The 121,317-nt window shown below is 31.3% G+C and overlaps 4 protein-coding genes across 4 annotated transcripts; 2 read left to right on the top strand and 2 right to left on the bottom strand.

Moving 5' to 3' along the window:
• Positions 1-642: 642 nt before the first annotated feature.
• LOC143076958 (dihydrolipoyl dehydrogenase, mitochondrial-like) lies at positions 643-23,705 on the bottom strand. The gene is made up of 14 exons (XM_076252857.1): positions 23,571-23,705; positions 19,380-19,443; positions 18,053-18,132; positions 17,227-17,365; positions 16,154-16,254; positions 14,826-14,969; positions 14,190-14,291; positions 9,842-10,063; positions 8,136-8,272; positions 7,119-7,180; positions 6,444-6,571; positions 3,231-3,368; positions 2,076-2,165; positions 643-1,268 (listed from the first exon to the last, which is right to left on the bottom strand). The coding sequence occupies exons 1-14, from the start codon at positions 23,610-23,612 to the stop codon at positions 1,203-1,205; spliced, it is 1,515 nt and encodes a 504-aa protein (XP_076108972.1). The 5' UTR covers positions 23,613-23,705; the 3' UTR covers positions 643-1,202.
• On the top strand, positions 23,669-87,053 carry LOC143076947 (uncharacterized). Its single transcript, XM_076252846.1, has 42 exons — positions 23,669-23,775; positions 25,955-25,987; positions 28,308-28,370; positions 28,949-29,044; positions 30,012-30,118; positions 30,725-30,872; positions 31,702-31,765; positions 35,409-35,515; positions 36,011-36,097; positions 36,576-36,634; positions 37,776-37,916; positions 39,396-39,464; positions 40,236-40,509; positions 41,257-41,718; positions 42,206-42,343; positions 42,654-42,740; positions 43,175-43,257; positions 43,758-43,851; positions 44,217-44,270; positions 44,538-44,768; positions 47,697-47,831; positions 48,898-49,026; positions 49,444-49,566; positions 50,218-50,316; positions 51,055-51,177; positions 53,033-53,131; positions 53,913-54,053; positions 56,651-56,758; positions 57,756-57,803; positions 59,896-59,991; positions 60,506-60,595; positions 64,352-64,510; positions 64,982-65,071; positions 66,219-66,350; positions 67,261-67,356; positions 68,061-68,150; positions 68,288-68,471; positions 70,415-70,469; positions 71,104-71,224; positions 81,038-81,136; positions 83,369-83,500; positions 86,821-87,053. The coding sequence occupies exons 1-41, from the start codon at positions 23,740-23,742 to the stop codon at positions 83,495-83,497; spliced, it is 4,779 nt and encodes a 1,592-aa protein (XP_076108961.1). The 5' UTR covers positions 23,669-23,739; the 3' UTR covers positions 83,498-83,500; positions 86,821-87,053.
• Positions 87,054-89,625: 2,572 nt separating this feature from the next.
• Positions 89,626-95,607, bottom strand: LOC143076980 (polyglutamine-binding protein 1-like). The gene is made up of 6 exons (XM_076252876.1): positions 95,480-95,607; positions 93,438-93,747; positions 92,862-92,962; positions 92,271-92,368; positions 91,302-91,528; positions 89,626-89,856 (listed from the first exon to the last, which is right to left on the bottom strand). The coding sequence occupies exons 1-6, from the start codon at positions 95,547-95,549 to the stop codon at positions 89,715-89,717; spliced, it is 948 nt and encodes a 315-aa protein (XP_076108991.1). The 5' UTR covers positions 95,550-95,607; the 3' UTR covers positions 89,626-89,714.
• A 13-nt stretch (positions 95,608-95,620) lies between these two features.
• Positions 95,621-108,948, top strand: LOC143076969 (N-acyl-phosphatidylethanolamine-hydrolyzing phospholipase D 2-like). Its single transcript, XM_076252867.1, has 6 exons — positions 95,621-95,737; positions 101,538-101,727; positions 103,643-104,140; positions 105,813-105,964; positions 106,504-106,624; positions 108,285-108,948. Exons 1-6 carry the CDS (start codon positions 95,712-95,714, stop codon positions 108,450-108,452), a joined length of 1,155 nt encoding a protein of 384 aa, XP_076108982.1. The 5' UTR covers positions 95,621-95,711; the 3' UTR covers positions 108,453-108,948.
• The last annotated feature ends 12,369 nt before the right edge of the window (positions 108,949-121,317 follow it).

Here is a 121,317-nt window from a genome sequence, read left to right as displayed (position 1 = left end):
GTATCATCTGACCATGACCTCATTATCATAGTTCAATGGTCAATAATAAGTTTTCCTAGTTAAGCAGTTAAGTTTGTTTTTGGACATTGTATGCAATAGGTCAACTTTATTTAAAACATTGATGATTGTAAGGTGTACATGTCTGTCTGGCAGGGTTCAATTTATCTTGACCTCATTTTCATGGTTCATTGATCAATGTTAAGTTTTACCTGTTAAATTTGTTTCTAAAATGTGCAATATTAAGAGTATCTTTGGTGTATGGAATGATTGCATATTGTAAGTTTCATAGCGTTTGGTTGATGCAAACTTAATTTTGAGAAAGGAAACAAAAAAAATCATCTATGTTTCCATTTGTGAAGGGGCGTAACTCTAGAATGGTTAAAATGATGCCCCCAAAATTCAAACTTGACTTGTTTGTGGTAATAATCATTGCGTATAAGTTTCATTGCATTTGGAGGAGGCAAACTGAAGTTAGAGAAGAGAAACCATCTTTTGGACGTACAGGCATATGTACAGACCGACAAGGGTAAAACTTGATGCCATACAGCAGCAAATTATGCAAAGAGTCTTCTTGGGATTTCTTTCAAACTAAATGGGGTTAGCTGAAATATCTCAATTAACAATAAACAAACAAATTGTACATAGCTTTTTATAGTTTTATTCTCTATACAAAATTATACAATAACTTAACAGCACTTCAATGGGACAGATCTTTTTTAAATATAGCATATGATTATTTAAAACATTTTAAAACTTAAGTTCATCCTAGTAATGACCCAAAACAATCTTTTATGCTTTACTATAAACCTTCAGTTGTCATTTATATAACTTTATAATTTAACCCTCTATTTTTGAACAGAGATAGCAATAGGAACATATAGCATATAAGTATATTCATAATGTGCCAAGCTTTATGCAAGAGAAGACAGAATCAGCTATCAAAAAATTAATTAAAATCATCAACATTTCAAAAAGATATTTTGTTTGGCACATAATTAGTATTATGAAGGTACAATATTACATTGTATCAACCCAGTGATGAATGAAACAAATAGCCCACACAATTGGAAAACATGGTTGAACTTGGATAAAATCCAGTAGATGTAATAATATAAGTTCTTATGACGATAAGTTGAACCTGATTTAAGCTGTGTGTTCATACTATTTCATGAAACAATTTGAAAATATTGTCTATTGAGATTTTAGAAGTTGATTGGTTTTCCACAGTATGCCATCAAATTTGCTTCTCTAAGGGCTTCTGATACAGTCTGAAAATGAAGAAACAATGCATGTAATTGTTATACAAATTTATTATGGTTGGTCTACAATTGAAATAAAATATGTATGTACATATTATTCTTTGATAAGAATAATAGTTAAGTCATTTCTGTATGGTTTCAAAGTCTGTGATTCCACAGAGTTCATATTTTTTTATACTTACTAAATTAGACAGTGTTAAAGTTTTTAAAGTTGTTTTTTACAACAACAAAAGTAATGCACCAATTTGTATTTTTTTTTTAAATTATCAAATTGAGTCAAAATCTTAATCCAATAATTATCAATTCATAAAAAGTTTGAAAATATTTTTTTTACTTCAAATAATGTTCATTTTCTTAGTCAAACCTTTTCTCTAATGTGGCTAATCTCAGACTTTTAAAAAATTTCCATTGATGCCACTAAAAGGTAAAAAATCTCTATTGATGCCACTAAAAGGTAAAAAATCTCCATTGATGCCACTAAAAGGTAAAAATCTCCATTGATGCCACTAAAAGGTAAAAAAATCTCCATTGATGCCACTAAAAGGTAAAAAATCTCCATTGATACCACTAAAAGGTAAAAAATCTCCATTGATGCCACTAAAAGGTAAAAAATCTCCATTGATGCCACTAAAAGGTAAAAAATCTCCATTGATGCCACTAAAAGGTAAAAAATCTCCATTGATGCCACTAAAAGGTAAAAAATATCTCCATTGATGCCACTAAAAGGTAAATACCTCTGCTAACTGTGGATGCATTTCAAAATCATGCTTAGAATAAACTATTTACAGGTATACCTTTTATTTATATATGACTTACCGGATGTGCATGACAGACTCTGGCAATATCTTCACATGATGCTCCATATTCCATGGCTAATACAGCTTCATTAATTAGTTCTCCAGCAACCTTAAAACGCAAAATATTTAACAAAATTAAGATTAATTGTTGAAGGTACTTTAAGGCTTCCCAATAGTTTACTTTTACAAAATGTGACTTGGATGGAGAGTTGTCTCTTTGACACTCATACCACATATTCTTATATCCATATACTCTAAGCTAGGAGCCTGTAGTCCAGTGGTTGTCATTATGGTTGATGGTTGTCCATGTCATAATTGTTTTTTTATTTTATGCTATTAGAATAAATGAGGCCATAAGTTTCTCTCTTTATGGCTTAACATTTTGTTATCCAAGGCTTTAAAGGGCTGTTTCATATTTTTCCATTTCGGGGCATTTTATAGCAGACTATATGGCATGGGTTTTTCCCATTCTTGAAGAATGAACAGTTGTCTATAATGCTGACATCATCTTCATAGATGGTTGTCTTAGTGACAATCATACCACATCTCCTTATTTGAATATATTTATCATTGGTTTGACCTGTAGTTGTTTAAATCCTCACTCCATGGTTTTTATGTGCAAAGAGGTCTCATAAGCAATCATATTGCAGTCCCTTATTTCTATATTGAAAACAAGAGGTCAACTGATTTTACTTTGTGTATGTGGTCAAATCTTGTGTGAGATTATCAAGTATGATTCTTTATCATGTTTATTATTTATGTACGGTGTATACTATTGTCTAATTGGTTATAGGTATTTAGGGGGAGGGTTGGGATCCCGCTAACATGTTTAACCCCGCCACATTATTTATGTATGTGCCTGTCCCAAGTCAGGAGCCTGTAATATCGGGGCCTTTTATAGCTGACTATGCGGTATGGGCTTGGCTCATTGTTATAGGCTGTACGGTGACCTATAGTTGTTAATTTCTGTGTCATTTTGGTTTCTTGTGGATAATTGTCTCATTGGCAATCATACCACATCTTCTTTTTTATATTTAGGTATTTAATGCAATTCTCATCATCAATGTATTTTTCATAGCGGAAGGAAAACAGATAATTTAATCTTATTAAAGATTTGATTCGAAAACACCTGCCACTTGCATGATATGATGGTGTGTAAGAAGATAAAACTTACTGATCCTATAAAATGACATCCAAGTAACCGGTCTGTTGTTTTATCTGCTAAAACTTTTACAAAACCATCTGTATCATCATTTGTTTTAGCTCTGCTGTTTGCTGCCAATGGGAATTTACCAACTTTATATTCAACTCCCTGTAAAACAAGACATATTTTAAATTAAAGTTTGTCAGGATTTTCACACTATTTTTCTATTTCTGTAGTTATTTTTTGTAAGCAAATGAAAATTACAACGAACATAACTTTCCATCAAAATAAACTTGCCAATTCTATTATATTTAAATATACACAGATTGTATTGCATTTGTTGTTTTAAAATACCACACTTTAAACTGTGTTACTGATAGCTTTGATAGTTTAATAAACACTGAAAAGAGTCTCTTAAATCAAGAAATTAGTACAAAAATTGAAATAATAGAATTCATAATATATATTGTCATGTTTATTATGTGTTGAGGTAAACTTTAATAATTACTTTAACATTATTAATAAAAATTTGTATTTTTACTGGGCTTGTTTAAAGAATTTGTGAGAACCCCAAAAATCAACACAGGACAATTTTTTTTTTTCCAAAGTCACAAAATTGGTTCCATTAAAATAATAAAATTCAAAGAAAATCAAGACTTATAATTTAGTACACCAGACATTTCTTTTCTAAGAATGATCGAAGGTGCTTGATACTAAACATCTAGTAGTCCAAATCATTCAAAGTTGACAACACTGAGAACCAAAAATTAAAAAAAATTATGTTTAAAGATACAAAATACAGCATTTTTACCGATTTTTGACAGAGGTAAAAATTACCTTAGTGTTTTGATGTATTTTTACACTTTTCAAAATTAAATACAAACTAGAGGCTCTCAAGAGCCTGTGTCGCTCAACTGTATTTACTGATGCTTTGGAAATCATGAAAAATAAGGGTTAAAATCATAATTAACAGTAGATATTATAATGTTATCTACGATAATAACAAAAAAACTGCAAAATTTCTGTAAAATTACTAACACAGGGGTAGCAACCCAACAACAGGTTGTCGGATTCGTCTGAAAATTTCAGGGCAGATAAATCTAAATCTGATGAACATTTTTGCCACATATCAGATTTGCTTTAAATGCTTTACTTCCAGAGATATAAACCAAAAACTGCATTTACCCCTATGTTCTATTTTTAACCATTTTGGCCATGATGATTGGAAGGTGGGGTCATCAGAATTTTTTTTAAAACTAAATACCCTAATTTTGATTATGGCCAAGTATGATTAAATTTGTCTCAGTAGTTTCAGAGAAGAAAATTTTTGTAAAAGATTACAAACAAGAATGTGTCCATAGTACACGGATACCCCACTCGCATTATCATTTTCTATGTTCAGTAGACCATAAAATTGGGGTCAAAACTCTAATTTGGCAATTAAATTAGAAAGATCATATCATAGGGAACATGTGTACTAAGTTTGAAGTTGATTGGACTTCAACTTTATCAAAAACTACCTTGACCAAAAACTTTAACCTGAAACTTGCACTATTATTTTCTATGTTCAGTGGACCGTGAAATTGGGGTCAAAAGTCTAATTTGGCAATTAAATTAGAAAGATCGTATCATAGGGAACATGTGTACTAAGTTTGAAGTTGATTGGACTTCAACTTCATCAAAAACTACCTTGACCAAAAACTTTAACCTGAACAAACGGACGGAAGGACGGTCGGACGGAAGGACGGACGGAAAGACGCACAGACCAGAAAACATAATGCCCCTCTACTATCATAGGTGGGGCATAAAAATTTTATAAAAGTTGTTAATAATTGACTATAAAGGGCAATAACTCCTAAAGGAGTCGACAGACAATTTTGCGACTTGCTTGTAGATCTGACTCTGCTGAACATTATTGCTGTTTACAGTTTATCTCTATCTATAATAATATTCAGGATAATAACAAAGCAGGTGCTCCGCAGGGCGCAGCTTTCAACATTCAAGCTTGATACAGCTCTGAATTTGGATTGCGATCAAATTTTTGACATACTATGGGTTTCTGACACAAAACAAATGTCAAGATCTTACAAATCTATTGCGCAATATTGTGCAATTAAAGATTTCTTCTTTTAACTTTTCAAAAATTTGGAAAAAAAATTGAAAACAACAACCACCCCCTTTTTTTTTGGTAATTAGTGCAAAGCCTGACATTTCTTTATACATAATATACAAGTAGTGTAAGGGAGGTAAATCTGAACATTAAATGTTTTAGAATTACCTCCCTTACATTGCTTTTAAATTGTCTTAATTGTCCATTGACCAGAAATACCTAGTTTTTCCCCTTTTTTGCCCCTAACTCCGAAACACTTTGAGCCATAATCCCCCAAAGTCGATACTAACCATCCCTTCATGGTTTTGAAACTTGTGATTTAATTTCAGAGAGATTCATACACTTAAACATAAATTAATGTTTAAAATTTACAAAAATGATTATTTTGGGCCCCCTTTTTGGCCCCTAATTCATAAACTATTGGGACCATAACCCCCCAAATCAATCCCAACCTCCCTTTAGTGGTATTGAACCTTCTTGTAAAAATTTATAGAGATCCATACACTTAAACACAAGTTATTGTCTGTAAACTAGGAAATTGCTTCTTTTATGCCCTTTTTTCCTACATATTCCGGAAAATTAACCCCAAACTGAATCCCAGCATTCCCTGTGTTATATGGTCACTTGTGGTACAATGTCAGAGAGATCCATACAGTTACAAACAAGTTATTGTCTTGCAACTAGAAAAATGCTTGTTTTTGGCCCTTCATTCCTAGACTGTTTGCCCAATAACCCCTTAAAATTAATTCCAACCTTCTACTTATGGTATTAAACATTATGGTACAATTTCAGAACAATTAAAATACTAATACACAACTTTTTGTCCTGAAACTAGATAAATGTTGTTTTTGGCCCCTTGGGCCCCTCATTCCTTAACCTTTGGGACCATAACCCCCAGCTTCCTTTTGTGGTTATAAACATTGTGTTAAAATTTTATTGATTTCTTTTCACTTTTTCAAAAGTTATTATCCGAAAACAATCTGTCTTTGGACGACGCTGACGACGAAGTGATACCAGTATACAACCTAATTTTTAAAAATTTTTGCGGTCGTATAAAAACTGCAAAATTTCCATTAAATTACCAATTAAGGGGCAGCAATATGAACAATACAGCATATTCAAACTAACATTACCTCCTCTTTCAGTTGCTCCTCATTTTTACCAACCCATGCAACCTCTGGATGAGTATATATTACTGATGGGACATTATTATAGTCTAAGTGTACAGCTCCACCACAAATGCCCTCAACACATAAAATACCTGAAAAATAATTTGAGGATTGATAGTAGATGAACACCAACACTGACGGCAAACCATAAACCAAAGCAGTCAGACAAAAAATCTGTGTAAAAACCCTAATTTGTATTTTTTTTTAAGTTAAAATCATAAGGAACATATAAACTAAGTTTCAAGTTGATTTGACCACAACTTCATGGAACAGAACTGTAAACCAAAACTTATATGTAACGGATAACGGAAGCAATCCACTGACGACAACATCATGTCTATTTCTTTTAAAAACAGAAAATAAAAAACTAAATGACCAAAAAATTAGAAAAAAAAATGTTTTTGATTTTTTTTTTTTACATTATTATCTCCCTTGTCAAACACATTAAATGACTGTAAAAAATATTCATTTTAGTTTAGAATCTTCTTTTTTTTTGCTCTCATATAAATTATATCAATTGCAATTAGATTTAATTTGCAATGAAACTTGACATTTTTATTTGTCAATATATTAAAAATACGCAAATTTATAACAATGTTTTGCAAGACTTACTTTTATTTGTCATGTTTTAATACTGACCTTCATCTTCAGCTTTATGAGCTAACATAGGACCATGGATACAGTCTCCAATAGCAAAAATACTGAAATGGACAATTATAATATTAATAGTAATTCACATGTAAGATCTCTAACTTTGCTTTTGTTTGAAAAGACCCGTCTTTAGTTTACTATGTTGTGTTTTGTATATTATTGGATGTCTATATAAGTCTTTTTTATTTTAAAAGAGGGTTTCCATGGAAAAATCAGGCAGTGGATGGCACATGACATATTTTGTTTCCAAATTTTTTTTATCTATTTCCTATCACAAATTCATTCTTTCTTAAAGTTAAATTTACTTTTTTTTTATTAACTGCAACAAATAAAGAGAAAACAAAATACATAGACAGCACTGAAAATTCATTGAAAAGGGGAGATAACTCTTCATTTTGTACAAAATTTTGTTGCATTGTTAGTGAACTTTAAAATCATTTTCTGAGCCATCCACTGTTGATTCACAAATATCTTTGACATATATATCCTTTGTATGATATAAACATTGCATTGGAAACAAAAATTCAGTGGGAAAAAAATTATGTTGTGCCACCCACATCATAGGATTTGCCTGATATTTACTTGGACAGCCTCTTAAGCCTTTTTTTATTTTGCCGTGGTATTGTAAGTTTATTTTCCACTTGTTAGTTTAAATCTCCATTTGGTATCTTTGGCCTCTTTTATATTAGGTGGAAGAAAACTAGATGTGAAAAGGAAATGCTGACAAGTATTCCCGTATTCAAAAATAAACTATTACACAAAATGTATAGGCATTGAAAGTTTTTCAGAAAATATTTTGGACATTCATTTTAGACATCATTATATTTTAAAAGATGATTCTTTTTTGTTGTTTGGATAGCACTGTTCTAAGTGTACCAATTAATATAGCTTAATTTTAACTGTTTCTATATATACATTATTCTTAAAATAATCACTAAACTGTTCATTGGTTTGGAATCTGTCATTTTCTACGATTAGTATGTAACAAAAAAAGTATGGACATACCTAGGAACAGAAGTCTGAAACCTCTCATTTACTTCTACCCTTCCTCTATTGTCAGCCTTCAATCCAACACTTTCTAAACCAATGTTATTTGTGTAGGGTCGTCTTCCTATACACACCAGTAACGTATCACAGTCGATCTGAAATTAACATGTTTCAGAAAGTGGAATTCATTCTCAAACGGAAGGTACATTTTAAATATCTCAATAAAAATTTGAAGCTTTTGCAATTATTTTGAGATAAGCTTGAAAATCTATACATAAATGTATGTATGCTTCATTAATTTATTGTGTTTTTTTTATGTTAGCTAAAGAATGTCTTGATATTGTCAGGGATCTCCATGGATGAAAATTGAACCATGGAGGAACTTTCACCATTACAAACCGTGTCTACGCTGTACAGTGTAGCCCGATCGGAAGTATTTTATCCCTCCATACAAGGAATGGTGAACATGCTAATTCATTGCTTATTTAAATTATATTTATTTGAATTTTCATTATAGAATTAGAAGTATCAATATTTTCATTTATTGCCATTTTTAACCATTCAAATGCCAAGTCTTCATGGTCCCCCCTTAGTCGAGAATGACCAAAAGCTGTCATGAAGGTCCCCATGTAGATTTCTTGTATTTTTGGTAATTGTTATGGGGGTTAAAAATCATCTGATGTGGAGCTTATTTTCATGGACACTGTCAAATTCAGAGCCCATTACCGGTATGGCTGATTTGCAGCAACAACAAAACGATTCGTACGGGTTATGTAAAAGGTTAAAGACATTTGTAAAGCAAACGTTGACAAATGAAAAGGTTTTTAATGACTTTATCTGGCAAATTGATGCTGTGCAACATGCATCTCTCGAGTCTGAATAGAAACCGGAAACGCGGATGTATCAATTTTATTGTAATATACGAAAGGAATTCGGAATTTAGATACGATATTTCTTTACAGGAAATATTTAAGTTTTTACTTTTAAACTTTTAAAGTAATTCTAAATTATCGTTACAGCAGTACTCGAGTTATTTGCGATGAAATAATATTTACTGTTTTGCGTCTTATTTTGTACTTCTTAAAAAAGGGGGATGCTGATTGCGTAAGTCAAAATAAAGCACGTGTTCGACTTGTTAAACTGTTTTCTTTGTAACTGGATTATTAATTTATTTATTTAATCTAAATTATCATAATCATTTGCTGAAACTTAGTTGATTACTTCGACAAATAGATCGTCTATCCTCAGATAGTATTCTCCTGTCTGGTTTGTTGATCTACCTGTACAAGCTCAGGTACAAGTAATTAGCGATCTTAATCCGGATATCCCTCAGGCGTTAGAACTGTATTGGATTATAACATAAAAAGCCTAAGGGTTATGCAATTACATGCATTTGATTATAAATTGATAAAAAAAATGGTGTCGGGCTACAAAAAAACGATGAAGTTTTGAACGATGGCGGAAGACAATTTAACGATGGCACGAGTAATTTGACGATGGCGCAAGACATTTGAACGATGGCGGGGTGCCATCGTAAAACAGGCCATCGAGATCCCTGATTGTATTATGCTGTTTACGAAACCATTAAATAGAAATAAAACATATTCTCCTTCTTCTCTTATATCCTCTTAATCTATACTAACTTCCATCATTGCAATATTTTTTACAAATTGAACTTTATGAAATATTTCCATTGAGATTATTTCAATATAACTACACCTTACCTCTTCCTTCTTCTGGTTTTTAACACCTTCTACAGAAACTTTGATATTGTTTCCATCTATTGAGGCACCTATAACTTTGGTATCAAGTTTAAATTTTAGTCCTTGTTTTTGTAAAATTCTCTGGAAATTTTTCGATACGTCCATATCAATGCCCATACCACCTACATGACCTAAGAATTCCACACATGTGACCTGTGCTCCTAATCTTTGCCAGACAGAGCCCTGTAGAAGTTATAAATTCTATCAATTATTATTCATCATGTAAATCAGCACCACCAGACAGTTCAAATAATTTTCTTTGAACTAACATGCCAGTAAAGAAAACTTATGCAATATGTACTGTTTACCAATCTAATTTTCTTAAACATTACCATCATTTTCTTTTAAAATACATTGTATCTGAAAACATGGAACAGTTAAAAGAAAGAAAATAAATACCTGTACAGGGTTTCCCCTGGGTCAATTATTTTTTTCGCCACCTCTTTCGCCAAAACAATATATTTTTCGCCAAGTAACATAAATATATTTGTCTTTTAAAATTTACCTTTTTTTCTACACCCCCCTGATTTTGCCCCATTGTGTCTATGTTTCTTCTCTCAAACTTAGTTTAGAGTCTACATTTTAATGAATAAACACTAAACATTTACTTTATAACAACAGATTTTTTTTAACTTAAAAGGGAAAAATATTCATTGTATTTTAAACAACTTTTCTAAATGAGGGGGCCACTATACTTTTATTAATAAAGAAGATATAAGTTCTGAAATATAACAAAATTGATGGACATGCTTTGATCATATAATACCAGTATAGTTCGTAGGGAATTCAAAGTTTCTTTTAAAGAAAAATACTAATGTGCCCTTTTGTACTAAGAAGTGGTTTTTACAACAAAACAAAACTTTTATCACATGAAATTAATCCCTCATGTCATTTGTAGTCATTACATTGAAGGGTTACTCTCATTTTCGAGGGGTTGTTCTCCACCTTTTTGATAGATTTCTTCATAACAACAGTTTTCTTTTCTTGACCATCGTAAATGAAAAAGTTGAGACGTAAAACTATTTTTGAAACACGTGTGTCACTCAAACGACTTTAAAGTAGTCTCCCTAATCAATTACCTATATTGAAGTCAAAGGGTAATTAAAGTTTTAAATCTTAAATTTTTCTTGCTTTTGAACATTTTTCGTCACAACAATAGCTTTCTTTTCTAAACAATCTTTAAAAGGAGAGGAGACGTCAAAAGTTTGCTTCAAACACGTCGTCGCAAAGTGGTAAATAAATTCTGTATGTGACATTTAGCTGAAGTCATTTAACCATATCATTTTGTCAAAGAATTCAATCAACACCTTTATTAATTAGTTCTTTGTTGTTGATAGCGACAAAATGCAATCAGCTGTTTATTGATTTTCTGTCCAAATCTTAATGAGGTCAAGGTGAATTCCGAGTATTGTCTGATCCGGTTAAGTCCGAGAATCTCGAAAAAAGTAAGTAAACAAGATGGAGGAAAATAAATCGTTATATATATTTCTTTCGCCAAATTCTTTCGCAAATGACGAATTTTTATCGCCACAATTATTATTTTTTCGCAAATTGCGAAAATAGCGACCGCCAGCGGAAACCCTGCCTGTATATCTGAACCCAACATGATCCCAAGTTTGAACTTAACAAGGCCAAAATAAAAAGATTGTATGTTTGCCCAAACGCGACCGACCCAAAATAAACCCGCCGACTCAAATTCTTTTTTTGACGTTTTTTAGAAGAATTTTTTTTTTTTGCGGATTTTTTTCGTGTCCGCTCCGTCATCGTATAAAACTTAAAGTTTGTCGTCTTTGCGTTTGAAAGTAACTATGAATAAGATTAAAAGAAAGCGCATAAGAGATGCAGTTAATCGATATTCGATGTTCTCTGTTTTTATCTTCTGACTTAACGAACGTAAAGAAGTGAAACATGTGAAGTGGCACAGTTTTTTTTACTCTGTAGTTGTCTGTACTACCAAACCCTTACCTATATGCTCAATGTTAATTTCATCGTGTAAACGAATATCTGATAAGAATATTCAGGTAGATTTGTTCAAAACCATGTGCAATCGAAAAAAAATTTCAATGTTATTCTGACAGGAAATGGATATGGAAGTTGCGAATTTACAATCTTGCAAAAAGATTTTGTTTTTACTGAATAAAAAGGAATTATTTCTTGATAAATTGTTGTCTTTAATTATAATCTTCCTTTATCATGTGAATTAGATGCCTTTTTATTCAAATAGTTCAAATTTACAAGTCTCAGTTGACAAGATCAGTACGTTGCTGTTTGGGAGAATTTAACTATAATTGCTCACAGAATCAGAATATAATCTTAACTGAATGTAACTCCTTCTGAATAATTTATTGCAATATAAATATAAATCCCCTTTGACAAGAGAAATCTGGCTTTTGTCAGAAATATTTTTTTCACATGTGCAAAAGTAAACACATGTTATGGTGGGATTTTTATACAAATTTGTGAGGAAGCCTCTGGAACCTGATGACCTAAAAATAAAATAGTCTTCAGAAAACGTTAACTTTATGCAATTACCGGTATACTTTATCAATAATGATTATTTTCAAAAATTTAAACTTGATTAGTTAAAGAAATAAAATTATAACAAATATGTTTTTAGTTTGGAGATTCTACAGAACATGCTTTGATCTATTTATAGCCAAATTAGTTTACCTGTGTGATAATGTAAAATATAAATTTTCAAAACCAAAAAAAAGACAGAAACTATGGATGGTAGATAATAATTCATTTAAAATATTTTAGGACATTTAATCTATTTTAATAGATATAGGGTTTAAAAACTGCAAACAAATTAAATCAATACATAGTCAGCTGATATTTTTTTACACAAACATCGTGTTGATGTAACTGTTGAAAATCACTTCATAAATCCACCAGCCCTTTCACACATGTAGCAATTGTCAGGGTTATAAACATCTCAGGATACAAATCATGAAGTAGACTAATTTATGTATAGAGGTTTTAAATTCATGGCTTTTGGTTGACTCTACAAAGGTTTGACGAAAAAAACAGATGTACTGTTTTAAGATCTTTTATAGCGAACCCTATGATAGTTTTCCATAGATTCACCTGCAAGTTACCTGTCGATTTAAACTTTTGTAAGTTCTATTGTCCCATCTAACAAATACAACAGGTATTGTTCTCTGTATAGTTTATTCACCAGGACCTTTAAATTTCTTCTAAGAGAAATATATCACTCATTGATTAATTTACCTGACCAAAAAATTATCTGGTTTTTTTATTGAAATACTTCTATAAACTCACATAAACTGTATGCAATATTGTATTTATTCAATATATCATTAATATATTTTCAATCTGTTCAATATAAAATCTGATTTAATAATAAAAAGTTTATTTTAGACACATTTTTTAGTATTTTCCAATGAATTTGCATGTTTTTGTTGTTGTTAATTAATAGACTATGTTTATGAAGACCTTAATTTAAAAATAATAATATTCAAATTTTTATTTATCAAACACACAAAAATATTGAATATTTCATCAGAAATCAACTTTTAATTTTTAAATCAGTGTTAATATTGAACACATTAAAAACAAGTTTTTGGTATTGAATAAATACAACACCACATGAACACCACATGCAGTTTTGTGAGTCCTTTCTTAATATTGGTATAAGTATTTTTCCATCATTGACAGTTCAATTTTTTGTTCAGGTAAATTAATCAATGAGTGATATATTTCTCCTAGAAGAAATTTAAAGGTCTGAGTGAATAAACTATACAGAGAACAATACCTGTTGTATGGGACAATAGAACTGCCAAAAGTTTAAATCGACAGGTAACTTGCAGGTGAATCTATGGAAAACTATCATAGGGTTCGCTATAATATTTTCATGCAAATTCTGAAGGAAAAAAAAAAAAGAATTTGCCTACCTACCTACCCACACCAAGTCATCATGGGTCGGGTTTGGGCAAACTGAAATATTTTTAATTGTGGCCCAAATAGTAATCATATTTTCTACATGTATATCCTTTAATTTCAAAATACATCATTTACAATTTTTTGGGGAAAGAGTAAATATAACAAAAAAAAAAAATGCAAGATGTTCCTATAAACATACAGTAAATGGTTTAATAAGATTACTGACAGAAATAAACAAATACATTAAAACACAGAATCTGTATAGTTATACTATTGATATTGAAGGGCCAATCCTAGAAAAAAACTGATAAAACAGCAATAATTTAGCATTGTTTTGACTTGGTTACATGTGAAATAAGCATCTTATTGATTTGGTAAGGTTGTTTGGTTTTTAATTGTATCTTACCAGTTCCACTCCAATGACACCAGCTCCTATAACTATCATTTTTTCTGGTACCTTTTTCAAGGACAGAGCACCTGTTGATGACACAACTTTTTCTTCATCTATCTATGAAATATTCAAAATATTAAAGACAAATGCTATAACAAGATACAACTGTCTTTCATTTACATATTTTCATATCAAAAATGAAACAATTAAAGCACTTTTGGTACAATGTCTGTCTACAGTTAAAAGTAATTTTCTTTTAATTAAAATGTATGATGTATATAAAAAAACTTTGGCCATACCTGAGTAAATATCAGCAATTAACAATACTTTTCTGATAGATGTATTATGTAACAAGAATGTGTCCACAGTACACACAGTATCATGTTCAGTGGACCGTGAAAATGGGGCAAATTAACAGTGTGAGATCCAGTCTAAGCATAGTTGAACAAATGGTCCAGTAGAAATCGCAACACTGAGATTCTGTATAGGAGCCAAAATTTTAATCCAGATAAAACAAAGTATCATAAAATTAATTATGTTGTGTTTCAATGAAGGAGACTTAGCTAACATTTCTAGTTTTTGACCTTTATAATATTTTACAATAATAATCTATTTACTTATAATGAGTTCAACTTATAATAAATGACATACCTCTATTCCAGGGAATGGTGTAACTTCAGACCCAGTTGCAATCATTATATTTTTGGTGCTTATCTTTTCTTCTGTACCATCACTTTTGACAACTGTTACTTCATTTGGACCACTTATTTTACCATAACCTGGCACATGTGTTACCTGAATAAAAGAATGATGATAAATATCATGAACATATAACATGCTATTATTTGAACTTGGAATTATTTTCAATTATGGAATTTGCATTATTTCTTGTGTTAGAAATTTTTAATGAATTCTATGTTTATTCTGTATTATAATGTTCTGTGCCGCGCACAACACTTTCTATTACAAAGAAGATAGTACAATTTCAATAGAATGTATTGTGCCGCACACAACACTATCTATACAAAATACACTGTGTGGAAAGTGTTATGCTCCCCTCAAAAAATAATAATACAAAATAAACATGGAATTTATAAAAAAAAATCCAACACAAGAAATTATGTAAATTCCATAATCAAAAATAATTCCAAGTTCAAATAATAGCCTTTTGTATGCATTTAAACCAAAAAATTGACTTTGAAAATGTGTAAATATTTTTAAATGGTAGTATACATCTATCTATAATGTTTGAATGTTCTGAAGAAACCATGTTAATGTTGAAGATTTAAGTTTTTTATCCTACATTGATCTTTTGATGTGGTCCCTTAAAGAAAAGAAATATCACTCTGCCAATAAATTTGAATTTAATAATAATCTTGAGGTTGTTGTGATCATAGAAAAGTCTTAGCTCTTTGAATTTTGACATGAATTATCAAAGGGACACAACTCAAGAATAATATAACATAAGAGAGAAAGATCTTCATTGCCATCAATCATCACTGTCGATTGCATAAATCTAGAACAAAATGTAGACAGCTCATCACAATACTAACTGTAAATTAATGAATAAAATGCTGTCTTAGCTATATAGGTATAGAGTGTCATTAAAAAAAACACTGTGATTAATAACCAAAGTTCACTGAGGTAGTACTTTGACATTTTTTTAATGGAGATATAAACATCAAATTTATGTTTTTGGTAAATACATTTCACCCTAGCACCACTAAAATCCTACTGAAAAAAGGGACACAGCATATCAATTCATGACACAAATACTGATGAATATGCAAAAAACATTGGTACCACAGTCAAAATTTAACTCATCTAAGAGTTGTAGACAACTTAGTTAGGATTAATGAGAGTCTACTATAACTATTTATGAATTTTCTAAGATTTAAAAAAAACATATATGTAAATCTACATTTTCATTATTTTGAAATGTTATAATATACCTGTACTTATTTTACAATAGACATTACCTTATTTTGTTTAAAGAGATGTGCTATTCCTCCTGTCAGGGCTTTTACTGCTTTTGTTTTTTGTCCCATCATTTGATCAAGATTCAACTTGACACTTTCAACTATAATTAAAAATAATTCTGCACATTTGAAAAATAACAATCGTACAAGTTTGAAAAGAAATCCGAAACTAATCAGACTCAATGCATATAAATAATCTATTTAATTTTTTGATTGACTTATTTTCATATGTGAAAATTCTTATTATTAGAATATCAGAATGAATTATCATTTGATCCTTTAATTTAGTGTTTATATAATGAAAGAGGATAAAAATTGTAAAAAGTGTCATGGAAAAGTAGGAGACAAACATTCGTGTTGAATTTAGAAAAAAAATATTCTTCTGGATATATATCAGTGTTCTCCCCAGGGCCTTTCAGCATCATGATAATGTGATGCTATAATCTTAAATGTGATGATATCTGAATTGATTTTCTTATAGATTGTGATGCTATAACTTTTAGAAACAAGATGGTATTTTAAATTCCCCTTTTTACTAGGATGCTATATGAAATATCTTGGGAAAACACTGTATAATATGGTTACTTTTACAAAATTTATACTTAAAAGTTAAAATCTAAAAAATATACTATAAATTGTTTCATAAAATAATTTTTGACATGCTTTAGCAACTTTCATGAAATATTTTTCATTTATTTTACTTTGTTTCATATCAAACTATCTTTATATGCTATTAAGAAACCAAAATTTAGTCCTGCTTAGCAGTTATATTAAGTTTATCTCTCAATACTCCATTATTTAAAAAAAAAACCAACATGTTTGTCTTTTAAATGCAGAAGGTTTGGTACAGAAAAGACCAAATTATTGTTGGACTTCATTGTTATTATTTCAATATTCTCATCGTTGAAGGCTGTACAGTTGCCTATAATTGCTTAAATTCACTTCATTTGAACTATGGCGGATAGTTGTCTCATTGGCAATCATACCACATCTCCTTATTTTTATACTTAAATGACTTATGTAAATATAAAAATAAAATCTTCTGAATCACTAATTATATGTTCACAACTTACATTCAATGCCTCTAGTTTTGAGGTCTTTACCAGCAGCCATATAATATAAATGTGAGTTGTTGAGTAATGCTTTTGATGGTATACACCCAACGTTCAGACAAGTTCCTCCTAATGTCTCATTTTTCTCCACACATACTGTCTAAGATAAAAAAAAACATAGAATTATATTGAAAAAATTCATAATTCATTTTTGTAATAAAGCATTAAAACATACATAAAAGAACGTTTTTTTAGGAATTTGGTAATATTACAACTCTTTGATTATTAGTCAATAATTTAATTTTGGATGTAACGCGTCTTCTGATTGGCTGACATAATTTTGTTATGAGCCCATAGACATAATTTAGTCATACGGCCGTGACGTCAAAAACGTTTTTTCATGGTTTTCTATGGTTTAAAATAGAATTTAGAATTAAATTATAAGAAATGACTGTAATATTTTTTCTGTCTATTTGAAATAACATAAAAAATGTGGTACACACTGTTAAATAACCCGCTACGCCCGTTATTCAGTGTGCACCAAATTTTTTATGTTATTTCTTCATAGACTGAAAAAATATTACAGTCATTTCTTAATTGTCAAATCTATAAATGTATTTTGGGGTTTACCCCATATTGCCTTTTAAATTCATGTAAAGTATGTATTAAATATGTTTCTTCAAATTTAAAATGCGGTACAATATAGACAACAAGTCTTAAAGTTTAGTAATTTATCCTTGAATTGCAAGAACCATCTTCTTACTTTTTTTATTTGAAAAATGAGCCAGCACTTTTTTTTGACAATGTGTTTTTAAATAAACAAATTTGATTTGTAAATCTTGCTTACTTTAAGTCCCAGCTGTGCAGCTTTAATGGCAGCAACATAGCCTCCAGGTCCAGACCCAATCACAACTAAGTCATTATCAGCTGAAATATATGAAAATAAATATATCTTTAGGGAACATATACAATGTATAAGGCACAACTGTTTTTATATTCATTTATGCAGATTGTTCTGAAATTACAAAAGTTAATCTTGCATTTTTATCCATTCCCTTAAAAACACATTTATAAATGGATGCAATAAGTCCTGAATTTACAGTATTCAATTTGATTGCATAGCAATATGATATTTCCCACAGAAAGTAACCAGAAGTTGGCGTGCAATAAATTCTAATATTGAACTAGTGCAATAAATCTTCAAAAATTCATGATGTCTTCACGACAAAATCTTAGTTTAAACCAATTTTTACTTTCAAATATGATATTGCTATACAATAAAAGGGTTATTGCATGAATAATGGGGAATATTGTCCCTCGTAGAACATATATTGCACTGGCAAGCTCATGCAATATAAAATTCTACTCGGGGCAATATTCCCCAATATTCCCCAATATTCATGCAATAACCCTGTAATATATTACATTCCATCAACCAAAAAAACCAAAGAGCTGCATGATTTTCTTTTATGAACAATGCAGTGCATGTCAAAATAAAAGCTGCAATTTTAACAAATGGGAGACAGCTCATGTTTGGTGAAAAGGGAAACTATTAACTAAACAGAAATTTTACACTAAATATAACCAGCTGTTTAGTGTTATATATATATATCTTTAAAATACTGGTTAATGAAATCATAACAGAGTGCACTGGCTGGTCATCATCGATAGATCTGTTTTTATTTGCCTGGCTTTAAAATAATTAAGCATGATATTTCTGTTCTTATTTTCTATTTAATCAATTACATATATACTTTGATGGCACAAGTCGACAACTCTCAGTTTTGGCTACATGTGCTGTTCTTATCTATCAAGTCATGAATAGTGAAAAGTCAGTAGGCATGTTAAAACTGCATACTAAAAATTAACTGACAAGTGCAATTATTAACTGAATGTGCACTGCAACTTGCAAAGTCTATAAACATAATTTTTTTCCAATGAACGTAAATCTGGGGCTCCTTTCACAAAAACATCTTATGACAAATCTTAGTCTGACATAATTCATATAGTACATGTGTATGTGTCCCATGACTCACTATTTTTGTCACAAGATTTTTAGTGAAATGAGTTACTGTGATTGAAGCCCTTACCATTTTATTGATTTTATATTTCTTTAACAAAACCAAGATGTCTACAGATCTTACTATTGCATATCTACATGTACTGTACATTACCTTCACTGGCATAAGATCTGTTCTGTGATACAATCAGACATCTTACAACTTTACTTGATGATCCCTAAAATTCATTTTTTAATAGTTATATTTTAGTGCCACATGAAATTAGTTATACATGTACATATACTGGGAAAAAAAGTAATTTTACATTATACAATCAAATGTTGGTAAACATATAATATCATCTTTGAGATGAAAAATAGCAATAAAAGCAATGTTCCTTTGCTTTTAATGTGTATAGGCTTTTAGCAGTGCATGAACTGATTTTGTGTCATGGATGGATAACCTATATTTTTTTTCTATTATAATAAAATTGAGAATGGAAATAGGGAATGTGTCAAAGAGACACCAACCAGACCATAAGAAAAACAACAGCAGAAGGTCACCATCAGGTCTTCAATGTAGCGAGTAATTCACGCACCCGGAGGTGTCCTTCAATTGGCCCCTAAACAAATATATACTAGTTCAGGGATATTTTATATTTATTATATAAAAATAGTTTATTATATATACATGTACAAAAATCCTTTAACCCTTTCACCGATTGCTGCCCAGACAGAAGCTACTCTGAGACGATGGCTTCCCTGGCTACTATTGCTCAAGTGGGAGATCTTCATAATAAATGTCAATAAAAACTTGTTTGTAGATATTTGTGTATTTATTTCATTCACTAACACCGTGTTAACAGTTTTATTCATGTTTTGATAATTTTTTCCTCATAAAATATTCAAATTTTCAAATTTTCGGCATTATCTCGGTGAAATTCTCAAAATTCTGCTCTTTGACCCCAAATCGTAATTTTTTAACCCAAAACAGCAAACTTTTGAAAAATTTTATGAGGCTGTACAAATTCCTCACACTGAACGATGTCCATTCCAAGTGTTTTGTACATAAAACGACATTTTATGTCAAAAAAGTATACTAGTTTGGCTTCAATTCTTCCATTTTCTTTCAAAAAAATTGTTCCCTCATTTCAAATTCTCGTAAATTCCGTAAATTTCGTCTGATTTTGACACGGTTTTCAACAAACGGAAGCGCCATGTTTTGACTTTCATCCGGGTATTCATCAAAGAAAGATAACTCGTGTTTGCACTGTTTTGAGCGGGAAACATAAAAGATGTATTCCGATCCCCGTAAAACGGGACTCATCGTCAGTTGTCTGAAGCGTGAATCCCGGTAAACCGGGACTCATCGGCGAAAGGGTTAAGGCTATTGGTGATTTTTGTTCTATTTATTGAATATTGACCATGACTTTCAGTGTAACTGTAATAATTATAATGACATATAATTATGTATGTCTTTCCGTACTGCCCCAAAAAAAATAAGTAGATATTGTGTGATTAAAAGTAATTATAGAGATCAATATCTTATGGTAGCATTTGAAAATAGAATATTTTGATACAGCGAAAGTACTTTTAATTTGTTGGTATCAATTTTCGTGGTCAGAGCAACATTCACATGTTCGTGGGGTTTTAAACTCATGGATTTTAGTATATTCTCAAAACAAAACTAGAGGCTCTAAAGAGCCTGTGTCGCTCACCTTGGTCTATGTGAATATTAAAGGAAGCAGATGAATTCATGACAAAATTGTGTTTTGGTGATGGTGATGTGTTTGTACATCTTACTTTACAGAACATTCTTGCTGCTTAAAATTATCTCTATCTATAACGAACTTGGCCCATTAGTTTCAGTGGAAAATGTTAGTAAAAATTTACAAATCTTATGAAAATTGTTAAAAATTGACTCTAAAGAACAATAACTCCTAAGGGGGTCAATTGACCATTTCGGTCATGTTGACTTATTTGTAAATCTTACTTTGCTGAACATTATTGCTGTTTACAGTTTATCTCTATCAATAATAATATTCAAGATAATGACCAAAAACAGCAAAATTTCCTTAAAACTAACAATTCAGGGTCAGCAACCCAACAACGGGTTGTCCGATTCATCTAAAAATTTCAGAGCAGATAAATGTTGACCTGATAAACAATTTTACCCCATGTCAGATTTGCTCTAAATGCTTTGGGTTTTGAGTTATAAGCCAAAAACTGCATTTTACCCCATGTTCTATTTTTAGCCATGACGGCCATCTTGGTTGGATGGCCGGGTCACCGGACACATTTTTCAAACTACTAACCCAAAAGATGATTGTGGCCAAGTTTGGATTAATTTGGCCAAGCAGTTTCAGAGGAGAAGATTTTTGTAAAAGATTACTAACATTTACGAAAAATGGTTAAAAATTGACTATAAAGGGCAATAACTCCTAAAGGGGTCAACTGACCATTTCAGTCATGTTGACTTATTTGTAAATCTTACTTTGGTGAACATTATTGCTGTTTATAGTTTATCTCTATCTATAATAATATTCAAGATAATAACCAAAAAGAGCAAAATTTCCTTAAAATTACTAATTCAGGGCCAGCAACCCAACAACGGGTTGTCCGATTCATCTGAAAATTTTAGGGCAGATAGATCTTGAACTGATAAACAATTTTACCCCCGTGTCAGATTTGCTCTAAATGCTTTGGGTTTTGAGTTATAAGCCAAAAACTGCATTTTACCCCATGTTCTATTTTTAGCCATGGCGGCCACCTTGGATGGTTGGCCGGGTCACCGGACACATTTTTTTAACTAGATACCCCAATGATGATTGTGGCCAAGTTTGGTGTAATTTGGCCCAGTAGTTTCAGAGGAGAAGATTTTTGTAAAAGTTAACGAAGACGGACGACGACGGACGCCAAGTGATGAGAAAATTAGTTCCCCTTGAATAAAAATACTTTCACAGTACTTGATTTATTAATGTGATAATATCCTTTTTATGAAGCAAAAAAAGAAAGGTGAATATTGATGCCCTTAAATCATGAAAATGGATGGCCATAGATCTAGGACCATTAACGATAGAATGATAGATAGGTTTCATTTGTTACAATTTGAGCAAGAGTTTATACTTCATTTTCATCACCATGTTGAAGGTCTATGTGCACAAAAACCTTCATAAATCAGCAAAATTCAACTTGTTAAATTGACAAATACATTTTACAAAAAGTTTTTTTCTGAACAATTCTAATTTACTTTAACCTTAAACTTCCTTAATTGATCACTGCAATCTATAATGGATCCATATCAGACTTGGTTGTATTTGGTTTGTCAAGTAAGAAAATCAGCCATTTCCAAAATGACTGACAAGGGAAATAACTCAAATCTTGAATTACATCAAAACTTTTCTATTGTGAATTTGTCCTTTCACTTCTTTGACTTAAGGCCCCTTCACAGTTATTTCAGCCATATAAAGGCCTACAAATGTATTATAATAAACCCCTGATCATGATTGTGCTGTTGATATTCTGAGATTCTGTAATGATTACCATGTTATTACAGTGGGTCTCATTGTGGTCTAAGCATGACACAGGATTACTGATTTATTGTAAGCGTGACATGTGAAAATCAAATTATTGTGCCATGAAAACAGGAAATGAAGTCTAGTGGGACACAGGAAATAACAAAAAAAAATGAAAATTACGTACCTATATCTAGTCATAGTATAAGCTGGATACCGGAAACTGACAAAACAGTAAGCAGGATCCGGGATCAGAACCCTCCAATGAGACCCCCATTACAGAGCTTTAGAATTGACAAGTAACAAGTGAACTTTTAATTGAAGATTTAGAGAGAACCATGCACATGGTTATAAGCAGGATATTACAACGTAGACATTATATACACAGTATCTGACATATATGCATTCACCCATGTTTATTGTGTGTTACATTTCACCATTCCCATTGAAAAAAAACCAAAAGGTACAAATTCATATTACACACTAAATCATATGATTTGACAATATATCTGATAATCTGTACTACTGGCAGTATTGCATAAAATATATGGTGTTAATTTCTAGCTGTCAAGGTCATGAATCTATATGATGTATATAGGCAAGATAGTTATCTATGTGTGTTACAAATATTTGCTTTTGAATATGTCTCTTGCTGAATGAAAGTCACCTTGATTCAACCGAAATCGCTATACTGTATAACATTATGACATTTATCATACATGTGTATTGCATAAAAATAAAAATAATAAAAAAACAATGTCCTAGCTAGGATAATGAGTGTTATTGGCCAGTCTGGTGATATCTTCATCGATGACTGGTATTGCAAAGATAATATTACTGTATGTGTTTACCTTTAAGAAAGGCAACGACTTTTGTGAGAAGGTAGAAAGCATATTTTGCTGAATGTGGTCTGCTTCTGAACTTGAGGTACACAGGCTACAGGTGTCGCTACAGTCGACTTCCGGTGACAACTTCCGGAAGGGACGTTCCCCGTGTCATCTGCAACACCTGAGAATAAAAATGTTCAGAAAGTTGCTAAATAGAAAAGACGAAAAGGTTAACAAATTAAAACCAACTTGCTATGTCCACACCAAACTATGTTTCATGTGTTATTAACTGCTATCAAATAACAAGAAAGGAAAAGAAACGTCCAAAATAGGAACTATTTACCATTTCGGCATTTGCCTTCTCTGACAGGGCCCTGTGTTGATTCTTTTTCCAACAATATAAATTTTCCACAGTCCAAGTGATCTAAAGATTTAATTTTATGCTTCACTTTATCAAAATATGGATCTCCTGTAGTGGGTGCTTGCAATACTGGTATACCAGTAATGTGTGCAATACCACAGGAGTTTGAAAATGAAATCTTTAGCAATAAATATGCCAAACTCAACTACTGTCAATTCATTATTATTCGTCGATACAGGTGAACCACAAATGTTCAACGAATTACCAATTCAATATCAATGAATATAGGCTTTGCATACAGAGATTACTAAACATGCTAAACCATGAAATGAAATATCCACGAAGATGCAAGTTTTCCTCAATCCACAAAAATTGATACCCACAAAAATAAATGAATCCACAGTATCATCTAAGAGACTCTCTCTCCACGTTTTAACAATTTACACTCTTTCATTCACCAAAAGGATGCATAAATGCAAGCTTGATTTTTGTACAAATGTATCCACAGTTTGTTAATTGTTTTTAAAGTGTTGGATAAAATTTGAGAAAAAAAACATTTGTTTAATGAATTTCAGTTTTCAAAAAGTCTGAAACTTGGTGAAAACTGTCATCATTATTATGAAAAAACAATGAAGTTTGTCTAAAGCATAAAATATAACAGACTGACAACTTTGTATGTATTACATGTACATCAATAAGAAACATGAGAAAGGTGTTTTGTTCTCACAGATTAGAACACCAATACTCATATCAGTGCTCTAGCTAGAAATCAAAAGGGGCAGGGTGCCAGTGGAGGGCAGGGCAATTTTTATGATAAGAAAAGGCACTGCTCATTTTTTTGTCTACGTTTCTGTGTGTATCACAAGTTAACAAATAATTTATTTTTTTTTACTGAATATGTTTGGTTTTTTTTTAAATAAAGATGCTTTTCAACTATAGTCTTTATTTCATTGTTTGTGTAGTTATGAATGATATAGTCATGATAGTACATCTTCATCAATATATTATGTTTTTACAGTTTAACTTCACCCTACCCATTATCAAAGAATATGTGTTTTTTATTATATCCATGTAGGAGTTATAGCTTTTAATACATCATATGATCTGAAACTGAGAGCATTACTAATTTAACAATGTTTAGAACATGGATTGCTAAAAGTATAATTATCAAGTAGAAATTGCAATATATATTTTTTAATATGTTCAAAGACAGTTAATATCTTTAAGGTAACATTATTATGTTATTATATATTCAATTGGTAATTTATTCCTTTTTTTTTTATACTAGATAATATTTTTAGAGCACAAATTTGTAATAAGCTAAAACAGGGGAAGTAACTCCAAAATCAATTTCCACCACGTTTGGGTTAATTAAAAACTGTGCTTGTCGCTAACAAGTTGAGATGGAAGGCATTTCTGTAAAGGCATAGTTTTATTTTGATGACTTAAATTCAATTCTAAAGTCATGAAAGTCTTCATTTATATACCTCTTCCATTGTGACTTGGAGATCGAAAATGCCGACCCAAGCTAAACACACTCGCTGACACAGTCATCAAAATTATGACAAAAAGATACATTGTCTTAATTAAATTACCTAGTTATTAACACCTTTGAAGTCTTTATCATTGTAATTGATTGTAATGACATGATTAACCTGGGGACAATCACACAGGTGTCATATATGTAATTAACTTGGAGATCAGAAATCGATGAAACAAAATTTTACAAAAACGGCACACGATAATTTTGGAAAAAGACGTCAGGGCAGAAGGGCGCGGATGAAGGCACCCAGGGCGCAGCTAAGGGCACCCAGGGCGCGGCTGAGGGCACCCAGGGCGCGGCGCCCTTCTATTTTGGGCTAGCGAGACCACTGCATATAATGTATGTTCTTTTACTAAAATTCACTTTAGACAGACAGGTTTCAAATTTATACAGGTTTTGATTTAGACATGTTTCACTTCATAACTAGTCATTTGGTGATTGGTAAACAATGCTTTATAATTTAGCTTATATATTCATATTTATTTTATTTTGTTTATCCTCCAGGGGCAGGTTGTTGATAATGCTGATACTAACAAGGTGATTTATTTATTAATTTTCATCCTTCCTTGCCTTCCTTCATTGTCCTTATCTTTCTCATTGTGCAAATAAGTGTTTCTGTACTAAACAATTTTAAACAAATTCTGAAAAGAGACTAATTTGTTAATGAAAAATGGAAGTTATTAACGACCTTGACTGGCTATACATTGTACAGCCCTTGCACAGTCGGTTTGTTATTGGAATCTGCAGATGACAAAGTATTTATTTAAAGTTGATATGTTTTAAACAGTTGTTTTAATGTTTAATTATTGCAGCATTAAGATAAGTCTTACAAGTTTTTTTTTTACTTTTTGAAAATGTTGAAATAAATAAGATTAAAATTGCCATCATCTGATCATGGACATGTTACAAATTTATGACACAAGATTCTATTGGTAAAGATGGATATGATTCTTAATCATGTTAATATCATTGTAAAAGTACAGTTTACACAAGGGGATCATTTGAAAATCCCTCCAGACATAATAAAAAAAATCAGATTATTCACAGTGATTGTGCTTGACAAGATTTGTATATATTTAAGATAAATGATTCATATATTCTTGAAATGACCAAAAAAAAATTTGATCTTGCCTGAAGACATTCTATATCTTTTAGCCAACAACCTTCTTTTCTAATGAAATACATCTGCAGTAATGATAATTGATCTTGTTAGTTCTGCCAGAATGATTTTACAGAAACCTCTTATTTCACTGTCACAGTTGTTTAGCTTGAACACAGTGATCATACTTATTCATTACTTTATTGCATGTATACTAGACTCTGTGTTGCATAGTAAGTAGCCTGCCTAATTAAGCAATTATTCAACCATTTTTGCATTACACCCAGAATTAACACAAGCAAATGCTCATTATATACAATTGTGGGTGAAAAATGAAGCATTTTAATGCAAATTTAAACTGTTGGTCGAAGATATTTCAGATTTTTCCTTGACAGGTAGAATGTATATATGTCACCATTTAAATCTTACTGAGCACATATTCATAAACTCATACATGTACCTATACAATATTTCTATTGCAGATTCAAACTGTGCATGCATATTATTTTCCATAACTGAGCTGTTTTTAGAGACAAAAACAGGTTCTCCTCTGTAAAAAATGTTCCATTGCAAATGTTTCATACTGCGATAAAAGGAAGTGTATTATATTGAAAAAGTAAAATGTTGGCATCTGACAGCTTTTTCAGTTTTTCTGTCAAACTGCCAAATCAAAACATGTAGTATCGGTTCCTGAATACCACTTGGATTTTATTTTTGAAACTCTTACATGATTTTTTTGCATTATATCATTTGGGTAACAAATTACTAACAGTAGAATGGATGAACCTGATAATGTTTAGTTACAAATGATAAAAAGAGTTGGTATTACAAAATGTACAAATAGGTAATCTGAACTAATTGTAGGAAGAAGCACTCAAATAACTGAACTGTTAATCTAAATTGTGAATTTAAAATTCAAACTCTCCTTTATACATGTACATGTAGCTTCCCATATATCATGTACTGTGAAAGTACTTTAATTCGTGGGTATCAAGTTTCGTGGTTTGAGCAATATTTACATGTTCGTGGGTTTTTAAATTCGTGGATTTTAGTTTTCTAAAAAAAAAAAAAAATTGAAAAATTGAAGCCTTTAGAAACGAGGGTTACAAGTAGTCTAGATTGAAGGAAATTGCAAAGTAAACATTGACCCGTGTAAATCGTAGTGATAACACTAATTAACCCATGATAAAGTGATTAACAGATTAAAGACCATCAAAGGTGTTAATTAGGCCATTAACATGTCACCTAAAGAAAACAGTAACATAAACAAATGCTATGAATTGCCAAATAATTCTTAACAAAATCAAGACCAGCATAATTTATTTATTTCTTATATGTACGAGAACTATGAGGATATAAAATGAACACTTTATCATACTAGCATATCAATACCGGAAATCTGACTTTCATTGATCAAAAACAAAAGTTGTACATTTTAGGTTATTAAAGATTAAATGGGTATAATCCTGCATGCGGTTGTAGTTCTGTGACTGCTATTAAAGTATTCTCAGAGTTGGTGCTATTCAATATCTTCTCTTAGACTAGATCATACATGTCATATCAGTAGTAAAACCTACCGATTGGGATCTTTCCAGGTCTTGATTTAGATAATGGTTATTTTATTTCGTTGGACACTTAAATTCGTGGATAAAGTCATCCACGAAAACCACGAAAATTGGTACCCCACGAATAAAAGTACTTTCACAGTATATGAAGTGTAATATTTTAGAATCATCAGCATTGTTTTTATTTTTACAGAGCAACTCTTCTAAGTCCTCCCCTGTAAAACAAGGACAGAATGATGCAGAAGAAGAGGCACAGGTAAGTTATAGGTGATGGGGTTGGGGTTTGTTTTTGTTTTTTTTTGGGGGGGGGAGGGAGAGGATAATAAAACAGAAAACAAGAAATTAAATCAACAATTTCACTTCTATTGCAAACACACATTATTTTAACTTCTTGTTCAAGTTTACATTCTGTTTCTTTTTATAATTTCTCAGCATGGTGACATTGTTACATGTAAATAATCGATTCCCGATTTCATTCTAGACTCTAGAGCATGATTTTCTGCATTGCTTTTATCCGAAACATGTCAATGTCTTTGAAGGAATTTAATTACTGCCTACTCTGTTGTTATAAGTGTCTTAAGTTTATAAAAATTGTTACAAGTTTTTAACTTGCATTATCTGAGCTTCAAAAATTTGCCCTTCAAGCTTGCACTACCTACATTTGATTTATTCAATCTTTTGTTTGTCCTTGTTACTTTTGTTGTTCAGTTTCACTAAAATTTGCCCCATAAGTTCTCTCTGTATCATTAGCAAAGAGACATTGGGATGCAGATTTTAATCAGACTGTATCCCTGTCTTCCCTTATCTATCCTAGAGCACTACTTCATATTTCAGGGATTTCTATGTCCTATGTGTATGAAATCCATGCCATCTGCTGAAGCCCTGCAGAATCATTTTGATGCTGAACATGACGAAAACAAGCCTCAGGGAGTATGTGAATTTATTTAATGAAACAATTCCTCACTGACATACCCAAAATTTATCTAGAACCCTGTTTTCTTTTATTAATGGTGCTATATACAATAAATTGATATAGTTAAACAAAGTCATAATGTTAAGTCAAAGATTTCCGAGAGAATTAATTTTGTATCATTGACATTTTCTGTGTCCTTCTAAAATATTGGGTGTAAATTTTGCATCTAGTAAGATTCAAATTATTTACAATAAACATTTCTTATTTCCATTCTCTATTCTATTGATAAGAAATACAATGTCAATTTGTCAAAGATCTGGTATGAGTGCCAACGAGACAACTCTCCATTCAAGACAAAATTTGTAAAAAGTAAACAACTGTAGGTCAAAGTACTGCCTTAAACACAGATGTGTTTAAAAAAATGATTTTATTATAAAGTTCTCCTTTACTGTGGTTTATTCAGGTAAAAAATATAGGTCAGAAGTGTATTTATTTTTTAAAATGTTTTAAATTTCAAAACCCACCCTGATGTTTTATGATATAAAGCCTTCCAACATCCCTACTTTCCCCCTGAAATAGCAAATGCAATAAAGTAATAACTTTATCTTTTATTTATCTTGTAAGTTTATGAATATGAGCTTCTGCATTACAAGAGAGAAAACATTTTCAAAATTCAAATTAAAATAAAAAAGATTTTTGTAATGGGTGTTTCAAAATACAGTTTAACTTTTATTGTAAAGGACTGTTCCATTAAAACATATATGGGATCCATGGTAATTGCTGTAAAATCTCAACTATGAGTGTTTCAAGAACAGTGAAAATAGAATTGAAATTGTTATCTTGTCTCTTTAGGTGGTTTCCATTTTGTAAGTACCTTACTGTGTACAATAAATGATAAAATTTAACAGATTTAATTCTGAATCCTTGTAAGGTTTTATATTAAACCAAATTATTAATGAAAACATTTTTTTTTAAATATTATAGGAAGGATTTCTATGTCCAATGTGTAAGAAGTCCTATAACACACCAGAGGAACTGCAATCTCATTTTGAAACACATGACATGGAGGCTAATAATATATCAGAAAACAGGTTAGTAGGAAGATGTTTAGACAATGATGGGTGATAGAGCTTACTAGAAAAAATAATGATTGATTGGATGGTGTTTAAAGCTACTTTCAGTCTGAGTGGGATTCTAGAAAAAATAACATTAGCTAGATGTTAAATAGATTTTAAGCAGGCTAGTATGTTGTGAAATAATGTAAAATGCTGCTTTATAAGATAAGATGAATATTGATGGCTGTATAATGTCAATAGCAATTCTTTCATGCATATTTTCAGATGAAACATATAAACATCTAATGATATGGTACTAGACCAATAGACTAGATTTTGAATGTGTCAGCTCACAAATTGAGGAAGACATTAAGATTACATTAATATATTATTGGACTCTAAACTAACCAATCTTCACTTCATAAATGCCTCATGCTCAAAATGGATATATACTTATTTTGTGTAATTTTCTTCTCCTACAGTTTACAATCTAGATACCTGAACAGGAACATTGCACATATGTTGAAGTTGTGCACCTGTTATTAAGAATTGTTTCAGAATTTTCTTCTAGTTCTACATTGAATAGTCACAAATATTCAATCAGGTCATACGAGACTTTGAACTTTTTACTTTATTTTCTAGAGATGGAGATGTTTTTGCCCTCAGACAAGAAATAGAAAACCTAAAATTCTCATTGAGAGACAGTCAAAAATACACAGAGCAGCTAAAAATAGAACTTCAGAAAGGGAGATCTGGCAGTGGAAGTGGTAAAATACCTTTAACAGAAGATGTAAGTTATCTCCCTTGGTATTAACAAAAGGTGTAAGTTATCTCCCTTGGTATTAACAGAAGATGTAAGTTATCTCCCTTGGTATTAACAGAAGATGTAATTTATCTCCCTTGGTATTAACTGAATATGTAAGTTATCTCACCTGGTATTAACATAAGATGTAAGTTATCTCCCTTGGTAGATGGACACACAGATAATCTAATGAATTTTATTACAGTGTATACAATAAATCACTTAGACAGGCTGCATAGATGATTATGATAGTTGAATGCTTAATTTCCAGTGGCAAATATTGCATTTAGATAGAAAATAAGTTCAAATGAAGTGGATGTAAGCAATAATAGGCAACCCATAGGTCTTTCTAGATTAGAAAACCCCATTTCGTATGGTTCGCTATAAAAGGCTATCGCTCAGGGTAAAATATTTTGCATAAAGCCTATTAAAGGGCAAACCCATAGTAAATCATGATATATTCAAGCCCCCATGAATTGTTTCTTAACGGAATAACTTCAAACTAAGAATGCTACCATATTTCCATTGGGCATCAGATTAGATCAGCTTGGGAGAAGACTATACAAAAAAAAAATTGAGAATGGAAATAGGGAATGTGCCAAAGAGACAACAACCCGACCATAGAGCAGATAACAGCAGAAGGTCACCAACAGGTCGATTAACTTGTGTCTCATCCCTTTTGCATATTTAAGCAAATAAAATAAATCAGATTATACTTTAAATTTTAGTTTGATTTATCTCAATTTTAAGTGTACCGGTACATATATTGTAAATATTATTATCTTGTAAATACATGTATAAAGATCTTGTTTACTAGGAAAAATCTGAGTTAGAGATGATGCAGATGCAGTTGAAAGGCTCTGAAGAAAGTAGAACTATTTGTAAGTTACTTCCTATAGATTATATAATAAAATTTGGTCAACGGAAAAAAAGTCACAGGAAAAAAAGTCACAGGAAAAAAAGTCACAAAACCTCTAGGAAAAAAAGTCACAGGAAAAAAAGTCTCAAGAAAAAAAGTCACAGGAAAAAAAGTCACAATTATAAAATTATTTGAAAGAAGTATATAAAATGTTTTATAAGAAGTATGTTGGAATGCACATGACAAAAGTGATTTTGTATATCAGCTGTATGAAATAGATAATTTAAAAAAATGTAGTTTTGTTAAATAAAAATAATACTACTAGTAAAAGTGTATCAGATCAATTATTTTTAAATAAAAGCTTTTAAAATTTATATAGGTAAAGCGCACATCGATATTAACAGATTTCGTTTTATTTATGGGTTAATAAAATAAAAAAATATATGTTTTTCATCATTTTTTTTTTTTAATAAATACACCAAAAAAATGAAAAGTGTAATAATTTATGTTCTCTTTTTAAAACCAAACTCTTAAACAAACAGGATAAGCCATTTGTTTCCTTTTCATTCATGATAAGCCCTAGTTGTTTTTCATGGGTAGGGCTTCCTTCCAAAAGAGGAAGTGAAAGGTCTGCAAAAAAGGGAAAGGTGCCACAAGAAGCCACTAATTAATCTCAACAGTCACTGTCAATAAATGTTGTAATTACATAATTATTGTTAATGGGGATGCTTTGTTTGTTTAACATGTAATTGAAGGATTCTCATGAAATTGGTAAAAACACAGCTATAGAAAAACAAAAATCACAATAACATGTGGTCAAACCATATCATAGACTTTCTAACTTTGACTCAAATTAAAGAAAATGTATGACTTCATTTACTTTTCTATAAAAGAAAAAAATAATTTCAAGTGTTATTAAATCAAGTATGGAAGTCATCAAGAGCAACAAATGTGGTTCCAAACTTTGCTACCAGGGGTACATGTACACTAAGCATACTACCAGAAAGACAGTACAGTGGTGGAAATGTGTGAAGCGATCCAGCACTGCATGTAAAGGGTCCATTACAACTTCTCTGCAGAATGAAAATCCAACTCCTGGCCAGCCACACAACCATGATCCAAGTGATATTAGCATAAAGTACACTAAGTCCAGGTACGCAATGAAAGAGCAGGCTGCTCTCACCAGAGACAAACCAAGCCAGATCTTCGCCCAGGTTGTTTCAACATGTGAAGATGATGTGCAAGCAATGATGCCCAGAGAAGAGAATTGTAAACGCACCATGCGCAACCAGCGTCCAACACCACCTGTTCCCCAGAGCTTTGTAGATGTCACACTGCCAGCAGAATTCACTATTACAACCAACCACCAACAGTTCCTACTGTATGACAATGGACAGAATGCTGAGAACAGAATGTTGGTCTTTTGTAGTCCTGACAGTTTAAGACGTCTTGCTGAAGCCCATACCTTTTTTATGGATGGTACTTTCTCTGTAGCTCCACATCCTTTTAAACAGCTGTACACCATCCGAGTACCTTTTAAAGATGTTACAGTCACCACAGTGTATGCTTTCTTGCCGAACAAGAATCAAGATACATACAGAGAGTTATTTCAGTCATTGGTCGACAAATGCCAAGCCAGCCACCTACAGTTAAATGTTCAGACTGTGGTAACAGACTTCGAAGATGGCGTTCTACGTGCAGTGTCGGCAGTATTTGGCCGCCATATCAACAACCAGGGATGTTTCTATCATCTTACACAAGCAACTTGGAGAAAGATACAGAGCCTTGGTTTGGTTCCCCACTACAAGATTAGCGATGACTTCCGCTTGTTCTGTGGTATGATGGACGGCCTTGCCTTTCTGCCTGTAGCTGATTTGCCAAATGGTGTCCACCTGCTAAGAACTTTGTGTCCAGATGACCCACCAGAAGCAGCTGAACTTCTTGATTACTTTGATGCAACCTATGTAAGTGGCAACATGAGACGTAACCCAGCACCAGGTCAAGGTCTCCGTTTAGTAATGCGCTGCACTCCACCCATGTTCCCACCAACTATATGGAATGTCCATGACGCAACAGTCAACGGTGATTCAAGAACCAACAATGTATGTGAAGGTTGGAACAACAAATTCTTCAACTTAGTAGGTTATGCCCACCCATCAATATGGAGAGTAGTAGAATGGTGCCAGAAAGAAGAAGCTACAGTGAGAACCTTGATACAACAAGACGCTGTAGGCACCCCACCAGTTAAACGGGTCCAACAACGTTATGTCCAACTTCAACTAAGACTTCAAAACTTGTGCAGAGACTTGACATCAGGCAACAAGACCATTGCAGAATTTCTCAGGGGTGTTGGTTGGAACATAAGACTTAACCATTAGTTGTCATCTCTGCTATATATCAAGTGAACTTTAAGTAAAACTATGTGCATCACATGTTCATTATCTGTTGTTCATTGATAAAGACATTTATTTGTGCTTGATTATTTATTATGTTACTATTATTGACTTATATTATTATGATGTATACATTAAATCTACATTACTACATTCAATTCGTTTTGCTTAATTTATTTCTTTAACACTATATCAACAGGTCATACATAAAAAAAAAAGGTATGAAACAAAAAGAACTTCAACATGTATCAGTACACGATCTTGTACAGGTGACCTATGTTTGTTAATTTCTGTGTCATTTTGGTCTCTTGTGGACAGTTGGGTACCACATCTTCTTTTTTAATATATCAATACACGAGCTTGTACAGGTTTTCTTTTGCTTTGCGATTTTACGTGTAATTTCCAAAGCATAAGAGCATAAGACTTGTAGAAAAATACGTTTAGCTGTCTATAACTAGCATCATTCAAGAAAGATATGAAACAAAACTTATTACAACAAAACATACATTGTATCAGTTCACGAGCGTGTACAGGTTTTCTTTTGCTTTTGTAGAAACATATGCTAAGCTGTCTAATTTGCTTCTAATGTAAAAACACATGAAACAAAAATAATTACAACAAAACATGTATCAGTAACATTACAAAAAAAATCCTTTGAATGACATTGAAGACCTGTTGGTGAACGTCTGCTGTTGTCTGTTCTATGGTCGGGTTGTTGTCTCTTTGACACATTTCCTAGTTTACATTCTAGATTTTATAATAAAACAAAAGGACATGGGATACAAAAAACACAAAACCATACTTGCACATGAACAGCAGAAAAAAAAACACACACAGACAAAAGTCATTACCAATATATAAGTGCAGATCATATGACAGTTTTCATACAAAATATTAATTGTGACTTTTTTTCCTGTGACTTTTTTTCCTGTGACTTTTTTTCCTGTGACTTTTTTTCCGTGACTTTTTTTCCGTGACTTTTTTTCCTGTGACTTTTTTTCCTACATTCTAAAATTTAACCACAGTGTAATCTACATGTTTCTCCCTTCATGCTCACACTGTTCTTCAAAATTATTCTGTGATTATAACAATAAATTATCATGGAACACTTCTGTAAAATAAAACTTTCCAAGATTTTGTATTTTTGTTAGAAAGAATCAAATTTAACAAGTTTTTATGTTATAGTTATGCTGAAATAACTCTCTATTTATTTACTATGTATGTGTCAAAGAAATTCAGGGAATGAATATTTTAAAATTGTCTTTTTTTCAGTAATGAATGAGTGCCACCATTTGAGGGCTAAAGTAGAGGAATTGTCAGCAAAACAAGAATTAATGACAGAAGAAGGCAGTAGACTGTCAACTAAATCTGGTCAAATGGTAATAATCTAATGATATTAATTTAAGCTTAATTTTCATCAAGTAAGTATCCTATTTCTTGGAAGTATTAAAATATGAACTTTTGAAGTACCTTCACCATCCGTGTGCATGGCCACAGCCAGGCCTTGCGGTCATGAAACTTTCAAGCTCGATTTTTGTACTCAGACTAAAGAATCAACCAATCAAAATACTGGACTTTGTGTTTCGAGCATGATTTTTGTGCTCCAAGCACGGAGCAAAGTTTTATGACTTCAACCCCAGATCTAAGTCACTATTTTGCAAATAATCTTTTAACTTTCTATTTAGATGCATCTAAGGGAGTCTAACTTGTTCACCTCCTCATGTCTTTATGTAAATTATGTTTCACTGTTATTTAAAAAGCGCCTTTTTTAATTATACTTTGAAAAAATCTTTCGCAAAATGGATACAATTAATGATAATAATGAATTTACATCTAAGAACTTGTACAAAGCAGTTAACTGGTTATTTTTACAGGCAAGTGAATTAGTGACAGTTAAAGCCAAATGTGATGAACTAGAAGGACAAAAGGGGGCATTAGAAGATCATATACACACATTGAAGGTAGTTAAATTATTGACCAAGACAAGCTTGAGAGTTGAATACTTATATTAAGATATCAAAATGCAAAATGAGTTTAAAAATTGCATTTATCAAGATACCAAGATGCATAGTGAGTTAAAATATATATATATTTAGAAAGCGAAATGCATAGTGACCTTAAAAATTACATACTTATCAAGATATCAAAATGCATAGTGAGCTTAAATATTACATACTTATAAAGTTACAAAATGCATAGTGAGCTTAAATATTACATACTTATAAAGTTACAAAATGGATAGTGAGCTTAAATATTACATACTTATAAAGTTACAAAATGCATAGTGAGCTTAAAAATTGCATACTTATAAAGTTACAAAATGCATAGTGAGCTTAAAAATTGCATACTAATCAAGCTATCAACATGCATAGGAAGCTTAAAAATTCCATATCCATCAAGATACAATTAACTTATGCATATAATCTTTATCCTTTACAGGGACAGATAGAGTCAAAAGAAACATTTATACATAATTTAGAGGCACAGCTATCACAAAGGTACTTTGAAAATGATATATACATGTATTATCTGGTATTACAACAACCATTGAAAAAAGATTTGTAAAGATTATCAAAATAAGGAGATTATAAATCAGTTAAGAATTAGAAAAAGACAAAGTTCTCATAGAAAAAGAAAGAAATTAAATTGCATATATACATATGAGGAAGATAGTTTTATTGATAAAAATTCACCAAAAGTATTCTTCAAATTTAAAGTCTAGCTATAAACCTATTTACACTTTTGATATTTCGCTGAATTTTGCCTCTGAATAACCTTAACTCTCCTCCAAATAACCTTCTGACGTCAAGCAACAATCACTTTTTTATAGTCAGATGTTTTGAATTGTTGTGTCAAAGTTTACAGGAACCTGTGTAATGTTACTTAATGGCTGACAAATGTGCATGCAAGTGTAATGTGTCTATTATAAAGATAAAATAAAATAACAAACACAAAAATTACGGAGTATGCCGTCAGTGTTGTTCATTTTCTAAGATTTTTGTATACCTATGGTGAAAGTCATAGCAGTTGGGACATACATTTGTAAATTGTACTTTTTTCCTAATGATAAGATTCTGCTGAATGCAACTATATAAATATTATTTATCAATGACTGCCTTTTCTTGTCTATCAGTAATCAGTTTCTGTTTTGTTCTGTTTCAGTGAAAAGTATGAGTTTGATGTTTTGTATAAAAAAAATACCAATTCCAACTATATGCACCTCGAGCTCCCACCTCCAGGAATACAAATGTATATTCAAATTACCCAACACTAAAATAGCTCCTAGCTGTTGCTGCACTTAATCTACAACTACAGCACATATCACGAATATTTAATTTCATGGTTTTGCGGAAATCTGTATACAAGCTTAAAGAAAATATTTCATTCGCTGAACATTTAATTTCGTGGTTCAACTGTACCCACGAAATCCACGAAAAATTGGTATCCAACAAATAATACTGAATCTGCAGTAGATGATTGTTACTTGATACTGTTAAAACTGTGTCAAATTTATTTTCTGTTTTTTTTTTTTATATTCTTGCAAATAATTCTTACCAATCCAGGCATTACTTAACATAATAAAGAATTGTTTGTATTGTTAGAAGTATTTTTGTTACTTTACTTTTTATTACTACTTAGGCCAGGAGCAGAGGATGTGATGGTTCTGAAGCAGGAACTAATATCAGTACAAACTTTGATGGATAATTTGTCTCTGGAGAAAGAGAAGGAGAAAGATGCTATTGAGAAACTTTATAACGAACTCAAAACTAAAAACAGTGTGTAAGCATAAGATCTTAATTGAAATTAGTACACATTAATGTATTCTTGTCAATAAAAATGTAAGTTTAGTTAAAAGTTCAAAGATTTTTTTCTTAATTTTAGTTGTGAAATGTTTTGAATTTCTTTGCTATCAGAAATAATTTCTGCTGAATGTTTTGTTAAGGATGTTCGCTTGACGTGTTTTTGAATTTTTGTCAGATTTGCAGAATCCTATTGTTTTATCCATTTGAATGCCTTAAAAAAAAATTGCCCTTTGACCCCCATTTTTCTTTTAATAAATCTGTTACATGTATAATTAAACCATCTGTTAAAGTTGTATAAAATCTTTGTTATTTTTTAATAGCTTTTAGAACTTAAACTTGTCAATGATAAAGCTATGAAAAATCTAAAATCTGTTTTCCCAAAAAAATTTCAATGGCTTATATCTAGAAAACAAGAACATTGACTTTAATATATTTTTTCGCTATTTTAGCTCCTTTATTTATCCCCCATCAATATATACTAGTGTTATGAAAAGCTTGTTATTTTTAAACTGAGTAGCGAACTTTTTTAATAGTAGTTTTTGTCCATATAATTTGCTACTTAGTTTGTAGTTTTTGCAGAAAAGGAAGCCGGAGCGGTAAAATTTTGTTTCAGTGGATTTTAACAAGGGGCATTAATAAACTTGTAATGCACAGCTGCTTAATGATACAAAATCCCTTATTCTGCACATCTGCTTTTCCCCATTCACACACCCATTAAAAAAATATTGAAATGAATTTTTAAAGTACAAAAAACAACAACATTGCAGTGTTCTCCCCAGGACCTTTTAGCATCATGGTAATGTGATGCTATCTGAATTTAGTTCCTTATAGATTGTGTTATACATGTGATGCTATAATTTTTAGAAACAAGATGGTATTTCAAATTTCCTTGTTTTCCATGTTTTCCAGGATGCTAGATGAAAAATCTGGGGAGAACACTGCTGATTGTAATGAAATATTTATATGAAATGCTATTAAGTTATAATTATGCTGTGTTATGGACATATATATATATATGAAATGATGTTTTATTTTCGCCTGTAAAAAATTATGAATAAGAATTTTTTTTTACACTAAACTCTATTTAGATCAGTCTAGGACATAGGCAATATGTGTTCAATTTTATTGCAACTTTTTCATTACAATTAAAGTTGAGCTATTTAGAAGTTGCTAGGTAAAAGTGTTCTCATAAACAATATTGTTTCAATACAAACTTGTAGATGTTAACAATTAAAAGGAGAGAAACAACTATATCATTCATTTATTCCAAATCTTGAGTTTTACAAAAAAGTCTGTAAAACTATGTTTTTAAGATAAGATTTATTCATTGTGGCCAATTGTTCATATGCTGTCAATTTAACAGACACAAAATGTGGTTACATTGAATGTAATTTTTAAGTAAGAAGCTAAACTAGTTTCATAGTATCAGCAGATTGTATTTACTTTTGTCTTATAGTACTGAAGAAAAACTCAAACAGTTAGAAGCTCAGATATCAGAGTCACCAAAAGTGGAAGAAGTACAGAGGTAACACTTATCATTTAATTTAGCATTTTCTGCCATGAGAAAACCTTTTTACAAAACATTCATCCTAAACATGCATGAAATATTTGGCACTGGATGTTTTAAAAGCAACTAACAAATAATCTAACAAAACACAATTATATGCGAAAATACTACTGTCTTTTTCTTTTTCAAGTAATAGATCAATTTAAATGGCTTATTACTATTGCTGTTTATTACTGTAAACAAGTTGTTCTTTGTTACAAGGGAAACACTTATAATTCTAGGGTTGAATTTTTAAGATAGTTTTGTTTTAGGGAAAAAGGTGATTTTTCATTGAATTAAAATTCTGGATGAAAGTGAAAACCAGAACTAATTTGACTGACTCTGTACTGTTTAAGTTGCATAAGTTCTTTAAGTGTTCTTTGTTTGAGTTGTTGTCTCTTTGACACATTCCCTATTTCCATTCTCAATTTTATTCAATATATAAAAGATGATGCAGTATGATTGCCAATGAGACAACTCACCACAAGAGACCATATGACACAGAAACTATAGGTCACCATACAGCCTTTAACAATGGGCAAAGCCCATACCATTTAGGGCTTACCATATGTTACTAGTGCAGGCTCATTGTCAAAATCATATAATGGCCTCTAAAAGTATATTTAGATTGTAATTTTTTGTTTGATAGATGTATGATAAATTTTTACCACATATCTCTTTTTAATATATGTATGTTGTAAGATATGTTGCAAAAGAAGAAACATTGTAATTTGTTTTATTTGACTTTAGATTACAGTCTTCCTTTGAAGAAAAGGCAAATTCATTCACACAACTTCAAACGGATTTAAAACAAACACAGGAAGAACTTAATCAACTCAAGACACTACATGAAAAGATGTCATATGAGAAAGACAATGTAGAAAAAGAACTGAAATCAAAGTCAGAGGAATCTGGTAAACTTCAAAATAACCTTGATAAAAGAGTTTTAGAGATTGAGAACCTACAGAAAGAGGTCAAGGCCAAAACAGATCAGTACACAGAACTACAGTCAAATATTATGAAGGTATTGTCGTTTTCATTGATAATATTAAGTGCTAGTATACGAGAAATTTTAGCACTCGTCTTAAAAGCATTGGCTCTGGTTACAAATAAGTTTTATGATAAAACTTTATTATAACTTATGCTTTATAGGTGTTAAAAAATATGATTATTTTAAATCATGCAAATCTTTCATTAACACTACAAAACAACAAAACAGCCTTATCCGGTTAGCATGTATTCAGAGGGAGCCTCTGAAGCTGTTGTTTAAAAGGCAATTAATGATAATTTTCTAAGTGTGATAGGTTGAATTAGCAACATCCAATGACTATTTACACACTTCCCATCAATCTGTTGTAGCTATTGTCACTTGCCAAAGATAAATTTTTATCTCTGTATTTTAATTTTACATCACTAGAAGAAGACAAATGTAATAAAAGTATCTTAAAACACAAAGAAGTGACAAATTATCATTATCTACAATTATTTTTTAATGTGGATTTCATGTGAACTTGATTTTCAAACACATCATTACATGTTCATGGATGTTTGAAACCATGCATAAGTCTGCATATAGTCTAACGAAAATTTTTACTTAGTAGGACATCAAATTCCTGTATTTTTCCATTCACTGCATTGTTCAAAATAAAGGTTTGATTTACCCATGTAATTCACAAATTTTGGTATCCCATGACTAATAATAAAACCACAGTACATGTTTTTACAAGTTTCCAGTTTCAGTCAAACTATTTATAAGTTTTCTTACATTCAGGGCCAAGAAAGTTCATCTATTGTCCAGAAACAGTTGACAGAAAGAGTTGAAGAAATTGCTCAGTTAAAAGTTGACATGACGAAACGAGATTCAGAAATAGTGCAACTTACACAACTAGCTGAAACCCGAGCTAATCAAATCTCAAACTTAGAGGAAGATTTAGATGTTAAAGAAAAGGACATTATTGAACTAAAATCTGAAATAGACAGCACTAGTGAAGAAGTAAAAAAGTTGCAAAAACAAATGGAAGATAGAAGTTCACAATTTGGAAATGTGAATTCTGAATTACAGAAGAAGGAACAAGAAATGGAGGCTGTCAAAGATGAACTTAAGATGAAAGTAGAAAAAATAAGTGAGATACAAACTGAATTAGACAACTCGTTATCTGAAGTCACAAATTTGAAACAAATCATTGAAGAAAAGGATAAAGAAATTGTTGAAATGAAGTCAGAAGTTGAAACTGTAAGTTATGATCTCTTGTCACCAACACATCATATATATTAAAAGTAATATTAATGCAATTGAATTAGAAAACTTGTCCAGTTAGGTTGAATTTGGAAAAAAAGTATACTGTTCTCACATAGATATTTTTATAATTGATTACAAATACAAATATGGGGTCAGGGTTTGGGCTTTAGGTTTTACATTATAATGTGTAAAAATAAGTGTTTTTAACTAATTTTCTTGCAACTGCTGAGTTGAATTTGAATTTTATTGTGCAACTTAAATATCTGGTTCTATATAAGTTGATCTGTTAGTTTTAGATGCCTTTACCCTTTTATAACTTGAGTTCATTCTATCCAATTTTTATTTTAACACCGGTGAATTTGAGTAGAATTCTTGATAACTCTAAACAAATGTAAGGTTTCCATTGTAAGAAATAAAAATCTCAATATGAATAAAACATTTGTATTTATGTTTTTTGTCATTATTTTACTTATGAACATAGATACAAAAAAGAGTTGAAGAGAAGGACAGTTTTATAGAAGACATAGAGAAACAACTGGGAGGATCTAAATCTGAGTCAGTAGCTTTGTTACATCAGAAAGAACAACAGTATAATGAACTTAAACTGGAACTGGAAAAAGTAGGTGTTATTTGGACATATTTTCTCAGAATAATAGCCATTTAATACTAATTTGAAAATTAAGAAAGAAAATTGGGTCATATTGAGACTAACTTAAGTGATTAAACACAAAAAAAATGAGTATAAATTATGACTGTGTTGCATTTGATTATTGTAATATTAAAAATATCTCTCAGCAAAAACAGCAATACAATGTAAGATGATTTAAATATCAGAAGTCATAACAGTTGTTTAATAAAATGGCCTCAATATATATATCTATATAACGCATTAGAAAACTTTTAGATAACTCAATGCAATATTTTTTTAGGTTCAGTCAAATAATGATACAAAAATATCGCAGATAGAAGATCTTCAGAAACAGCTTACAGATTTACAACAACACTATCAAACAGAGGTAACAAGGATTTCTTTATATTTCAAAAAGTCTTGTGGGCCTTGAGTGCTGAGGACTATGAGTTCTAACTAGTTCAAAACAAAGACTTTAATATTGGTATGTGTTGCTGTTTGCTAAACGGGTAAGAGGAAAGACTTTTTGGCTCAGTTATTAACTGACGCCATACCAAACCTTTTTGTATAATTTGTAATTCTTTAAGCTACTCTTCCAATCTCTTCAGCAGTGAAACTTGGTACATTTACAATTATTGAAACAATCATATAAAAGAATTATTTAAAATGAAGTTCATAATATCACTATGTGAGGTGTGGATATGCTACATGCCCAAACTGTGTATTTGATGATTGATACATATCAACATGTAAATTTCTAAAATGAAAGCAACATCAACATAGAAATATGAAGATAATAATATTGATTCCATTTTAATACAGTGCAGCTCCAGTGAAGAATTAAGATCTGCTATTTTAGAAAAAGAAAACTTACTTGAAGAAGAAACAAGAAAAATACAATCAAGGTATGATTATTGTTTGTACTGTAGTGAATCTACAATTCAAGTAGTCAAATAACTATTTTTGTTTTTGGTAAACTTTTAAAAAAATTAACTAATTATTATACCTAATTTAGCCAATATCGGAAGCACATGCTTTGATTTGATGACAACACCAAAGAATAGTTACAGTCTTTAAGTATTCCAACAATTTCTAATTCAATATGATTTAAAGGGTTTTTCAAATTATATGATTTCCTGAAATAGCTTGTGAAGAAAAAAGCTGAAAAATAAAGGAATATTTGATGAATAGTTTTCTCAGGGATAAAGATGAACTTTAACAAAGTTTTAAATGACACCCTTTTCATAATTTGATCTGATCTTAGGTACAATCAACAGATTCTGTTATTTTAAAAAGGATCTTATCCAAAAAATGTTTCCTTAAATTATTTTAGCCAGTAATGCACCCTTTGACTGAAACACTTGACTAACATTTCAATGAATTTACTTTTTAAATACTTTTTCAGAGATGAGAGAATATCTAGTTTAGAAGAACAGATGTCCTCAGTGAAAGAGGAGGCAACAAGAATGGAGACTGAAAGGACAAATTTATTAGCAAAGGTAAATCAAACAAATTTTTTACTTAATGTAAATCATACAAACTTTATTACTAAATGTAAATCATACAAACTTTATTACTAAAAGTAAATCATACAAACTTTATTACTAAAAGTAAATCATACAAACTTTATTACTAAATGTAAATCATACAAACTTTATTACTAAAAGTAAATCATACAAACTTTATTACTAAAAGTAAATCATACAAACTTTATTACTAAAAGTAAATCATACAAACTTTATTACTAAAAGTAAACTAAACAATCTTTATTAGAATATGCTGATCAATAATCTAATAAAATCAATATTTTTCTTGAGAACTCTATGTATTGAATTTTTTGTACATATGAAACTTTTATTTTCAGATAGAGGCTGGGGAAGGTATTGAAACAGCAATTAACCAGCTTAATCAAGAAAAGGTAAGTATGATATGCAAATTAGGAATTTTATAACCACATTTTGATACTGTGGATTCATTTATTTTTCGTGAGTACCTTATTTCTTGGATTGAGTAAAATTTTCATTTTCCTGGATATTTGATTTTGTGGTTTTGCAAAATTATGAGAAAAAAAAGGTGATTGGTTTTAATGAGAATTAGATGAATATTTGTAAAATGTCTATTATAAAACAGAATAAAGAAAAACTAAAGATCTGGTTTAAATTGAAGAGTCTCGTTTAATTTGTAGACAATATTGCAAGAAAAGATTTCCCAGTTAGAAAGTTCAGCCACTGTACAAGAAAAAGAATCATCTGAAAAGCAGGAAAAACTCCATAAGCAGCTTCAAGAGGTTAAAGGACATCTGAAAAATTCTCAAGACAAGGTGGAGAAATTAAAGGGATCTTTGTCTGAGAAAGCTGAGAAAATAACACAGCTACAGCAAAAATCTGCACAGTTAGAGGTGGATGTTCAGTCAAAAGTAAGAAAAACTTAAGGTGGTACATAACACTACAGGGAGATAACTCTGTAAAATCAACCTAGTTAGAGGTGGATGTTCAGTCAAAAGTAAGAAAAACTTAAGGTGGTACATAACACTACAGGGAGATAACTCTGTAAAATCAGCCTAGTAAGAGGTGGATGTTCAGTCAAAAGTAAGAAAAACTTAAGGTAGTACATAACACTACAGGGAGATAACTCTGTAAAATCAGCCCAGTTAGAGGTGGATGTTCAGTCAAAAGTAAGAAAACTTAAGGTGGTACATAACACTACAGGGAGATAACTCTGTAAAATCAGCCAAGTTAGAGGTGGATGTTCAGTCAAAAGTAAGAAAAACTTAAGGTGGTAAATAACACTACAGGGAGATAACTCTGTAATATCAGCCTAGTTAGAGGTGGATGTTCAGTCAAAAGTAAGAAAAACTTAACGAGATACATAACACTACAGGGAGATAACTCGGTAAAATCAGCCAAGTTAGAGGTGGATGTTCAGTCAAAAGTAAGAATAACTCATTGATTGCTATAAATTGACTGTTTTTGAAAAGGGGAATGTCTCAAGTCCTGTATCAATTGAGAAAAATTCTAAATACATGAAGATCATTTCGGACTCCTAAATATTGATATATGCTGTTGTCTGCTCTTTGGTCAGGTTGTTGTCTCTTTGATGAAATCCCCATTTCCATTCTCAGTTTTATTCTGTGTGATCTAAGGAACAGTAATTAGATGTTGTAAATTAGTTCAAAACAGGGTCTTCTTTAAAGTCATAAGAAACCTCAAATTAAAAAAATAATGCATATGTTTTTTTATAACTCAATGGATAGTTTTCATTTTAAAACTTATGTACACTTTTTTCTGAAGAAAATTCTTTAATTTATTCATATTTAGAAGAATTTACTTTATTTTAATTGTTTCCTTCCAGGAAGCAATTCCCCCGACATATTTTCTGTATGCAAAGTGACCTCAGCGTGACCCATCTCGTAAAAATCCGGTGATCACAATACGCATGGATGTCCTTAAAATAAACTATTATCTGAATTTACATGTTAAACACGTGCTCAATTTCCATGCTTTTTTGTTGATTTTTTGGTGATTGTTGACAAACAGGTGACAATCGTTAAACTTTGGCTTCAAAACACAAACTTTAATTACCTGCCATATTTTCACAACAACACTGACCGATTAAAAAAAAAATGACGATTATACAAAATTTAAGCGAAAAAAATGAAAAATTCTTGAAGAGAAGACTAAGTTTATAATGTTTGTATGCATTGCTTAAAGAATTGGAAGAACATTATTTTTCACCAGTCACTCGTTTCTTATGACTTTAATGAGCCAGACTTTTCATGAAAATGGCTACTTAATTTTTCACACTAATTAAAATGTTAACTAGTTCAGTGATAAAAGACGTCATTCTAAACTCTGAAATATATGAAAGAAACTCAAATTAAAAATCATACAATACTAACAATAGCTGGAGGCTCCTGACTTGGGACAGGGACAAGTACGGCGGGGTTAATCTTGTTTTTATGCCCCACCTACGATAGTAGAGGGGCATTATGTTTTCTGGTCTGTGCGTCCGTTCGTCTGTCTGTTCGTCCATTTGTTCGTCCGTCTGTCCGGCTTCAGGTTAAAGTTTTTGGTCAAGGTAGTTTTTGATGAAGTTGAAGTCCAATCAACTTGAAACTTAGTATACATGTGCCCTATGATATGATCTTTCTAATTTAAATGCCAAATTAGAGTTTTGACCCCAATTTTACGGTTCACTGAACATAAAAAATGATAGTGCAAATTTCAGGTTAAAGTTTTTGGTCAAGGTAGTTTTTGATAAAGTAGAAGTCCAATCAACTTGAAACTTAGTATACATGTTCCCTTTGATAAGATTATTCTAATTTTAATGCCAAATTAGAGAATTTATTCCAATTTCACGGTCCACTAAACATAAAAAATGATAGTACGAGTGGGGCATCCGTGTACTGTGGACACATTCTTGTTTTTTTACCCCCCCTACCTTTAGCCAAAGTAGAAAAAACAAACACACAACAATACGAACAGTAACACTTTAGTTTAAAAGGAAGTCCAAGTTTGATGTTAGAATAGATAACAAAAGAAACTAAACCAAATGACAATGATACATAAATCAACAAAGGACTACTAGCGGTTACTGACATGCCAGCTCCAAACCTCAATTAAACTGATTGAAGGATTATGTCTTCATCATGATTGTTTGGTTAGATAAATTTTAAAATAGATATTTTAACAAAATACTCAACTATCATCAGGTACATTTAGATTTGCAGGTAGGTTATATTTTACATACTGATTTTTTTATCACATTTTAAGTTTTTCATATGCTTTTTTTTATTTGGTGACAATCCTTATCTTAAATTTAATTTAATTCCATTTGAATGATTTGAAATGATTTCAGCTTAGTGAGAAAACAAGAGATGATTTTTTTTTTTCCATTATTTTATTTCTTCTTTGTGGATGTCCTTGCTTTTCCTGTATTTTATGTAATTTTTCATAGTGTAAATATTGCTTGTTGTGTTGTTTAAAACACAACTGTTATAGGATATGGGGAATGTTGGGTTATTAGTGTAACAATTAACAAAAGAATTTTACATGATAATAAATATATGTTAATATGACATGTTTTGATGAAACTTATTAATGTCAAGCTTTACATTATAGTCTGACTGAGAAAACACGAGCTGTTTCCTATTGCTTATGTTTTAGAACATGGATTAGTTCAACAAAAAGTTTTTGACCAGTCCTACAACTGTTGTCAAAATTTACTTTGAAACATTTCTTGATTATCCTGATGTTTTAATATTAATTGTTATTGTTATTATTTATGTTAGATCATAAAAACATATGAAACATTTTAATTTCCTTTTTTCTATAAACAATTGTAGACAGAATTACTTCTGGCAGCAGAATCAGCTAAAACTAGTCAAAGGGCAGATTTAGAAAATCATATAAAAACAGCTCAGAATATGGTCGAGGAGAAAACTAATGAGTTATCCAAAATGAAACAACAGTGGCAGCAGGTAACACACTTTTAGAATACTGTGGATACTTTTATTTCAATGTTATGGATTGAGGAAAACTTGCATTTTCAGGGATATTGTGGATGCATTATTATTCGTTGGATACCAATTTTCGTGGATTTCGTGGACACAGTCAAACCACGAAATTAGATATTCAACGAATGATAATTTTCTATAGGTTTGTATGCAGACTTCAGCAAAACCACGAAATTAAATATCCACGAATTTGCAAGTTTTTCTTAATCCACGAAAATTGGTACCAACGAAAATAAATGAATCCACAGTATTTGATTTTATGGTTTTGATAATGTCTGTATATAAGCATGTTCTTATTTGTTGAACATTTAAGTGTGTGGTTCATGAAACCCACAAACAATGGTATTCAACAAATATTAAATAAATCCATAGTAAACTGTTAAAACTTGTACTGAATAATGCATTTAAAACGGATTAAGTTCTGAAGTTTAGGAGGGCCAAAATAAGTTTTTTTGAACCACATTTATACCTTAGAAATAACTAGTATGAATAAAAGGAGATGTTACCATCAGATCTAAAGGTTTGAAACATTTATATAAAAGACTTGTCAGTTAAATATCTTTTTTCATTTATTTTCAATGAATTTTAACGTATTTGAAATTATAGAATTATATTATTTGTATGTTTTAACAAATTCAAATCATAATACTTGAAACAAATATTATAGCCTAGTAATATAGGGTTATTGCATGAATATTGGGGAATATTGTCCTGAGTAGAATTTTATATTGCACGAGCTTGCGAGTGCAATATATGTTCTACGAGGGACAATATTCTCCAATATTCATGCAATAACGCTTTTATTGTATAGCAATATAATATTTGAAAGTAAAAAAATGGTTTAAACTAAGATTTTGTCGTTGATGACATCATGAATTTTGAAGATTTATTGCACTAGTGCAATATTGGAATTTATTGCACGCTAACTTTTGGTTACTTTCTGTGGAAAATATTGTATTGCTATGCAATAATAAATAATATGAATGAAAGGATTTTGTAAAGCTATTTCTACTCTGTTTCACAATTTCAGACTTTATCTGACCTTACAACTAAAAAAGAGAAGATAACATCATTGGAAGGAACTATCAAAGAACATCAAGACAAGATAACACAACTGACACAACAAAATACAGCTTCAGAACGACAAGTTACAGAAAAGGTCAGATCAGCATTCCTGCCTGATTGTTATACAAAATTCACCAACTACAAATATGATTATATTTTCTGTAAATTCATCAAAAGGGGATGAGCATAGTACTCTTTATTTTCATACAAATAAAGAGGCTTAACTCATCTTTTGTTATAATGAGCATTTAGGGTTAAAGTTTAGATTGGTACATGAACCTTTTGTTATTTAGAACAAGCTAGGGCAGTTCCACCAAAGAAACCATATTTTTTATCTACAAACCATGAAATAATCCACTACTTTTTAGGAACATAACAAACAAATTGGCAGACTTTTTTCATGCTGGTAATTTGATAATGTATACTTTATTGTTAAAACAATAATTTTGATGATTTATACATTACCTTAGTTATTTGTGAATTGTGGACTTATGATTCATGAAAATTGTAGAATGATAGAATTGAAAAGACAGAAAATGAGCTGAAGGAGACAAAATCTACACTAACCACAACAAAGAAAACGTTAGAGGAGATAAAACAGAAATTAAAACACACAGAACAAGAATCAGAAACAGTAAGTCAGTCAGTCAATGTTTGTTTGTCAAAATATTTTTTGCCCCATGCCATAGCAGAAGGGACTTTAAGTTTTACTCTTGTCTGTCTGTATGTAGGTTTGTTCGTCTGTCCATCCATCCATCTCTACATCCCAATGTTGGTTTCTGTTCTCTAACTTCAGTTTGCCTCAACCAAATATTAAGAAACTTATATACAATGCTTATTACCACAAAACACAGATCAAGTTTGAATTCTGGTGTGTCATCTTAACTGTTCTAGAGTTATGCCCCTTTACAAACACACAAAAAATGCTGAATTTTCCGTTTCCGTTCTCTAACTTTAGTTTGCCTCAACCAAATGCTAAGAAACTTGCTCAATCACTAAACTCAGATCAAGTACAAATTTGGTTAGGATCACTTTTACTGTTCTTCAGTTATGACCCTTAATAAATCAATATAATATGCAAGCGGGGGCATCTTCTGTATTCCATGGACACATTCCCAATTAATTTTTTATCAATGAGAATGTACAATTGAATTAAATGTTGTGAAAAAATGCGCTGCTTAATTGGCAAAATGTCATGTTGTTAGTATGTTGTAATTATGATAACTTTACAAATTTTGCTAATAAGAATTCTTTTTATATAGAAGACTTACATATTATTTTTCAGACAAAAAAGAATTTAACTACAGAAATAAGTAAGCTGAATGCAGTGGTAGAGAAAAAAGCCAAAGAAAACAAAAAACTGACAGAACAAAATGAATCATTGGTAAATATTTGTAGATACATATGACATTGATAAATGTTTTATTATAAAACATAATAATTTTGACTAAGATGATGTTTATGTTGAACGTTAATGACATCACTAATTTGAAGTTTGAATGACTGTTATTTAAAAGATGAAGGGGTTGAAGCACAGTAAAGTTTAGTTTCAATGGCTACTTTAATTTGTCTGTAATAGTAAAGGTATAATTTGTATACATGTTTATGTATTATTTGTGTTACATTGTTGTTAGGTTGTAGTAAACAGAATGGTTTATCCACATCTTCAGTTAAGCTTTACTGATATTATTGAAAGTCTTAACATCTTAAATATACATAGTTCATTTTCTGTATTATTAGTATGTCAATGTAGAGGTTGTGAAATTTAACCCTGTACATTGCATATGTGTTTGCCTTAATGTTAATTGACTAGAATTGTCAGTTTTCCTGCTGAAGGTTGTAGGTTCTCTCTGGGCACTCTGGCTTCCTCCACCAAAATTAAACTTACCACAACGATATAGCCAATCAAACAATTATTTAAAAAAAAAAATCTTCGGTTCACATAGCAGAGGATTCAGAGATTGAAACTCATCATTTTACTTGTAAAATTTGTTGATGGTCAAATCTCATTCGCTTTTTTCTAAAAAGTTTCTTTGAATATTTTATTTTGTTATATTTGCAATTAAGCTATTGAAAAAGATATCTAAACCTTTCCTAGTTTTATTTTGACTCTGTATTTCAGGTGACTGAAGGCAAAAAGAAAGAGATACAGATTACTGAGTTATCACAGGAAGTAGTCAATACTAAGAAATCCCTGTCAGATACCAAATTGGCACTTGATACCAAAGCTTCAGAATTTAATCAGGTAAATACGGATTTGTTTTTTTATGCCTCATTTATGGGCATTATGTTGTCTGGTCTGTCCATCTGTCTGTTTGCTCGCCCGTCCATCAGTCCGTCTGTCTCGCTCCAGGTTAAAGTTTTTGGTCAAGGTAGTTTTTGATGAAGTTGAAGTCCAATCAGCATGTTCCCTATGATATGAGCTTTCTTATTTTAATGCCAAATTACAGATTTTACCCCATTTTTACGGTCCACTGAACATAGAAAGAGATAATGCGAATTTGGCATCTGTGTACTATGGACACATTCTTGTTTCTCTCCAAACTTTAATGAACTTTTGGGGGTGTGCCAGCTGTTTTGGTGAGGCTTTCTGCTTGGTCACGGTTTTGGAATGAAACTTAAGCAACACATTATAGATTGAAAACATTTATACAGCTGAAAAATAGCAATACATGTTTTATTTTGTCCCTCCAAGTATTCTAGTATTTTCAACCCTAGAAGTACACGACAGATCATATGTTTATGTGATTTATCATATGTTTATGTGATTTGTTTTTATTTTATCCAAAAAATGTTATCTTTGGATAGCATCTGTTTCAGGAGTGTATCAATGAAGAGTGTATGAATAGCAGATTTTTTTCGTGATTACTGGCATGTAAATATACAATATTAGGTCAATGTCATAAAAATATAACATTTTTGTATGAGGCTGAGAAACTGGGGAGGTGTGAGGTTCTACAGAGCCCTCCCCCAGTTTTACACAGAGTACAAAAAAGTTTATATTTTTATGACATTGACCTAATATTGTTTTAATACTGCAGTTTAAACTAATACATTGATAGCTTTTTAAATTGTAACACAAATTTCAAACTTCTTTCCATCCCTTAATGAACCCCTAACTGTGGAGAAAGTGTTCCATGATGAAATTGACATTATACAAAATATAGCTGTGTTACTATATTTAGGAAACAAACACAACTAGTTGCAGTATAATATGGACTAATGGCAATATATATGACTCATTGTTTCCAATTTGTTATAAGTAAAAAAAAAAAACAGAAATACTTGAAACTTATTATATTACAAACCAATCAATAATTTTGTTTTATATCTCACTGTCGCTCTGATTTTCTTCTAACCAAGGGAGATCATTAGGTTTAAATTATAGCTGACAGTCAAAATCCTGATTCTTGAATAGAGTTTGTAGAAATGGTCATGAAAATTGAGTCCTTTCCCGATAGGAATCATCTTAATGAGTACTGTTTGAACTAATGTTATCAGACTTCAAGAAAGCCATATACTCTTGTTTGTTAATGAAAAAAATATTTTGAATACAAATTTGTTAGTAAATTTATACTCCTCACTTTTCTTGGTACTTACTACCAGGATTTGTAAAGGTTGTATAGAAAAAAACACAGTCATTATAAGGCTTTGTAGCATTGGAAATGCTTGTCTAACAATACCTTGGAAAATTATCATTATAAAAGATTTCACATATTAGCCTTTTTTTGCAATTAGAAAGTTCGGCTGATGTGTCCCTGAATTTATGGCATCAAACTTTTTTTTTTATATACAATAGATATGTATCATAATGGCATTGTATTTTAATGGTTAAAGAAATACTGATAGTTAAGTTACTTCACTCATACAGTTAACATTGAATAGAAATGTGTGTAGGTTTGTAGAAAAAAAACCAACAGGGGATAGAAGTCTATTTGAAAAAAGTGGTGGAAAATACCAAGTGGACATTTAAAACTATGAAAGGTTGAGAGAATGGCTAAAAAAAAGATAGCAAAACGACAAATATATCCACAAAACCGTACATAGAAAGCTTAAAATTTATATAACAAACCGAATTCTGTCTTATTTATATTCCATAGGCTCAAGCAGCTCACCAACAGGAAGTGACATCATTGAAGAAAGAGACAGAATCTTATCAACAAAAGTCATCTTCAACAGAACAACAACTGAACAATCAGGTAAAATAACATTACTTTTATAACAGATAAGGTATATTTGTGTGTATCATGTCTGAATGAAGCTGCTTTCTTTCCATTCTATTTTTGCATGATTTATTTTAAGTATGTCTAGGCTCAAAGCATTTACGTTTACAATTTACTCTCTGTGTTACCTTATGAGCTTTGAGATAGACAACGCAGAGTACAGGTTTAGTACAAAGCAGTTCTTATACTGAAATCTATTAAAACAAAAACAATTGTTACTGTACTAATGTACAAACACAATGGTACCATTTCCTGATAAATAACAAGAAATGTGGGATGAACATCAATAATACAGTAACACAACAATACAAGATTACCAGAAAAAAAAGAATATAGAGGTCAGCATGAAACTATCAACAATGGTAAAACAAGCAAATGTATGACAAAAGGTGTAGGAAAACGTGTTCCACTTTTCTGACTTGTAACTAAGTAATTTTAATTTTACTCCTGGAACTGTTTCTCTGTTTTACTGTGTAATAGAGCAAATACTAGACAAGAAATGAAACCTTTACCTTATACACTCCAAGTGAGCATAAAACCATCAAAGAGGTCTTTCTTGTCTTTACTTAACACAGTTTCAAGATAAAGCTTAACAGAATTGAAGTAAATAAAGGATTTTTTTTTGTAGAAAAATTCCACATCTTTAAAAAGAATTTATGTGACATCTGTAAAAATTTACCATTTGCTTTCAAGTCAAACATTGCTATAGAGTTGCACTGAACTAATTTAAAATTTTCATTATTTTTTTATTCCTCAGTTAAAGGAAGTCATGGAACAAAAACAAAATATTACAGTTGAAAAAGAAAAGCTACAAACATTGTCAACAGAATTGCAGAATAAATTAGCTGAGAGGGAAGAAGAACTCAAATCTACTGTACAGAGATTACAGACTGAAAAGGTAAATATGTCTGTCTTTATGCCCTGTTAAGGATAGTAAAGGGCATTGTGTTTCTTGGTCTGTGCATCCATTCTTCTTTTGGCAAGTTCAGTATCAAATTAAAAAAAAAAGTTTTAGGTAGTTTACCATTGAGTTGTTGTCACATCAACTTGAAACTATGTACACATGTTCACTATGATGTGAACTTTTTAAAATATTTTTCGAAGTAGTGTTTTAACTCAATTTCCTCAGTTCACTGAATATGGAAATGTGATAGTGTAAGTATGACATGGTGTTTTTTATATAAATATTCTTGTTATAGATATGCTTTTCTGACAAGCTATGTATCATCCACCTCCACATTTCTATTTAAATTTATTTTCAACCATTAAATCATTCCTATGATAAAGTGTCACAGTTCGTCATTTTATTAGTAAAGTAATCCCTGCCCTCAGCTACCTATATATATTTTTTGAAGACTTTACAAACAACTGCTGTCTAAACTTACTGATGACAACATATTTATTTATAAACAAACATAGAAACAATGGCTTGTGGTGATAAGGAATAACACCACTAAGTCATAGCCCCATGTTAAATTCCTCAATTTCAAACATTCATAGCTATTTTATCTTAAGTTCAAATAAAGTGACAATTGTTTCATGTCAAAACAATACCTTATCCTGATTTGTGCTTGAAAAATCAACATACCTTTAATTGCATACTGTAAACCAACTTATTTTCACGACTTTCACGAGTGGAAAAATAATGCGAATAATAATCGTCGCAAAAAAGTAAAACTTGAATCTTTCGTTAATAAACTTCAACATGTAAATTAAAAAATCATGAATTTTATAAGCCACAAAATGGACTAGAATGAGTAAAACGCAAAATAAACTATCCGCAAAAATAATTTGGTTTACAGCATTAGAGTGCTCTGGTTCCAAGAAGTTGGATAGTAAACAGGTATTTCTTACCTAAGCAAATGGGCAAATATGCACTCCTATTTTAATTTCATATATTTCTTTATTGTTTAAGAGAAACTTCTAACAAGGGTTCTTTAAGCTATCATTTGATACCAAAAGTATCCAAATATTTTACTCATTGACAAAGTTACAGCTATGCATATGAACTATTTTGTTTAGAATATGAATCACTATCACTTTGAGACAGGGTGGAATAATTGGTTCTGTACCATAAAGTAAATATAAAAAAGAAGATGTGGTATGATTGCCAGACAACTATCCACAAAAGACCAAAATGACACAGACATTAACAACTATAGTTCACCGTACGGCCTTCAACAATGAGCAAAGCCCATACCGCATAGTGAGCTATAAAAGGCAATATAATATAAGACAATGTAAAACAATTCAAACGAGATAACTAAGGGCCTTATTTATGTAAAAAATGAACGAAAAACAAATATGTAACACATAAACAAACGACAACCACTGAATTACAGGCTCCTGACTTGGGACAGGCACATATATAAATAATGTGGCGGGGTTAAACATGTAAGGGATCCCAAGCCTCCCCTAAACCTTGGACAGTGGTATAACAGTACAACATAAGAAAGTTTCTTACAGGAAAATGTTTGTCAAAGTGCTCAATTTTTTGTCATTTTTGGTCTCCATTATCCAAGATGGCTGCCAGTTTAACATATGACCCAATGGGAAATACATACAAATGTCTTCTTTTAGAGAACCACTGAATGGAATGAAACCAAACATAGCATGAATGTTCCTTAAATAGGACCCTATGAGAAATATATACAAATGTCTTCTTTTAGAGAACCACAAAATGAATGCAATATTAGACCAACTTTGGCCTCAATTTTTATTTAAGTATCTGTTATGATTTTCATCTTTTTTATGTGATTTCATAAACCCAAATAGAGTCAGGTGAGTGACACAGGCTCTTAAAAGCCTCTAGTTATTATCAAACTTAAATATTAACAAACTTGAATTTGATAACAAATATTTCTGTAAACTTGTGAGTCAGAAATATCACCTTTGATTTTTGCTGTTTGAATCATACATGTACTTCCACAATAAGTTAAGTAGGGCTTATGTCTGAAGTTGACTAGTAATATTGTTGTTTCATTAAAAAAAAATTGAATAATAAAGCAATTAATTGTTTTTTGCATGCATGGCTATTGATGTTTATCCGCAAATTTTACATTTTATTCTTTGAACTTACTGCCAAACATTTGTTATGATTGTCTACAGGACTTGATACTCGAAAATATTAGGCAATGACGTTATGTATCAGTACAGCATCGTCTTTTGCAATGTTTGTCAGCTTTTATTATCAATGAAATACATGCGACTTCATTCATACAAACGAACTACTATCATGACGTTTTGTACGCATTAATTCATTTTATTCCATATTCTGCCTAAGAAAACATTTTGTTAAGACAAATTGCAGATGAAAAAAATTATGGCATTTTATTTTTTTTTTTTTTTTTATACTGACCTCATCAGCTCTAATATCAGCTTGGCCGCTTGATAAAGTCAGTATCAAACACAAAAATGCCAATGTATATGTATCATGTTATAATGAGACAGGCATGATTTTGATCTGGCCTACATACTGTATGTTTTATTCTTCAGTCAGAGGCCAATGATTCTTTTGAGAGAAGTAAGAATGAATTAAATGACAAGATAACATCACTGACTTCCCAGATAGATGAACTGAACACACAGTTACAGAATGAAAAGGTGAGAGCTAAATAATTATGGTTTTTGTTGTTCATAATTTACACCAGAGACTGTGCTGAACAATTTTCTAATGAAAATCTATTCAATTTATCAAACTTTTGAATACATAGTTAGGTTTATATTTTTTTTTAAAAGGTCAAATGTATCTGGGATAAAGTTATGGTGTCTTTTTGGGGAATTTTTCACATTATTACCAACAGTTAAGATAGAAGGGTCTTCTAAGACAGTAAAAAAATATCTCTGGAACAGTTGTAAGCATTAACTGTTAAATTTTGAAAGATCTAAAAAAAAAAAGATTTGAAAATTGTGCAGTGTGAGATTGACCTAGAATAATACTTTTGATACCACTAGTACTAGAGAAAAAAACACAATTATTATAATAACATGGTTTGAACTTACTTATCAATACAGATTTGATGAATTTCTTGAAACCTAATATTAAAAATGCAAGAAATAAATAATGCAATGACATTTTTTTATTAGTATAAAATTCAGTAAAATGATGAAGATCATGTATTACTAAAACCCATCCTTATGTCAACTGGAATCAAGTTGTTTGGGGGTTTTGTTTAGTTAGGTTGCTGTCACATCCACACTTACCAAATATCTCATATTTTCATATATTACAATACAGTAATTGTTTTTATGCCCCATTTATTGGCATTATGTTTTCTGGTCTGTGCATCCATCCGTCCGTTCGTCCTGCTTTAGGTTGAAGTCCAATCAACTTGAAACTTAATACACATGTTCCCTATGATATGATCTTTATAAATTTAATGCCAAATTAGAGATTTCCCCCCATTTTCACCATCCCCTGAACATAGAAAATGATAGTGCGGATGGGGCATTCGTGTACTGGGGAGTGACACATTTTTGTTTTTTTACTGCCAATGACAACAATTATATTATAACAATCAGAAAAAAAAATATTTTTTTACTGCTAATGACAACAATTATATTTTCATAATCAGAAAAAAAAATCTATTTCCTTTTTCAGGATACTTTGACTGCTACAATGGGCTCAGAGAATACAATGAAATCTCAAGTAAGTAATGGAATTATTACAATGGGCTCAGAGAATACAATGAAATCTCAAGTAAGTAATGGAATTATTACAATGGGCTCAGAGAATACAATGAAATCTCAAGTAAGTAATGGAATTATTACAATGGGCTCAGAGAATACAATGAAATCTCAAGTAAGTAAGGAATTATTACAATGGGCTCAGAGAATACAATGAAATCTCAAGTAAGTATGGAATTATTACAATGGGCTCAGAGAATACAATGAAATCTCAAGTAAGTAAGGAATTATTACAATGGGCTCTGAGAATACAATGAAATCTCAAGTAAGTATGGAATTATTACAATGGGCTCTGAGAATACAATGAAATCTCAAGTAAGTATGGAATTATTACAATGGGCTCTGAGAATACAATGAAATCTCAAGTAAGTAAGGAATTATTACAATGGGCTCTGAGAATACAATGAAATCTCAAGTAAGTAAGGAATTATTACAATGGGCTCTGAGAATACAATGAAATCTCAAGTAAGTATGGAATTATTACAATGGGCTCTGAGAATACAATGAAATCTCAAGTAAGTATGGAATTATTACAATGGGCTCAGAGAATACAATGAAATCTCAAGTAAGTAAGGAATTATTACAATGGGCTCAGAGAATACAATGAAATCTCAAGTAAGTATGGAATTATTACAATGGGCTCTGAGAATACAATGAAATCTCAAGTAAGTATGGAATTATTACAATGGGCTCTGAGAATACAATGAAATCTCAAGTAAGTAAGGAATTATTACAATGGGCTCAGAGAATACAATGAAATCTCAAGTAAGTAAGGAATTATTACAATGGGCTCAGAGAATACAATGAAATCTCAAGTAAGTATGGAATTATTACAATGGGCTCTGAGAATACAATGAAATCTCAAGTAAGTAAGGAATTATTACAATGGGCTCTGAGAATACAATGAAATCTCAAGTAAGTATGGAATTATTACAATGGGCTCTGAGAATACAATGAAATCTCAAGTAAGTAAGGAATTATTACAATGGGCTCAGAGAATACAATGAAATCTCAAGTAAGTATGGAATTATTACAATGGGCTCTGAGAATACAATGAAATCTCAAGTAAGTAAGGAATTATTACAATGGGCTCTGAGAATACAATGAAATCTCAAGTAAGTAAGGAATTATTACAATGGGCTCTGAGAATACAATGAAATCTCAAGTAAGTAATGGAATTATTACAATGGGCTCAGAGAATACAATGAAATCTCAAGTAAGTAAGGATTTATTACAATGGGCTCAGAGAATACAATGAAATCTCAAGTAAGTAAGGATTTATTTGAAGATAATGTTGAATAGTATCTTTTCTTACAAAATTTAATCCTGGTATCTATGTATAGTTTATTTACAACCACTATTGGTGGAGTTTAATTCCCCGAGGGTATCACCAGCCCAGTAGTCAGCACGGAAAGAAGTCAGCACTTCTGTGCTGACATGAATTATCATTGATATGGTCATATTTATAAATTAACTGTTTACAAAACTTTTGAATTTGTGAAATACTAAGGCTTTTCTACATCAGGAATAGATTACCTTACCTGTATTTGGCAAAACTTTTAGGAATTTTGGTCCTCAATTCTCTTTATCAACTTCTTATTTTATTTGGCCTTTTTTAATTTTTTTGGATTCGAGTGTCTCTGATGAGTCTTTAGTAGACGAAACGCTTGTCTGGCATAAATACTAGATACAAAATTTAATCCTGGTATCTATGATGAGTTTATTTTAGCTATCTAGTGTAAACTGATTGTTAAAAGTTAAGTTTTCTTTGTATGAACTTGTGTTTGTTTATAGAAACAATAAGGCAGGTTTATAGTAACAATATATATATATATATATGTTAGCCCTGACTCTTTGTTTTTTTTCACATAGAAAAGTTTTATTAAATATGCATAGTTTTTAAAGACGCTTTAAGTCTGGACAAAACTCTATTAAAAGGATACAATGTGTTTCTAAAAATTGAAAAAAATATGTTTTTGAAGAGATTTATTAAAGCAACTAGTGGAACTAAAAAACGTTTCAAAACAGTCATGTAAAATGGATTTTTTTTTCAGATTGCAGAGTTAATAACAGAAAAATCAGCTGCAGAAAAACAAGTTGAAGATTTAAAATCACAACTGTCAGATACTACAGAGAAATTAGAAGTTCAGGTCTGAGATTTATACCAAATATTTTTATTACAAAAAGGATTAACTCTCTCTGTAAATTTTACTTATAGGTTTTTGAATATTTATGTCCCAGAAATAGGCGACCAAGGCATTTAGTGTTACTTTTGACTATCAATATTTCTCTCCTCCTTTCTTTCCGTCTGTCTGTCCCAATTTCAGTGCAAAGCTTAAACAGAGGCATTTGTGTCCTCAGAAATATTCTTCTTTTATTTCAATAATACTTAATAATATTGGGTTTTTTTTTAATGACATCCCTAGATACTCATCTTTATTGAAAAAAAATGTTATTCTCAAATGAGGTCAACTTAACATTCCAGCAGCTGACATTATCCAATCATGAGTTTTTGCACTAAAAGTCTCTCAATTTTTACTTATGAGTTACAGTATATCAACACTGGGTAGTTGACATTTTAATCATAACTACAAGAAACTTTCCTTCATAAAGAAGGGGCTCATTTTTTGTGTCAAATAACAACTTTTAACACTTTGATTTCAGAAAGAGCAGATAACTCTTAAAGAACAACAACTGCAAGGAATGATACAAGAGAAAGTTGATGAGATAGATAATCTTCAACAACAAAATAAGGTACTTTAAAATTGAATTATGTACATCTTCTTTCAGATCATGGAAATGATTATTTGAGGAGTAAAATCTATTACCATATTAGGCCACACCAATTTAATTTCTTGTTCTACGGATTTTTGGCCTCCAAAAATTGGGGCGAGCGAGCGATTTGAAAATTTTAATAAAAAAATATTTAATTTGCAAATTCGTTAGGCTAAGCATGAAAATTAAAGGCGAGCGATTATAATTTTTTTTGTCAACATAAAATAGTAGGTTTTGACAATATTAAAACTTGATTTATCACTTGTACTTTGACATTTCTTTAATTCATGAAGTATTTTTTCCCTGTTCAACAAGAAATAATTGAATAATTATATCTGGTCTATGTATGTGTGACTGACAATGAGACTATTCTCCATCCAAGTCATAATCAGGTTCAGAAAAACCCCTTAATGTTATAAATATCCCTTTTATGAGGGGTCAATATAAGTTATAATCTGGTTTTTTTTTTGTAATATGACACTTTTTAGTACAAAAGGGCTCATATTTTCTTAAAGAACTATAATATCTATCTGGTATTAAATGGTCAAAACAATTTAACATGTGCAAGAATTTTGTAATACTGTTAACACATTTACTTTAACCATGTTAACAGTTTAATATTATTCATAATAAGTGGACCCCTCTTTTAGAAAAGTTGTTTCAAATATGATGTATTTCTCCTCTTTTTGAGTAAAAAAAAATCTAAGTTTTCTAAGGTTTTGTATAGTAGCACTATACAAGGTTTTGTATAGTAGCACTATACAAATCCTTGGTATTTCTATGACAAAGTTGTCAGTGCCATATAGTTTTACCCTTGTCCATCATTCCATCATTCCGAAATTCTGTCATTCCGTCATTCTGCAACAAACCATTATACAGAGTTTTTTTCTAAACGCTTTCAGATATTGGGCTAATTTTTGGTTTGTGAGTTAACCATGATGAGTTACAGATCAAGTTTAAGTTTCGTTCCACTCCGCTAATTTTTGCTGAAATTATGGGCTTTGGACTATGATAAATTGTTGAAAATCACAGTTATATGGACTTTTTTTCTAAATGCCTTCAGATATTGGGCTGATTTTTGGTATGTGAGTTAACCATGATGAGTTATAGGTCAAGTTTAAGTTTCGTTCTGCTGCACTAATTTTTGCTAAAATTACGGGCTTTGGACTTTGAGAAATTGTTGAAAATCACAGTTATACAGACGTTTTTTCTAAACACTTTCAGATATTGGGTTGATTTTTGGTATGTGAGTTAACCATGATGAGTTACAGATCAAGTTTAAGTTTTGTTCTGCTCCACTAATTTTTGCCGAAATTATGGGCTTAGGACTATGAGAAATTGTTGAAAATCACAGTTATACATTTTCTAAACGCCTTCAGATATTGGGCTGATTTTTGGTATGTGATTTAACCATGATGAGTTATAGGTCAAGCTCAAGTTTCGTTCCGCTCCGCTCATTATTATTATACCCCCGCTTTAAAAAAGGGGGGGTATACTGTTTTACCTCTGTCTGTCTGTCCGTCCGTCAGTCAGTCAGTCCGTCCCATGAAACTTTCGTCACATTTTTCTCAGGAACTACACATCCACCCTTTCTGTAATTTGGTATCAACATTTATATATGTCAGCCATACCGTGTGATGCGTTTTCAGATTCATCACTTGACAACTTCCTGTTTACCAAACACTTGTCTGATTTTACACATGATAGCCAATTTGAAAATTTTGGTCACATTTTTCTCAGGAACTACAATACAAGGATTTCTGAAATTTGGTTTCAGGATTTATATAAGTCAGCTATACCGTGTGATGCGTTTTCAGATTCATCACTCGACAACTTCCTGTTTACCGTACACTTGTATGGTTTTACACATGATAGCCAAGTTGAAAATTTTGGTCACATTTTTCTCAGGAACTACAATACAAGGATTTCTGAAATTTGGTTTCAGGATTTATATAAGTCAGCTATACCGTGTGATGGGTTTTCAGATTCATCACTCGACTACTTCCTGTTTACCGAACACTTGTAGGATTTTACACATGATAACCAAGTTAAAAATTTTCGTCACATTTTTCTCAGGAACTACAATACAAGGATTTCTGAAATTTGGTTTCAGGATTTTTATAAGTCAGCTATACCGTGTGATGCGTTTTCAGATTCATCACTCGACAACTTCCTGTTTACCGAACACTTGCATATTTTTACACTATTAATATTATCCACTTGCGGCGGGGGTATCATCAGTGAGCAGTAGCTCGCAGTTTCACTTGTTTTCACTGAATTTACAGGCTTTGGACTTTGATAAATTATTGAAAATTACAGTTATACAGATTTTTTCTCTATTCCCCCTTCAGATTTTGAGCTCATTTTTGATATGTGAGACTATCATCATGTTTGTGTCCACATGTGTTTATATTGAAATTGCAGATTTTTCAACTTTTTGGGACGGGGCCATTCATTCGTGTTGCTTTGACACATCTGGTCTTTTCTACAACACTGTCAACAGTAAAATGACCCCTTGTCTGAGGGAGGGTTGTTTCCAACCTGATAAAAACAAACACAGGTCAAAGTACGGCTTTTTAAACAGGGCTTTGACCCAGACCAAACAGCAAGCTATAAGGGACCCCAAAATTATTAGTGTACACAATTCGAACAGGAAAACCAACGATCTAATTTATTTATCCAAACGGGAAAATATCAATGAACCACATCAACAAACGATAACTGCTGAACGACAGGCCCCAGAATCAATCAGGACAGGTGCACAAACCTGCAGCGGGTATGGAAAGTTTTGTTTCGACAGCATTAAATATAATTGCAGTTGAAGGCAAATCCTTCAGAAGTTCTTTGTACTTTATTCTGACAACGAACATTTTTTGATATGGAATATAAGAAAGGGGGAAAGAAACCAATGTTTTGTTCTGTACACATGGTTCAGGTATTTCTGCTGTTATTTATTTATATCGTAGCACTCCCACTTGGGATAAAAATGCTGAAACAAATATTCTCACAGATATTTACACAGTGTGGTGGGGTGCTTATAGGTTAAATCTTTATAATACAGGTTAGACTGTGATTTTAAAAACAAATGTTGATATCTTTTTATAATATTTACAAAAAAACAGTGTGGGAAATGGACATGATTACATTTCTGGATGCGGTATGCAAGGAATATAAAAAAAAAAGAAATTCTGTTTGGAAAAAAACAGGTGTGGTGTCCAACAAGGAATTAAATTGGTGTGGCCTTATACCGGTATATAATTACTTGGACATTAAATTTTATGCATCAAACAAAATTCTATGCTGATGACTGTAGATATGTAGATTTTCAACTAGAGGTTGTGTTTATCATACTCTTAATTTCTAGCTGGTGATTAGCATTTGCAGAAGATAGTCCATTTAAAAAAATCTCCAGATTTTTTACCTCTAGACTGGAAGTTAACATGTACTAAACTACTCTTTTGACTACTTTGAATCAGAAATGAAATTTTGTTATCTGATATTAGAAAAATGACAAAAAGCACAAATTGAAAATAAAATTGGTGTGTCTGAAGGGCTTTTCTTGATTTACCTTCATCAGGAATGCTAAAACTCAAACATTTGAAGCTGGTGAGATATAAATACATAGAAGACATCTTATGTCAATTCAACCAAGGCAAATTACATATTTTCCTTCTTGCAGAATTTTTTTCTTCAATAAATGATTGAAATTTAGATATTTCATTTTCAATTTTGTAGGCTTTGACAGAAAAGTCAGAATCCATAGAAACAAACTTACAAACAGAAGCAGCATCTGTTACAGAATTGAAAGACAAATGTAAAACTTTGGAATCTGAATTGGAAAGGGCAAAGGAAAGAGAAACTGAGCTTAATAACTCATTTGATGAGCTTAGTGAAGTAAGAAAAAAAGTCAGAAACAAAATTTTCTAGTTCTAAGCAGTATTAATTTGATTCTAATCTGACCAGTGCTCTAACTTCTTGGTGCCACTTTCGTAGTGGAGAAGCAGCATATACCAATCTAAAAGTCTTTGGTTTGAAGGACAGAAATAAACCCAGGGTTGAATATTGACATATGCTAATAATATAGCATACAATGTGTTCCCTTAAAAAGCTGTATTAAATGACATGATTATAGATGACACCAAATCTTCACATGGACAACAACTTTGTTCTTGCCACACGAACTGGTAAAGAACATCTTATGTTGGATTTTGACTTTCAAGCTATTAGATTTGTAGTGTCAAATTACCGGAAATTTTATATTTATTGATTTTGAAGAAAGTCAGAAGGCCTGAATACGTAAACCCCTTTCCTTTTATTTTAATATTTTTCTTGTGAGTTTATCATTATATATTTGTAACTTTTAAGGTAAGAAATGCTATGAATACACAGATGGTTGAACTAGACAAAGAATTAGCAGAAAACAAATCAAAGAAAGAAGAGTTACAACTGTACAAGGTAAATAAAATATAATCATTTATGTCTCAGGAACTAACCATGTTATTCCATTGAACCAGAACCTGGGGTTTTTATACGACTGCAACAATTAAAGACAGATGGTCTCCTGATAATAACTTTAGTAAAAGTAAATAGAAATCAATAAAATTTTAACAAAAAATTTATAACCACTAAAGGAAGGTTAGTATTGATTTGAATCACATGTGTAAGTGTATGGATCTTTCTGACAAGGTTCCATTCCAAAAAAGGAGGGTTGGGATCAGGGCTTCCAAAAAATATTTGAGCCAGCCGGACATTTTAAATCTGATCCCGATTTTAATCCCTTAAGACTTAGTCACAAAAGGCAATTATGGTAATCAGATGGCCATTCCAATGATTGGTATTAGATGTAAACTGTTAAATTGGCAGTGCATCATTCAAAGTGTGCATATCAGCGTGCACATATATCTGCCCAAGACTCTTTATTTGTGCAAAATGACATTGTCAAAACTTTACTTTCGTGTTTAAAATCACATTTGTTTCTCAAACCAGATGTTGACTTGACAATGGTAAAACATGGACCATAAACTGATACGTAAAATCCGTGTACGTTTACAAAGCTTGACTGAGTGAAGAAGCTCTTTCCACATTATTTCTTCAACAAAATACTTAAAATGAACAGTTAGATGATAATTTTAGCATTTTTGAAGAAATGTAGAATGCATTATTAAATTTCCCACCTGTGCACATGCGCACATGTGTTCTAGTTCATACAACGTAGTTCTAACGATTTTTCATTTAAAACCTTTTTAAATTGTTCATCAAATTATGTGATAAACTAATTTCTTATTATTTTAATCTTTTGAACTAAATCAATTAGATGCAAACTGATGAAATGAAAGAAAATAATTGCAAAAAGACCGATCAATTTATACTAATGACTTTGAAAAGTGACATTTCTTCCATTGAGCTTAGAAGGTTTATAGAGATATTTAAAAAGGCTAGGGTGCATATGTCTTATATTTTTTGTATTATCAAAAATGGATTGTTCATTCTTTGATGTATTGGTTTATTTTATACAGTGTACATCATCGCTGTATCACAATAAAATTTGTTGGAGCCAATAAGAATTTTTTTTAAATGGAAATCATATTTAATTTAATTGTAGGATAGTTTGGATGTCCAATTCCAAGAGTTAGAGAAAAAATATAATGAAACCAAAGCAGAAAACGAGTCGTACGAAAAGGAAATTGGTCAGTTAAAATCAGCACTAGAAACTGAGAAAGAGGAAAGAACGAAGGTAAAAGTCATTTTTATGCCCCACCTACGATAGTAGAGGGGCATTATGTTTTCTGGTCTGTGCGTCCGTTCGTCTGTCCGTTCGTCCGTCCGTCTGTTCGTTCGTCCGTCTGTCCCGCTTCAGGTTAAAGTTTTTGGTCAAGGTAGTTTTTGATGAAGTTGAAGTCCAATCAACTTGAAGCTTAGTACACACGTTCCCTGTGATATTATCTTTCTAATTTTAATGCCTAATTATATTTTTTTATCCAATTTCGTGGTCCATTGAACATGGTAAATGATAGTGCCAGTGGGGCATCCGTGTACTTTGGACACATTCTTGTTATTTTTTAGTATGATTATTAAGTTCTGTAATTGTCAATTCTAGTTAAATCTGAAGCATTATTATTCGTTAACACTTGAATAACGAAAAAAAATATAGAAAATATTACCTGCTTAGGATGGGGAATAATTCTTGCCAATTCTATAATGCATGATTAGTTAAATCAAACTAAAGAAGCTGTTAATGAGATAGCTCTTTTATATTGAATTGAATGATAATTGAAACTAGACATATTTGGATTTTACAGCTTTTATAGATGGTTTTTATACATAGACATAGGACAACTGTCTGCATTGTATTTGTTTATTGATAGTTTGGTTCATTGTAAGATGAGGGAGGGTAGGAGGGGTCCTGATCCCGAAATCCCGAGCTTAAAAACACGAAATCCCGAAATCCCGGGCTGAAAAAATACGAAATCCCGAGGTCCCGAAATTCGATAAAAGAATTCCCGGATCCCGAAAGGGTCAATCCAGAAATCCCGAGCTTAAAAACACAGGATCCCGGAGTCCCGGTAAAGGTCCTATCCCCCCTCTAAGATGTTTATTTTGAAGTTTTCCCATGTTATTTCTTAAGAATATTTTTATTTTTGCAGGAAGTTACAGAACTACTTGAAGCAAAAGAGATACTGATCAGTCAGAAACTTGAGGTTACAAATAAGCTTGAAGGAATGGAAAGCATTATTGATAAAGTAAGTAAAGGGAGATAAATATGTCAGACCCTAAGTTCCATAAACATGTGTATTGGGATAAAATAGGATACAGGTGGATGTAAATGAGACAGGTGCATTTATTGGAAACTGTAATTTTAGTAGTTAAACATAATTTTTTATTAATTCGAAAAATATGATAAGGTGAATGAACATTCAAGAAATTAAATCTTGCATATTCATTTCTGCTAATAATTTCCTACTGAAATATATTTAACAGCAGTTGCATCCCCTTATCTTTCGTTTTGACATGCAGACCATAATTGAAATGGCTGTCAAATACAACTGTTGCAGGAAACAAGATATGTGAATAACGATTAGAATATTTCTCCTCTAGGAATCTGTATCCAAATAATTGTTGATTATCACATAGTATTACATACATTTTTGTGAGGTATATTATTTGAACTTTTGTAAGTTTATTTAATGCATCTTTCTATAATCTTTGTTTATACCCATACTTTCACATATGTAGCAGACCCTTGCTTTTCTTTATAAATCCAAACCTACAATACATAAAACCATTGATGATTCTGGTAAAGGCTTTAATACTTTTTACAACATATTTAATATTTTATTTCATTTGTTTTCCTCTATTAGACCCTAGCTTTGTTGTTTATATAGTAAATCTTCTGTATACAGCTAGATTCAAAGGTTTTACATATAGATATATATTTACTTGACAGACAAAAGATGAAAAAGAGGAGGCAGAGATTAAATTTACAGATCTTCAGAAAAGTTTACGAGAGGAAAATTCTTTGCTTCAAACTAAGCTGGTAAGTTGGAATTTGTTTATAAGATGTTATTCTAAACAATATTGAAAATAAATTGGTATGATTAGTTCAGGCATTTAACACACAGTAGCAAACAATACAATTTTACTTTTCTAAATAACCTTTATTCTGTTTTATAGTCAGATCTAGAAAAGTCCAAAGCTGAAATACAAAGAAATTTGGACGAAGAACAAGCTAAATTTGAACTGCAAACAACCGTCCTGAATGAAAACTTGACCACTATAAGAGGTGACATGGTCACTGCTCAGCAGCAAGTAGAAGAACTCAGTAAATCCAATGATGAACTCAGGGGTGAAAAACTAGGTAAACTTTCCTCCAAAAATAAGAAGTACTAATTACAAGATAAACTGTGTATGTGAATAGTATTTCTGAGTATGCATGTAATATTTATGAGATATTACTTTTATTATACACATCTATTTACCCTGTATATTTAAAAAGAACTTCATGAATGTACTAATTCAGAAATTTAACTTTTGGCTTCATAAGTTATGTTGCATGCATGATCTTCCAGCATCCTCATAGATGCCTCATCAACAATGCCTACACAAATAAAATTGAGAATGGAAATGGGGAATATGCCAAAGAGACAACAACCCAACCATAGAAAAAAACAACAGCAGAAGGTCACTAACAGGTCCTCAATGTAGCGAGAAATTCCCGCACCCGGATGCGTCCTTCAGCTGGCCCCTAAACAAATATATGCTAGTTCAGTGATAATGAACGCCATACTAATTTCCAAATTGTACACAAGAAACTAAAATTAAAAATAATACAAGACTGACAAAGGCCAGAGGCTCCTGACTTGGGACAGGCGCAAAAATGCGGCGGGGTTAAACATGTTTGTGAGATCTCAACCCTCCCCCTATACCTCTAGCCAATGTAGAAAAGTAAACACATAACAATACGCACATTAAAATTCATTTCAAGAGAAGTCCGAGTCTGATGTCAGAAGATGTAACCAAAGAAAATAAACAAAATGACAATAATACATAAATAACAACAGACTACTAGCAGTTAACTGACATGCCAGCTCCAGACTTCAATTAAACTGACTGATAGATTATGATTTCATCATATGAACATCAGGCACAATCCTTCCCGTTAGGGGTTTAGTATCATACCATCATAACATATATGAGAAGAACATAACCCGTGTCATACCAACAACTGGTTTTTGAATAAATGTGTTTAGTTCTGATGCAAAGAGCCTATAAGTGAATCAATATTAACGCCAAAATATGCAATCTTTAATGACCTGACAACAGTATCATAACTATATCCCTTCTTAATAAGTCTATTCAAAGGTTTTGTTAGTTTTTGAGGTGAATACTGACACCATTGTGCTTTATAAAGAATATTTCCATAAAAAATTGGATGTGAAATACCTGAACGTATAAGAAGTCTGCATGTTGAGCTATATTTACGAATGATGTCCTTATACCGATGATAAAATTTAGTAAATGTTTTGACTAGTTTGTGATATCGAAAACCCTGGTGTAATAATTTTTCAGTAATACATAAATTTCTCTCGTTAAAATCTAAAACTTTGTTACATACACGAGCGAATCGTACAAGTTGAGATATATAAACACCGTAAGATGGTGACAAGGGAACGTCACCATCTAAAAATGGATAATTAACAATAGGAAATGAAAAATCATCTCTTTTATCATAAATTTTAGTATTCAGCTTTCCGTTAATGATATAGATATCAAGATCGAGGAAAGGGCAGTGGTCATTGTTAGTATTAGCTTTATTTAAAGTAAGTTCAACAGGATAAATTTCTTTAATATACATACTGAAGTCGTCATTATTGAGAGCCAAAATATCATCCAAATATCTAAAAGTATTATTAAATTTGTTTATCAGATGTTGTTTCGATGGGTCTTTGCTTATTTTTGTCATAAATTGTAACACATAGCAATACAAAAACAGGTGTGGTGCACAGTTAGTCCCCATTGGAATTCCGATAATCTGATGATAAACGGAATCCCCAAAGCGAACAAAAATGTTATCTAGTAAAAATTCAAGGGCATATATAGTATCAAAGCATGTCCAATTGACAATTTTTTTGTTTATTGCTACTAAAAAATGACCTAAAAGAGTTTGAACATATATATTCACATTATCTGAAACAATTATATTCCCAAGATGCAGCATTTTGTTAATTGGTCCAGAGTTTGAAGACAACCATCTGTATTATTGAATTGTTTCTAACTCCTTGAATGTAATTTATGTTTCAGCCTTAGAAGCCAAGCTTGAAAATAACAACGATGAAAGACGATTGCTATTAGAAAGGTATGTATAAAAAAGAAGCAGAGGATTTTTTTGCATACTGATTATATCATCCTGTGAAAGCGAAAAATTATATTGTCTGATTTATTTTTTTTGCAGATTATCTCCCCTTGAGAGATAAGCATACAAATCACTCATTCACTGTGATAAGGATAATAATATGGTCCCTCTTTTAAATCATGCATTAGTCTACTGGGATCTTTTTAAGTTGATGTTTTATTTTTTGATATGATGTGTTTATGAAAAGGATTTTTTCTAGACCATTGTTAAGTTAAAGGCTCTTCCAATTGAAGCCCAATGTGCTTGGCCATGTCTGAAGTTTTATACTGTACAAATTTTCAGATTACTTGCTATGTCAACTTTTGACAACATTTTATATAACATGGAAAGCTGTTACATTCCTTCCATGTCTCATTTTTAGATTTATAGTCCTTACTGGTAAGATTTGCTTCACTGAATTTGAAGTTGTTTTTATGTAAACTAGTTAACTTTTTTATCATGTAAGTTTTTTAAGTAAGGGATATTCTTTCAACTATACCTTCTTAATCCAATAGCTTGCTGTTAACTTCTTCTGCTAAAAGCAGGTTAGACTCTGTAAACTATCTTTCGTGGAATAACTAAATATTTTGTATTGAAGGTGCCTTACAAGTGAGGGTGAATGTGAAAGTTTACGAGAAAAGTCAGTGGCATTACGAAGAAAATTAGATGATACACAGTCAGCACTTCAAGAACTTGGAAGAGAAAATCAGTCTTTGCAGGTTTGTTACAAATGTTTTGTATTTATCACATAATTTCTATTTAACTCTATTTTTTTCTGTGTAGCTTTATTTATCAAGTACATAGCTTTTTGTAATCTTACACAAAAAAGATGTTTCAAACTAGTAATTTTACTACTCTCGTAACTGTTCTTTCATTACTTTTGAACACTAACAATGTATATTATGCTTTTATTAATAACTTTTTAGCTCACCTGGCCCGAAGGGCCAAGTGAGCTTTTCTCATCACTTGGCGTCCGGCGTCCGGCGTCCGGCGTCTGTCGTCCGTCGTCGTCCGTCGTTAACTTTTACAAAAATCTTCTCCTCTGAAACAACTGGGCCAATTTTAACCAAACTTGGTCACAATCATCATTGGGGCATCTAGTTAAAAAATTGTGTCCGGTGACCCGGCATACCAACCAAGATGGCCGCCATGGCTAAAAATAGAACATAGGGGTAAAATGCAGTTTTTGGCATATAACTCAAAAACCAAAGCATTTAGAGCAATTCTGACAAAGGGTAAAAGTGTTTATCAGGTCAAGATCTATCTGCCCTGAAATTTTCAGATGAATCAGACAACCCATTGTTAGGTTGCTGCCCCTAAATTGGTAATTTTAAGGAAATTTTGCTGTTTTTGGTTATTATCTTGAATATTATTATAGATAGAGATAAACTGTAAACAGCAAAAATGTTCAGCAAAGTGAGATCTACAAATAAGTCAACATTACCAAAATGGTCAATTGACCCCCTAAGGAGTTATTGCCCTTGATAGTCAATTTTTAACAATTTTTCGTAAATCTTAGTAATCTTTTAGAAAAATCTTCTCCTCCGAAACTACTGGGACAAACTTAATCAAACTTGGCCACAATCATCATTAGGGTATCTAGTTTAAAAATTGTGTCCGGTGACCCGGCATACCAACCAAGATGGCCACCACGGCTAAAAATAGAACATAGGGGTAAAATGCAGTTTTTGGCTTATAACTCAAAAACCAAAGCATTTAGAGCAAATCTGTCATCGGGGTAAAAGTGATTATCAGGTCAAGTTCTATCTGCCCTGAAATTTTCAGATGAATCGGACAACCCGTTGTTAGGTTACTGCCCCTGAATTGGTAATTTTAAGGAAACTGCTGTTTTTTGGTTATTATCTTGAATATTACTATAGATAGAGATAAACTGTAAAAACAATAATGTTCAGCAAAGTAAGATCTACAAATAAGTTAACATGACCAAAATGGTCAGTTGACCACTTTAGGAGTTATTGCCCTTTATAGTCAATTTTTAACCATTTTTCGTAAATCTTAGTAATCTTTTAGAAAAATCTTCTCTGAAACTACTGGGCAAAATTTAACCAAACTTGGCCATAATCATCATTGGGGTATCTAGTTTAAAAAATGTGTCTGGTGATCCGGCCAACCAACCAAGATGGCCGCCATGGCTAAAAATAGAACATAGGGGTAAAATGCAGTTTTTGGCTTATAACTCAAAAACCAAAGCATTAAGAGCAAATCTGACAGGAAGTAAAATTGTTGATCAGGTCACGATCTATCTGCCCTGGAATTTTCAAATGAATCGGATAATCGGTTGTTAGGTTGCTGCACCTGAATTGGTAATTTTGAGGAAATTTTGCTGTTTTTTTGTTTTCTTGAATATTATTATAAATAGAGATAAACTGTAAACAGCAATAATGTACAGCAAAGTAAGAACTAAAAATAAGTCACTATGACCAAAATAGTCAATTGACCCCCTAAGGAGTTATTACCCTTCATAGTCAATTTTTAACAATTTTGTTAAAATTTGAAGATTTTCAATAACATTTTCCACAGAAAGTACTGTTATAGATAGAGATAATTGATATGGTCAGTTGACCCCTTTAGGAGTTATTGCCCTTTATAGTAAATTTTTTACATTTTTCATAAATTTTTGTAGATTTTTAGAAAATATTTTCCACTGTAATTACTGGGCCAAGTTCATTATAGATAGAGATAATTGTAGCAACAAGAATGTTTGGTAAAGTAAGATCTATAAACACATCACCATCATCAAAACACAATTTTGTTATGAATTTATCTGTGTCCATTGTTTAATATGCACATAGACCAAGGTGAGCGACACAGGCTCTTGAGAGCCTCTAGTTTGTAAATCTTAGTAATCTATTACAAAAATCTTCTCCTCTGAAACCACTGGGCCAAATTAAACCAAACTTGGCCACAATCATCATTGGGGTATTTAGTTTAAAAAATGTGTGGCGTGATCTGGTCAACCAAGCAAGATGACCGCCACGGCTAAAAATAGAACATAGGGGTAAAATTCAGTTTTTGGCTTATAACTCAAAAACCAAAGCATTTAGAGCAAATCTGACTGTAGTAAAATTGATTATCAGGTCAAGATCTATCTGTCCTGAAATTTTCAGATGAATCGGACAACCTGTTGTTGGGTTGCTGCCCCTGAATTGGTAATTTTAAGGAAATTTTGCTGTTTTTGGTTATTATCTTGAATATTATTATAGATAGAGATAAACTGTAAACAGCATTAATGTTCAGCAAAGTAAGATTTACAAATAAGTCAACATGACTGAATGGTCAGTTGACCCCTTTAGGAGTTATTGCCCTTTATAGTCAATTTTGAACCATTTTTCGTAAATCTTAGTTATCTTTTACAAAAATCTTCTCCTCTGAAACTACTGGGCCAAGTTCATTATAGATAGAGATAATTGTAAGCAGCAAGAATGTTCAGTAAAGTAAGATTTACAAACACATCACCATCACCAAATCGTCCTTTGTTTAATATTCACATAGACCAAGGTGAGCGACACAGGCTCTTTAGAGCCTCTAGTTTCTCTCTTACATTTGTAAACCATGTAGTGTGCTTTCATTTGTCACTTTTTAAATGAAAATCTAATATCACACGACCCTAGATTAAATGTCTGTCATGAATAGTATGCAGTCTATATTGTATAGTCAATAGTTTAATTTGTACAGTCAATAGCTTATTTTGTATAGTCAGTTGTCTATTTTGTATAGTCAGTTGTCTGTTTAATTTCTGTAGTCAGATGATGAGGAGGTAAGATAACACTTAAGGAAGTCTTTATTAACCTCCCTTTATTGGAAGTAGGTATGAGGACGAATTTAGTGATTATGATGTTTTAAGTTTACACCTTGGGATTTGCATGGAAAGCAGATGTTCCTCACACAGAATATTTTCCTTATTATATGATTTAATCATTTATTGTACAAATTATAATCTTTTTTTTTTTTTATTAAACTCAATTTCATATTTTTAAGATTTTTTTTTATTAAAGATTGAACTTAGCATTTCAGCAATAAATATGTGTAGAGAGTGGTTTACTAATTTTGATACCACCTCTGTTAAATATTAATAATTTGATGCAACTGATTACATGCATTACAATTGTTGTAAGGGCAGTCAATATAATGTTCCCAGTTGAAATCAGTCTGTTAAATAGGAAAACTACAGTCGGCTGTCAGAGTTTTATAAATTTTTGCCCTACCTGAGAGTGACATAACATTGTGTAGTTATGTGAGACTGTCCATTTTTAAATTTGTTCATCCCATAACAGGTGAAAGTATTTTGGTATCTAGGTTCATCCACTTAAAACTTAGATCTCATGTTCATTATATTACAACTTCCACACAATTATTCCTGGTACATGTTTATCTAACAGACCTGCCTTAAACCTTTTTTTATTCCTGTCTGAATGTGTCTTTGTTTTTTTATGTATTACCTTTATACTGCTTATATTGCTTACGGGCATACGATACAGTTACAGGGGAGGTAATGACGTTGCTAATGTAAAATGTTGTTTTCGTGACTTCAAACTGTGACATATTGGGAAAAGATGAATTTTTCGACTAATTTTTATCATTCAAACTGATTTAATTTGAAAATGAGTGCATGGACCCCCATTTTTTAAAACGACATTTTGTTTCATTTTGCAGGGAGATTATGTGGACCAAGTTTTATAAAACTGTAAATAGTGCAATTTTTTTAATTTTGAAAAATATACAGCAAAAAAATGACGTTTTTTTCTCAATTCATGACCATTTGATAAATATGAGTTATTTCTGAACAAAAAATGCATACATTTTTAGAATACCTCTGTAATACAGAGATTACAAACTATTTAACAAAAAACAATTTGTGTTTATCTTTTAAAACAAAAAAGTAATGTCTTTCTTTCGAAAGTGAAAATACGGCCACAAATCCCAATTTCGAGCAAATATACAAAATTTCGACCTCATTTAACTCACAAAGTAGCACATGAAGGTCAATTTTTTAATACATATTTGATTTAATCAGGTAAAAAATAGCCTATATGCAAATTTTCATCAACTTGTAAATACGGGATCAAAACTGTATCGTATGCCCTTAAATGTGGATTGTAGCTTGAAGGATCTGCCATGACTTTTATCAAAGGTCATTTATTCTAGGTTGTGTTTTAGATTCCTAGGGTCATCTTGCATATAAGTTTTGATTCTAATACCACATGCTTCTTTTGCTTTGTGAACAAATCTATGCTCTAAATCCAATAAAATTTGTTTGCACATGCGTATATTGACTTCTTCAGAATAATGAATTTTATCAAATTATCATGCACTTAATATATTTCCTTAACTTTAAAAAACTTTCAAACTCTTAAATGGTGCACATGATGTTACTAATTCATTTATCATGACTGTAATGTGTTGCATTCTGAAATTGACATATTTGACTGAGATACAACAATCGTTCATGCTGGCTGATCAAACTCCTCCCTCTGAAAAATCACAGTGCCAGCCATTTGCTTTTTTACAAACAAAAAAGGGAGGTTCATGGAAGAGCGTACACAAACACTTTTACACTTGTACTTATCGGACATAGAAATTACCTTAATTGTCCTATTCAGAATCGAAATAATTGATGCAAGTTATACTTTATTGTAGTTTTAACATGGGTAGGCATTATATTGGTGATTATATTTGCCCACGCGATAAAGTATAGTTAGCTTTCATCAATTATTTCTTAATTCGAATATGACGTTCTTCTTTCGCTTTATGGATAAACCAATGCTCTAAATTGAATTATTTTTTTTGCACATGCCTATATTGACAACTTCAATCATTCATGCTGGCTGTTTAAAAACTCCTCCTTCTAAAAAATCACAGTGCCAGCTGTTTGCTTCTTTACAAACAAAAAAGGGGTTCATGGAAGAGCCTACACAATTGCTTTACCCTTATACTCATCGGACATAGAAATTACCTTAATTGTCATAATTAGAATCGAAATAATTTGTTGTATTTGGTAAATTTTCTTTTTGATTTATGAAGATCTTTTTGAAAATATCATTCCTAAAACTAAAATAAGTAAGGGTTACCCTTTTAAAATAGACACTATTGATTTAAAATGTTTAAGTTTTTTTAGGAAGTGAAAAAATTGAAATGAAGTTGCAAGACAAATTAGTCATCATTTAAATAAGTTTTGGTGTAATTGAAAATTCCATTTTGTATTGAGTATATAGAATATGTACACTAACTGCAGCCCACATCCATGAAGGATGCTACTAAAGCACATAAATTGATTTTGGACTGATGGCAAATACAGAGTAAAAGTGTTCCTTTTGATTAAGCTGCTTTAATTAAATTTTTTAAATTTAATATATTTACATGTACCTGAAATCGCAATAATTAAGCTCGCATTCTTGTCCATTCTTATAAATATCGCAATAATAAATGCGACTGTTATATCTGCTCATTGGATGAGTTGACTTGTTGTCTCATTGACATATTCCCTATTTCCATTATCAATTTAATGCAATAATTTCTGAATTTACAGAAGCAAATATATTGATAATTTCCGGTGAAGGTACTGTAAGTTCAGGCCTTGCAGTTATAAAACTTTCGAGCACGATTTTTGTACTCAGACTCGAGAATCAACCAATCAAAATGCTTGATTTCATGTTTTGAGCATGATTTTTGTGCTCCGAGCACTGAGCAAAGTTTTATGACTTCAACCCTAGAAGTTTTTGCAATGTCTTTTTAATTGTGAAAAATTACAACACAATAGGTATAGCAAAAAGAAAATTTTTCCTTTTTCAACATAAGATAAATGCACACAAATATTTCTGAATTTAGAGCATATGATGATGCTTATTATAGTTATCTTTGATATCCCAGACACAGGCAGTCATTTCAAAGATTGGAGAATTATAATTTATATTTTAATAGAATAACAAAGGATAGCATCAAATATAAAGGTTCATTAATTACAGATTTATAGATAAGTTAAGTATATACCAGTAAGCACAGTTCAAATTAGAATATCAAGTAGATTAACATTGTTCTATCTTCATCTTCCATTATTTTTTCTTTGGCGGTGGCAGCATCCTTTCTTTCTTGTCATTTTCATATTGATATTTGATATCATTAATTCTCCATGCCAGGTGTCTTAACGTTGTCTTCTGATAGAAAACACGATCCATTAGATCCCTGTAACTTGTAAATGAACCTCGACTCATTTGATGAGTGTGTTTACACATGGTACAAAAGCTTTTGTTACAGTTCCTGCAGTACCAGTTTATTGATTCAAGGCTTTCACAAAAATCACAATATAGTCTTTCTCTAGAACGGAAATGGCGTCTTGTAGACATAGAAAAAATAGCATGTCCCTCTTGACAGAAATCGAAGGCAATTGATCTATTTGGAACTGCTTGGTTTTGATTAGATTCGTATTGCTTTCTTGCAGACTTTGGTTCACGTTTCTTAGGAACACAATTTCTGTGATGCCGTGACGGTGGTGGAGATCTGTACATGATTGTCTGGTTGACCCTGTAGGGTGCTGCAGACAATTCAAGTTTTCTACTCCCTTTATTAGCTGAGTGACTCATTTGCTGGTTCTCTTCTTCGTTTTCTGATTCTAGTTCTGTGCTATCTCGTACTCTATTTTCTATATTTTTTGGCGCAGACTGTGTTTCTCTTTGAGACTGGTTCCCTGATGTTAAATTGATCTGTTGAGAAATGGCAGGAAAGTGTGATTGAGATATATATTGTTCCTGTTGTGATGGTAATGATAGCACACTAGTTGGTTTATAAAGTTTTCCCGGTGGACCATTTAATGGAGTTCTTGAGAATAACAACCTATATTTAAGATAATCAACATTCTCTTTTGGAAAATTTTTGGTGTTTTCAAATAGTTCCATTTACATATACAAATACAAAACGCAAACCTCCATTTTTATTCCAAAATATTTACGCCTTATCAGAATTGAAAAAAGAAAAACAAATCCAAGTATTATGTTCTAGTCTTATTTTCTTTCATATGAATATTCACCAACACACAAAATAAACAATTTTTCACAGAAAATATGTCCAAGAAACTTAAAAAAATTGTGTGAAAATTTTCTGCATTATGAACTTGTCTAGAGCTTTCTGCAGTGTGTTAAATCTCTATCATTTGTTATATATACTTACACAAAAACATCAGCACAAAAGTTTGACCCTTTAAGTAAATTAGTTTTAACCTTCCCTTAGAGACTTTAAATCCAGATTGAACTAATAGACATTTGGTGAAAGTATTATGGATTTGAAAATGTAAGCATATTAGGCCAAGGAAATTTATTTAGAAAGTCACTAATATCCTTATAGATTATTATGAACCCTGAGGGGGGGGGGGGGGAGGGGGGACAATGCAAGGATAATTGTTGTTTGTATTATTTTCTAATGCTTGTTGATTTTAAAGGGATCATGGACGATATATCTTAGATTCCTTTTTGGTCCTATTTTATCAAAGTTATGAAACTGATATTTTGAGTGTTATTTCTGTTTAGATTTCAAAATAAACAGATAAATTTTTTTGTTTGTATAACATGTATGACGATAACACAAGAATGCAGTGATTTTTGGAAAAGTTATCAATAGAGGCAAAATTTCTGTTAGTTTGTTCATCCCAAAGCTTTCCCCTCAAACTATTTTGGTCCACTCTAAAGTAGGTGAAAGTGTGTGTTGTTTTTTTAGTGGTTTTTTTATGGGTTGTCACATAACACTTCAGCTAGTATGACCTTTTTGCTCCTTAGTTTTGGTCCATTCTGTAAGTAAATTTTTTGTTGGTTTGCTGTTGAATTGAAATGTACCTCATCTCCAAGTGTTTCTTATTCAGATACATAGATTTTTTTCTCCTTAAACAAACATTTAAACCTTGTCCTGATTAGAATAACAGGAGGGTGCTTAATGTAAGTAATCCTCAAGGTTTAAATACATAAGTTGAAATAGTACAGTAATATAATTTATCCTTATGCAGAATATGAATAATAAATTGCACTTGTGTGTTTGTTATTGTCATAATAATAGACCAATCTTAATTGTCATTGTTGAAATGGAAAATCTGGGGAGTTTAAATGATCTTTACCTTTGAAGAAGAAAAATATTTTGAAAACCTTTTGATATTTAAGTCATAATTACTTTAATATAATTATTTATGTACAATTCATTTCACATATTGTTATAACAGATAAAAATCAATTGAAAGGATATTGGATTTTAATTTTTCAATTTTGTAAAGTAAACAAAAGCATAGATTTTAGTTGAGAAATATGGTACACTTTCTTCTTATGGATTAATGACTAGAGATTGAAACCTCATATCTTTCAGACAGATAATTTCATTATATCTATTTTTTTAATTCAAGGCTCTGTAATTTAAAGCTTATTATTTTCCTTGCTGAGAATATAGACTTCTGATTAGCACCATTTTATAGCTATGTATAAAAATGATGAGAAGTATTTCTTTCTTGAACATAAAATAAATTCAAGCTTTAGTTGAAGACAGTACTTTGACCTATAATGTTTTACTTTTACAAATTGTGACTTGGATGGAGAGTTGTCTCATTGGCACTCATAACTCATTTTCTTATATCTGTTATAATCAAGTTTGATTACTGGAATATTTGAATCATAAAGATCCAATGATGCAGAAACTTACATAATATTACCAAATGTGAATATTACATGCTAATTAATGTTCTTGGATTCTTAATGGTCACGAACCAGTACTTCTCTCAAAGAAGTTCAAATTCAAAGCATAGCTACAATTATTCATCACTCTGATCATGTATTTATTTTTTGAAAAGGAGAGTGACTAAAAATATTTGCTGAAAGAATTCCCTGTCATAATTACTGTAATTATTAGGGCCTTACTGACCACTGATTTGAGTAGATCGTGATTTAGAACTTGTCCATCCAACATAGTCCTTTGTTTATTAAGGACTGTCTGAATGTTAATTGTTGATTGCTTGTATTACCGTGTTCCACTAATGGAAGCTGTGTCCTCAATAATTTGGAATCTCTGCTTATCAGATTTAAACTTGCATGCTCTAAGTACATATTTATGTATTTTTAATTGTGTCAGTTGTAGTTTTGAATAAACTGAAAATAATATATGCAAAAGTATTTAGTTTTGCTAATCCTTGATTGAAACCCCTATATGGTTATCCATCTATTAAAATTGTGTCTGCTTTTATCTGCAACCTTGTTGAAGTTCATTGATGAAATATTTTAATGATTGCCTTGACATTGTCCTGCTAGGAGTTGTCATGAATACAGGGTAAGCTGAAATATCCACGTCATACTCAATAAATGTAATGCATGAACAGAGAAGTAATTGCAATTCATTTTATACAGAATAACATCCAAAAGAATTACAAATTTCATTAGAAGGTAACCGGTGGAATATGAACCAACAATAAGTTTTTTTCAGATAATTTTTCACATCATCTAATAAATGCACAAATCATTAATGTGATCTAAAATGCTGTAACTTTCTTTCAGATAACAACCACAAAAGTACAGAGTAGAAAATGGGCAGATGACAGTGAATGCAAGGAGTGCATGGCTTGTTCTAAAAATTTCTCTGTTACTATCAGGAAGGTGAGAAAAAAACCCCAGTATAACTTAAAAGTTCATTTACTATTTTCTTGAGTAAAAGTTTGAAACTGTCTAATAATTAAGAGAGATTAGTGCCAGGTCAAGATTGGCAGATAATACAGGTTTTAGGTAATATTTAGCACAAATATCTGATTAGCTTATTTATTTGTCAACATCATATTTGAAGTGGAGTAATTTGCTAATTTACCTGTGTACAATGCAATAGTCTATTTTCTTATTACTGACTTTACTTCCAATTCGCCTTTTCAGAATCTTAAGGACTGTGGGAAATCTCATTGTTCGTACACCAAAATGAAAATAACGTTACGTCATTGGATGAATTTCCATTGTTTAGAACGGTTTGAACCAATCACGTTTTGGTGTATGCTTTTAAAAATATTACCCAGAATGCATTAGATTCTGAAATGGCAAATTGTAAACAAAAGCCAGGGGAAACAACTTCTAGATGAAATCTAGCCAATGCCTTTACAAGTAGCACTTGAAGGGCTATATTGTGTGAGATCTAAAAATAATTAAGACTTTTAGTGCAAATGTAAATAACAATAAATAAGTGGTTATAGAATGATTTTTTTTCATCTTACATACATTAAAAAAATGCTTCTGGTAAGGTTTGCATTGGTAGATAACAGTCTAACGAGTTGTTTCCCTTTTCCAAAATTCTATTATTGGAAACCAAGTTCAGTAATTTGAAAATTGAGTGTTGGTATGATCTCAGTCAGTGGCCTATTTTCTTTTTGCTTCAAAAATTTGAATGTCTCTGAAATCTTTGTAAAGTGGGATGAAGCTAATACAACATTAATGGTTTATCTTCGGTTCTCTATGATATACATTTAGGATATTGTTGGGTCATTTAAACTTGCATGAATAATATTATGTGCTTCAGTGAGATATTCTAAATAAAAGGGATGTTGCTCTGACTTTGTCCTAGACTTTGTTTGATATTAGATATGTATGTTAAAGTTTATATTTTGAATTCTATGTAAACGTAAATTAAGAGATGTGCCTTAGTATACCTGCTTGCTATGCATGAGTAAATTCTGATATTAAGGGACTGCTTAAGTTTAATATCAATGTTAGTTTCATGTTTTGCAAAATTATGAGTTCCTTGCTAAAAAATTTGAAATTGAAAATTTGCTCTTAGTGAACCAGGGCCAAAAGGACAAAATTTAAAGTTATCTCGGGTAAGAGGATCCAGCTTTGAATAATAATAATGATATACCTAGAAAATGATGACTGGAAAAGAAATACGAAGGTGAGTAGTATGTTTGCGAAACAGATTTAACATTTTCCACTTTATTATTTCAGCATCACTGTCGAAATTGTGGACTTATATTTTGTAATGATTGTTCGTCTAGGGAAAACAAAGTGCCCTCATCGAAGAAACCTGTTCGTGTCTGTGACAATTGTTTTGCTGAATTAAATAAAAGATGATTTTATTTTTTTTAATTATATCCTCAATATTTATATTCTCAAATTATACACTCAGGTTGTGCCACTGCTTATTGTAAAACATTATAATGAATATTTTTAGTATACATGTACATATATAACTGTGAGCATTTAATGGGGGAGTAGACAAGGTAAGGGTAGGGAGATTAGAATGATTAAAAAAGGTAGAAACAAATAGAAGAGTGGGGAGGGTGGGGCCAATATCTTCCTATGTCTACTCCCTCATTGAATAGGTTTAGTAATTGTTTCACAAAGTAGTCATAAATTGTGTACATTTTAAGCAGTTACATAAAAATTCATGTAATACTTTGTGAAATGGTATTTTAGATAGTATATTCAATTTAAGAGCAGCTTTAAACCTGAAAAAGGATTAGACTATAACCTGGGATATTTAGTGATGGGATGAACCCAGAAGAACTTTAATTCAATGGATAGAAATTTGTGTGCATTTTTTTTTATATATATATCTCCAAGGCTTATTGTTCATTGGATGAAAGAAATGATGGTACATCATATTGGTGCTATAAAGAAGTCTAGAAATACTTCTTATATGGAGATCAATAATAACAGACATTTATTTATGGAAAAATAAAAGAAACATTTCTTGAAAATTTTGTTTGAAATCAGACCATTTCTCCCAATCTAATTTTTTTTTTTTTGTAGAGCTCTGAAGTCAGTTCATGTATGTAGACAGAAGTGCCTACCAATTATTAAATTGTATTCGTGTTGTTATACTTTGTAATTTTAACTTGTATTTTTTCACAGCATCACTGTAGACAGTGTGGCAATATATTTTGTAATGACTGTTCCTCTAAAGAGGCTCTATTAGCTAACTCAAAGAAGCTTCAAAGAGTTTGTGAACACTGCTATAAAGATCTAACAAAGAAAAAATAACATGTGAGGATATTTTCCACCATTTTGTCCCTGTACATTGCAGAAATATGCTTTCTTTGCTTCTGATACATATGCATGGCCAAAGATCATCCTTTTCACTTGTTTGCACATAGCTATTGATATTGTATGATAATTTTAATAATAGAGGTGCTTTTATGGAATTTTTTATTAATATGATTTTTATACCCCCGCTTTAAAAAAGGGGGGGTATACTGATTTACCTCTGTCTGTCAGTCCGTCCGTCCGTCAGTCAGTCCGTCCCATGAAACTTTCGTCACATTTTTCTCAGGAACTACACATCCACCCTTTCTGTAATTTGGTATCAACATTTATATATGTCAGCCATACCGTGTGATGCGTTTTCAGATTCATCACTTGACAACTTCCTGTTTACCGAACACTTGTATGATTTTACACATGATAGCCAAGTTGAAAATTTTCGTCACATTTTTCTCAGGAACTACAATACAAGGATTTCTGAAATTTGGTTTCAGGATTTATATAAGTCAGCTATACCGTGTGATGCGTTTTCAGATTCATCACTCAACAACTTCCTGTTTACCGAACACTTGTATGATTTTACACATGATAGCCAAGTTGAAAATTTTGGTAACATTTTTCTTAGGAACTACAATACAAGGATTTCTGAAATTTGGTTTCAGGATTTATATAAGTCAGCTATACCGTGTGATGCGTTTTCAGATTCATCACTCGACAACTTCCTGTTTACCGAACACTTGTATGATTTTACACATGATAGCCAAGTTGAAAATTTTCGTCACATTTTTCTCAGGAACTACAATACAAGGATTTCTGAAATTTGGTTTCAGGATTTATATAAATCAGCTATACCGTGTGATGCGTTTTCAGATTCATCACTCGACAACTTCCTGTTTACCAAACACTTGTATGATTTTACACATGATAGCCAAGTTGAAAATTTTCGTCACATTTTTCTCAGGAACTACAATACAAGGATTTCTGAAATTTGGTTTCAGGATTTATATAAGTCAGCTATACCGTGTGATGCGTTTTCAGATTCATCACTCGACAACTTCCTGTTTACCGAACACTTGTATGATTTTACACATGATAACCAAGTTAAAAATTTTGGTCACATTTTTCTCAGGAACTACAATACAAGGATTTCTGAAATTTGGTTTCAGGATTTTTATAAGTCAGCTATACCGTGTGATGCGTTTTCAGATTCATCACTCGACAACTTCCTGTTTACCGAACACTTGCATATTTTTACACTATTAATATTATCCACTTGCGGCGGGGGTATCATCAGTGAGCAGTAGCTCGCAGTTTCACTTGTTTGTTTTTTGATTACAATTTTAATACCAAATTTAAGTATGGATGATTCAGAACTGAATGTTTTTATATAGATCTTAAGCTTCTTTTTTATTAATGGCTCAATTGGTGGTTTTTAGAGATTAAAAATTTACAGTTAATAAACATTTTATTGTAATTTTTATTAAGATATATGCAAATCCATTTTCACATACTAGCCATACCAGTTATAAACACCGTCCTCATGTATGAATTTCTCAGACCTGCCCTGCACAAAATCCAATATTTTAATACATATTTAAAGAATGACAAGTCTTACCCATATATTTGTAAATATATATTCATTTAATTTTAATATTACAGTAAAAAAAATTGAAATGAAGTTTTCCTCTTGGTTAATTGATTAGAATAAAATGTTGTAGTGTTTTAAATTATTAAACAGAATGTAGAGCTTTTAGAGGATTGATGAATCATAATTTCCTTTAAATTTGTATACTTGTGAAGTGACTTAATTTGTGCAGATTTAAGAGGTATTTACTATTTTTCAATTTGGAGCAAATTGTAGATCCTTTCTCAGGGAATATTAGTTTTCTAGCTAGCTGTGTTATCCTCTTTTTAAACAAAAAAAATTGACATCTCATGCTACAAAATAGCAGGGTGTATAGTTTTGTGACTTGTCTGACCAGGGGCATGTGTACCTGACTCCAATCTCAATTGACTAGGTTTTATTGTCCTACTGAAGGTTGTGGTTTTCTCCAGGCACTCCAGCTTCCTGTACCAATGAAAACTTACCGCCATGAAATAGCACAAGTGTTGACAGAGGTGTTAAACACCATTCAATTATATATGATTACAACCTGATTCGGATATGTAGACAAATATAGTGAGAGAAAGATCCCCATTTTCATGTCAATATCTGAAAGGTCATGGTCAAACTTACTATAAAATGCAGAAAAGGGTTTCTGCGTAATAGATCAAGAACCTTACATGGGATATCAAGCTCAGTTGGAAATGTCACATGTGTGAAGAGAAGATCCTTATTGATTATTAATTAATTATGTTAAACATCAAGGTCATGGTGACTTTGAATAGACTTTAGAGTTCAGAAAAGGGGTTTTTAGATAATTTCATCAGAAATTTTATCGAATTGCAATTTACTATGCATATATGGTCACATTTTTATGAAAGGAGAATCCCTTTTGATTTTGATAGTACATGTATGGCTTACAAGGTCAAATTAACCAAATTATAACCCATGAACCTTATATGGATTGGAACAAAACTTTGATATATGGGAGCACATGAGACGGGGGAGAACAAATATATTTGAATGCACAATGTATGGCAGGTGATATTGTGATCTTGTAAGGTTTTTTAACAAACAAAAACAAGCGATTATTTTAGGTAGTCATTGTAATGTCTGACTTTGACCTTGTAGCAAATTACTCATGTGAAATCTGGTGTCATCAATTTTCTGTTAATTGGAAGTTCTATCAATATTTGTACTTATGTCAAAAATGTTTGATTTTAATGTGTTTTTTATCTTAACATTTAGCCAGCATGCAAATTTTACTGTTTTAATGAACAATTTTCATTTACTGTGTCAGGCAATTTCAAATTTTTCTTATAATAAAAAATTATTTATTCGGTCAAAAACTTTATTTTTTAAAGAACAGTTCATGAATTATATTAAACTTGTTTTTCATGATTCAAACACAATTAGAAACAAAATGGAATAAAAATGACAAACTTATAAGCTTCTATGTTATCATGAAGAAAATGGAGATATGGGGAAATTGGGAATGCAAATTATCAGTCAAACTGTTTCCTTAATAACCAAAAATGAGCAGATAAAAATATTTAAGGAAAGTGCATCATTATCTATATCCCAATTTCTTAACGTGTCTGAATAATAAAGCAAGATGGTAAAAATACATGTAATTGAATGGAGAGTTGTCTCATTGGCACTCATACAACATCTTTTTATATCTATCTAACTGAACTTTTATTTTCATGCCTACCTGTAGCTATTGGAGGACACTCAGGATTGAATGGTAGATACTACTGCTGTGATACACTGGATAACAAAAAACGTTTTATATTTTGCTTTTGGTGTCAAGGTTGTTTTTACTACATAAACTTATACTTTTATACCAGACTGTCAATCCATACATTAACTTTATGGTCCTGTCCACTGTGGAACCAGTCCAGAGAAAACTTTGCATATTATCTAATTTTTTTTCGATTTGAGACAGCAAAATTGTTTATTTTTACTTTTAAATTTTTAAGTCAAACATATAAAGTGAATGTTCTTCAATATCATTTCATAGGAATTTGAAGTCCAAAAGTAATAATGTTAAAGGAACTATGTTTTTTAATAACTAATACCAATGTTTATACCAATCAAATATCAAGATTTTTTGGTGCATCTAAACTTGTCCATGTTTAAAATAGGTTGTTTAAACCTCAAAAACAGCCTCAATCATTCTTTTATCTTATTTTACTGAAGCAATATGGAAATAAAAAAAAAAATATGTATGTTCTGCCTGCACTCATGTATGCATTGAATAAGTGGCAACTTGGCTACTGGGTTTGTGACTTGTGGACAGTTTCCAGGATGGACAAGGGTATTGAAGATGTTATAAATTTTGCGAATTTGTTGGAGATTAATATATTTTCTAAATGTTTAAAGTGTATACTACATCATTTGGATACATATAGAACAAAAAAAGCAATCATGCATTATGTTTTTAAAGCCATCTTATAGCTTTTTATTACATTTTTTTTATGATTTGTTTTAATTTATTAAAAGTTCTCAGGAACATTACACTTGTATTGATATTTTAAAGAGATGTGCTAATGAAAAAGATGTATAACACCATGTTTTTCTTGAGAGCTTATATGGTAAAACAAAAATGTGCTTCCAAGCTTCATACAAAATGTATCAGTCAACACCTTTTCATCCCAGTGAAATTACTAAAAGAAGCATTCAATTATTTAATAAATAATAGAATCTTTCCATTATAATCAACCTGACTCAATTTTCTGTGATAAAATGTCTGCAACAGGCTAGGAAAATGATGCTTGTTCTCCAGTGGTTTCAAAGATTATTGAGTTGTATATATAATGTTAAATTACATGTAACAGAATTTCCTTTAAAAGAGGCTTTCCTCAGAGTTTGATCATTTTCATCCACAAGATTTTATGTTATAAGAAGTTATTCATGGTATTGTAATATTTACTCAACAGTTCATTTTTTTTTTTTGGTACGTTCTATAAGAAAATAAAATATAGGGTTTTATTGTAATTTTACAGTACATACAAATAATTTTATGCTTAAGTTTATTTTTTTCTCAGAAAAATCCCCAAAATTCCAAAAAATGTAAAAAAAGATATATGAGGTTTACCATTTATGTTTGTAAGAATGGATTTTTATTGTGCTCTGCATGGTGTCAGATTACAAAAATGAAAATTTAAATTTGATGAAAAAATGCTTAAATAAGATGCAATGCTTTAATAGTGGTGTGAATGTTTTTTGAGAGTATTTTTATATTGTTATTCAGTAAAAGCAAATGTTATTTTTCATTATTTTATTATTATATACATATTTTACATGTTTTCCTGGTGACAAAATAAACTATATACATTCCATATTAGTGTTTATTTTCATTATGCCATATGAGTCAAATGCATGGTATTATCTACAGCTCAAACCATACATGTGTTGACATATGTTTTAGCAAGTGGTCAATTTCTATTCTAATCTTATCAGGTGCTATTTTAAACAATATGAATTGCTCATGCAAAACCTATATCATATAAATATAACAAGAATGTGTCCATAGTACACGAATGCCCCACTCGCACTATCATTTTCTATGTTCAGTGGACCGTGAAATAAGGGTCAAAACTTTTTAATTTGGAATTAAAATTAGAAAGATCATATCATAGGGAACATGTGTACTAAGTTTCAAGTTGATGAAACTTTAACTTCATCAAAAACTACCTTGACCAAAAACTTTAACCTGAACTTTGCACTATCATTTTCTTTGTTCAGTGGACCATGAAATTGAGGTCAAAAGTATAATTATAATTTGGCATTAAAATTAGAAAGATCACATCATGGGGAACATATGTACTAAATTTCAAGTTGATTGGACTTCAACTTCTTCAAAAACTACCTTGACCAAAAACTTTAACCAGAAGCGAACGGACGCACAGACGGACACACAGACCAGAAAACATATTGCCCCTCTTCTATTGTAGGTGGGGCATAAAATTAAGATGTGGTATGAATGACAATGAGCCAACTCTCCACCAGAGACAAAATGGCATAGAAGTGAACAACTGATGATCACCCTATGCCCTTCAACAATGAGCAAAACCATGTAGTAAGCTAGGTAGGTCACTTGAATTTAACACAATATGCAAGAAAATAGGTTGACACATGTATAGTGTATACCGTCAAACTTTGATAGCTTGAACACCATCAGGGCAATTGATAAATGAATGAGATATATAAACACATAAATAACAGTAGTGTGAAGCGTTTTTCAATGCACATATTTGGCCCAAAAATTGAATATTGAATGTACTGACTTTTAAAAACATTTTACTGGAAACATTGATGACTAATGAATATGTAAAGAAAATATTCATGAACAATGCATATGTAATGAAAACATTGTTGAATAATGAATATGTTATGAAAACATAGATGAATAATGAATATGTAATGAAAAAGCTGTTCACTGTATTTGAATATGTATCAGCTATTAGACTGTAACACTTAAAACACCTATTGCTGACCCAGGTGCAGGAACTTGAACAGGTTTTTAAACGTTGTCAATAGTGTTTATTCAGAGAACATTCAAACACATTTATAATGTCCAGTTGATTGACTTATTGCTGAAAAGTCTTGTCACTTTTTGTTTGCCTGGTTCCGTCGCATGATTTCACCAGGACTAGGATATGGTCTCTGTTGGAATAAAGGTCCAGAAGCTGTGGTGTCTGCTCCTGTCTTGGCTTCATTGCCTCTATCTAGTCCAGATGACCAAGAGCCCCTGAAATAATAAAATGACACTGAATTATGCATTGACAAAAATAACAAGAAATTAACTCCAACCACATAATATGCTTAAGTTAACTTCTAAAACTAAAGGCTCTAAAGTGTCTGTGTCTCTCACCTGCATCTTCATCGATGGACACTTTTTTCAGGGTAAAAATCATCATAACAGAGGAATAACTATTAAGAGCTAACTGACAATTTATGTCATGTTGATGTATTAGTATATCTTATTCTGCTGATTGTTTTCCCTTTTAAAGTTCCTATCTATCTATCATAGTTTTCAAGATAATAGACGAAAAACCAAAAACAAAAATTAAATATTATGATTAAAGGGCAATACCTTGGAAAATGAGAGGATATAAGATTTATGATGGCTTACTTGTAAAAAAATTCTTTTTCTACAGCAGTTTTTAAGTTAAAAGTTGCTTTTTACTCCTAATTTCTTATTTTTAGCCATGTCAACCATGTTTGTCAGCAGGTTGGGTGGTCAAACACTTTTAAAACTAGATACCCCATTGATTATTGTGGCCAAGTTTGGTTACATTAGGCCTAGTAGTTTTAGATATGATCTTTGTAAAAGTTAGCAGACGACAATGGCTGATGATGCAGAAAGACGGCGACAGTTCAGGAGCAGTTGTGGATACAAATATGGGACCACTGATTAATAAAAGAAATTGCTACCAACTGAGTGAATTTCAAAGCATTTAAAGCATATGTTGTTACACAATGCTATTTTACACATTTTTAATTAACAACTGATTTATATTTGTGGTTACTCACAGCATAATATGCGAGAAATTGCAGAGCTGAGGTATGAATTTGTGATTTTTTTTTGTTTCCTTATGTTTCCTATGGTTTTGTTATATGCACCACCTCTTTCATTTCATTCTCAAAGGTACAAGTACTAAAATGAGTAGAATGTTCCAATCCCTTAATGTATGGTTACTACTATCTTCTTCCATAACTAGTTGTAACTCAATATCTAATTCTTCTGTAACCATTTATCATAAACATAACACTAAAGGTGGTACTTAACACTACAGGGAGATAACTCTGTAAAGTCAGCTAAACGTTTTAATTACATTGTGTTGTAAAAGGAATATCAAGCTTCTCAATGATCAAAATTGGTGTTTGTCAAATTGCTATATAACCAGTGTATTTTTTCTGGAAAACGGTTGGTTAAAAAAAAAATTAATTTTTATATTTTTGTTAAAGTGTCAAAGTAAATACTTCGACAAAATTTTATGAAAATTAAACGAGCCAAATTAATTTTAGTGACAGTGTTGTGTACCACCTTAACTGTCCAGCCATATTTATAGGACTTTTTTATTGTCAACTTTCCCTGTAGATCTGATTTTCTTAACTGATTAGATTTGTATATGAGGTTTTGATCTTTTGATTGACGAGACAAAGAAGACTCCAAAAGAAATTTAAATATACCTTGATACTTCAGAATAAGATGCAGGGTCCATTGGATCCAGTTCTTCCTTTTTATTTTGATTCCTTCTCCCACCCCTACCACCGCCACCCCTAGCAGCTCCTCCTCTACCACCACCCCCACCCCCTCCCCTTCCACCTCTCTTGTCATCTTGTCTATTAGTATCTGTACGCTGACGCTTTCTCTCAAACTCTTCATCAGAATCAGAGTCACTGGATGAACTACTACTCTGTAAAAGTTATATGAACATTTGAAATGTATATAAAATCTTGTTGATATTTGTGAGTTAAAAATATTGCTAAACAAAGAAAAAATTGTCATACGGCCATGATTTTTATTAAATTTGGTCATAAGATTTCCTTTATTATATAGGTACTGAAGCTGAAAAAACTAATAAATGTAATAAGGGAGAAAATATGAAGTGTCTACAATAAATGAATGCACTGATGATAAAAACAATAAATTCTACCAAAGATAAAACTTTACTGCAAACATTCAGCAAAATTTCTGAAGATAAATAGTGAAGTAATGACAACCGGGTACTGTATTCTGTATTAGATTTTGAAGAAATTTACTTCAAACACAAAATTTTACTCAAGCCTAAAATGCAGACTTTTGTCCATGATTTCAAATTCAAACAATAAAAATAAAGGACTGCTGTATAAATGAGATAACAACCCACCATAAAAAAAGGATGTAATTGCAACTATACAAAAATGTAGGTCACCGTACAGACTTGCATATTGAGCAAAACCAGTTCTCTAAAGTCAGCCATAAAAGGCAAAATGTGAAATATTCAAAAGATAAAACCAACAGCCAAATTTATGATAAATCATAAGCGTTTCATACAACAAGACAGAATATATATATATTTGTTTAAAACCAGAAAGTATATCAAACCTACAAGAAAATTTTCGTGGGCCAGAAATGTTTTAAGAAACTAATTCATAAACTACAAAAAAAAAACCTACAGGTGAACTCTCTGAATCATTGACATCCATCTCTTCGTCATCACTAAGATGAAAATCATCTTCATGGCTACTCACTATAGCTGAATCTCCAAATATTGCTAAAACATACAAAAAATTGTGGTATTTTAATCTAAAATGAATCCAATAATTTAAAATTGCCAAAAAATATATAAAACAGTTAAACAACAGAGATTTAAATGAAAATAAGTCCCCAAAGCACATGTGTAGATAGGAAGAGATCACTATTTAATACAGTTTTAAAAAATATTATCATGTACTTTTTCAACTTAATCTTCTTCATTAAGAAGGTAGTAATCTCATGTTTAGTCATCTTATGACATCTTTAAGCTGATAAAGGGACATACTAGTAGATGCATATCAAATTTTATTCTTATTGGTTCTTTTTTTTTTAATTTGTCTCATTGGCAACCATACAAGTACAAATGTACTTAAATTTTTATATATGAAATCTTTTCAGCTATTAAAGGGAGATAATTCAATTGTAGTGGAAAAGAGTAATTAATTGCCATGCAGCATTGTAAGAAAGGCAGTTAGTTACCTAGTTCATTTTTTATCAAGAGTCATAATTACCTTGTATTTTGTCAGCTGATAAGGTTATTTGTGCAGAAGGATGTACGGGTGACAGCCATGACACCTGATCTGTTACCAAGTTCCAGTAATAGTATCTATTTCTGAAAGGAAAATTCATATTATTATATCATAATTGAATTCTCAAGGAAACTGAAGAGTTGCTCAAGAGAGATAGGTAACTGAAGGTATACCGGTAACCATTACAGTACAGACACTAAAAATCTTGACAAATTTATCAGATGTGGAGGAAAATATTGTTATTCTATAAGTAAAATAAACAAAAATGATAATTCTTTGTTTGCCTTAAAAGGCTACTCATGGTACATTGTAGATGATTCATTCATATTATTGGAGCAGTACTTATTTCATGGAATTTTACTATATATATGTGAACCAAGCATTGAAGTGTTCTTGGCATATTGGCTTGAATTCAGTATTTGTTAAAAATCACAATCTTGTGGTGAAATTTTAATAAAATGTACAGTTTCATTTGTTTTCCTCCTGACTGATACAAATATTAATACATGTAAATGTACATGTAAATGCATATGTAGTTTTTAACAACTGTTTTCTTACGTTTCAGGATCAGCAACTTCTAACCAACCATCTGGTAATGGATATTTCCCTAACATTCTGTCTCGTTTTCTTATCATATCTGAGTCTTTCTGGAATTCTTTCATCCCCCACTTTTCCTTGCAGTAATCGACACATGTGTGGTATTTATTAGATCTATTAGGGCATGCTGGGATGTGATGGATGAGAGGTCCGTCTTCCTCTTCCTCCTCCTCTTCTGATTGAGGTTCAGGAATGTCTGCTGGCTTTGCATATTCTGCTTCTTTCACAGGGTCATCATAATCTTCTGCAAAAACTTCCTCAACTTCATCAGCTTAAAAATGAAAAAAATCTAGAATGAGTACATGAAGGTAGTAATGGGGGTACATGTACATTCATGATGTATAAAGGTAAAAATTCTTGCCAAATAACGTTAACTGTAATTTTTAGTACATGACCATAAAATGTACACTTTCTTTTAGACGATAAAAAAATCAGCTGAATTTTACGAAATACATTTTTCTTTTTTATTAAATAACAGTAACAATAACTATTTGAGACATCTGAGGAATCATGATAAGAATATTTTGACGAATCAAAGTAAAATTTTAACCAATTTGATGCTAACGGTAGCCAAAATGACCATTTGAGGCCTGACGGTAAAGGGCATTACCACCCTAGTACATTTAATAAGAACATATGTGGATCAACAAGATAAATTATAAATAATATTGGAAAACATATACTGTGGATTCATTAATTTTCGTGGGTATTCATTTTCATGAATTAAGGAAAACTTACATAATCGTTGATATTTAATTCATGGTTTTGCCGAGGTCTGCATACAAGTCTATAGAAAATTTGTTATTCATTGAACATTTAATTTCATGGTTCACCTGTCCCCCCGAAATCCACGAAAATTGGTATCCAACGAATAATAGTGAATCCACAGAATTCACCTTATTTTGGTATACTTACAAAACTGTATTACTCCAAAGAAGGAGCACACCCGAATAATGAAAGATAACTCCAATTTTACTTTTTCCTAGCATTGAGATACCTACTTAAGACAAGTATAAGATATGTCTACATACATCTGGCTTTAGAATTTATATGCTTAGGTATTTTCAGTTTTGGTAAGAGTTAAAGAGGGTCTTAGTAGCAGGTGGGTTACAGCGTGCCTTGGTCATCTTTTTCTGTATTCTTAATTTTTAATACATTTGTACAAATTTTACTATTCTGTAAATCTAAACACCTCTATTTCTGTTTTCTTCATTTAATTACCCATTTTTTTTCTATTCTTAATTTTTTAATTTAAAAATATTTTCTCTATAGTATAGACGTATTTACACCTGCATGCAAATTTGTACGCCATTACGTAAAATCACACCGTTTCCCGTAAACTTTAACATCATAATTCAAAACATTTGACGTCACAAATAAAAAGTAATTGTTGCTTGACGTGAAAAGGTGATTCGGAGTAGATCACATGTAGATCTAAGGTCATTCTGCAAATGTTCGGAGGCAAAATACAGCTAAATACCAAAAGTGTAAATACATTTATTCTGTAGCATATATACAACCGTAAGCATTTTATATTCATCTACACATGAAATACTGACAAAGAAAACAAAACACCATATGTTGTTTTGTAGAATGTATATTAACCCTATGCAATAACTTACTTCATTTTGTACTTAGTTTAACATGTTAAATGATGTAAAGTGCATGCTGAGTGCATCAGAAATGAATTGAACATAGTATAAATTATGGTAGAAGAATAAAGACTTGTTGGCTCTAAATTTTGCTCTAAGTTTTTAAAACTGGTGACAAAATATACTAGCTAGCGAATTTTCTGGCTCCAACTTTTTGGGAGCCAGAGCAGCCCCTGTGCTGTGGTCACTACACCCCTAAAACACCTTAACCTAGGCTAAAGCACAGCTACCTGAGGGTTGAGAAATTGTGTTATATATATAAATATCCTGTAGTCACAAATGTTTTTAAAGTAAATAAAACCTTTTCGACTAAGTGACTTTGCAACTTATTTTCAATCAAATAATATTAACCTGATTTTTGCTCATCTTTAACAATTCCTCGCTTTTGAAGTCGAGCTAAAAGAGCTTGTGGGAGAGGCATTTGAATAATGTATCTTTCAAAGCTTTAGCCTGTCTTTTCTTAACATGTTACAACAAGGGAGATAAATACGAAATTACTTCCGGTAATATCTGCATTGTTTACTTTCGTTTTCTAAACTAAAGCGAAACATGTTGGATTTCCCCATTACAAATAATTTTGTCAATGGCATGTTGTAAAGAAAACGAAAGGTGGTTTCATATGTATATAGGTTTTGAATCTTGAAAGTCTATATGCGTAGCTTGTTTTAGGGGGGAGGGATTTTGAAATTCTTTTTTTCTTCCCTATACAGAGAAGTACAATACAATACAATATTTTTTATTTTCCAAATTAAAGGGCCATTATGAGCATAACATTAGTTACAACATGACATAAACATTACAGAGTGATTAAAGAAACATAAAATAATAATTCAAATGCATAAGGAAATTAAAGGATCAGTGGTCAAGGGGAGATCATTTTGATATCTATTAGAGTATTTAAGTTATTATAAATTATAACTAATTTTCTGATTTTCTAATCTGCAGGCCTTTATCAAGGTATGCACATAAAATAGATAAAAATCTCCTATCTTCATTAATCATGATCCATGAAAAAAATCTTTTCTGTTTAAATTATCTAAACTGGGGTATTTTTTGATATAATCAGTCATATCTCTTCTGAGGTTATTGTAAAGAGGGCATTCCAGAAGAAAGTGCATTTCATTTTCAATACAGTTTGAATTACAATATAAACATATTCTCTCATGTCGAGGTAATATTTCATATTTACCACATACATTGGTAATTCGTTCATGTCTGCCAGTTTCTATTCTTTGGTTGCTGAGTCTGTATTTTGTTAACAAATGTTTTTATGGGTGCTTTAAATCTAAATAATTTTCATAGTCAAATGACCTTTTGAATGAAAAATAAGTGTCCAATTTGCCTTGATTCTGTAAATAAAAATCTCAAAATTTTCTCCCAATCAATTTGAAAATTTAATTTGAGCTGTTTTTTCAGTAAATTTTTAAATTTTATTTTTTCTAGATTTTTACATATATTTAAGTCAATACCCAATTTTTCACTGTAGAAAATGATATAAGAGAGCCATGAATTATTGGAGCTAGTTTGAGCTTTACTCTCAATCATTTTTAACTCAGCATAGGCACTTTTCAATAAATCAGATGGAGAATTCTCTAGTCTATGCCAATACATAAACATATTTGTTAGCAAATTTATATAAAGAGGATATCTACCCAGTTCAAACAAGACTGCTACATTTGTGCACATCTTTGTAACACCAATAATATACTTACAAAATTTTAAATTTAGCTCTCAAACTCCCAATCTTTATATATGTCATAAAGGGATAAATTTTTCCTTTTAGGAGTAATGTTAATAACACCCCAATTTTCACAACCATAAGTTACAATTGGCTGTATACAGTGATCAAATAAATGCAAAAGAGTTTTAATAGGAGGATTTGATGACTTCAAATCTTTATAAAGTTTAAAACTGGCCTTTTGACCTTTTTGGAATAATTGTTTCCTGGCTTCATTAAAGTTTCCAGTATTTTGGATGACTATGCCAAGATATTTGTATTGTTAAACACATTCAATAGAATTATTTCCTACATTGAAATCTTCATTAAGGAGTCTACCACTCCTATTGAATATAATAATCTTTGTTTTCTTCACATTTATTTCCATACACCAATCTTTGCAGAATGTGCACACAGTATCAAGTCTCTTCTGAAGCCCTTCTTTTGAGTCAGATATTAAGTTTTTAGATTTTAATGAAACACCTAAAGAAGAACCTCGTTTGATAGTTAACCTTTTATCGTCACTGACTATAAATAAAACTTATCACATATTTTATCTTTTAACAAGTGGACATTTTTAAACCTATTAATTTTAAGTTTTATCCATTTTTAGCTCACCTTTCCTAAAAGGAAATGTGAGCTTTTCTCATCACTTGGCGTCCGTCGTCGTCGTTAACAATTTTTCAAACATCTTCTCCTCTGAAACTACTGAATGGATTTGGATGAAACTTAGCATGATTGTTCCTTAGATTATCCTGCACAAAATTTGTGTTTCGATTTTTGATCCGTCAAAAAACATGGCCGCCGTTACTTAAAATAGAACATAGGGGTCAAATGCAGTTTTTGGCTTATATCTCAAAAACTAAAGCATTTAGAGCAAATAGACATGGGGGTAAAAATGTTCATTAGGTCAAGATCTATCAGCCCTGAAATTTTCAGATGAATCAAACAACCCATTGTTGGGTTGCTGCCACTTAATTGGTAATTTTAAGGAAATTTTGCAGTTTTTGGTCATTATCTTGAATATTATTATAGATAAAGATAAACTGTAAACAGCAAAAATGATCAGCAAAGTAAGATCTACAAATAAGTTAATATGACCAAAATTGTCAATTGACCCCTTAAGGGGTTATTGTCCTTGAATGACAATTTTTCACAATTTGTTCATCATATTTGCTAACTTTAAAAAATCTTCTCCTCTAAAACTACTCAACCAAATTCAACCAAACTTCAACTAAATGATCAGTAGGGTGTATAAAACAAAGTTTTTGTTTTATTTTCTATTTCGTCAAAAAACATGGCCGTCATGGCTAAAAATAGAACACAGGGTAAAATGCAGTTTTTGGCTTATATCTCAAAAACTCCAGCATTTAGAGCAAATAAGACAAGAAAGTTAAAGTATTTACTAGGTCAAGGTCTACCTGTCCTGAAATTTTCAGCCGAATTGGGTAACTGGTTTTTCAGTTATAATGCCCCTGAATTGATGATTTTAAAGAAATTTTGCAGTTTTTGGTTATTATCTTGAATATTATTATAGATCTACAGATAAACTGTTAATAGCAAAAATGTTAAGCAAAGTAAGATCTACAAATAAGTCAATTTGACCAAAATTGTCAATTGACCCCTTAAGGAGTTATTGCCCTTTAAAGACTTTTTTCACAATTTGTTCATCATGTTGACTTACTTTAAAAAATCTTCTCCTTTGAAACTGCTGTATCAATTTCAGCCAAACTTAGGCTAAATGAGTTTCAGAGTATCTAGTATAAATTTTATATTTTATTTCCTTGTATGTCAAGAAACATAGCTCCTATGGCTAAAATAGAACATAGGAGAAAATGATTTTTTTTTTTTTGCTTTTGAAGAAAATAGGACGATTCAAAGAACATTTAAATAAATTGGAAAGCCAAAATAATCATTGAAGAGAGATTTAACCAAAAAAATTAAGGTGAGCGATTCAGGCTCTTGAGAGCCTCTTGTTTGAATTTTAAAATCTAACGTTTTAATGCTCATGGCAGTATGATCTGTACAGTGTAAATACAAGATTTACCTTTTATCCTTATTATTTTTGTTTTACTGAAACAAAGTTACATATTTAAACCTAATAAAATTTTAATATTTTATAAAAAATACGGATTTTTAAAAATTATCTAAAACTAGTCATGCTAGTATATTTTTAATGCAATGACCCTGCAAATAGGACTTCCGAAGAAGAAGAAGAAGAAGATGCCTCAAAATCAGTATATTTTTTATTGTTTTAAAGATAGTTAACTTTTTATTGTCATGCACGGAAAAATACCTTTAACGTCATTTGGCAAGAAATTTTACCGTTATTTGCCTCAGCAGTACTATTTGGACTTAGTCTATGTATGGCATAAAAAAATTAAGTTTCACAGGTTTGTCTGTACTTTTTGTTTCACATTGTCCGAATCTAAAGCATTATTTTAAAAAGTACACTGAGTTGTTATGATTGATTGAAACAGGGTTACTGAAATAGTCTTCACTTGTCCTTTATTCAACCTTTTAAAAAGTAAAACAATGTGGTATGATTTCCTTTGAACTTTCCAGTGCTAGAGGCAAAATGACATAGCTTATTCATCTAATAATGAAAAGGTTCCTTGACAAGAAAAATTGATGCATCCTTGTATGGGCCCTACATTTAAATCATAGGATCTGTGTGGGGTCAGTAGTGAACCATATAATTTATACTGTCTGTCCTTAAGCTGTCAGTCCATTATCATGTTAAAGTTTTGGTTTGAAATAGTGTTTACCATGAAGTAGTGGTCAAATCAACTTTTAAAAAGTTAATATTCATGTTCATTAATATGATGTGCACTTTTTAACATATACATGTATCTATGCTAAATTAGTGTTTTGAACAAGATTTTTACACTTCATTGAACATAGATATGTGATCAGGGTATGGTGTCTAATGGACACTGTATGTATACTTGTTTATCAAAATGTTGGAAATGACATGGTGAAAGCATCACTGTCTTATAATTATTAACACATTTGCACTGAAGTGTCAATATTATAATGTTGATTTTTAGTAATTTCATTATGGATATCTAATTGTGAAAAACACTAAAAATTTCAGAATTTGTTCAAATATTTTATAAGTATTTCAAGGCCTAAGTAATGTTTTTATAATATATCATATTTAAGCAAGACATTGATCTTGAATTAATGTGACTTCAGGATCAAATATTTATTTGGTAACTTTTTTCAATAAAACTTAGATTATCAATCATAATGTCTAGAAAAGAATGATCATTGGATTTTAATTTAAGTGGATGCCTCTTGTAAAGATATCATAGTTTTCTTGAAGACATATATATTAAATAGAGATTAATACATGGCCTTTTCCATATCAGCCTGGGTATCATCCCGAGACCCCCATATCAGCCCGAGACGGAGTCGAGGTGCTGATATGGGTCGAGGGATGATACCCAGGCTGATATGGAAAAGGCCATGTATTAATCGCTTTATCATATACTTCCGACAATAGTTTTATGTAAGGCAAATGAATAAATGCAATAACTAAAACAGTCAAAAACTTTATAAAGAAGTTAAATTATGAATGAAATATACTATAATTGTTCAACAACAGCAGCACTACCTCCTTATATAATAATAGTAACATTTCCTATAGAGGCATTTTGAAACATTGAAATTTTGGAAGAGTTTTATGATCATTACTACTCGGAGTCTCCATGTTTGTTGTACTATAAAATGATTCATAATTGTCATTGGCATTTTTTAGCAAGTACTAAACTACCCACAAAAGTTCCCGTAAATTTTGACGTCGTCATAAAAAATATCTGACGTCACAATGGAAAAGTAAACAACCGATACCGGAAACACCGGAAGTAACTTGCACGAGAGGCACTGATATGGGTTTTGTGCACGAGATGCACCTGATATGGGTTATCAGCCCGGGTGGGAAGATATGGCTTGTGCACTTCCGCTCATTACACATATGCAAAAGCTATCATATCAATGCTAAGTATATGATAAATAGAGATTAATACATGGCCTTTTCCATATCAGCCTGGGTATCATCCCGAGACCCCCATATCATCCCGAGACGGAGTCGAGGTGCTGATATGGAAAAGGCAATGTATTAATCACTTTATCATATACTTCCGACAATAGTTTTATGTAAGGCAAATAAACAAATGCAATAACTAAAACAGTCAAAAACTTTATAAAGAAAATAAATTATGAATCAAATATACTATAATTGTCCAACAACAACATCACTACCTCCTTATATATGTATGGTAACATTTCCTATAGAGGCGTTTTGAAACATTGAAAATTTGGAAAAGTTTTATGATCATTACTAATCCATGTTTGTTGTACTATAAAATGATTCATAATTGTCAATGGCATTTGTTAGCAAGTACTATACTATCCCCATAAAAGTTCCCGTAAATTTTGACGTCGTCATAAAAAACATCTGACGTCACAATGGAAAAGTAAACAACCGATACCGGAAACACCGGAAGTAACTTGCACGAGAGGCACTATTATGGGTTTTGTGCACGAGATGCACATGATATGGGTTATCAGCCCGGGTGGGAAATTATGGCTTGTGTACTTCTGCTCATTACACATATGCAAAAGCTATCATATCAATGCTAAGTATATGATAATTGATTATAAACCCTGTGTTCATGTTGCTTTCAGAACAGACTTTGACGATATGGCAGAGAGTGACCCCTTTAAGAAGAATGCACCTATTAGGAAGAAAGGATTGTTTGGCTATGGTGTGTCATACAATAATCCTGCTTCATGGACTGATTGGTATAAACCTGGTGCATATTCATTTCTGAAGATGAAATTGACTGAAAAAAATGAAGCAGGAATACCAAATGAGGTTTGAATGAAAAATATATTATCGTGGAAGGAAATTTAATTTCTTCATAAAGCTTTTTGCAGTTTTTTGCTTGTCCCAATCCCAAACCTTGTCAATAGTAACAATATGTAAAAACTAAAAGAAATATTTTTCTTTATTTGGAGGATTGGGTGTTAAAGGAAGATCTGGGATTGTGCAGGTTGATTTTTTTTTAGACTGGATACTATTCAGGCCTTGACTGGACAAGTCAAACCATTCATGTGACTGACATCCAGTTAAAAAAAAACCTGCCTAATCCTGATCTGTTTACAAAGGATATACCTGGGGAGAGGAACAGGCATTCTTTTAAATATAGCCTTAGAGCTTGAAATATTTTATAAAGGCACCTGTTTTTTTGTTAAAAAAATGTATGTTTCTCACTAGATTCCTTTGCCATTGTGTTGCTGGTCCAAGTACACAGTTATCGTACTTTGATTTTCATTGTCCATGAATATAGTCCCTAGTGTGGACAGTGGGTTACTTTTTTTTTAAACCCTTTTCAAATTTATTTCTCCATGTTTTATGCCTCAAATAGCAAGTAGTGGGGGAAATTACACTGTAAACAAATTTGGGTCATGAATTTTAAAGTAAAGTATTGATTTGGTCCAGCTGAAAAAGGTTAAAAATTAGCACTTTGGAAGCTGTCAAAAGATTTCAAGACGCCCTAAAAATAAAATTGACCATAGTTTGAGTTGGAGCCAATGAAGTTTTCTATAATTTTGATATAATTTGTCCCAAAAGTAGTACAACACACTGTAAAAATTTATTGAAAAGGGCAGGTGGGATTTATTTTTAATTTTCATTTATTGTCTAAAAGAAATGCACTTTGAAGTAACTGTGGTCTCTGATGTCTATATCAAGACTTTAATTTCCCTTTATTCAAATATTTTCATTTTTTTACAACTTGTACCTACACATGATTGTATTTTGCCACAAACACATATATTTTGTAAACCTTTATGTAAATATAACCTATATGTAAAGCACTTTTTGTGCAGCAGGTGGAATATAGTGGTCATTCTCTCCTTTATTCTTACATTTTTTCATACTAGGATGGTTTGCCCTTTAATATTTTTCCTTGCAACTCCTCATTAAAGGGGCATAAGCTGTGAAGATATGTGTTTACTGATTTGAACATAATTCTCATATTTGATTTATAACAAAAGTCATTACAAAAAATAAACATAAATATAAATATAACTAGACATACAAGCACTTGCAATCAAACAATGATGATTTTTATTGATCTGTTTCATGTTATAGAATAATATATTTATACAAATAGTGTCAAATTGATCACATAAAGCAAAATATAATTTTTATATTCTGCTTTTATGAAGGTTGAAATTAAAACAAAATCATATATCAATTTTATTGTCTGATGTGTAGTCCCCTTAAACAGTGACTTTCTGAGAATCTTGAGCATCTGATGGCATTGTTCAGCTTATAATTAATTATTTTGTCTGATGGAGTTTTTAGGTTTCCCATAGCAAAACATGGGCTTGACCATACTTAAGGGGTTCACATTTGTATCGGTTAAAGACAAATGACAGGATTTCAATTACACTTTCAGATAATCAGTTAAACATAATGTCACTGGGCAAGTCCTATTTTATTTTTTCAAGGGAGAAACATAGCGCTTTGTACTATCTTGAAGTGGGATGGGTTTTTTTTAATGTAAAATAGTAAATTGTGGTTTGAAAAAACTTTCAGTAAATGATAATTAGTCATCTCAGATATTTCTATATAATGTTCATAATGTGAATAAACTATGACATGCAACTTTTTTTTTAAATAAAAAATAATTCCATGGAGAGCAGGACTTTATAAAAATCATGAACCCTGCTTTATATCTATACAAATACAAATTGATGTAGTGAATTATTTTATGTTCCAGGAAGTGTTGAATAGAGAACTTCCAGTTCATAAACTTGATGAAGAGGGAAAAGAAAAACTTAAAAATCCAAAAGTTCCTATTCAATTTATGTGGATTGGCCATGCTACATTCTTAGTTCAGTTTGATGGTTTAACAGTATTGGCTGATCCAGTTTTTCTTGAGCGCTGTTCACCTGTTCAGTTTGCTGGACCTTATCGATATCGACCTGTGCCATGTGAAATAAAAGATATACCCAAAATTGATGCTGTAATTGTAAGTCATAATCATTATGATCATTTGGAACATGATGCAGTTGAAAAGTTGAATACCAAATTTCAAGACATAAAATGGTATGTACCAGAAGGAACAGGATCATGGTTTGAAGGGTATAACTGTCAAAATGTTAAGGAAATGACATGGTGGGATGAAGATGATGTCAAAATTGGAGGCAAAGAAGTGAAATTTTGTTGTGTACCTGCACAACACTGGAGTCAGAGAACTGCTACAGATGCCATGAAGGTGAATAAGTTCATTAAAAAATAAACTTACCATGAATTCAATTAAAATGTGTTAGGTAAATAATTTGCAATGATAAAACATATTAATTTTGAGCCAAAAAAGTTTGTTTTTTTGTTAAAATAATCTAAATTAACCAAATCACAATTATTTTATCTTGGTTAAACATGTCAAACTTAATTATACTCCCGCCGTAGCCCCAGTATTAAGTTTTACCCTTGTCTGTCTTTACGTACCCATGTATGTACGTACGTCCCAAAGTTGGTTTACGTTCTCTACCTTTAGTTTGCCTCAACCAAATGTTATGAAACTTATACACAATGCTTATTACCTCTAAATGCAGATGGGGTTTGAATTTTGGTGGTGTAACTTTTACCTTTCTAGAGTTATGCCCCTTTACAAATGGAAAAATTTCTAAATGTTTCGTTTCTGATCTCTAACTTAAGTTTGCCCCAACCAAATGTTAAGAAACTTATACACAATGCTTATTACAGTACTTTAATGATCAGATCAAGTTTAAATTTTGGTGCAGTCATTTTTACTGTTCTAGAATAATGTCCTTTACAGATTGAAAAATTGCTAAAAAATTTCAAGAATATCAATCAAGTAAAAACAAATATATTGGAGTTATCTTCCTTTGTCCATGATTGCAGTTAAACTTAAATCGATGCTTCTTTGACAACTGGAGTTATTTTTCTTTGTCCAGAATAGCAGTTGAATCAACTAAAACCAATGCTTTATACAAATGCAATATTCAATTTTACTACCAAATGATAAATTTAAGCAATCTTTACCATTCAGTGCTTAAAAGCACTTTGATAACCATTCGAGTGTTTACCCCTTTACAATGGAAAAACTGCTGGATTTTTTTGTTTCTGATCTCTTAACTTCATGAAATGTATATATAATGCTTATTACCGCTAAACTCAGTTTAAGTTCAAATTTTGGCAGCTTCACTTTTACAGTTCTTGAGTTATGTCCCGTTATAACATTTATATATGCTAGCGATGGCATCATCTGCATCTCGATGGAGTATGGACACATTCCCCATTTATTTTTTTCATATTTTATTTTGAAAAAGGGCAGATATTATCTGATTCAAAGAACAAAATTGAGTTAATTTGACTCATGACATGGAATACCATAGCATCATCTTTCTAGAATGATATATAATATAATGTATTTTCATTTCAAAAGGAAAGATATGTTACCATATTGTTTTTGAACCTTGAATGTCTGGGCTTTGATTTTTACTAAAAGGTCCCAAAAAAATTAAAACTGTAAACTATACTTTGGTTCTCTTTTAAAAAAAGGCTGAAAAAAATATAATTGAGAATGGAAATGGGGAATATGTCAAAGAAACAACAACCTGACCAAAGAGCAGACAAAAGCCATGTCAAACATGTTTTGTGAGATCTCAACTCTCCCCCTATACCTCTAGCCAAACACAGCAATACGCACAGTAAAAACCTTATTTTAAAAGAAATTCAAATGTGATATCAGAATAGGTAACGAAAGAAACTAAGCAAAATAATCATGATACATGTAGTATCATGATACATAAATTACCGGGTAACAAAGGACTACTAGCAGTTACTGACATGACAGCTCCTGACCTCAATTAAACTGATTGAAAGATTATGTCTTCATGATGTATTGTTTTGTGTATTTACAGAGTCTATGGTGTGGCTGGGTTATAAAAAGTAAAGGTAGTCATACATTTTACTACTCAGGAGATACTGGTTATTGTCCTGTCTTTAAAACAATTGGTGAAAAATATGGACCTATAGACTTGTCTGCAATACCTATAGGCTGCTACGCACCAAGGTATAAAACTATTCTGTAATCACAATATTTATTGTGTATACTCCTTTTAAAGCTTTTTGTTAAGTTCTGGACGAGTCCTTATCAGGCAAAAAAGATAAAAGGATTTGCGCGCATGAACATGATCTCATGCTGACCTGACAAGGTCATAGGCTATTCAGAAGGTCAGAAGGATGTTATCCAAACAATCACTGGTAATAAGTGACATTTTTCTACATGAGCTAGACAGTTAGAGCATTATCTTAATTCAAAGATTGAATTAGTTTGATATATCTGACATGCTGCCCACAACATAGCTATTAAAGATTTAGATTATAAATTGCTCCCTCCCTCTTTACATCAGTTCAAAAATTAAATAATAGAGAATTATTCTTTCCTGATGTCTTAAACTATTAAATTTAGCTGTTCAATTAGCAAAATACAATTATTGTCCTTTTATTACATTGCATAATATTTATTTTTATTTTGAAATGACCATGATCTTCTCTTTTTTGTATTCCTTATTAAACTTACTTTATTTACTTACCAACATCTTGTTATAGATATTTTATGAAGCCACAACATATTAATCCTGAAGAAGCTGTTAAGGTTCATACCGAAGTTGGATCTAAATGCTCTGTTGCTATACATTGGGGAACATTCAATGGTCTTGGATCTCATGAGGTATTTATATAGCCCTTTGCTTTAGTGATTCTTTATGCTTTTGAGATAAATCAAATCACATTATCTCATATAATTTTAGTTGTACTCATCCAATAAGAACAATCATTCAAAAACATACAATACCCAATAAGATCTAAAGTTCAAAAACTGAAACATACAATATTCAATATGAACAATCATGCTGAAAACACATACTGTAAATCCAGAAATTATTGCATGCATTTATTATTGCAATTTATGAAAAATGTCAGATCAGTTATTCCGATTTCTGGAAAATATTTGTGAAAGTATATATTTTAGTAGTTTAGTGAGAGTTCTTAATATTATTGCAATATTATCTTAGTTGCATTATTCCCAATAATAAAAACCTCGCACTAATTTCTGAATGTACAGTATGAAAGCAGCATATATTGAGATTTAATGATACATGCAATAAAAACAGTTAAAGTATGTAGAATGTCAGATAAGGTATGTTGCACAGGTGAAGCGCAAATGTGAGCATGTAGTAGAATTTTCTGAATATGAAACAAATATAACAGAAAATTCTCTACAACTTGTATATTATTTTTTTTTGGTATATATTATACAAAGAGCATGTGAATTTCCATAGTCACTCTCTTGTTAGATATTTTCAGCGTTTTTTTTTCTAACTGTGTTAATGAGTTCAAAAAACATAGTGCAGTGAGATGCACATATATCCTTGTTTTGACAATGAGGATTAGTTGAGCTCCAAAATTCCAACAAACCTGATGGATCTCACTTGTGGAGCAGGAATTATTGACCTTTTTTGTTCACCTCAGTTCTCCTTGGATTCCAGGGCTAAGTCTATAGTTTTCTTAGTTATATTTTCTGGATTTTTTTTGTTTTTTTTGTTCTTTTTATACGCCCGTAAAACATTTGACTCCTGTCTGTATGTCCAGCGTCCACATGTCACACTGTAACTTGAGAACCACTTATCCAAAATTTATGAAACTTACATAGTTGTTTCTTATGATGATCAAACAATCTGTATAATTTTCGTGAAATAAGAATTTAAAGTTTTTGAGTTACAGGACTTTATAACTAAAACAGGGGTGTGCATTTTTCACATGTCGCGCTGTATCTCAAAAACGATTTCTGATTATTGCTCTAAACTTCACACACTTCTTAATTATACTAATCTAAAGATCTGTATACTTTTTGGTGATGATTCAAAATTATTTTTTTAGAGTTTTTGAGTTTTTTGTAAAAAAAAAAAAGGGGGGGGGGGGGGGTTTCACATGTTGTGCCTTACCTCATAAAAGATTTAAGATTATTGCTTACAACTTTACACACTTCTGAGTTATATTAATCTTAAGATCTGTATACTTTTTGGTGATGATTCAAAGTTTCATTTTAAAGTTATTGAGTTTTTTGTAAAAAAAAGGTTTTTTTTTCACATGTCATGTCGTATCTCAGAAACTATTTATGATTATTGCATAAAACTTCTCACACAAGATGAAGGGCGTATCATGCGCTCATGGCGCAGCTGTTTATTAATCATGGTCTTGTCTGTTTCACTTGACTTGTGTTTTTTATCCCCCCCCCTCAGCATCTTCTCCTTATTATGTATTGTTTTAACAAATATTTTCCATTGTTTGAGTGTCAGATTATAGTCTCTCATTCACTTTTTCTGTTTTAGTTTTATCTGGAGCCTAAAACTTTGTTGGAAGAAGCAGTAAGCAAAGCAATGGAAGGAAATAGGAACTTTGGAAAATTCTCTACTGTAGAGCATGGTGCAATTATACCAATTAAATCAAATCAAGATACTGCTAATGATGGTAAAGATGATGATGGAGCCAAATTGTAAAATTTTTAATCAAAACATACTGATAGTGATTACACTATATATAGCTAGACAAATATTGTCAAAACTTACAATCTACTTATGGTAAAAATTACCAAAATCTCAATAGAAAATTCAAATTGTTTTTAAGGATGTCAGCTTTATCTTTTAAGCTGATGTATTTTCTTAAGTTTGTATTTGGTCATTATGTTATGTTATTTTTCCATTAGCTTTTAAATTCAAGCAATATTAAATACATTTTTATTGGAAGAAATTTAATTGTTGACTTTTATTTTGAAGCAGAATGGTTATTCCTAACCCCCTTTAGTTACATGTAATATTGTTGAAATATAGATTTTTTATTTCATCAATCTGACTGCCAAATTTGAAGTAAACATTCATTTTTTGCTATCCCTTTCATGATTTCTTATATAAGTATTGAATGGTTTATAATTAAAAATAAGATTTGGACTAATTACTTGCATAACCTTTCACTACAAACATTTCAGATTCTGTATTGTTTGATGGAAAGGTTTATTGAAATTCCATTTATTAAACCTAAGTTTTAAACATATTTACATAATATTCACCTTTGTACAATATTCACATTCAAAAGATAGAAGAATTATTAAGGGACTTTATGCATAGGTACTATACTTGTATCCTGTCCACTAGTCTTCTGTTCCATTTTTTCAAATCAGAGCAGGTTTCCTTTTAAAACAAATATGTTTTTGTTAATTTGTTGAAAGATATCTTTTAGCTTTAATAAAATAATAAAATTGTATACAATATTTATAGTTAGTACATTTTATATTAAGAAACAAAAGGTCATCCATCCCTTGACAACAAGAAGAGAGTTGTTACCTAAGATTTGGTTCTTACAGAAGATATCACTATATTTACCGGTAATCTTTCAGCTTTATTTCAAACCAAATGAAACTCTTCCACACAGTCATCTCCTCTTGGACGTCTTGGTCAAGGTACTTAAACTTTTTTCAGCTTAATTGTCCCATTGTATAAATACAATAGCTATTTTTCTGTGTAGAGTTTATACTGGGACCTTTAAAATTCTAAGAGAAATCAATCACTCAATGATTAATTAACCTAAAGCAAAAAGTAACTTCTAAGTACATATGCAGATGAAATACATGTAATATACTCACAACACTGCATTTGATGTTGTATTTATACGAATCTCCACCAGAGACCAAAGGAAAAATAAGTTAATAGCTATAGGTCACTTTACTGTCTTTAACAATGAGTTAAACCCATATGGTATAGTAAGCTATAAAGGTGTAAAATCACCAAATCATAGTACTTCACAAATGGTTGCATGCAAAAAAGGTTAACAAAAACAATTACTTGATTTGACAGTGGCTGTCAGGGTTCTCACTAAGGTGAGTCCATGAGTCCTGGACTCATCAAAATCTGTCTGGACTCATCAAAATCTGTCTGGACTCATCAAAATCTGTCTGGACTCATCAAAATCTGTCTGGACTCACCATTTTCAAAACTGGTTAGTACACAGATGCATCAAGATTGAAATATTTTGTATAAACTGAACACAGTTAAACACAAATATCATCATTTTATAGCAAAAGTTTAAAAGTGATCTGAATTTAATGTCATTTCATTGCTCTATTAGGAAATGGAGACTAAAATATTACATTATATTGCAATAAAATATTTTCTTCTTTCTGTTAGACTCATCATGGCTTAAAATGACGAGTCCCTGGACTCGCCTTCAAAAATCCTTAGCGAGAACCATGAGTGGTAGGAAAATAATCCTACATTTCATAGCAGTAAAAAGTTTCTAGGTCATAAACATAAATCTTGGGTGTTTCAAAGCACCATTATTTTTTTATTTGGTGTTTCTATATTTTAGAATCTTGAGGTCACATGGTTACTTAGGCTTGTACACACAAAAAAAGTTGAAAATTTGATTGGTTACTTTCCATTGATGTTATTGAATTTTTTTTAATAGTACTGGACAGGATAAAATTTTACTCATGCCAAGACTGAAGTATTTCATTATTTGAAACAAAGATGAATTCTGCCCTTTTTTTGAAAAGTGCAATTAACTAAGACTAAAAGAGGAAAATTCATAATGGAATTACACCTAAAGGGCTCCAAAAACAACAAATGTACAACTATTCAAATGAGAAAACTCAAGGCCTGATTTATTTACAAGACACTTAACCAAAAACCAATATGACTTATAACAACATACGACAAAAAAAGACTAAGGCCCAAAAGACAAAAATTACATATCTGAGAGAACTCAGAGTTACTGAAAGTAAGTTCAGAGCCAATAGTAACTAATAAGTAAATTTTGTATCTAAGACTAAAATTTCAATCAGTACACATCCAATGGATTGATATAATCGACATCTTGTAGTATAAAAACTACCAGTTGCAAAAATATTCAGAATGTCAACATATACCGAGTATTATAATGACTATAAATTTCTACAAAAGTTATCAATCACCTTCTTATCAGAAGTACTACCCATTGATGACACTATTTGGATATTTTATTAAAAGAAAAACTGTTAGTGTCAAAACTGATCAGCAAATCAAGGGGGGTACAAATAATTCAACATAAGTGGCAAAATAAAAGTTTCCCTTAAATTGTGATCTTTTTATGGCTGTTATCTTGAGAACTATTAAAGATTAAAATCAACTGTAAACAGAATAAATGATCAGTAAGACCCCTTTCTACAAATAAATCAATTGATGAAAATAGTCAATTGACTAATCTTATATGGAGGTCCCTTGTTAAATTTAAAATAAAGTACCGAAAAATTTGGAAAGGTAGAAGTCACTTAAAATCAGATAAGATCTTAAGGGCATACGATACAGTTTTGAACCTGTATTTACAAGTTGATGAAAATTTGCATATAGGCTATTTTTTACCTGATCAAATCAAATATGTCATAAAAAATATACCTTCATGTGCTACTTTTTGAGTAAAATGAGGTCGAAATTTTGTATATTTGCTCAAAATTCAGATTTGTGTCCGTATTTTCTTTTTCGAAAGAATGACGTAACTTTTTTGCTTTAAAAGATAAACACAAATTGTTTTTTGTTAAATAATCGGTAATTTGTGTACTTTATAAGAATCATTGAAAATTATGTAATTTTTATTCCGAAATAACTCTATATTTATCAAATGTTCATGAATAGAGGAAAAAACGTCATTTTTTGCTGCATGTTTATCAAAATTAAAAAAATTGCGCTATTTACAGTTTTATAAAATTTGGGTCACATAATCTCCTTGCAAAATGAAACAAATTGCTGTTTTAAAAAATAGGGGTCCATGCACTCGTTTTCAAATTAAATCAGTTTGAATGATAAAAATCAGTCGAAAAATGCATCTTTTCCCGATATGTCATAGTTTGACGTCGCGAAAATAACATTTTACATTAGCAACGTCATTACCTTCCCTGTAACTGTATCGTATGCCCTTAAGCCTAGAACCACTACATTAGTAAATCATGATTACAATAGTACCTTTAAAAAAATACATTTACAGGTTTATACCAGATAGGTCATTAGAATGGGTGATTGCATACTATCTTTCTTGGAGATATTTGGTCCTTGCCCCCACTTATAAATTATCCATTCGTTTGATGTGGTTGGACTTTTGATTTTGCCTTTTGATTTTTGATTTTCCTTTTTGAATTTTCCTCGGAGTTCAGTATTTTTGTGTTTTTACTTTTTAGTCATGGTCCATTGACTTTTAAACTTTCCATAGTTTTAATACATGTGATAAGGTCACTTTTAGATAAGCCTATAATGATTTACTAATAATATTTTGTAATAAAGTGAGTGCAATGTTCTTTTTGAAAATGACCACTTTTTTTTCTTTTTTGGGGGGGAGGGAGGGTCACATTATCAAAAGATAAGGTCACAGCAGCAATAGATATTTATAGATAGAAATTTTCTGCACTCTTCATTTGAATAACTCTTACTTATGACAAAATACAGCTTGATTTTGCCCTTTTGAAGAGGTTTTGTTTCCAGACTGTCTTTGACAAAATTCAGATGTTCAAGAATTTGGGTGAGCAATGCTTCTTCTGAAGAAAGAGATGGCAATCGAGTTTGAGACCAACCAGGAGAAGTTCAAGGTCACATTAGCTATAATTTCCTGGCAATGGACTAAAATTTGAGTAAACCTGAATTCAGCATGGTGGTTATAGAAAAGTATATATGTCTAATGTACACAATTTATTAGTTGTTATGTGCACCTAGTGAGTAGAAGTGTGAAAGTGTACTGCATAAAGAAATAAGAACATCACCAAAACCAAAAAGAAAACAAGCAAACCCTTTAAAAAAAAGGGTTCTTCTACTACTAATTCATCATTGTAACTAGCCTTTTGCAAGGAACTGCATATTTAGATGTACAATTTCTTGAATTGGCTTGTGCAACCTTTGTGCTAAAATATTTTTAAGTGAGTTGTATTAGGAACACAGTAGTTAAGTACATTGTCTTTGAATAATAATTATGCATAATATTTACTATGATAACTGAAACTTTTCAGGAGTTATGCCACTTTTAAAAAGTCATGTCCTTCATTTTGAGATGATAATAAGTGTATCAGCTTTGATAGATAGGATAGTTTTTGCATCACTAATTTTCTGGTTCAGTACCTTATCTTACTGAAAATCGAGGCTTGTTTAGGGGGGGTATCAATATCCCATATCCCATTAAGTTTTTATCCCAGTATCCCGTATCCCGTATCCCTATAATGTTTACCCCTAATATCCCAATAATTATTTTTTACAAATATCCCATATCCCTAAAACTATTTTGAAATATCCCAAAAAATCATTATAAATTCATTCCCAAGCCCATTTTTTTCCTCATCATCACAACGTCAACAATTTTGACTCTGGGAAAACAAACTGTGTTACAGGAAATTTAGTGCATACTTCTAGTGTTAATTAAGAATATACAATGTAATAAAACTATGTGTCCAAAAGAAGAAGTGTTCCATCTTAGAGCCTTGTATAACAATCTCTTTTATGTGATGTTAAACGATAAATTTAGTGTAAGGGGTCTAATTTCAGACTTTTTTTTTAATTGTTCAAACTGTGATGCATATGACTGTAAAATATAATTTTGATAGCATTCTTCTTTCATTGATAAGAAACTTCATCCTACACGTTAACCTATGTTGGAAAGAACAGAAGGACGCAACCCTGTCTCTTGTCCAAGATTGCTCTGACATCCAACGGCTGTTTAGCCAGACAATCTGAGACTGTGGGACGTCAGAGCACGTCCATATCAAAAAGTGGATATTTAGCATGCAAGTTCAATAACTCAAAATTTAACACAAGAAAGCTTTCTGCTAATGTACCTACATTACACTTAACTGTTGCAATATTTTTACAGCAGGCAAAATTTGCACAGCCCTTGTTTTGCAAAGAAATAACACAACATTTGACTCTGTGATCTTGAACTTTATGAATTACATAGATCCCAATATTTTTGTTACTTTTTTTTTATTTCCTTCCTCACAACACCAGTAATAGAAAGAAAATATATTAATTTACATTGATTATTTAGTAATTATTCGTTATTAACATAGTTTATACAGTGAAATATCTACTTTTTGATATGGGACGTGCTCTGACTTCCCTCGGCCCCAGCTTGTCTGGCAAAACAGCCGTTGCACATCAGAACAATCTGTAAAACGTGGAGACCTCTGAGACCTCTCGCCACGCCACGTAAAAAATAAGAGGTAAAACAATATATAAAATATCCTGTAATCATATAAAGCATCAAAACAAATGAAAAACATTGACAACAATAAGGCTTAACTCATCAGATGGATGCATCTAACAAAAATCTATGATTATTTCAAGAAAATTATCAATGCATATGAGCATAGAATATAAAAAAAGATGTGGTATGATTGCCAATGAGACAACTCTTCACAAGAGACCACGTGACACAGAACTATTGGTCACCGTACGACCTTCAACAATTAACAAAGCTCATACCTCATAGTTAGCTATAAAAAGACCTGAAATGACAAATGTAGAACAATTCAAACGAGAAAACTAACGGCCTAATTTATGTATAAAAAAATGAACAAAAACAAATATGTAACACAGCAACAACCGACAACCACTGAATTAAAGACTCCTGACTTTGGACAGGCACATACATACAGAATGTTGCGAGGCTAAACATGCATGTTAGCGGGATCCCAACCCTCCCCTTAACCTGGGACAGTGGTGCAACATAAGAACGAACTATACAAATCAGTTGAAAAAGACTTAACTCATCAGATGGATACAAATAGAAATACATCTAACAAAAACAGAGAGTGGACGTGACCGAGTACTTGTACATCCCATCAACAAAAAGACACCAAGTACAGATCTAAGAGTACTTGCAGTTACTGACAGCTAGTTCAAAGCCAATTACAACTAATAAAAAGTAATGCATCTGAGACTAAATTATCAATCATTACACATCCAACATCCAATGGCACGGTAAACAACATCTCCGTAAAAATGAGGATGTGCTATCTCGTTTGAAATAAAAAAAATTACAGGTAGAACCAAACTTCAAAACCAAATCTAGAATTAAGTAAAGATTTTAAGTGATTTGTGGTAACTAAATCCCTGACTTAATATTATTTACCAGTAATACATAGCACATAGATTTCGTTCATTAAAATCTAAAACGTTACAACAGACACGGGCATAGCGGAGGTGTTGTGATATACAAACACTGTAAGCTATTAAGATAGTGCCAAAGGAACATCACCATCCAAAAAAGGAAAATTAACAATAAGGAACGAAGTATGGAAAGCAAAACAAATACTTTTAAAATTATCAGTACACATGAGCATATAAATATCCGGCGAAAATAGATCAATACTTTTCGCTTGGGTTTGGATGACTTTTAAATAAAACGACCATTAACTCAATTAAAATCAACAAAGCACTAAAATGACCTTTAATATTAAACTTTTTGGGGCAATTTTATCAAGTGAGATGTAAATATTTCTGTACTTAACTTTTAAATTCAACTTATTTTTTTCATGTTAAAAATTCAATATCCTTATAAATGCATCAATATCCCATATCCCATTTACTTTTAGGACAAATATCCTGTATCCCTAAAATTAAAATGGCAAATATCCCGTATCCCAATATACCCTATACAAGCCTCAAAATCAGCAAACCCTATGTTTAAGTTAGAAACCTTGAATACTGTACTGTGAACTTATTGATGTTCAGTATTAAAATATATACCATAAATAGATAAGGTATGTACAGTAATGGGTATTAGAGTTATCTCCCTAATTTCATTGACAAAATTCGAAACATGAAATAACCTGTGTTCCCTTATAAAATGAACAAAAGGGAACAAGATTGATGCGGTTCTTTATAAACAAAAAGCAACAGAAAGGTACACACTTACGCCCATACAGCAAATTTGATGCACCCTCACAAAATTTCTGATGAATAGAACTTCAAAGCCATGATGCCAATTTATGCTCTTGTCAGTAAATTTGATGCACTCAAATATTCTATCCACGTGAACCGAAAAGTATTGGGTCTTTACTATATGGTATAGCAAAGCAATTAAAGAAGACTTCAACTTTGGTTAGTAAACAATAAACCGTTATAGTATAAACAAGGTACTATGAAACAAGATACTTATATGTTCATTAGCATATTGGCTTTCAATTTCAGTAAATTTTGTTCCATAACTATAAATTTTATTTCTAAAACATAACATCTCTTGTTTTACGAATTTATATTCTAAGAGAAACCACAATAAAAGTTTCTACAAAAATGTCGTTCTAGCCGATTCCTGATCGATATTCAGTTCAAATCAGATAATTATTAACCTTACCACTTGATAAATGAGACGATAAAACTTAAATTGAAATCTCAGCAGTGATTGTACGTTCACATGGAATGTTACGCATAATTGTGTTGCTTGTTTCTTTGATAACATCTCAAAATAATCTGGACAGATCCAGGAGAGAGAACGACAGACTATCTTTGCTGACTATTATTATTCAATAAAATACCGCCGCCACCGGGATTTGTCACCTAATGATCCAGGAAAGAACATATTCGACGAGAGTGATGGGACAGACATTACATATCTTCATAGGCGGATCCAGTGGAGGGGGGGGGGGGCTCTCTTTGGGAAAATTTGGTTGATTATATAGGGAATCACTGAAGCATGACTGGAGCGGGCCACCCTAACCCCCTTTTAGGTCAGTCAGCTGGCCTCCTTATAAAAAGTCAGTCGGAATCCGCCACTGATTTTGTTCAATTTTAGCACAATTAAAAAAAACAACAGCGAATTATCATGAGCACCAAGATCCGCCCACAGCAATAATTTTATTATACATGATATTAATCGAGTATATAAACTGTTTGTTGTTATAGCACACGAACAAAAAGTTTTAAAAAATGCACTAAGCCCACTTTTCTTTTTTACAAACTGACGGATAATCAGCTTCAACATCATCAGTATTGCAAAAATCTTAGTTAGATGAGCCATTCGTGTATCAATCAAAACAATATATATGTCATTTAAAGAATTTCAGAATGAATATTTTTGGATTCAGTATTTCTATTAATTATAGCATAAATGACGATGACGGCATTTTGCGTATTCTATTCCAAAGATACTTAAAACTATATTTTCGTAAATGATACGTATCAAAAGTAAACTATATTTCTTCATATCACATGATCAATTTAAAAGGAATAGATCATGGCACTTAGTTTCAATTTATCAAATAAATTCTTAAATCTGGTCAAATCTGTAATTCAATTAAAGTTGTTTGCCTTCGGTGTCATTAAGCTCTCCATATATCATCTTAGATAAGATAAAAGTTATGGTAACAGTCAAATATATTTGATCGAATTTTGGAAAATGGCCACAGTAGGAATAACGCCTGAAGATGGGGGAAAACAGGTATTTTTTATATAAGAATTGTTATTGTTAACTAATTTGATAAAATTACAGTGCTGAGACACTTTGCTAAAGTCATTACAAGGATTTGCATGTGTAAATTTATTTTACTATCATTATGATAAAAAGTAAATAAAAAAATACTGCATTACTAGTTTTTTTTATAGATATCTTGCTATTTTCCGTGTGTTTAATTAATATATAATCAACTTATTTATTTTTGTCTCTGCATAAATATAAGGAATAGACGCGTTTTACTCTTTACAGAATTTGTTTTAAAATATGCCATCACATAAAAAGCACAAAATTAAAATACAAAAAACAAAATCAAACAAATAAACAAAAAAAGATACACTAACAAGATTAAAAAAGACAAGCAAACAAACAAAGACAACACAATTAGTAAGATGTAAAAAATAAACTTATATAAAATGTTGTGTTACAGAGTTCAGAAAAGCCATTATTCCAATACAACAAGTACGCCACAAAGAAAACATTGGCCAAAGGATTATTGGATATAAGTTTACTAATGGCAAATGCCTCACAGTTAAAGGCCATGCTGAATGCAGGGACGAATGTGGATTATTTCTGGGTTGTAATTGTGTTAATTGCAATTTCTTTGATTCTACAACTAACGGTTGGTGGCATGCTACTAGTGCTTGGAAGTATGGAGACGAAGTCACCGGAAGTGAAACGACATGTGAATGGACTTAACAATGCCGCTGTTGGTCTTATATGTGTGATTACAGTTGTGAATATATTCATTGCTGCCTTTGGAATTAAGATATCCGATTGAGTCTATATTCAAATGGTTAATTTTGCTTTTAATATCTTTGACTGTTTAACAAACATTCTTTGTCAAATAGAAATGGAGGTAGCCCATACAAGGCTTTTAAGCAATAAATAGATTTATTTTGTTTTTCTAACTTTTTCTACGTTAATTTTTGTCTTTTTAGCAGGTACTACATTATATTCTTAACAGATAAATCACTTGGTTAATTACTACGCAAACTAAATTATTATATATGTTTGTATTCGAGTCATTGTTCATCTCTCCTATTCGAAGTGATTTTAATTATATTCACTTTTTCACCTCTTTTAATTATACTATCATTATATGCCCTATTCTCATTTTCATGCCTGTCCTGTCCGTCGTAGTTGCGTTGTTGTTGTATTTTGTTTTGAGGTTGTTAAAGGATCACAGACATGATTTGCCAGATTTCTTTGCATATTGGTATAACTACATGGTAGACATTACACCATACACTGCGTTCACGCGTACCATTTCATCGCAATGAAATTGCCAAGTAATGAAAAAGAGAGATATTTGCTGTATACGTCAATGAGACAAAAAAACACACACCCCTTATAAAAAATGAAGAAACCATCTGAAGATCTAGATATTTATTGCATGTGATAATGGAATGCTATAATTTCAACGTTTACATCTTGTACACTGATAGTAAGTGTCTGAGGATACTAAATTTTTTGAATCTTGAATCTTGAAACCAAATCACTGTTACGCCCAAAATTGCACTTTTATGAACATTCTTTGCAACAACGTTCTGTATAGAGAAGAAAATTCAAACCAAACAACTCTTGCCTAGGTTATTCGTGTTTGAAATTGTAACTTACAGGTGGATTGATATTGATTTAAAAAAAAAACCACCTCCAAGAATTAAACAACAGCAGTCATGATGCCGGTAGGTACTACCAGTCCCTAACAGAATCATTCGCCCTATAGCTATTAATTCGGTATCGGCATGATTTCATGGATGTTTCTTTGTCTGTCCCCCCTTCCCCGACCCCCGTTTATATAATTCAACTAAATGTTCTAAACTAAGATTGAAATTACCTTAGGCAAGGTTTCAGACGATATCTGCAGCCCATTCTCCAGTGTTTAGTTTTTGGAATAATTCAAATGATATATTTTGTCTGTAAATTTCCAGTTCTTAGAAATGTTAAAATTGTATGGTTGTAATTCCTTTAGGTTTAGGTCTACAGTAATCGGCTTAGGTATAGCGGCTATTATGTTTATGTTACCAAACGTTTTATAATTGTACAAATTGGTTATTTATTGGCTTACAACAACTGTTGGTATCGAGCGATGCTGATATAAGTTATTCCATAAATAGATGTCGTGGGAATAGTGATACGTTTTGTTTTATTACAAATGTAATATCTTAGACGATGAATTTCATTTTTTCTTTAACTGTAAAATAAATGAAAATAAAAGAGAAATCTTTCTAAAATATTATATACAAAAATATGTGAATTTTAATACACTTAATTTTACTGATAAACTCGTGATTATACTAAATCCATCAACACCAAATGATGTAAAAGCAGTTGTTTCTTTTATTAAAGAGTCATTAGAACTGAGGAAAGGAGAACAATAACTGCTTTTATCATATATATATATCTTATAATATTGTCGAGTTTTCATAATGTTTGATCATGTTTGTTTTGTCAATGTATTTGCCATAACCAAAATTGGTTTTTGTCTGTTTTGCAAATAAAGAATTATATTAATATAGAATTAATCAATAAAAATGACTCGACTCCACTATTCCATTGCTTATTGTAACTTAAGCCGACCCAGACAAATAACCTACTGAGAACAGTTTGTATAATACAATGAATCACCCGTCCTATACCTATTGGTTCATGCTTGTTCTTTGTCTGTTTTTTTTTTTTTTCGTTTACATAATTTGATTCAATGTTCGAAACTAAGATTGCTATTACCTCAGGCAAGGTTTCAGATGATTAGGGACTTTCCGCTTTGAATTTTCCTCAGTATTTTTGTGTTTTTTTTAAATTTTAATTCGTATTTATCATCATCTGTTACCAATCTGCAACGGATAGAATTTTTACAGAACTAAAGTCGTAAATTAATTTCGATACCCATTTAGGCTAATGACATATATGTTTGATGTGTTTGATAATTTTTGGGGCCCTTTATAGCTTGCTGTTCGGTGTGAGCTTAGGCTCCGTGTTGAAGGCCGTACCTTAACCTATAATGGTTTACTCTTATAAATTGTGACTTGGATGGCGAGTTATCTCATTGGCACTCATACCACATCTTCTTATATCTATTGATGTGTTCGAGCTTTTGAATTTGACATTTGATTAGGACTTATATCTGATGTATAGACATTGACTATGAGCGTCGGTTGAAAACAAACACTTTATGATAAAAGAGATGATTTCAGCTTCCCAATTGTGACCTTTTCATTTTGAAACCAAGAGTTCCAAATGCTGAAGTTGAAATCATCACTTCGTAAATTTAACAGATGCCATCACGAGTTGTTTGACCGGAGTATTGAATATCCGTTTCACAGAAAATATCGGATATGTGCCTTATGTTGTAACTTTACAATCCCGTTCCCTTTTCACGAATGTGACCTACCGAATTAGACTATTTACCGGCTTTGTAAAAATGTGAGCAACATGACAGGTGCTACATAAAGAGCAGGATTTGCTTACTCTTCCCGGAGCACATGAGATCATCCCCAGTTTTTGGAGTTGTTCGTGTGGCTTAGTTTTTAGTTTTCTATGTTGTTACTCGTGTACTTTTATTTGTCTATTTCATTTTGTCTTTTTGTCTTTTAGCCATGGCGTTGTTAGACGGTTTATTTTCGATCTATGAGTTTGCCTGTCCCTCGGACATATTTCTCGCCCCTCTTCTTTAATGGCAGCACGTTAATGGTTCACTTTAAAATTGAATAGAAGTTGTATATTTTACCAGGATCTACCAGGTTTCTTTCTTTATACGAGTCGATGGAAGATTCTTTTTATGCAGATTGCTAATATTTTGAAAGATAAATGCTTTTACAAACGTCTAAAACTGGTTTTTTATTTTAAACTCTTAGACAAGAAATACATGTATTGCAAAACAAACAAAAAACTTGTATAACACCTGATTTT

The sequence above is a fragment of the Mytilus galloprovincialis genome, chromosome 1, assembly GCF_965363235.1.
Source record: "Mytilus galloprovincialis chromosome 1, xbMytGall1.hap1.1, whole genome shotgun sequence".
NCBI classification, from domain to species: domain Eukaryota; kingdom Metazoa; phylum Mollusca; class Bivalvia; order Mytilida; family Mytilidae; genus Mytilus; species Mytilus galloprovincialis.
This window is presented reverse-complemented; position numbering and strand designations above follow the sequence as displayed.

Bases quoted from the DNA above. Each gene is read 5' to 3' on its own strand.
- LOC143076969 (XM_076252867.1), top strand. From the start codon at position 95,712: ATGGCATGTTGTAAAGAAAACGAAAG. The intron at 105,965-106,503 runs GTATAAAACTAT...ATCTTGTTATAG, and splicing joins ATAGGCTGCTACGCACCAAG to ATATTTTATGAAGCCACAAC. The intron at 106,625-108,284 runs GTATTTATATAG...TTTCTGTTTTAG, and splicing joins ATGGTCTTGGATCTCATGAG to TTTTATCTGGAGCCTAAAAC.
- LOC143076947 (XM_076252846.1), top strand. From the start codon at position 23,740: ATGTTCAGAAAGTTGCTAAATAGAAAAGACGAAAAG. The intron at 44,769-47,696 runs GTAAGAAAAACT...AAACAATTGTAG, and splicing joins AGGTGGATGTTCAGTCAAAA to ACAGAATTACTTCTGGCAGC. The intron at 59,992-60,505 runs GTCTGAGATTTA...CTTTGATTTCAG, and splicing joins CAGAGAAATTAGAAGTTCAG to AAAGAGCAGATAACTCTTAA.
- LOC143076958 (XM_076252857.1), bottom strand. From the start codon at position 23,612: ATGCTTTCTACCTTCTCACAAAAGTCGTTGCCTTTCTTAAAG. The intron at 18,133-19,379 runs GTAATGTACAGT...CATATATTTCAG, and splicing joins CAGATCTTATGCCAGTGAAG to CTGATAATGACTTAGTTGTG. The intron at 14,970-16,153 runs GTAATGTCTATT...TCTTTTATTCAG, and splicing joins ATCTCTTTAAACAAAATAAG to GTAACACATGTGCCAGGTTA.
- LOC143076980 (XM_076252876.1), bottom strand. From the start codon at position 95,549: ATGCCTCTCCCACAAGCTCTTTTAGCTCGACTTCAAAAGCGAGGAATT. The intron at 93,748-95,479 runs GTTAATATTATT...TTCATTTTTAAG, and splicing joins TAAAGATGAGCAAAAATCAG to CTGATGAAGTTGAGGAAGTT. The intron at 91,529-92,270 runs GTAGGTTTTTTT...TAACTTTTACAG, and splicing joins ATGATTCAGAGAGTTCACCT to AGTAGTAGTTCATCCAGTGA.